General features: G+C 39.2%; 5 protein-coding genes across 9 annotated transcripts in view; 2 read left to right on the top strand and 3 right to left on the bottom strand.

The window, feature by feature from the left end:
• Positions 1-7,454, bottom strand: part of ITPR2 (inositol 1,4,5-trisphosphate receptor type 2) — a 416,442-nt gene extending 408,988 nt beyond the window's left edge. The window contains exon 1 of the mRNA XM_084877146.1: positions 6,964-7,454. Coding sequence (XP_084733272.1) covers positions 6,964-7,055 — 92 coding nt within the window. The 5' untranslated portion in view covers positions 7,056-7,454. The remainder of the gene's footprint in view (positions 1-6,963) is intronic.
• Positions 7,455-57,232: 49,778 nt separating this feature from the next.
• Positions 57,233-83,257, bottom strand: INTS13 (integrator complex subunit 13). Of its 2 annotated transcripts, none has more exons than XM_084877233.1 (17): positions 82,683-83,257; positions 81,436-81,671; positions 79,957-80,031; positions 79,155-79,357; positions 78,727-78,807; positions 75,689-75,779; positions 73,127-73,255; positions 71,507-71,591; positions 65,692-65,766; positions 65,434-65,523; positions 63,718-63,896; positions 62,725-62,895; positions 62,325-62,479; positions 61,805-62,035; positions 60,186-60,325; positions 59,017-59,152; positions 57,233-58,256 (listed from the first exon to the last, which is right to left on the bottom strand). In XM_084877233.1, exons 2-17 carry the CDS (start codon positions 81,658-81,660, stop codon positions 58,217-58,219), a joined length of 2,106 nt encoding a protein of 701 aa, XP_084733359.1. In that variant the 5' UTR covers positions 81,661-81,671; positions 82,683-83,257; the 3' UTR covers positions 57,233-58,216. The 2 variants fall into 2 exon arrangements, with proteins under 2 accessions (XP_084733359.1, XP_084733360.1); XM_084877234.1 differs by having other exon boundaries at positions 82,534-83,253.
• A 157-nt stretch (positions 83,258-83,414) lies between these two features.
• FGFR1OP2 (FGFR1 oncogene partner 2) lies at positions 83,415-101,204 on the top strand. 4 transcript variants are annotated; one of them, XM_084877262.1, is made up of 7 exons: positions 83,416-83,670; positions 88,559-88,704; positions 91,095-91,212; positions 92,687-92,829; positions 95,273-95,386; positions 98,099-98,212; positions 99,193-101,204. In XM_084877262.1, the coding sequence occupies exons 2-7, from the start codon at positions 88,570-88,572 to the stop codon at positions 99,328-99,330; spliced, it is 762 nt and encodes a 253-aa protein (XP_084733388.1). In that variant the 5' UTR covers positions 83,416-83,670; positions 88,559-88,569; the 3' UTR covers positions 99,331-101,204. The 4 variants fall into 4 exon arrangements, with proteins under 4 accessions (XP_084733390.1, XP_084733389.1, XP_084733388.1 ...); XM_084877261.1 differs by having other exon boundaries at positions 83,416-83,870; XM_084877264.1 differs by lacking the exon at positions 95,273-95,386 and having other exon boundaries at positions 83,415-83,670.
• A 3,175-nt stretch (positions 101,205-104,379) lies between these two features.
• Positions 104,380-129,239, bottom strand: TM7SF3 (transmembrane 7 superfamily member 3). Its single transcript, XM_084877243.1, has 12 exons — positions 128,900-129,239; positions 121,640-121,794; positions 118,443-118,593; positions 116,689-116,809; positions 115,991-116,162; positions 113,682-113,859; positions 112,271-112,357; positions 110,841-110,921; positions 110,033-110,185; positions 107,355-107,452; positions 106,367-106,529; positions 104,380-105,144 (listed from the first exon to the last, which is right to left on the bottom strand). The coding sequence occupies exons 1-12, from the start codon at positions 128,991-128,993 to the stop codon at positions 104,882-104,884; spliced, it is 1,716 nt and encodes a 571-aa protein (XP_084733369.1). The 5' UTR covers positions 128,994-129,239; the 3' UTR covers positions 104,380-104,881.
• Positions 129,240-134,321: 5,082 nt separating this feature from the next.
• On the top strand, positions 134,322-140,387 carry MED21 (mediator complex subunit 21). Its single transcript, XM_084877271.1, has 4 exons — positions 134,322-134,397; positions 138,133-138,247; positions 139,054-139,154; positions 139,923-140,387. The coding sequence occupies exons 1-4, from the start codon at positions 134,356-134,358 to the stop codon at positions 140,097-140,099; spliced, it is 435 nt and encodes a 144-aa protein (XP_084733397.1). The 5' UTR covers positions 134,322-134,355; the 3' UTR covers positions 140,100-140,387.
• Positions 140,388-144,179: the final 3,792 nt, after the last annotated feature.

Genomic DNA, 144,179 nt, shown 5'->3' with positions numbered 1-144,179 from the left:
TTATAACCTGGTGACTCCTTAACTAAATTCTGATATAAAGTAGAATAAAGTTGATTCAGTTTTTATGCTCCAAATTTGTCAGAAAGTCCACTGCTATTTCTTCTTTTACATTTATATATGAAGACACACCCTGTGCCCAGAATTCATTTAAAAGTTTGAATCTATGATATTCTGTCTATATTCTGTAAGTTATCTACATACTATCTGTATTAGAACAGTTCCAAGGGGAAAATGTGGTTATCAAAATTGTTACCTGTGAAGGAAAAAAAAAAAAAAAGAAAAAAAAAAAAAAGCTCCTGTTAAACTTAGAATGAGGCCAAGCAATTGTCCCTAAATTCTATTCCACCAAAGCCAAGAATCAGGGGCACCTGAAGAGGGAGGATTGTTTCAGTGTTTCCCAAATTGTATATCTCTAAGACAGAGCACTAAGTTAAGTATACAATTTTACCTATATATTCCCAAAAATTCTAGTTTAGCACTTCTTAGTCGGGATTCAGGAATCTGTAGTTTAACAACTCCACCAGTGATTCTCATCATGAGAGAAGTTTGGGAAACACTGGTTTACCTGATTGAGCTCTCTAAGAAAGGGTCTAACTGCGGCAATGTTATTTATGGGATGACTTCTAAGTTTAAGAAATAGCCATCCTTTTCAGCTTAAAATAAACTTTTTGTTCACCATTTCAGAAACTCTCTTTGTATTCAAGCTGATTTCAGGTTCCATAACACAACACTACTGACCCTTAGACCTCCAAAGCAACTCAGTATTCTTCCTCCCCACTAAGCACACATGCAAAGGTCCATTGGATTTTTAGATATTTTTTATCATAATAACATATGCCTTAGAACAGGGGTCAGCAAACTCATTAGTCAAAAGTGCCAAATATAGACAGTACAACAATTGAAATTTCTTTTGAGAGCCACATTTTTTAAACCTAAACTTCTTCTAACGCCACTTCTTCAAAATAGACTCGCCGAGGCCATGGTATTTTGTGGAAGAGCCACAATCAAGGGGCCAAAGAGCCGCATGTGGCTCACGAACCGCAGTTTGCCAACCACGGCCTTAGTCAAAACAAAGCTAAGTTTACATACCTAGTGTAGCAGGAAATGGTGGCTGTTCCTTGGAAGGGTTCTATTTGGAAGATACTAAAGATAACTTACAAATTACGCAAAAATAATTTGGCTATAACCATTCCTTGATTCATCTATGACTTCCACTAATCAAACAATCCTAATAAGAGATTTTTAAAACTATAACAATAGCATAATTGAGTAAAACAAAGAAAAGATAATAAATCAAGTCTGTAAGCATTTAATTTTTTTTTTTCAAGTGTAAGCAGGAAAAAGATCAGGCAAGGAAATTCAAGGAACTATAATTGAGAATAAATGTAAGCATTTACACAGTTTTGTTCATCAAAGGAAGTAAATCAGACTTATAAACTGTGTGACCCACCATCACACTACCTGATGTCCACCTTTGACATGGAAACAAAGGAACTGAAAAGTTCACAGAATTTTCCAAAATCAAGCAGGAAGTAATAATGAGAGCCCTGATCTCTCTGGCTAAGAGACTGTAGTCATGTGCCTCCTAAGGACAGGGATACTTTCTGAGAAATGTGTCCTCAGGTGATTTCCTAAGGCAAACATCATGGACTGCACTTACACAAACCAGATGTCTAGCCTACTCCTGTCATTGTATGTATGGTATTACACTGTTATACAACTGACTGTGCAGTAGGATTGGCTCACCAGCATCACCACAAACATGTGAGTAATGTTTTATGCTAAGAATGGAGGCCCAGTGCACAAGTTCGTGTACGGGTGGGGTCCTTTGGCCTGGCCCACAATCAATCAGGGCTTATTGGAGCCGATCAGGACTGGCTGGCCAGGAGGAGGTTGGCTCTGGAAGCACATTGACCACCGGGGGGCAGCTCCATCATAGTGACCAGTCGGCCAGTGGTGAGTAGGTCGCTTAGGCTTTCCTATATATAGATGTTACCATGATTAAGACGTCACTAGGTGATAGAAAATTTTCAGCTCCATTATAATCTTTACTAGAGGCCCCAGCCCAGCCTGCACCTTCTCCAATCTGGGACCCCTTGGGGGGATGTTCGACTGACAGGGATCAGGCCTAAACCGGCAGTTGGACATCCCTCTCACAATTTGAGACTGCTGGCTCCTAACAACTTGCCTGCTTGCCTGCCTGATTGCCCTAACTACTTCTCTCTGCCAGCCTGATCGCCCCCCTAACCGCTCCCCTGCTGGCCTGATTGACACCTAACTACTCCCCTGCCAGCCCGATAGCCCCCAACTGCCCTCCCCTGCAAGACTGGTCACCCAACTGTCCACCCTTGCAGGCCTGGACATCTTGTGACAATGTATGGGTGGCCATCTTGTGATGTGAGGGTCAATTTTTAGAATTTTACGAAATATGAAGTATCTGATGTGGCAACAACCATAGAAGAAAATCTCAGTGTAAAGAAAAGGGAGAAAGGGGAAAGGGACAATTAATACTGTATTTGAAATTTGCATATTACCTCTTTATTATATAGGATGGCATCCCTATTGTAATATGCAGTTAACCAAAGCCTTCTTATACCTCATGGGGCTATTGCAGTCACTGCCTCAATGTGTGGTCACCTGACAATTTTCTGAGACCTTAACTAGTAGGTGTTGATTCTTAATAGATCCTGAGATCTATGTGCATACACATGCACACACACACACACACACACACACCAATACATATATGCACACTTGTCATTTACTAATCTGTCAGCCATGCAGAGAAGAGACAATGAAGGAATTCATTACCTTTCCCTGCTTTTACTATCCCATCCATTCTGGGAATTCTGCTATGCTCATTCCCACCATGTGGTACCTGATCATTGATCAACTTGAGGGACCCAGAAATATGAAGTATCTGATGTGGCAACATCCAGAGAAGAAAACTTCAGTGTAAAGAAAAGGGAGGAAGGGGAAAGGGACAATTAATACTGTATTTGAAATGGTACCGCGCATTCCGAAATTCCCTCCTTCATTTTTAAAATACGAACTATAGTCCTAAAATGCACCAGTAGCAAAAATTCATTTATTTAAAATATGTACCATCTTCACTCAATAAGGTTTAAAGCAGTTTTCCTGAAGTCAATGTGTTTCCAAAATGATGTTTAGATGAAAATTTAAGTTAGAAAATACATAGCAAGTCCCCTTTGCACCTACACAAACTGGGGAAAGAATACTTCAGTTTGAAACAAACAATTCAGTATTCAGAAATATCAGGTAGACCCTGGTTAAAGAATAACTAGAGAAAAAAGGGAAAATGCAAATCTTCACAACTGAGGCATTCTAATTTCTCACATACTGGGAAACACACTTACAAGCTGTGTCACAGAGCCTAAGAAAACCCCTCCACATTTCCAGTTGGAAGTGCCTCTAAAAAAGGGCCTGATAAACTCTAATATAGTGCAACTCGGTGATTTCTTCAACTGAAAAAATGTGTTACTAGTTGCAAAAATTCCCAAAGCTAAATAATAATGTGTATCCTCCCAAATTTATTTATATCTTTAATGTTAAAAATCAGGCAAATTTGCAGACAAGCATTATTAATTTCCTCAAAATGATGTGTAAACTCAGTTCTCATTAACCACTCTCCTAAGTTAAATTAAAAACAAACAAACATCCGGTTGCTGTCAAAAGAGCTAAAATAGAAATCAGAAACTTTAAGCCTAATTTTTAGCTCTGCCATTGAGTTTTTAATATTAAGGGGAACAAAGTATTTTGACTAAATACAATGCCAATGTCTCCAATCCAGGTCCTGATTCACTTTAACAATCCACACATCTTTTGAATAAATTTAATGGCCACAAATATATAAGCACTAGAGACCCGGTGCATGAAAATAAATGCAATGGGGGAAGGGGGCCTCAGCCTGGCCTGCCCCTTCTCACAGTCCAGGAGCTTTCAGGGGTGTGAGGCGACCCAGAGATTAGGGGAAGGTGACACCCCCATCACACCTCTGCTGCTGCCACTGCCAGCAGTGCAAGCCTCGACCAACCCTGGGCGGCTAAGGAGATTGTGGGACTCCGGAGGCAAGTATTCGGAGCAGCTGGACCTGACTGGGGGCAGGCCCAGCTGTGCTGCACACCTGTCACCCTTGTGGGGCTGAGGGTACTGGGCACTGCCATCTTGTGGCTGTGAGAGCCTCCATCTTTGAATGTGTGGCAGTCAATTAGCATATTCCCTCCTTATTGCCTGTGGGTGCCACCATTTTTGTGAGGGTGTGATGGTCAATTAGCATATTCCCTCTTTATTAGACAGGATAATGTGGATTTTCCTAGCACTTTCCAAAAAAAATGGACTCTCATTTCTGTCTCTTTTATTCAATTTTACTAGTATAATACCCCAGGGGGATGGGCACAGCTGACACAAAAAGAGAATATGACATGAACAAGGTCATGTGGCTAATTAGCAACAGGCCTAGAATAAGATCTTCACCTAATAAAAGAGCAAGAAAGTTCAACTAGAGGCATGAACTCTGTCTTTGACACAGAATGTGTATAAATAATGACTCTACAGCGATATAATGAAAAACCATAACTACCATGCCCTAAAATCAACTTGCAAAAATACATCTCTACCAATTGTGTTCTAAGTGAATAAAATAGATGATGCTACTCTGCCTAGAAAACATCATGTGGCATGCACACCAGTTCCTGGGGCTTTATCACTCCTAAAAGATTAAAACTCCTAAAAGGACGATGAGTTTCACAAGGTTAAAAAAAAAAAAAAAAAAAAATACCCAATCAAAACACCAAGCTTCACCAATGCCAGCATTTCTAAAGATCCTCAACTGAGAATCAGCTGCACAAAGGTCTTATAGCAACCTCAAGACCCGGTTCGTTAACAGAAAACAATACTGCACAAACACACTGTAAGGAAACTTAAGTTTTCAAAACACCAGCAAGAGCTACTGGACACAAATAAGCAACATTTATACAAACGTATATACTACATGAAAGGTCAAGTTAATTTTTTACTCAAGGCTTAAAGATTATGACGCGCAACCAAAGAAACGAGCTCTGGAGTGGGAGTCTGGAGACAGGGTTCCAGTTCCAGCTGTGGCATTAATGTATTCTGTTTATCTCTCTTGCCCTCGGCTCCTATATCTCTAAAATGAGAGGGGCAGACTCCACAACGGCTAAAGTTGTACCTTCCTGACTTCCCATCGAAAGCCCTCTGTGCCAATAGCTACCCATCCACTATAAAACATGACTTTTTGTTTGTCCAGACTGTGCACTTTACTCCTAACCCTTTTTATTATTTTGTCCACAACTGTAACCATTGCTCATGGTTACAATAGTTAACACTTTTTATAAGTGTTTATTCATTGACAGATATCATGCCAAGCACTGTACGTATATTAACTTCTTCCTCACCATACCCTCTGAGACAGAAACCATTATTCTTGTGGTTTTTTGTTGGTGGTGTTTTGTTTTGTTTTGTTTTCAAAAATGAGGAAACTGAGAAACAGCCATTACGTAACTTCCTTGGGGTGAAAAGGGTCACAAGTGGAAAAGCCAGGATTGGACCCCAAGCATCCAGACCCTGGAGCACTCCCTGCTTAACTGCCACAGGTATGGAGTCTATGGAGGCTAAGTGTGAAATGCAGCAAAGTTCATTGGCAAAATGCTGTTGGGCGCCCCCCAAAAAACTGAACTAACACTGTAAATTCTCCCAGAAACAAATGGTAGCTCAAGACTTACAAACCCAGCATAAGCACTGGCCAGCCTTTCTTAATACCCCCACACTTCAGTTTGACAAGTAAATATCACTGATCTTAAAGGGATTCAATTAAATCTCCCTTCCTTCTTTCACCCATGGGGAGAGGTGGGCGCACACATAACAGACACTGGAAGTTCTCCTGACTTCCACGCCCCCTGCAGAGTAGGCACCACTCCGTTATCACAGGGCTGGAAGTCACACTCCGGGGCACTGCATGTTAAGTCACGTCTGTTAAAACCTCACTGCCGAAAACAGTGAGTGACCGAGTAGAAACACCAGTTCCGCAGCCTGAATTCTCTGAACTCAGCAGTCTGCCTGCTGAGTCCATGCAGTAACAACTAAATACATGCTCACTGAATAGGTGGCAGTGTGCACTTGAACTGCGACCTGGTATTCTCAATCAAGACCGTGAAAATACTCGTAATCAAAAAAGTCCTGTTGAACCACTAGCATGCTGTTTTAACATGTACCCCATTCATAAATCAACTCGAATCTCAAGGGCATTGCACTGAGCTGAGTTCCAGGAGAGCTTCATCATTGCAATTGGGCCAAGCCCCGGGAAGTGGAGAAAGTAGGTCTGAGTTCTAGCACTCCGCAGGCCGACGTGACCTCTGAGGGTCCCAGCGCCCCGGAGGGCGGCCTTAGGCTGCCCGGATGGCGGGGCGAGCCCCGGTGTGGCGGGGCCAAAAGGAAATTACTTAAGCGCCGAGGGTATGGGCCGCTGCACCCGCAGGGCAAAGCCACACTTGAGCTCACCCCTTTGCTTGCCTTGTCTTCCAGGTCCTACCTAGGCCACGGACTTGTATCGCCAGTTCTTTACAAACCGGGTCTGGAGAGACAGGGGGTAGAGAGCGGTAGCGAGAAAAGATGGGGAGAGGAGGTGTGTTGTTTCACCTCTAAGGGGGTTAAAAACAACAACATTGTAATCAAAACAACCCGTGGAGAGGCAGCCAGCGAAGACTTCGCCGGGCCTGTCTCGGGGCTTCTGAATCACTTCCTCCTTTTCGGAGCGTCTCCGAGTGGGGAGATTACGAAGTTTTGCAGAGACTATCTTGCCACTCGGGGCAGCTTCCTGCGCGCGGGCGAGCGGAGCGCACCCACCGCGCCGCCCGCGGGCGCCGACCCAGCCCCGGAGGCCGGGCCCCGGCACCGCGCGCCGCCCAGCCCGGCCCGGCGGCTTACCCCAGCGTGCTGATGAAGCCGTTCACCGAGCCCTCCGCGTACAGGGACACGATGTCCCCGATGTAGAGGAAGCTGGACATTTTATCAGACATGCTGCTTCATGCTCCAGGGTTAGATGTCCTTCCTCTTCTCGCCGCCCTCGCCGCCCTCTCCAAGGAGCGGAGCGGAGCGCAGCGCACGGCGGCGGCGCCCGGAGCGGCTGCAGAGGGCACGGCCGGGGCGCCCAGGGGTCGGCTCGGCAGCCCTGCCCCGCGCGTGGGGGAGCGACGCCGCAGCCGCGCGGACACCTCGGAGCCGCAGCGGTCGCCTCCCGGGCAGGTTTCCTGTTCCTTTCACAAGTTTTCTCGCCGACACCTTTGCTCCTCCTCCGGCGTCCTCCCGGCCCCCTCCCTTCGGTGCGCCCCGCCGCCGCCGTCCTGGCCACCGCGACGCTGGGGGTTGCAGGCGAGCCTCCCGGTGCCCTCGGGGGAATTTGGGGACCAGGTGGCGCTGCCCATTGGGCGCGGGGAGGAGAGGAGCCCCGGGAGGAGGGAGCGGGGGGCCAATCAGGGAGCAGCGGCCGGGGGCGGAGCTGGGCGGGGGCGGGGCGACGCCGGGGAGGCCGGGCCACCCGGGGAGCCGCGCGGCGGCCGCTGAAGGGGCGGCTAGGGGAGCCCCGGAGCCGGGGAGGCCGCGCGGGGTAGCGCCCAGGGGAGGCTAAAGCTGGGGTGCGGCCGTCCCAGCTGGGGAACGTGGAGGATGGCGGGCGGAGGCGATTTCCCGCAGCTTGAAGCAGGCAGTGGGGTGAGGACTGGCGGAGGATGGGAGCCCCGGGCTGAGCCAGCGGTTCGCCCGGAGATGAACGGGAGGAGCCCGAGTGGAATGCGTGGGGGTGCGTGGTTTGCTGATGGAGGGAGAAGAAGGTGTCTTCTGAAATAAAGGGGAAAATAGAAATAAAAAATGAATGCATCATAAAGAAAATAAGAGGAAAAGTAAGGGAAGAAGGAAGAACGCAAGGGTCTCCCTTTGGAATATGCAGTTTGGGTTTTTAATCTCAAGTAGATGGCGTTCGTGCAACTTGACCTGTCAGCAGATGTCCAGGTGGAGGCGGCCTCGGCGGAGGGAAGCTCACCTGGCCGAGCCAGCAATTTTTATGGCCAACCGTTGGCGGTAAACCTTCTCTGAAGCCTCCAAGACTGCGCCTCCTGCTGTGAACTCCCAGCCCAGGTCTAACCTTCCACCTCCTGGAGCCCCTGGTCACGGTGTCCATGACAGTCTGCTGGCTTTTCAAGCTGCCGGCTCTTGAGAAGGACAAATACCACACCATATGGTTTCACTTGGATGTGGAATCTACAGAACAGAATAAACAAAACGGAACAGGACTCACAGACACAGAGAACGGACTTTTGGCTGCCAGAGAGGCGTGGGATTGGGAGGTGGGTGGCATGGGTGAAAGGATTAAGTACAAATTGGTAGTTACAAAACAGTCATGGGGACGATAAGTACAGCATAGGGGATGTGGTCAATAATATTGTGATAATTATGCATAGTGCCCTGTAGGTCCTGGAAATATCACGGGAACACTGTAAAGCATCAATATATGATTGTCTAACCACTATGCTGGGTGCCTGAAACGAATACAAAATAATACTGAGTGTTAAGTGTCATCGAAAAAAAAATGTTTAAAAATTTAAGCTGCCAACTCCTAAAGCTCCAGCATTCACAATGAAAATGGTGGCTGGACACATTTCCACACCTTCTCTGTTACTTCTGTAGTGCCCATCTTATCACATCCCTTTAGAAGCCTTTGCCCTACCTTTCAGGAAGACCCAGAGAGGGGAAACTCAGAGCAGCGTTAGGACAGTCCCCACCCAAAGAATTTGTGACCTACGTAATCCCTCCAGAGCAAGGTTTGCAGAAGAGCGAAGGAACTCAAGGCGTGCCGAGGGGGGTGTGCCAATTTGTGCAACTGGCCAAATTTTTTAATTTCAGTTCAAGAATGTCCTATAGTTCAAAAAAAGTTTTGTTTGAGATGTAATCACATAATGGAAAGATGAAAGAAGCATAAGCTTCATATGCAAATGTTTGTGTCTAGAAAGCCCTGAGGATAGAGAATAGAATGTTAGACACAGAATCCAGGAAATGCCGGTGCAAAGCCTGTACATGTTGAGATAAGCTAGACCCAGTCATTGCCCTACCATGCAGCTGACAGATCTCTCTTTACTTTTGTGTTCTCCTTGGGAAAAGGTTACTTTGAAGCTTAGATATGCCTGTTACATGATGATGGAATGTCCATTTGTCTGCACACATGATATTACCATTAGGGACCTCCAAGACATTAAAAAACTTGGGTCAGAACAAGATGATGAACTACTAAAAAACTTGGGTCAGAACAAGATGATGAACTTGGAAATGAAGGTTTCTGTTTATCAAAGAGATCCATGAATTAAATTCTATTATTCATCATATTGCTCAGTCCTGTGCCATATATCCAATGGATGTTCAACAATTATTGATCAAAGTCATGAATGTTTTTCTTTGTTTCCTCTAGACCCAACCTATCTGTGGACAGCATATTACAAAATAAGTGGGTGATTGTTTGTGCTAATGGCCAATGAATAGGTGTGAACTTCAAGCCAAGTACCCAAATCCAATGGCTTTCTTCCTTCTAACCTCAGTCCTACCACTCACCGCCCACTGAGGTGTAGTCTGAGAATTGGATCAGGTCACAGTGCTGTGTTGGCATGGCAAAAACGGTCAACTAACCACCAAAGACTCCTTAAAATGGCTTTCCCAGCCTTAGCTATATGGCAACTCTGTCCTTAGATTTGCTCAGCTCAGAAACCTTGGAATCTTTTTTTTATTCATTTTATTTAATTACAGTTTACATTCAACATTTATATTAATTTCAGGTATACAGCAGAGTGGTGAAACCATCATATACTTTAAAAAGTGTTCCCCTGATATTTCCAATATCTACCTGGTACCATATATAATTATTACAATACTAGAGGCCCAGTGCATGGATTTGTGAGGTCCCTCAGCCTGGCTTGCGCCCTCTCCCAATCTGGGACCCCTCAGGGGATGTTGGACTGCTGGTTTTGGCGTGATTCCCCATAGGCCAGGCAGAGGGACCCCACTGGTGCACAAATTCATGCACCAGGCCTCTAGTATGCATATAAGATCTTTGGGTAATCTCTTCCCAACCTCCCTCTTCTTTCCTTCCCTCTGAGATTCATCAGTCTGTTCTGTGTTTCCATGCCTGTGGTTTTTGCTCCTTCATTGAGCTTCTGCCCCTGATGGTCAGTGTGCATCATAGCTACTGGATGGTCAGCTGGTCAGCCAGTTGCTTAGGCTTTTATATATATAGATTATTGACTGTACTCTTGGAATCATTTTTAACTTCTTTCTTTAATACCCCACATTTAGCCTATCAGCAATTCTGTCAATTCTGCCTTCAAACTATAGACAAAATGTTCCATCTTCCAATAAAAACCATCTTTTTCATCCAATGGAATCACCAGTCTCTTAAGAATCTAGGCACAAAGTCTTGCAGTCACTTTTCATTCCTTTCTCTACCTGTTTCTTCCTTTCTTTTATCTCAAAAATGTCTCTCCTTTATCTTCTCTGCTATCCTTGCTCTGCTCTATCCTATTGCCTGCTCACTGAAGTCCACTTTTCCAGCCACCCAGAGTCACCATCCTCATGGCAAGCAGAGCCTTCTCCTCACAAAGTTGATGTGATCAAAACCACTCAAACTGACAATGACACCCCATGGTCTATAGAAAGGAGTTCAAAGGCTTTAATACACTGATGTGAATATCAGAGCTTGTGGACATCAGTCCATCTAAATGGATTCTCCTGTGCTGAGAATATGTGACACCTAATGACCTGGCCTTCCACGCTGTTCATGGTCTGGTCCCCTTCTCCTTTTATAACCTCAATTTTCACTCTTCTACTCCTGATTTCCTCATGAAAAGCCAGACTTCACACATATAAGCTGGCACTTTCCATCTTCGTGCCTTTGAATATGATGTCCTGAAATTCCTCTTCCTCTTTCCTTTCTCCCACTGCATCATGCCCAAGTCCCACTTTCCTGATGAAGCTTCCCAGGCCACTCTGATCCTAGCATTCGTGGGTCCATAGGGCAAGAATAATTGGAAGAAAGTGAGTCACCACCTTCTAGCTGCGCGTGCATGCACACACACACACACACACACACACACACACACCACACCCCCTCTACACACAGGGTCCTCTCTCATGCATGGGGGCAGAGCTGGCCTCAGAACACAGCAGCAGCTCACTCAGCACTCATTGTCACAAAATCCTCTCTTTTTCCCTAATAGCCCAATTGTTTTATATCGTTGGTTAGAGAGAAGGATTTTTCAGCATTATAACCCTGATTTTGGAAACGTTTCCTTTCAAAATTTGTATCTTGGTCCTATTTATGGCATTTTATGCCTCCCTTGAAACTCCCAATTCAATAACCTATTAAAATATTCTTCTGACCTGCTGAAACCGGTTTGGCTCAGTGGATAGAGCATCGGCTCAAGGGTCCCGGGTTCGATTCCGGTCAAGGGCATGTACCTTGGTTGCCGGCACATCCCCAGTAGGGGGTGTGCAAGAGGCGGCTGATCGATGTTTCTCTCTCATCGATGTTTCTGACCTTCTATCCCTCTCCCTTCCTCTCTGTAAAAAATCAATAAAATATTTTTTTAAAAATATTCTTCTGACCTATTTGATAGGGTCACGGGATCTTCGAGATATTTACATTGCCTGCCATTGAATTGCTCATGGCCCAGTCTTGATAACAGAGAAAATAAAGATTTTTAAGGTTAAGTATATGAATTTTTCAAATCTTGCCTACTTCCATTTGCAACAATTCTTTCCCAAGTATAAGTTTATGTTTCCGGCAAAATCTCAGGACAGCATTTATCCAACTCTGAAAAGGATCCCATAACTGAACACCAAAATATTTAACAATCCAACCATCACATAGAACAGGTTTAAGTTACTAACACACTAATTTACTCTCTGCCAGTCTTCACTGAAATAGATAATCGCTGAAGCCTTGTTTTCCTTATATGTAAAATAAGGGCAATAATGGTGCCTACCTCCTAAGTTCCTTCTGAGGTTTAAATTAGAAAACACATTCAAGGGCTTGGCATGGCACCTAACTCAGAGTAAGTGCTGAATAAATGTTAGTTATTTTTATGATTATCATTATGTGAGAGAAAATCAATATTGAGGGTCATGAGAAACCAAGCATGAAAGATGCTGTAACCTATTTAAGAAGACACACTCGTGATAAAGCCAGCACCAGGCCCATCTCCAGAGACCCATCAATAGCTCTTTCATTTACACATCAGTCCCGTCTGCAAACAGTAGTCAGTGTTTGAGAATTATTGAAATTTTGATCTCTATCAAAGATATTTGAAATTTTTAAAAAATGTTTGTAACAGAAGAAAATCTTTAACAAGGAAATGTCAGACGTATGGGGAAAACAAACTTTGAGACATAAAAAAATAAAAATAAAAGGTTGCTCCATTTCCAGCCTGGTGCCACAAAACCACCCAGCGTGTCACATGGCCACTCTTCCTTCCAGAGCTGACAGCTTTTATATCTTCACAGAAGAGAGCAGATAAAAGCCAACAAGAAAACTGCCAGCTAATGACAGAGCTCGCTGCCAGGCTTGTGGTTCCCGGGATGACAATGGGGAGACTTAAGGCAGAACGTGGACTGTCCCAGCGTCTCACAGACTTCTGGTGACCGTACGTAGGGCAGTGTGGACAGTTCAGTTCCTAAACTTCAAACTAAGAGAGATTTCTCAACGTATAATCCAGCTACCAAGATCCCCAGCAGTATGGACTGCTCTTAAAGGTTTATTTCAGAAATATTTACCTCTCTTCATGAATGGAAACAGACTACTAAGGCCAAACTCACCAACAGGTAAATATCAATGGGAAAGATATGAGAACAATTTTTTAAAATTAAATTTGTTGGGGTAGCATTGGTTAATAAACATATAAGTTATAGGCATACAATTCTATGATACATCATTTGTCTATTTCATTGTATGCTCACCACCCAAAATCAAATCTTCTTCCCTCTGGTAACCACCATAATGTTGTCTGTGACTATGAGTTTTTGTTTGTTTGTTTTTCTTGTTTGTTCATTTGTTGCTTTCAATTTTATATCCCATATGAGTGAAATCATATGTTCCCAACTTTTCCTGTCTGGCTAATTTTCTTGGTAGAGGGAAAAGAGATGGACCGTGAGGAAGGAAACTAACATACATTAATAACTTCCATGTCTGAGTCTCTGTTGCTGAACACTCTTCATATATTGTCTAAGAACCCCCATGAGATGATTGCTATTATTAGCCCATTTTACAGTTAAAGAAACTGAGACTTAGAGAAGCTAAGGAACTTAACCCTGGGTCACCAAATTAGTAAGGCACATCAGGAGGGGAAGAGAAAATAAAACTAAAACTCAAAAAAGGGCAAGACCTGGGAAAATACACCCAAGAAATTTTGAAGACTTTTTTTTTCACAAGTTGACACAGTAGCATGAAGGCAGAGATGTGGAAAACGAAATCATTACACTCAGCTGTGGATGGCACATGCTGGGAAACTGTTTTGATTTTGGTGTTTTAATCGATATTTTTCTATTCATGCATATTTTTAAGAAAATGTTGATTATGTTCTTCGTAGTGAAATCATAAGCAGAGAACATACAATTTTGTGTCAGTCCGTTTTTGCAGGTTTGGTGTCTCTTTCAGAACATTTCAGAAGAAAAAGGTGCTATGTGAAAATTCAATAAGCCTGTGGAAGCCGAATGCACCCTTTTTGGAGGAAACAGATTTAAGATTGGAATGTAGTTCTCCATGACAACCTTATCAGTGTTTGTAGTCTGCTTATTTCCAGGTACCATGTTCCAGGAAAGTGTTGCAAGCAAGGGTATTACCATTTTGCCTTAGCTAGGGGCCTTAGGCTAAGCAAGGATTTGGTCATGTTCACCATTACAATCTCTGCCTATCAAACTGGAGCAGGAATGATAGTGAATAAACCTTGCAATAAATGACACAAATACCGATAGAGAAATAAAGTGCTAAACCCTTTTCAATCTGAGCTTTTTACAGATATTCAAATGGACCTTAACTCAACTCCCCAAAATTCTCCCAAGTCAGATTGCATCTAGTCTCCAGAATGTGTTAAGGCTATTGCACACTGAGTGGCCAGATTATTATAATCTCTGAACACATAATAATCTGGCCACTCAATGTATATCCTATATAATAAAAGGCTAATATGCAACTTTGCCCCCTCGACCAGGAGTTCGACCAGCAGGCAGGCCAGCCAACCACCCATGTCCCCTCCCCCTGGCCAGGCTGTCCGGAAGCCACCCATGCATCATGAATTCATGCACCAGGCTTCTAATATATATATATATATATATACATATATATATATATATATATATATATATATATATATATATATATGTATATATATATATATATATACACACACACATACACTGAGTGGCCAGATCATTATGCATTCAAAGATCATAATAACCTGGCCACTTGGTGTATAAATCTTTAGTATTTTCTATTGAAGTCGGATTACATTAGAGGAAACTCAGGTTTCCTTCCAATGTTGCACCCATCACAGCTGCCTCACACAGACTTTCATTTCCCTGAAAGGATGGGCACCTACCACATACATCACTTCCTACCCATATTTGTGTGCAAACTAAGATAACCACAACTCCAGGTTTTGAATACATGCTTACTTCCTGGTAGGCTGTTTAAGATCTATATTTGCATTGTAGAATCTCTGAAAGAACTTGTAGATAATTGTGGGTGGAACCAGAGGATGAACAGGGAGTAATCATAGCAAGTATAAGAACACTTGCTACAGTATCTGTTCTGTTTGATTCTGATATCCTACTCACTGGTCACAATTCCTCCATTCTCACATCATTTGAAATATTCTCCCCTAGAGTCATTCCATAATCGCCCATATCTCTGACACTACTGTATTTCTTAATACATACCATCTCCTTTATTACACAGGCATATACTCGCCCATGAAAACATACCATATTGGGTATTCAGTGGCTATATTACAAATCGACATTAGCTTTACTTTGCATTCTTTTAATCACCTGATTTATAGTTACTAGTATTTTCTTCCAACTCAGTATTTATCTAACTTGTTTTTTCCTTTGCAGATGTTCTTATTGGCAGCCCTATTCTTTTTTTTTTTTTAATATATTTCATTGATTTTTTACAGAAAGGAAGAGAGAGGGATAGAGAGTTAGAAACATCAATGAGAGAGAATCATCAATCAGCTGCCTCTTGCACACCCCCTACTGGGGATGTGCCCCCAACCAAGGTACATGCCCTTGACCGGAATCGAACCTGAGACCTTTTAGTCCTCAGGCTGATGTTCTATCCACTGAACCAAATGGGTTTCAGCATGGCAGCCCTATTCTTGAACCAAGACAGGGACATGGAGAGAGGAGAGCGAGTTCATTTTTTCTGCTCTCCCCTCTGCTGCAACACAGCTCACTCACCCAAGAGGCAGCACCCACCAGGCACCATTCATGTTTATTTCTGGCACAGCCTTTGTTTTTTCCTAAGAGCCCTGTTAAAGTTTTCCTTGCATTAGATGCTTTTGGGTTGCTCCACTTCTAAGTCTCTACCCATTTCCTCCACCTAATTGATGAAAGCATCAGGTTTCATTGTCTCGCTGGGTTCTTTTCATCAGGACTAGTCAACCAATACCCAATAAGACACAGAATTTGGACACAGAAAATGAATCGTGTTGCCATCCACCTGACAATGTTTTTTTAAAGCAAGTAGACGTAAACATTATAAAGGTTTTGAATATAACCATGTATTCAAACTCAGTGGGACATACTGGCAGTCACTTAACTCGTTCAGCAAATATTCATTGAGCAGATACTATGTTATAAGAACTATGACAAGTGATAAATTTTCAAGAATGACAAGAAACTGTTTCTGCCCTCAAGAAGTGTGATCTTTGCCCTGGCTGGCTTGGTTCAGTGGATAGAGCGTTGGCCTGGAAACTGAAGGGTCCCAGGTTTGATTCTGGTCAAGGGCACATGCTCCGGCTGTGGGCTATAGCCCCTGTAGGGGGCATGCAGGAGGCAGCCGATCAATGATTCTCTCTCATCATTGATGTTTCCATCTCTCTCTCCCTCTCCCTTCCTCTCTGAAATCAATAAAAATATAAAACAAAAAGATACAAAGAAAAAGAAAAAATGTGACCTTTATAAACATTTTTTAGAAAATGCCAACAGATTTTGGTAAGTCATTGAGTGGGGATTAAGGGAAAAAATTGATATTAAATATTTTATGAATTCTCTAGTCTAGTTGCATCATGCCTAAAGATTGATTCTAAAGTCAGAATTAAGGTGAAATTGAATTGCTCTTTAAGCATTAGAACCTCATCAAGAACTGTCACGTGCTCATACCTGAAAGATATGATGCTGCTAAAACAGAGAAGAACAGATGAACAACTCCCTCTCATGCTCTCACCAGGAGCTACACCCACTCACAGGCAGTCAAAACCTCCTCAACTACTCAAATTGTTATTTTCTGAACAAAATATTAAAGCCTAAATTAAATTTGGTTATATTTCAACTTCACAATAAAATGAAGCTCCTGAATTTCTTGGATTGCCCCTTTCCTCTGATAGTGATGTGGTATCATGTATGTTATTAAGAAAGCATTTTGCAGGGGAGGGGAGTTTAGAAAGCTGGTCTTTGGAGGGGGGAAAAAAATCAAAGCATATGCTGTCACCTGTGAACAGTGAGTATAATAATGCATGCCCTCCAAAGCATACATACAAAGAAAATACAAAACTTACATTTTTAAAGATAATTATTAATTACTAGAGGCGCATTGCACAAAGATTTGTGCAAGAATAGGCCTTCCCCTGGCTTCTCTCCCGGCCGCCCAGGAGCCTGCAAGTCCTTGCTCCTGGCCGGAGCACAGCTCCTGTAGCTCCCTCCTCCCCCCACCCTCCCCATCATAGCAGGAATCCTGCTCTGCCCAGCACTCCATGCCTGCATATGCAAATTAACCTGCCATCTTTGTTGGGTTAATTTGCATACTCATGCCTGATTGACTGATGGCCATCACAGAGGTACAATCAATTTGCATCATTTTCTTTGATTACTGTAGCTAGAGATCCACACGGGTAGAAAATACAGAATTTGAGTGGTTTTAACAATTAAGGGATGTCAAAATTTTTCATACAAAATATATTCAAGTATTTACTCAACAAAATAGTTAACAAATAAAATTGAGCATCTTTAGGAGCAGTATTTTCTACTTATAAAAGCCAAACCTGTTTTATTATTGGTTTCTGTAATTTATCCTCATTAAAATAGATGCATGATGTTTTGTGTCTCTGTGTGTGAATTTCTTGTAATCAGGTATTATATGGTTGTGTATTTTGACACTTGCAAATGTGTTTTTTCAATTCTAAAGGAAACAAAAATGGAAACTTTCTCTTAAGTTACACAAACAAAATGTATAGAAAGAGGAGGAAACCAAAGCAAAAAGAATGGAAGGGCCGAGACCGGTTTGGCTCAATGGATAGAGCGTCGGCTTGGGGACTGATGGGTCCCAGGTTCGATTCCGGTCAAGGTCATGTACCTTGGTTGTGGGCATATCCCCAGTAGAGGGTGTGCAAGAGGCAGCTGATCGTTGACTCTCTCATCGATGTTTCTAGCTCTCTCTCTCTCTCCCTTCTCTGTACAAAATCAATAAAATATATATTTTTTTTTAAAAAAAAAAAAAGAAGAAGAAGAAGAAAAAAGAAAGAAAGAATGGAAGGGAAGGAGGAGAGGGAAATGAAGAGAGTGATGAAGAAAACTACCCGGGGATGCAATGTGGAGCAAGACAGGCAGGCAGGGCTGGGAAGAGCAGCCTCTCTAGATTCAGCTAACTCATTAGATGTGTCTATTACCCTGGGTGTTAGAATGCCACTGCAATAGATGTTTTCATTGACTGATTTTGGGGGAACAATGAGATACTTTATGTTTGAAAGTAATTAGACAACAGACTAAGAATTTCTGATTTTGTTTTCTCAAAGTTTTGGCTGCTTCCAGGATAAAACTTGTTCCCAAGAAACTAATAAAATTACTTGCACACCAATTTTGATCAAATCTATAGTATATTTTGGGTTTTGATGCATTTGCAAAAATTCCAGTTGAGGGAACATTAATTGGTTTTGTTCCTTTTTTTTTTTTTAACGTATTATTGTGAATAATAAAGACATGTTTGCAAAACCAAAGCAAAGCAGGAAACTGTGGTAATTATCAAATCAAACAACATCACATTATCAATTACCTATTGTATATTGGCAATTTTCAACTAACCTGAACGAACACCTCACTGATGGTCAGGAAGGAAAAACCTCCTTAATGACTATCTATATATTAACATTTAACATTAATATTAATTCTTATAACAAGTACTCTTGGCTATTTATACAAAGTCTTCTTAGAACAACTTTACAACTTATGACACATTTTAACAGTTTTTACAATTTTCAGAATTATTTTTATGTCCAGTTGAGCAACGGAGGCACATTGAAAAAATGGGAGAAAATGTAAACAAATTATAGGCCTGAAAATGTGAAGGCTATCATAAATGCAAACAAAACTATGATGTATGCTATTAGATTATCAAAACTTATCTCTTTGGTGCCATTCTTGGGAAAATAAAAAGAAGTTGGCCTTTCTCATTTTCAATCAGTCCTCTAATTTTTAATGAAAAGTATCCAATACCTTTTAGCTACATACTTATTCTTTCCACCTTGATTTTTCATTTTTATTCTGAGTTAGAGGAATTTCTCAAATTGGATTTTATTAGCAAAAAGTGTATCTGTTCTCCATCTGGTACAATTCTAAAGATTACATTGTTAAATTTTATGTGATCTGAAGAAAATTGCCATATAAATTTGTGACAATTGTGTAAAGGTAAAATCTATATTTTTGGCAGGTATTCTATTGATATAAGTCACTATGACTCTTAAAATGAATGTTCTTGGATCTCACTGTAACACTTGCATATTGCAGATGAACAGGAATTTTCTTACTCATCCATTTGTTCAACATAACGTGTAATGTATAATTCAAGATATATTATAGGGGCAGAGGGTGTGCCTCAGAGAAGTGAAAGGAATCAATGAGCTTTATATTACAAATGAGCTTTATATTACTCAATCTCATTATGAGAAATCACTGACTCAACATTAATTACTCTTAATATCCTGAAGATAGTACTGATAAGGTGACAATTTCCACATATAATTTTCAGTTAATATTTTTAAACTAAGGACCTGGTGGATGAAATTTGTGCATGGAGTGTCCCTCAGCCCGGCTTGCACCCTCTCCAATCCGGGATCCCTCTCACAATCCGGGACCACTGGCTCCTAACCACTTGCCTACCTGCCTGCTTCATCGCCCCTAACCCACCTCTGCCTGCCAACCTGATGCCCCTAAAGTCTCCCCTGCTGGCCTGATTGCCCCTAATTTCTCCCCTGACAACCTGATCACCCCCTAGCTGAGCCTCGGGCTGCTGGGCAGCTACCATTGGTGGCTCAGGAAAGCAGGGGATAGTGGCTGCGAGCTCAGGCAAACCACAGATGATGGCTGCCCATCTGCAGCTTGCCTGTGCCTCAGGAAGTTGCTGCGGCTTTGTCTGGAAGGACGTCCAGAAGGTCTTCTGGTCTAATTAATATATTACCCTTTTATTAGAATAGATTCTTCAAGGTTCTATAGGTGAAGAAGTTAAAACATTTAATATTGTCAGTGTTTCCCATGATGTATACTAACAGTGCAAAATGAGATGGAGAACCGAAACAAGTCTCTGGGTTACTCAGACTGTGGACCAAAGGGTCCCAGTTCCATTCTGCTCAAGGGTACATGCCCTGGTAGCAGGCTCCATCCCCAGTGAGGAGTGTGCAGGAGGCAGCCAATCAGTGATTCTGTCATCATTGATGTTTGTTTCTCTCTTTCCTCCCTTCCTCTCTGAAATTGTTAAAAAATATTTTAAAATAAGAAAATATTCTCTATTAAATTAAGATATGACATAAATGTAAGGCCCAATTTCAAAGATGTTAAGATATAAAGAGTAGTGGAGAGTGCATCTTCCAACGCATGAAATACCATAAAAGAAAGGACAAGAGCCAAAACCGGTTTGGCTCAGCAGTAGAGCTTCGGTCTGCGGACTGAAAGGTCCCAGGTTAGATTCCGGTCAAGGGCATGTACATTGGTTGCAGGCACATCCCAAGTAGGGAGTGTGCAAGAGGCAGCTGGTCGATGTTTCTCTCTCATTGACGTTTCTAGCTCTCTATCTCTCTCCCTTCCTCTCTGTAAAAAAAATCAATAAAATATATTAAAAAAAAGAAAGAAAGAAAGAAAGAAAGAAAGAAAGAAAGAAAGAAAGAAAGAAAGAAAGAAAGAAAGAAAGGACAAGAAAGGTGCTTGACCAGCATGGCTCAGTGATTGAGCATTGATCTATGTACCAGGAAGTCATGGTTTGATTCCCAGTCAGGGCACATGCCTGGGTTGCAGGCTTGATCCCCAATGTGGGGCATGCAGGAGGCAGCCGATCAATGATTTTTCTCATAGTTAATGCTTCTATCTCTCTCTACCTCTCCCTTCCTATCTGAAATCAATAAAAATATTTTTTCTTTAAAGAAAGGATGCAAGGGAGCAGGGTGGCATCCTCTGATGGCCTCACTCTGGGGCTGTAGAGACAGGAGGAAGGAGGAAGGCTCGTAGGCTAGCTGAGAGTAATGCTGAGGGTAATGCTGAGGGCAGGGATGCGGTCTTGCCCTGCTTCCAGCTAGGGTTCCAAAAGAAGGCTGCCTTTCAGGCCATCCCCACACGAATGAGGTAAGCAGAGAAAAAATATAGCAGCCCAGTGTACTTGGACAGAGAGGGAAGTTTGAAACCAGATCCCCAAACTTTGCTTCTGCACCTAGGTGGTATAGATGGGACCCAAAAGAGCTGATCCCAAGGGTAAGAATGTGAAAGCACGTAAACGGAGACCCAGTGAGTTTGTCAAAGGGCCACTGTAGCAAATCTTTCCCCACTCCGGCGCAGAGTGAGATGATTCCTAACCCACTCACTAGGCCAAGGGTCATGTAGAGAACAGGGCAGAAACTCAAAGGGGACCATCCTGTGCAAGGTCATGCCAAGTCAGTCAAGGAGAACCACTGGGCTGGGTCAAGCTAAGTGCCAGGGCCAGCAGTTGCACAGTGCAGACCTCAGCCACCCATGCCAGCAGAGGGACTGGCCACCTGGCAGACAAGAGACATTGCCACAGAAAACAGAGAAGCCAGGGCACAGAATAAGGACACCATCCCCCAAAGCCACAAGGTCACCAAACCACATCCCTCCAGTCCACATGAAATCTAAAAGACCAAGCATCTTTCTTACCTTACATATTTAACTAAAGAGGTTGTTTAAATTTTTGTAACTGGATCAAATTCTAAATGGAATGGACTGAAGTCAGCTTTTTCCTGGTCATCCAGCAGGTGGGGCCTTGATGAGGTTAGATCCCTTGTAAATAGTAAAGTGCTATTTATCTTTCTAGCTTTCTAGACATAGAGCATTGCATACGTTTAAGGTATACAACGTGTTTATTTCATGCCATGAAGTTTCAGACAAGTGAAGGAACTATATTTTCTCTGCACCTCTGATTTGCAGAATAAGTAAATCTGTGACCCAAAAAGTATTACTTCTCTTCTTATTATTCAACATGGTTTTTGTTTTATTATGTCAAACTGTCATTTCTGAGCACATGCAGAGAAATAAAGAATATTCTCCATGACTGGCAGGTGTGGCTCAGTGATTGAGCGTCAACCTATGAACCAGGAGGTCAAGGTTCAATTTCCAGTCAGGGCACTTGCCTGGGTTGCAGGCTCAATTCCCAGTGTAAGGGGGGGAGGGGGGGCAGGAGACAGTTGATCAATGATTCTCTCTCATCATTGATGTTTCTTTCTCCCTCTCCCTTCCTCTCTGAAATCAATAAAATATATATATTTTAAAAAGAGAATATTCTCCATGAGTCTTTCTTGATCTCTGGAGCCAGAAGCAATGCCTCCCTATTCTGGATTTATATAGCACATCAATTCTCAAAATATAGCCCCTGGACCATCAGCATCAGCACCATCTGGGAACTTGTTAAAAATGATAATTATTGGGCCCCATCCCTTACTGTAGGGGTGTCGAACTCAATCAGAGAAGGGGCCAAAATCTAAAATCCAGCCTAAATCGCGGGCCGAATGGTTTACTGAACAGTCATAAACTGACAATGTCATAAACTGACAGCGGAGTGCAGTGATGACAGTGCGGTGCGGGCCACATTGCAAGGCCTGGCGGGCTGGATTTGGCCCGCGGGCCTTGTGTTTGACACATGTGCCTTACTGTATCAGAAATTCTCAGGGGAGAGGCCCAGCACCCTGTATTTTAGCAAATCATTTAACAAATATCTTGATCCTTGCTGAAATTTGAGAATCATTGTCATAGGACTTAGTGCCTACTTTACGAGACCTATTACACTTCAGCATTATGAATTTTGTTTTACTGTCCTGTGGTGCCCATGTGTGAATATTCCATGTCTTCAAACTAAATATACCTTAATCATCCTTGTCGCAGACCTCTGTACACTCCTGAGTCGTCCTTCTCAACTTGCAGGTTTACCTCCTGGCTCAAGGTTCCTCTTGCCAACCCTTCTCTGTTCATAACTCAATCATATTGATTTCAATATCCATATGATTGATCTTTCTCACATTCTGGCCTCTGACTTAACCCCATTGCCTCCTTTCTGCTTTGGCTGCTCTCTCTATGAGCATGCCAATGATCTTATCATTGCCAATAATTACAGCACATAGAATCAGTCAAGCAGCGTACTCTCTTCCTACCATCTACCTCCTGTCTTTCTAACTACCCTAACTCCAACAACTTTTAATCCCCATCAGCTCACTAATCCACCAAATCCTCCACTGTTATGAAGCAACCTGCCTCTCGCACATTTTGTCTTTCTTACTCAGTTGGATGAGAGTCCATCATTATAATCATTCCCATGCACTATCTTTAACTCTCTTCCTCTTCTTTTTTGTGTTATTCACCTAGTAAACTCCAACCCTGTTAAAGTCGGTGTTCAGCTTCCTCTACACCTGCACTGCCAACTGATATAACAGAGAAAAATGTGAAATCACTTATTCTAAATGGATTACTACTGGACCTCTAGGGAGTGTGACTGTCATAATACCTTCTCTTAATCCATTCCCCCTCCCACCCCTGTAGATGACTACTTCTGACCTTTCTCCTCCCTCCTCAAAGGCTCCCACCCTGCTGATAGCCTTGCTTCCTATTTCACTAAGAAAATAGAAGCAATTGTAACAGAACTTCCACAAGCACCTGCCAAGGCACCCTTGCTAGTTCCTGTTGTTATGGCCTCACCCCCACTCCAACTAGTCCTCTTACAGAAAGTCCCATGAACCGACTTGTGCACATTGGTGGTCTCTGATATTTGTCTTATTTTCTTATGAATCTTTTCACTTTGCTCCCATTAGACCACTGAAACTACTGTTGTCAGGTCACCTGTGACTGAGCGATGGTCTTGTCTTCATTTTCTTGCCCAATCAGCAGCGCTTTACACAGTTGACAACTCCCTCCTCTCGGACACATTTTCTTCACGTGGCTTCCAGGGCACTGCACTCCTCTGGCGTCCCTGGTCCTTCACTGACTTCTCAGTCTTCTTTGTTAGATCCCACACACACAATGGAGCTCTAGGGCTCAAACATTGCATCTTATCTGTCTACCTTCACTCACAAGTTTCCACTCCAACTTCAATTCCAAAGCTGATATCCAACTTCCTAGACATCTACGCTTGTTTGTCAAATAGAGAACTTTCAGTTTTACTGGTCAGCAGCATTTGACACAAGATTGCTCGGCTGCTGTGTGGAGAAAGAATTCAAGGAGAACAAGAAATGCTATAGGGGCACTGGTGAGAAGGCTAAATAAAGGTGTCATCCAGGTAAAAAATTATACTGGCGTGAACTCTAGTGGGGATGGTAGAGATGAAGAGAAGTGGACTCATTTAACATTATCTGAAATGTGAAATCAAATGACTTGATGATGGACAGGATAGCAGTAAAGAGAAAGAAACCATTTTAAAGACAGTATCTCTTAATGTTCAGAGTCATCACAAACTCTCAAGAAAAAAAAAAATGTACCAAAATGTCCTGTGGGAACCTGTGTTCTAAGGGTAGTAAAATGGCATTCACTTTTTAAGGCCAATTATGTCTTAACAATCTCTTAACGGGTGTGACAAAGTTCTATTTTTCATGCAATGTCCAGCAATTGTTTATTGGACTATAGCAGAAGCAAAACTTTGTCTCAGGAGAAAAATTGACTTACAAATATGTGAAAATCTGATAAAGAGTGGGGGAAGAATTCTGAAGAGACTCAGGAGATAGATAAGCTCATGGTTGTAGTAAAGGCAGATCAAGATGTGGTCACTATACCTGAATTCTAATACATGTGCCTCCAAACGGAAAACTGCTTACTGTGTATGAGCTAAAAGGGCAATAAATGCTTGTGGACTGATTGTCTCAATGTCACAAGTTGGATGCAACCAAATTTTAAGTGGCACAATAGGAATTCTAAAATAATTTTATTTTTATTTTTGTATGGGAACAAAGTAAGCCTAGCTCACATTTATTGCTCATAGGTAGCCTGTTAACTCTCTATCTTCTAATTCTTCATAAACACAGAACTCAGCTCTCCTTTTACCTTCATCAAAAGTTATTTTCAAGCTGGTTTGGCTCAGTGGATAGAGCATTGGTATGTGGACTGAAGGGTTCCAGATTCGATTCTGGTCAAGGGCACATGCCTGGGTTGCGGGCTCGATCCCCAACAGGGTTGTGCAGGAGGCAGCTGATCAGTGATTCTCTCTCATCATTGATGTTTCTATCTCTTTCTCTCTCCCTCTCCTTTCCTCTATTTGAAATCAATAAACATATATATATATATATTTTTTTAATTATTTTCAAATTTTGAAAAAAAAGAAAGGCACACGGCTTTCATTGAAACAGAAGGAAAGAGGAAGATGATGTGTGCAGAAATTGGTATGTTCATAGAATTGTTCATGGGAAGACGAAAGACCCACCTGATTCTTTTTCTCAGTGAACTGGAATGAAGGAAAGAGAAATGGGAAAAGTGGGAAGTTTAAAAGAGAAAGGAAACATGAAATAATCAGAGCGAGAAAGAGGAACTTAGGAAAATTTCTATTTTTAGTATGAAAGATGAATAGTTTGATAGAAAGTTAACATTTGTTATAAGGGGGTGTTAGGATGCTGCTAGGTACAAATACAGTTCATATTTCTGTGTTTTGAATAAAAGGATCCATATAAAGTATAGGCATTAAAAAATAATATGCTGTGCAATTTTAAACTTTATTTTGAAATTATAATATTTTTTGTTTATTACTCTGAGACAAATAGTACCTATTTTCTGTGATGAAAACAATAAGGAAAAAATTAATCAGCAGGAGTTCTGTTAATAGTCACTTAAGCAAAACCATTTCCTTTCTTTGAAACCCAGCTGGAAATGTCCACAGGGCAAGGAGTTGCTGCAAACCCAAGGTACAAACACTCATTATAGGACAAACAAAGGAAATTATTCCATCATAAATCTGCCTATCATCAAAACAGCCCGTTCAGACCTCTGCAAAGGCCTTATCTGATCCCTGGCTCTCCTGCTCCAGCTGTTTCTCTTTCCTTCCCACAAGAAGAGACAGACATGTAGTCACTGCAGTCACACAACTTGAAATGTGAGATGGGGCATTGACATTCAAACTTGCTCAGGACTCTCCATATGTTTGCATTACTTTAATATAAATCCCAGGCAGTCTGTGCATGAGAGTCGTCGGTGCAAAAGAACTCAATAGCTCTCAAGGGAACCCATTCCAGATTGGATAGCAATTTCTTCCATTGGACTGACATCATTTCCCTGATGTTTCCAGCTCTTTTCCGAGTTTGTCCCATTAGGGTTTTCCACAACTCTAATGCTTATTCCATATGCTAACCTTTTAAAGTGGAAAGATAGCTATCATACTCTTCCCCAACTTTCTTTCTTCAGTTGACATCTCCAACTTTTTATTCTATTTTCTCCTTTTTACGTCCTTTCACAATATTTCTTGGGTTGTGCCCCTATTGGATTATATTTAAAGTGTGGTGTCCAGAACTGAACACCATTTTCTAGGTATTCTCTGATAAGGAAGAATAGAGGGGAAACTATAACCTCTTTCATTTGAAGTATTATATGTTATTTTTGTTTGCTATATTACATATTATCAACATAATATTTCATTCTTAAATTGCTATAGGTCTTGTTCACAAATATTGTATCAATTTATATAATTGATTTTCTGTATGTGAGAACAAAACCTTAAATGTTACCTACATCTTTGATTTTGCTTGCTTTATCTCATCCCTGTAACTATCAAGAATTTATTAAAACATGATTCTAATATTTAAGTGTGTGTAATGCATTATCCTTTTACCTTCATGGAATCTTCTGATATTTTAATAAACATTGCTTCCAGTATCATTAATCAAATCATTGATCAAAATGTCTCTCAAAATTCTTGACCACAACTTACCATAAGAAATATATTTCTATTGTAACTCACAACACATACTTACATACAAAACATTGAAACAAAATGTCATAACACAAAACCTAACTTTACTATATGGGATGTCCTATGAAAGTTTCTAGTCTATTCACATATATTTTTAAAGATGCTGGTCTAGGCCTACCTGGTTTGGCTCAGTGGATCCTGTGTCGGCCTGAAGACTAGAGGGGGGTCCTGGGTTCAATTCCAGTCAAGGGCAAATTGTCCAGGTTGTGGAATCAATCACTGGTGTGGGGCATGCAGGAGGCAGCCAATCAATGATTCTCATCATTGATGTTTTTCTCTCTCTCTCCCTTTCCCTTCCTCTCTGAAATCAATAAAAATATGTGTGTGTTTTTAAAAGATGCTGGTCCAGTTCTAGTAAATTGGTTTTACCAATAGGTCACAACTGGCTGATTTAAAATACCACAATAAAGAATTATTTTAACTCAACATATTTTCTAATATTAGTGTCTTTTATCTAATCTAAAACTACCTCTACTTTAAAATTGCCTATTTAAGTGTGTCTCTTACATTTGGAAACATTCACCCTTTCCCGCCTGCTCCCTTCCTCCCCACAATGCTGGGTGTCATCTCAGAGACACAGGTTATCTAGGTTAGTTAGAGCAAGAATCCAGAAAGGCTGGGGACTCCAGGGATAGGAGGCAGCTCTCTGGTGAAGATGGGTTGGTGCTGGCAGATACATGGTTCCCAAAGGTGGGTCCCAGATTCCAGCTAAGTGCACTTGGGTGAATGGAAAGGGTGAAATTAGCTCTCCCCCACCCCACTAGTAAGGATAACTTTCCCTTTCCACCCTAACTCAAGTGTAGTTAACAGGTAGACAGTGATGTTGTATTGTCATAGCTCCAACACATTTTCCTTTCCCCACCTCCCAAAGTATGGCAGAGTAGACACAAAGCATACTTTCCATTGATGTTCTCTACCCCAACAGCCAAATCACTATAAATTGGAAAACAATGTTGGTCACACTTCATTTTTAATTGGTTACAGATTATAATCATGGACACTTAAAATATGTATCAATGATAAGCAAATGTCCTTCAAATAGTATTTGAAATATAAACAATTCCTAGGATTCCTAAGGATATTTCTCAACCCTATCTCCTATTTTATGGATTGGACTAGGGGTGTCGAACTCAATCAGAGAATGGGACAAAATCTAAAATCCAGCCTAAATCGTGGGCCGAATGGTTTACTGAACAGTCATAAACTGACAATGTCATAAACTGACAGCAGAGTGCAGTGATGACAGCGCGGTGCGGGCCACATTGCAAGGCCTGGCGGGCTGGATTTGGCCCGCGGGCCTTGTGTTTGACACATGTGGATTGGACAATGGTATTTATATTCCTTTCTTCATTTTTACTTTAAATGCAGGTAGAAGACCCCAGCACCTGGGAGGGTTGAATGCTTATACATTAGTCTGTTTATCTGTTTTACTCTCCTTTCCTGAGCTCATTGCTGACATGGAGCCCCTGCTCTCCTATGACCAGTCCCACGGCCTCTTAAGAAACCTGGAGTCCAGAGGGAAGGAAGACGGGAGTGCATTTTTCATGCATGTATGATTATTTATATAACATGCCTGCAGTATTTATGGCTTGAAGCAAAGCAGCCATTTGAAATCCTACTATATAATAAACAATATGAATAACCAACTCCTAGAAATAGCTAACTTCTGGAAAGAATAACAATTCAGGCACTTATACTCCATCTTTATGATAAATAATGAATATTGCATCCCAAAGCCAACTTCCACATTTCAAATCATTTCGAAACATAGGATTTTAAAAGGACACTGTTTGAACAAATGGTGGGAGAGAAAAATGTCTAGTAGAAAAGTTTTCTCTAGATAACACTTGGTTACCTGCTGAGTACATATCCTTTACTCCTCACAGTGTTCTGTCATAGCACTGTGGGGCCTGTAGTACTGCTTTCCTTTCTCAAATTGTAGGGACAACACCAAGCCACAAGACCCTATACATGCTACACATAAGAAATATTGAACCCGAAAGAGGCAGGGTTCAACATTACATAGAAATGTTGGTATTTTTTGTATAATCGTATACCTCTTACTGTGTCATCTTGGGCCTCTTCTTTCTCTCTCAGACCCATTCTTTGTTGGGTTTACAAAAAGTGTACTTCAGTCAGCTTGTTGCCTAATTTTGTCTAGGAGAAAACCAAAAACCTAATTAGAAATAAAATATGAACTATAAAAGGCTATCATTAGAGCTTTACTTCTTTAATATAAGAAAACATACTCATCCTTTCATTTCTCCTGAATTTTCTCTTTTTCACATGTGAGTGCTTTTCTGCGCCTCCTCTTCTAGTTTCACAGGAAATGTCTCCACACCGTGACTGTATTTTCTAGTTGTTGGTCTGGCTCAGTTGGGTTCAACTCGGGTGAGTGGCATTTCTTTTCTTTTTTTGCAGCAGTTGTTCAAATTGAGTACTGACTTCTCTCACACAAAAACACAGGTCTTAGTTTCTCTTAAGTTGAAGCAAAATGATTCTCTCCATTCTTATCAGCAGTTTATTGACGAACCTACTATTTCATAATCTGTTTCATTACCTTGACCGTGTTAGTCATCATTAACACATGGACTTGGCCATGGCCTGCAGTTACCTGTGTCTGTCATGAAGTTTTTCCTGCTAGGGGTCTACTGCGTACAGGGACATTTTAAGCAGGTGAATGGAGTCCTTTAAACTGTAGGAGGGGCTTTTCTCTGCCACCAGTGGGAACCATTTTGACATATACGGCTCTCCATGCATTGGACCAGATTCATCCCAATGGTGCCATCCATTAGTGGGTACCAAGTGCTTAATCCTAGGATCTGTCCCAATTCTATGAGAATAATATGATTATCATCTGCTCAAAATACATCCCTCAGGAGCCTTCCAAAATATCTCTGGAGAAGGCATTTTTTTAAAACTGTAAGACACTATGTAATTGTAAGAGAAGTCCTTCCTCAACACTAGAGATGGGCAGCCTCCGTCAGACCCAAGTTTTGCCACTTCTGATTGCGTGCCTTTGAGTGTGTTGCTTCCCATTTCAGTGCCTTGATTTCTTCATGGGCTGTTACTGTCTGTTGGTCCTCAAGCCCGTTCTGAGCCATCCTTGGTGGACCATCACCCAGACTCTCTTGATCTCAGGCTTCCGGTTGTTCCAGCCAATGGGAACTAGGAAGGAGGAAGGGTGTGTTAAAGTATTTGTTCTCGAACACCTTATTGTTCGCTTCACCTGCTGTCCCCACCCCTATACCACGGTGGCCCTGGCCACATTCCTCAAGACTGCAGATGGCTTCTTAGAATAGCTCCTCATCTGCTCTGGTTACATCATTTCCTTTTGTCCTAGGAGTGGGAACAATTTTCTTCTGCTGATAGTTTCCTGGGCGCCTCCATATCCCTGAGTGACTCCCTTAAATCTGCTACACGTATGCAAATAGTCCTTTTTAAAATTCTCTTCAGAATTCCATCTGTGTGTGCTGCCTATTTCTTGCTGAAGCCATGACTAACACGCCTCACAGGACTGCTGTACGGATTAAATGGTCGTATACATATAGTTAGGACTGTACAAGGTGCAGTAAATGCCATGTGATTAAATGTAATCACCAAGGCTGCCCTGTTCTTTGCTATCAGTCCTGGGAGACACACCACTGAGGTTGCCAAAATAGATAAGGTGCCTGTCGTAAGAAAGCCTCAGGTGTCTGGAGTGTTTCCACCAAACTCTATCCGCAGCACATTAGCACAGGCTTAGCTGGGGGGAAGCTAGAGTGAAACCAACTCAGCTGCAGGTGGGAAAATCAACAGGCTGGGGCCACAGGAGCATCCGGGGTCTCAACAAGTAAGCAGGCATAAGCTGAAGGACTTGTCATCCTGGCAGGATTTGGGCTCCAGGAATTGAAAGTGTGAGGCGTCTTTGGTTGGCATGATACTTAGAGGGTCTGGCGGAGTGCGGAGAAGGATAAAATGCTCCAAACAAACGTCATCCACCTCCCAGCACGGCCATGGGCCAGCTGGCCGGCGTCCAGGTTTCTGAAGACCAGGTGGACTTCAGTGTTCGGGACTAACAGGAGCTTATCGAAAGGAGTGCCAGCTGGCAGCGTTCACACACATATTTATACTCGTGAGGTCTAGTTTAGGTAGGAACCAAGACCGTTCTTGATGAACAGGACTGAGGACATAAACAGATCAAGAGGCTGCCCAGAGCAGTGGTTAAAAGCAGGCGCTCAGGACAGCCTGGCAGAATCCAAGGTCAGCTCCGCCGCTCTCTCTCTGTGCGGCGCCAGGCAAACCACTCAGGCTCTCTCATCTCAAAGTTCTCGTCTGTAAAAATGTGAATAGCAAATCCTCTCCTGAGAGTGGTTATGACAACTAAACAAGGAGATTCAGGTGCAGCGCTTCCGATAGCACTGGACACATAGGAAGTGCTCAAAATGTTTGCTCTCCTAACTGTCATCAAGATTATCATCTCCATATGGTCTTCACAGTCAGCAGGTGAACCCCTTGCAGGCACACGTTAGTGAGTGAGAGGGTGGCAAGGCTCAGGTGGCTATTCCAAAGGAAATAGCAGTTACCCTGTAAGACAGTATATTAACCAACGTACCCTTTCTCCTTTTGTCATAACAGCAGGTGCACAAAATCAAGACCCGGGAAAATTGCAATCACTAGCTAACCCTCAGGGCGTGTCTGCTCTTTAACGGTGATGTAAAAGCCCAGTTCTAGAATCGTGTCAACCTGAATTCAAAACGCAGCTCTGCCACTTGAGAGCTGTGTGACCTTTGAGGGACTTGCTTTGTCTCTTTGAGCTTCAGCATTTTCATCTGTAAAACGGAATAAGCAATAGCTCCTACCTTATAGGAGAGTCATGAATATTGAGATGATGCATGCCAACATGGGCTCCCGTTAGTTTACCTCTGACAGGAGGAAGTTCCACGAGTTAAAATCTATAATAATAAAAGCATAATATATTAATTAGACCAGACGTCCTTCCAGATGACCTTCTGGACGAAGCTGAGGCTGTGAGGCCCGAGGATAGCCACTGGGGTGACTTGAAGGCTGTGGTGGGTGGGCGGGGCCTCCCTCTGCAAGGGAAGCCCAGGTCTCGGTGCCAGAGGGAAGTCGGTGCTGACAGCTGGGGGAAGGAAGGCCTACTCTTGTACAAATTTCATGCATCAGGCCTCTAGTGTTAAATAACATAAAAGACAACCCTAAGTACATTTGGGAACTTTCAGAATAAAAAATTCTGCCATACTGGGAGAAAATTGATTAGAAAGGGCCATGAGGGAAATTTGGGGAGTAATAAAACTGTTAAATTCTTGTTTGGGGGTGGGTAAATAGCTGAATAAAATTGTCAAAACTCATGAACACTTACTGGTAAGATCTGTTCATTTTGTTGTATGAAAATTATACTTGGGTTAAAAGAAAAAGAATAATAAGTTAATTCTGCTTGGAGCTAAGATTTGTATCCCATTCCACTCTCTATCTGAAGCCTGGAAAATATTATTGATGACATTCATTTACCGGTAGAGAAGTGAGGAGGGTGCTGTTATCCATATTGTGCACAATTAAAGGCTCTTTACCATTAAAGGTACTGTTTCTGCTCAAAAACTTATTCACTAGAAACCAGTAAGGGCAATGGGGAGGCCCTAGCCCTGAGCTCATCAGATCCATGGGATTAATGAAGCTAGGGCTTCTCTTCACTGATCGTACTTGGGGCTTATATCTACAATACGGTGAGAACAATCACACCTACCAAACAACCTATTTTACATATTGCAAAAGGTTTATTAACAGTAGCTATAACCTTGTGATATAGGAGTGCGGAATGCATGCCTGTTAGAAGAAAGGATGAACACATGAGTGATGTTATTAACATCACTTTAAAAGTGAGAAAATCTGTGCTTTAAAAGTGAAGTGATCAGCCTAGGGCTCTACAGCCAGATCATAGCAGAGGTGAACTCCTTATAATCTGTTGCATCCAAAATAATTTCCACTTGTTACAAATATATGTTTTACATTACATATGCATTAAGAGGTTTAGTCTTTGTGTCATTTCAGCTACCTCTGTTAGGGAATTAATCAATAGAGAGATATGAGGTAGATATGAGGTAGATAATATTAAAGAAAAACATTGGCCGAGACCGGTTTGGCTCAATGGATAGAGCTTCGGCTTGGGGACTGAAGGGTCCCGGGTTCAATTCTGGTCAAGGGCATGTACCTTGGTTGCGGGCATATCCCCAGTAGGGGGTGTGCAAGAGGCAGCTGATCGATGACTCTCTCTCATCGATGTTTCTAACTTTCTATCTTCTCCCCTTCCTCTCTGTACAAAATCAATAAAATATATTTAAAACAAAACAAAACAAAAAACATTGATATACCAGTCAATGTTTTGAAATACCAGTCAATGTTTTTGGAATACCAGTCAATGTTTTTCTTTAATATTCCCCCTACTTCATTCTTACTGTCTTTCACATGGTAGATAGGTTATTCTGAGCTCTATCATCCCCAGACAAATAGGTAAATAGAAATCAAACCTACATGAAGGGCACAAGTAAGACTTAGAAGTCTACTCAGTAATTTAGAGAAAGCTCTCCCACCCAATAGTACACAAAGATTTTCCAGGTGTGGAGAAGCAGACATTAGAAAGGAAGTCAGGACATAGATGCTGCCCGGTCAGCATGGCTCAGTGGTTGAGCATCAACTTAAGAACCAGGAGGTCATGGTTTGATTTCTGGTCAAGGCATATACCTGGGTTTCGGGCTCAGTCCCCAGTGTGGGGTATGCCAGAGGCAGCCAATCAATGATGCTCTCTCATCATTGATGTTTCTATCTCTCTTTTCCTCTTCCTCTCTGAAATCAATAAGAACAAAAAACAAAAGAAGAACCTAGATGCTAATGTGGTCCCTGTAAAAGGGCCCTACCCACTCTCCTTCTCTTTCATCCATTCAAATGTCAGATGGAAAGGATTACTGAAGCTCCAGAAAGATCCAGAACAAAAATAGCCCAGAAGAGGAATGGCTGTGTGATGTAGAGAGGTACCGAAGGCGTGGTCCCTGTGGGAGCTGAAGTGGTGGGAGGTTTTCTATTCCCAGTGTTGGTCATCACGGGGAAGGCCAGCATAGACACATGATGACCAGAGATTAGACTCAAACCATATACTTCATTGTCACAACTTTGACCATCCTCCAGCAACTGCAGGAAAGGTGGGAGGAAATGACCAAGTTAATAGAGATTAATTTCTGCTGCATTAGAGGAATGGGAGCTCAAATCAGAAATTAGGTTATAGAAAAAAAACGTTCTTGCACAATTAAGTTTCATGAATGTTCATTGTGCTACAGTTATATCTATAGCAGATAGTTATACGTCAGATAGAATCAAGAAGGGAATAGTATTTGAAGCTTACAAATAGGAATCTAGAGAAAAAAAAAAAAGGAAATTGACTGAAGACAAAACATCCCTTTCAAGTTGACCCCTGCATTTGATGCTCTTATGTTCACAGAAGTCGATCCTATTTGTTTGTTTAGCTCCATGTTTAGCTTTGATTGAAAATTTCTAGACCTTCTTCCTCTTGAGTTATGTGACCTTTGGCTTGTACCTTCGGCGTCTCTGATCATGTTCAACTTTGTCCTGGGACTTGTTTATGTTTGAAGCGAAAGTTTTTAAGGTGAGTCATAGAATCCTTTGCAAGAATCCTCCTGTGCAACATGAACTAGGACCTTTCTTTCATGGCTCTTCTCTGTGTGCCTCTCCTTACAGCTCCTCCCCTTCCTCATGCAACCACTAGTTTCCCGAATCACCTGTCAGGGCCTAACCCTGGGTGCTCATCCAGCCAAGGCCAAGACAAACTAGGGGAGAATAGGGGACCACCAACCAGATGTCTGAAAAATTTGGACATTTGAACCTTTGGAGATTTAGTGACCCAACTGGACAGCTCAGTGAGTAGGAAGGGAAAGGGTAGTGGAAGTGAAGAAACTAGTTACAAGGCTATTTCAGTGTTCCAGGAAATAGACAACTGTGTTTTGGACTAAGGTAGTACATTGAGACACGCTTAATTTAGGAATGTAATGTGTTTCCCTTATTCTTTTTTCATTTAAGAAAGTATATATAAAAATACGTGTTTTGAATCAGCTAAGCAGTTTAGGTGAATATAAATATTTCCAGTTTTTTTAAATGGATGAAAAGTAATAATCACATAAATCTATGAACTCAGAAATGCTAACATAGTGTTTCTATTTTGAAAGTAAGACCAACAGGATTTGGACATAAGGTATGAAGTAAAGGGTAAGGTTTGATTCCTGTGCAGGCCACAGTTATCCGGAATTTCCCATGCATGGATAAAATGTGCCAAAGGGTGTATTTAAACACTGAAGTTGGCTAACTAGGAACCAAAACAAAACCAAACAAAGAGGAAATATCTTAATTTTTAAAGCTTGAACTTGTCATGGAATCAAGAACAATAACAAAAACCTCAGTTTAATCAAGATATTTAATCTATCAATAAAGATTATGTACAGCAAGCACAAAGTTGTGTCTGATTTAAAAGCAACATGCAAAACAGAAGGTTCGGAATTAACTGAAAGCCAGTAGGTTTTCCTTCTCCGCTTGGAGTTCAAAATGCAATCATATCACTACAGTCAACTAGGTCCCCCTGCTGGTGATTAGAAAAATTACCTCTGCGCTAGCGCAGTGGTTGCTAATTCTGCCCTTAAGCAAAATGAATGTAGGCCAGGTTACCTTCTTTCCTGTTCTGTCCCCCCTTTCTCCTGATACCTAATTCATTTCCACCAAGATTCACTGGCACCCGGGGCTCCCACAAAGCATGCTGCCTAAGATCTATATCCCAATAAATAGCATTTTGCTTTTCTGGGACTCACGAAAACATTTTTTTAATGCTGTCTCACTTGCTAACTCACAACTTCTCTTTGTAACTGGAAAATATGTGGCAAAGGGTCAGATATTGAAGTCTTAGCTCTGTAAATAATGTAGTGCTTTTGTCTAAATACATATGTTTTTCTCAATAAGAGAGAAATAAGTGAAAATTTCAGATGGGACTAGAGATGAGAAGGGCACCCTGAGCAGAAGAGCCCAGCTGACAATACGAAAAAGATCTAGATTTCTAATCATGTCAGGCAATCCTGATCAACCTGGTGCCCACAATATTCCGTTTAAAACTAGGCTTTTCCACCCCACAACCCATCTTCGCCTGCTTCTTCAGGGACACTGGTGGGTGCCTGACCTCCGGATCTAAAGAAAAAGCATGGTGGGTGGGCGAGGTGGCCAGGACCCAAGGGCACTAAGGCCGCCTCGGGCTTCTCCAGGCAAGGTGCAGAAGACAGCTTGCAGGCCTGGATGGGCCTCTACAAACAATAGCAGATAGGGCAAAGTTTACTTTCTGTCACCATGGAGACAGTCGCTAAAATACCTACTATCAAACTCCAACAGAGAGGACACAGGGGCCCAGGTGCTGCCAAGCAGCAACCAGTGCGTTTGGAAGGGAGCACTCAGGCTTGGCTCCTGGGAAGTAAATGAAATGGTCTTCATGCTCCAGTGAGAGTATTAAGGTTTATGTAACTGTTGTTCCTGAGGGAAAGCCCCAACACATGTCAGTGCTAGAGCCACTCCTGTGAAGAGCCTGTGTACGGAAACGCCCTCTTGTCGGTGATACTGATTCACTTACTTGAGGGGTATGCTCAGAGCTCACAACCAAGATGTGAAATAATCTATCAATTGAAACTTTATTTTTTGGAGATGTTTTGGGTTCCCAGCAAAATTGAGTAGAATTTACAGAGACTTCCCATATACTCCCTGCCCTACACTTGCATGGCCACCCCCATTATCAGCATCCGCCATCGGAGTGGTGATCTGTTACAGATGGTGAGCCTAGACTGACATGTCCTTATCACAAGGTCCCTGGTTTACATCAGGCTTCACTCTTGGAGGTGTACCTTCTACATGTTTGGACAGATGTATGATGACATGTTGTCATATCATACAGAGTATTTTCACTGCCCTAAAAAAATGTTCTATACATAAGGATTTAATTTTAAAAACAAGATTGTTTTTGTAAACATGAAAAAATACTGAAGTTTGATTAGTTCCAAACCAAAAACTGTGTCCCTTCCTTTTCCCACTCTTATCCAAGAGTTGTTACATATGCCAGGCGAATGTACCGATATTCATTTATTAAATAGCCTGTCTTGATATAATACATTTTAAAGCTCCTCTGAAAGGTCAAAAAGGGTCAAATTATTTTATTTTCATCATCAGTCCTTGCTCTCTTTCCCATCCTACCCTCCTTGACCCTTCATCTCTCTTTTGTGTTAAGGAGATCATTCCTAGCATATTGTTTTACAGGTTGTGTGGTTATATGCATTACCTAAATTAACTAAAAGCTCAATGTGGAACCAGTGAAGTGGAGAGAGATGGGGTAGGCAGCATCTTCTATCATTTCTCATCCAGGCTCTCATCACACTGAGACAGGCATACCTCGGAGATAATGCAGGTTCAGTACCAGACCGCCTCAGTAAAATGACTATTGCAATAAAGTCAGTCATCATCTTTTCACTGGTGGAGGGGGTCTTGACTTTGATTTGTAAAAACAAACAAACAAAAAACACAACACCCTGCAACATCTGTGAAATGCAGTAAAGCTAAGTACATGGAAGAAGGTATGACTGTACTGGAACTGTCTGATCTTGTCTATCCTCTGCCCACGGTCATGTGCTGTAGGGAAGGGGTAGTTTTGCTCACTGTTCTATCTGGAGCACTTAGAAAAATGCCAGCCACGTGGGCGCTCAAATATATATTTTTTTAATTATTGAATAAGCTGTTGTTTGTGAGATCTTTTATTCAGACAGTCCAAATTGTTTTACTGTCTCTTTTTATTTATTTATTTATTTATTTATTTATTTATTTTATTGATTATGACATAACTGTCTCTTTTTAACCAGCATTCCAGATTGCCTGCTTGACCAGAACTTGGGAGAAAGGAGATGAACTCAGCATGAGTTGCTGTCCCTATAAAGATGGGCCACATTGAGCTATTGCTTTCCTAGAGATAATGGAAGTTTCTACTGACAGCCGGAAATAAATCAAAGAAATGACAGCATATTTAACCTGGGAGGAATGTTGAGTCTGTGTGGCTACAAGCAGCAGCAGCGAGTGTGGAGCTTCCCTCTTTCTGTTGGTTTGGTTGAAGTAGACCATCTCAGGTTTTATTGGATCCCACAGAGGGAGAAGCAGGGAGTCATTTGCCTTTTCCTAGGAATAAGACGTTTACATCTCACTCTTTGCATTGAGTAGTTTGTTCACGTGAATTTCCAAAGCAAACGATTTTATCAGAAACGTTCTTAGGAAACAGTACCCGTTTCTGACCCCAGGGCGGCTGAGCAAGTCAAAAGAAAAAGGGGAAGGCAAGGAGGGATGTTTTCTCTGGGGACAGCACCTGCACATCTGGCTGTCTCCGCAGTGGGAGTTTACAACTGCCTTTCAAGCATTAAGTATGAATATGTCCCAAAATGGTTCCACTTAAATCAGAACTACTTGTTTATTAATATGAACTAACTAGGAAGGATTTTATCTAAATCTCTCTTAAAACTCACATTTCACATTTCAAAGTCAAATGATGTGAAGTGGCAAGTGTCAGATTCCAGGTGCTATGGATGTCACAAAGAAACCAGTTAGAGCTACAGCCCACTTACCTTGCAATAAATTCTCACTTCTTCTTTCTGTTAAACTTAATCCAAATTATGTGGCTTTATAGTCACTGCACTCTTTGTGTCAAAACAAAAATTTCATCCAACTTGCCAGCAGGATGGCAGATAAGAGGCCCTACATGATTCTCCCAATAGAAACAAATACAATATTGGATAACAATAGCAGAAATGCAAGAAATATTCAGATCTTCAAACCAAGTCAAAGCACTCTGACATATATTTACAGTATGAATTTATACAGCCACTGTGATTCAAAAATCTTAGGCCGATATTTTTTTAAAATATGTTTTTATTGACTTTAGAGAGAGAGAAAGATAGAGGGAGAGAGATAGAAACATCAATGAGAGGGAAACATCAGCATTGATTGGCTGCCTCCTGAAAGCCCCCTGATGGGGATCGAGCTTGCAACTGGGCATGTGTTCTGACCGGAAATGAACCGGTGACCTCTTGATGCCTGGGGTCAACACTCAACTACTGAGCCACACCCGGCTGCGCTGACATTTTTATTCAAAGTGGTGATATTATCCCCTAGATGTTTGGCAGAAAAAAATAAAACCCAGATCTCAAAAATTCTCAAAAAGATTCAAGGAAAAGCTCACAATTGAATATCACAAAACACACAAGGAAACAAGACACCATGAATAAGAAATAGAAACAACAGAGGGCAAAAATCCCAAAGAACTTCTGGTGTTGGAATTATATATAATACGTTTAAAGAAATAAAAGTGAAAACTCCAATATACGTACAGAATAAGAGACTCTAAAAAATAGATTTTGAAAAGAACCAAACAGAATTTCTAAAAGTCAAAAACTGAATTAATAGTAGGTGAGCTACACCTAAACAAAGAATTTGAGAATTGGGAAGATTCAAAGGAATGCAGAATATACCCCAGAAAGAGATAAAAATTTGAAATTAGGAGTTAAAGACATGGAATGTAGCACAAGGTCTAACTATCAGTCCAGAATGACATAGTAGGGAATAAGTAGTATTTGTCAAGATAATGGCTGGGGATTTCCCAGAAGCATTAAAAGACACAGATGCAGGGAAACCAAAACAAACAAAAAAAGCGAATTGAAAAAATAAGACCTAGTCACAACTACAAACACCAAGAAAAGAAGATTCCAACAGTGTGCAGAGAGAACACACGTTATCCACAACAGAGTATCAATTAGACAGACAGCTGACTTTATAACAGCAATAAAGGGAAACAGAAGGTAGTGAAATATCTTCAACAGGCTGAGATAGAACAACTATCAATCTATTAGTCTATACTTCAAGAACTAATAAGTAATAATTAAGTTAATAAATTAATTTTCAGACAAATGAAAACTCAGTCTTTACTACCAAAAGAGCTCACTAAAGAAACTTTAAAAGGAAGGACTTGGTTGCAAAAGCAATGATACACAAAGACATTAGTAATATGTGGGCAAAATACAACATTGATTGTTTATAATAATTACACTGATTGCAATGTAATAAAAATAAAAAAACAGTGGTAATAATTGGCCTAAAACATGATCAGAGTAGCTTATAAATAGTGAGGGGGTAGTCAGAATTAAAAACATTCTTTGCATTTTTTGGAGGGAACAGATATTGAATAACTGGCTCTGATTATATAGTTCAGTTGGTTAGAGCATCATCCTGATATGCCAAGGTTATGGGTTCAATCCCGAGTCAGGGCACACACAAAAATCAACCAACGAATGCATAAATAAGTGGAACAACAAATCTCTCTCTCTCTCTCCTCCCCACTCTTTCATCTCTATGAAAAATCGATAGAAAATGCTGCAAACTCTTGACAAGCATTACCATTAAAATAATCAGAATAAAAATAAAAGACACAGTGCATTTCCCTAGCCACTTTTGCTCAGTGGTTGAGCAGTGGATGATGAACTAAGGGGTCAAGAATTCTATTCTGGTCAAGGGCACGTACCTCGGTTGCAGGCACAATCCCTAGCCTCAGGTTGGGGAGCATGTGGGAGGCAATCAATCAATGTGTTTCTCTCACATGGATGTTTTTCTCTATCTCTGTCTCTTCTCCTCCCTTCCTCTATTTCTAAAAAATCAAAGGAAATAATATCCTTTGAGGATTAACAACAACAAAAAGACAGTGCATATTAATTCCAAGTTAGGACATGTGAAAAAAATAAGAGGAAGGGAAAACTTCCTATTCTTATTTGAAAGACAGCAAAAATGAGGAAGAGATGCAGAAAAGGTAGCACAAATAGAAAAGACATGATAATATTTATTTCTACAGTCCTAATATTTCAATAACCACAATAAATGGAAATGAATTAAATTTTCCAATTTAAAAAAAGCAAGTATCAGACTGTATTAAAAAAAAAAATCCAACTGTTTAAAGCTGGTACTCCTGAAACACAAGAATACAGAAAGATTTTTTTAAAAAATCAACAAAAACCAACCTGATAATCAATAATATAAATCACTCAGTGTTTGTGTTTTTCCTGAACTTTCTAGTTTTGGAATTAGGCTGAAGAAAAGTGGCCTCCAAAGTCACTATAAATAAGCAGTTACTAAGCAACCACTGCATGCAAGATATCTATGTGCTGTAGGAGTTCTGAGGGAAGAAAAAGAAATAACCTCTGATCCTTATAAGCTCACAACTTGAATTAATGTTCTAGCCATAGAATTTTTTTTTTTTATTGGCATGGCTTTTAGATCCTGTATGTGAAATGTTCTTTTCTTTGGGACAAGTACCCTAAAACCTAGATTTTGAAACCATGGGATCATCCTCTATTGTTTACTTCTTCTATCATCCTGTTCACCAAAAGAGATACAGTATCTAATACTCTGACAAAGCCTGTCTTAACTTCGAATTGCTATCATTTGCTGCAGGGAATAGAACAAAAACCTAAATTCATACATGTTTAAATGGACAATATAGCTTTCTAAAGGATTAAATCATATATTCCCACATATCCAATAACTCCGTTTTAGGATTTCTTCAGCAGTGTGTATTATGAAATAGAATGTGGCATGTTCAGTCTCTTCAACCCTCTGGAGTCACTGAAGTGTTGCTTCCCTCTCAAGAGCCAAGTAACAAGGGCAGTTACTTCTGTTAATTGTCTTATCACAAGGGAGAGTGATTTACATTAGTAATTTTCCTGACACTTATAACTACAAAATTATAAAACGCAGAACCAAAAGGATCACAGGGCGCTTCTAGCCGACCCTCTCTAATGTAACAACTGCACAGTCTGAGACCCAGAGAGAGGAAGTGATTTTTCCCACTGTACAGCTAGTTAATTACAAAAATGAACAAGATAGTAGGTCTTGCCAAAACTGATTTGGCTCAGTGGATAGAGCATCAGCCTACAGACTGAAGGGTCCCAGGTTCAATTCCGGTCAGGGGCATGTACCTTAGTTGCGGGCACATTCCCAGTAGCGGGTGTGCAGGAGGCAGCTGATCAATGTTTCTCTCTCACTGATGTTTCTAGCTCTCTGTCCCTCTCCCTTCCTATCTGTAAAAAAAAAAAAAAAAAAAAAAAAAAATCAATAAAATATAATTTTTTAAAAAAGAAACTAGGCCTCTTAACGCCCTTAAATTTAGAGAGCTTCTTATTTATTCTACCACTTTCCATTGATCATTCTGTTACAGCCTCAAATGCCTAGTAAAAGTACAAACTGTTGACTGGAGGGAGCTTTCTATTTCAGAACTCATCAGAATGATGGGTGATATCTTTCCTGGGTCATTAACTCCAAGATGCTACAGCAAAATAGATGGCAGTTTGTCCAGATCCACATTCCCGCTCAGAGACACACGCGCATTGCTTCCTGGCACCATCATTCTACTCAGAGGGACCTCAAAGACTGAACCTCTGCAGATGCGGGCAACCTGCAGAGTGGTGGCCATTACGACACAAAATACTGATTTCCCAAAGGCAGCTTCACACATGTTGTCAGAGCTTTGTTACATTGCTCCCACCCACAAAAATCATTTTAGTGAAATATTATTTTATATTTAGACAAGATGAAATCCTTTCTTAGAAGTATCTACTTCTGCCCTCCTCAAGTGAAACAAGGTTGTAGAAATGAAAAATGACCTAATATAAGCAACTAAAAAGCCTAAAGGACAGAAATAGTTTCTCCATAAGAGTCTAGTGAGATGGGGATATTAATCTAAAGGACAGCCAAGTGGTGATTTAAGTGCAGAAAATATACATTAAGAGATACTCTATGGAGGGACTGACTCATTAAAAAGATGATAATCTTTAAAGTAGCTTCATATTTTGTGGTAGTTATAGAATAGTCACAGGGATGTAAAGTACAGCATAGGGAATAGAGTCAAAATCTATACTAATAAAAGCCTAGGTGGCCCTCACATGTTATGTCATCACAAGGTGGCTGCCACAAGATGGCCAAATGCACAACAGAGGTGGAGCCTGGCAGCCACTTGCACAATAAAGCCTGAGGGTCCCGGAGCTCCACAGCACCAAGGAGGCCAGTGCCAGCATCTCCGCTTACACAGAGGAAGTGGGTCCCAGCAGAGGATGCGGGTCGCAGCAGGGGAGTACAGTTGGGAGTGATCGGGTTTGGTAGGGGAGGGCAGTTGGGAGTGATCAATCGGGCTGGCAGGAGAGCAGTTAAAGGTCGATCAGGCAGTTGGGAGTGATCAATCGGGCTGGCAGGGGAGCAGTTAAAGGTCGATCAACCAGTGGCGAGTGGTTAGGAGCCACTGGTCCTGGATTGTGAGAGGAATGTCCGACTGCCCACAGGGATCAGGCCTAAACTGGCAGTCAGACATCCCCTGAGGGGTCCCAGATTGAAGAGGGTGCAGGCTGGGCTGAGGGACACCTCTCCTCCCCCAATTCACAAATGTCATGCATTAGGCCTCTAGTAATTTAGTAAATATGCATGGTGCCAGGTAGGTACTAGATTCATTGGGATGATCACTTAGCAAGTTATATAATGTCTAATAACTGGGATGTACACCTGAAACTACTATAGTATTATATGTCAATTGTACTTGAAATTTTTTAAATTAAAGTAGCTTTAAAGTTTGGGTTCTGTAATATTATATTGTCACTAAAAATAAGAATAAACTTATGTATTTGAAAAATTCTATGATAAGTATGTGATTAGCTTTGCAAGAAGCTGCCTACGTTTTTCAAAGTGGCTATGCCATTTTGCAGCTCCATTAGCAATGTATGAGAATTCCAGTTTTCCCAAAGTATTATCAGCATTTGGTATTGTCAACTTGAAAAAATTAATCATTATAGTAATTATGTGATTTTTATATACTAAGAATTCTTTGCCTAGCCCTGGTCAGTGTGGCTCAGTTAGTTGGAGCATCATCCCACACACTGAAAGATGGCGGGTTTAATTTCTGGTTGGGGCATATATCTAGGTTGTGGGTTTGACTCCAGGTTGAGCCACAAACGGGAGGCAACCAAGCCATGTTTCACTGATGTCTCTTTTTCACATAGATTTTTTTCTCCTCTCCCTTCCTCTCTCTAAAATCAAAAGAAAGCATATACTCAGGTAAAATTTTAAAAAATAGGAAAGCTTTGGGCAACAGTTGGAATAAAACCAATAATCATTTCATTATTCCTTAACATTCTATGTGTAACATATACAGCCAGGAATTGCTGGCAGGGAAGACTGTCAAAAAGTGATTGACCCACTGACTTTTTTCTAAGGCATTCCCATTTATTTAAAGAGATAAGGCATGAGAATTTAACAGAAAATATCTTAAAAGCAGTACACATTTCCTTAAGAAACACAATATATAGTTCCTGGTCGGTAGCTAAGTTGATTAGAGCATCATCCCAACACACCAAGGCTGTGGGTTTGATCCCCAGTCAGGGAACATACAAAAATCAACCAATGAATGTATAAATAAGTGAAACAATAGATTGATGTTCCTCTTTCTCTCTCTCCCCCTTTCTCTCTCCAAAATCAATTTTAAAAAATAAAAATAAACACAAGGTACAGACCAGTGAGGGAGATTTTCAAGTTCTACATGCCTCCACATCTACATTTTGAGGTTCTGGCAAAAATTTACCTTTTACCCGTTGAAAATATATGTACATTGAGTCACTGTTATAAAATGGCGTATTTTACCTCTCAGGTAAGTTGCTATAGAAAATGTTGTGAATCGCTGCTACAAGAAGTGCTTTGACACTTGTCTGCTGATTCATGGATGGATTTAAACTGAGTCGTAGAGAAATCATAAGATTTAGACAGAGAGGATGAAGATCATTTGAGGTATGATAATTGGTAAAGAGGCAGGAAAATAACAATGAAATGTTCATTTTCCCCTGGAGCGTAAGTTAATGCAGGGCGATAAGTGTGGAAGGATAAATTAGGGTTTAATAGTGGAATATAAACTCTATAAAAGCAAAGATTTTGCCTATGTTCTATATAGGCAAAATACACTTCTATATGCCCAGCACCTAGAACAGTGCCTTGCACAATATAGGCCCTTATGTATGTTGAATTAATGAAAGCTTGTCTGTCAAATTAAAAATTTTGGACATTATCTTCCAGCATCTAAACAGTAGAGAAAAACTAAAGATAGCAATGGAGGCATGAGCACAGAGTTCCAAAAGAAGTCAGAATGAAACTAAAGATAAGGGAAGTTAAGGTACAGAGAGAAGGCAAAAGGTAAGAACCACCCTCCCGGAAATGTTCAGAGAGAGGACGAGGCTAAAGATATAAAGAAGCATTGTTAGATAATAAATCAACAAACATAAAATATCATTTTACAATTTACAAACTCTCTTATATATGCATGAAAAAAGCTAAGAGAGTGATTGCTTCTCCCAATGTACATGGACTTCTGAGGTGGGACAATAAGAAGAATATTAGTCACACAGAGGTGAGAAAAGAGCCAAACAAATCACAGAATCTGAAAGTAATGCAAAGAATAAAGGATGGCTTAGTCTGGGTCCAATACACTGTAATTTGAACAGGGGAGGTTGCATACAAACAATTGTTTAACTACAATAGGAGAGACACTGAAAAAGATGTAGAGAGAACTCTACAGGATAACCCAGGGCTGTTGGAGAGTGCCCAAGAAAGGGAAAACTTGGAGGTGGGCCCATTCCTCAAAGGTGGGGTTCAGACCACATTAGAGAGAGAATGGTTGCCACCGCCAGGATGCAGGGAAGTTTGCTGGACTGCCTGAGCCAAAGCTGGTCTACAGTCACCAGGCAACAGGAGACAACCCTTCAGGGCACAGACAAGCCAAGGCTGGTGGGCAGGCGCTACTGAGTCCAGAGAGTAGCCCAGAGAGTCCAAGTGCTACTGATGACATGAGGTCGGGAACACATGCCAGTGTCCATGTCTGAAGAGTGATGGTGAAGTGGTCAGCTGGGCCTGGGCCAGGTTGGGAGGTCACCAAGGGACAGTATGCATGCAGCTGGTACAGTGCCACTGGATGCCCCTCTCCATATACAACACTGATGAGCCTTACAGCAGGAGCTGGTAAAAGGAAAAGAGTGCACCGCAATCAGAAGCCTTCTTCCTGCAGTCTCCCCTGTGCCCTCTTCAGGCACTGTGCTCCTGTAATAAAGAAATGCTATGAAGACCAATCCATTAGGTACAGGAGCTGAAAAGGAATAAATGGATAACATAGTGAGTTGGTTATTCAACATTTTCAAGAGTGCCTTTATATGACTGAGCTGTTCCCATAACAAGTCGGGAAAAAATTTGGGGTGCTAGGAGAGGTCTGAGGTAGAGTGGAGTGGGGAGCTGGCACATTTCCATATGAAAATCCCAGAAAACAGAAAAGGACTCTAGTAAGCCAAGCTGGAGTCTCCTACCCAAACCTGATCTTTCCCCATAGCAAGAGACACGGAGTATTATGAATGACCAGATCCTAAGCCATTTGCTCACCCCTGTGACCAGAGAGAAGGGTGACTGTGAGCGGCAAGTACAGCAGCTCATTATGAGGTACAGGAGGGAGGTTTTCCCAAAGAGAGATTACTACAACAAAGAACAGGGAAGCGGAAAAGGTAGACCCCTTGATGTCTAATATAGGGACAGAGATAAAAATGAGAATAAGGCTGTCTCTGGAGGAGGCTTTTTGTTGTTGCTTTGTGTTTGTCTTCACTGTATTACATTAATCCATTCTTTTAAGAGTCCCATATTCATCTCTAGGTGGAGCTGGATGGAGATCACTAAAGGAAGCAACACAAGGCAGACGCTGCTAAAATCTATCAGTGGTTTCCCTCTCTTACTCAACTTGTTACTACAGAGCAGTAACAATGTTTTCAGAGTAGGAATTATTACTTTAATTCTCTATTAGTTGATGTGAATAATATAAGAAAACAAAACGATTCTAAACCTTACATATGGTTCTGAAGATAGATAAAATCTATTTCCCCTTCCCAAGAAGTACTAATAAGTTGAGCCCAAATGTTTTGTTTTTAAGCCATTTTTGGTTCAGTAAAGTGATATTCAGTTACCTGAGTGGAACTATCTATACTGAGGCAATGGATACCAGAAAGAAATGCAGGGGAATGGGCATCACCAGCATCCATTTGCCCCTAAACTGGTTCAGAAGAGTTTTAGCAATTCCAAATCTGCTGGTGCTCACATCTGTCTCCGTGAATATGCTGGCTGTGACTACTCACTGTTCATGTGAAGAGACCTGAGTTCTTTTTATTCTTTTTTTTTTTTTTTCTGGTTTGCTTTCCTATTTTTATTTTTATTTATTTATTAAAATTATTATCTGTGTACATATTTTAACATTGCCCCCACCCTCCTATACATACCCTCCCTCCCCAGAGTTTTGTGTCCATTGGTTGTACTTATATGCATGTATACAAGTCCTTCGGTTGATCTCTTATCTCCCCCAGATCTCCCTACCCTCCCCGCTGTAATTTGACAGTCTGCTTGTTGCTTTACTGTCTCTATATCTATCTTTTGGTTCATCAGTTTATAATGTTCTTTATTATCCATAAATGAGTGAGGTCATGTGGTATTTCTCTTTCATTGACTGGCTTATTTCACTCAGCATGATGTTCTCCAATTCTATCCAGGTTGCTGCAAATGATGAGAATTCCTTCTTTTTTATGGCAGCATAGTATTCCATTGTGTAGATGTACCACAGTTTTTTGATCCAATCATCTGCTGACGGGCACCTAGGCTGTTTCCAGATTCTAGCTATTGTAGATTGTGCTGCTATGAACATAGGGGTGCATATATCCTTTCTGATTGGTATTTCTAGTTTCTTGGGATATATTCCTAGGAGTGGGATTACTGGGTCCAATGGGAGTTCCATTTTCAGTTTTTTGAGGAAATTCCATACTGTTCTCCACAGTGGTTGCACCAGTCTGCATTCCCACCAGCAGTGCAAGAGGGTTCCTTTTTCTCCGCAACCTCGCCAACACTTGTTGTTTGTTGACTTGTTGATGTTGGCCATTCTGACAGGTGTGAGATGGTACCACATTGTTGTTTTGATTTGTATCTCTCGGATAATTAGTGACTTTGAGCATGTTTTCATGTGCCTCTTGGCCTTCCTTCTGTCTTCTTTTAAAAATATTCTATTTAGGTCCATTGCCCATTTTTTTAATTGGATCATTCATTTTCCTTTTATTTGGTTGTATAAGCTGTCTATGGATGTTGGAGATTAAACCTTTATCAGTGATAACATTTGCAAATATGTCCTCCCATACAGTGGGCTTTCTTGTTGTTTTGTTGATGGTTTCTTTTGCTGTAAAAAAGCTTTTTATTTTGATGTAGTCCCATTTGTTTATTTTCTCTTTAGCTTCCATTGCCCTAGAGGCAGTATCAGTGAAGAAGTTCTTTTGGCTTATGTCTGAGATTTTGCTGCCTGTGAATGCCTCTAGTATTTTTTCCCGTCTTATGTTTAAGTCCTGTATCCATTTTGAGTTTATTTTTGTGTATGGTGTAAGTTGGTGATCTAGTTTCATTCTTTTGCATGTATCTGTCCAATTTTCCCAACACCATTTATTGAAGAGACTGTCTTGACTCCATTGTATATTCGTGCCTCCTTTGTCAAATATTGAGCATAGTGATTTGGGTTGATATCTGGGTTCTCGATTCGATTCCATTGATCTATATGTCTGTTCTTGTGCCAGGACCAGGCTATTTTGAGAACAGTGGCTTTGTAATACAGCTTGAAATCTGGTATTGAGATCCCTCCTACTTTACTCTTCATTTTCAGGATTGCTATGGCTATTCGGAGTCTTTTATTGTTCCAAATGAATTTTTCGAGAGTTTTTTCTAGGTCAGTGAAATATGCCATTGGTATTTTAATGGGGAGTACATTGAACCTATAGATTGCTTTAGGAAGTATGGACATTTTGATGATGTTGATTCTACCAATCCATGAACATGGTATGTTCTTCCATCTGTTTACATCTTCCTCTCTTTTTTCAGTGTTGTGTAGTTTTCTGTATATAGGTCCTTTACTTCCTTAGTTAAGTTTATTCCAAGGTATCTTAATTTTTTTGGTGCGGTGGTAAATGGAATTGCTTTTTTAGTCTCTGTTTCTGTAAGTTCACTGTTGGTGTATAGAAATGCCATAGATTTCTTGGCGTTAATTTTGTATCCTGCTACATTGCCAAATTCATTTATTAAGTCAATTATTGATAGTTTTTTAATGGAGTCTTTTGGGTTTTTATGTACAATATCATATCATCTGCAAATAAGGATAACTTTACTTCTTTTCCAATTTGGATGCCTTTTATTTCCTCTTCTTGTCTAATTGCAATGGCTAGTACTTCCAGTACTTTGTCAAAGAGGAGTGGCGATAGTGGGGATCCCTGTCTTGTTCCTGTTCTTAGAGGGAATGGTTTTAGTTTTTGCCCATTGAGTATGATGTTGGCTGTGGGTTTATCATATATAGCTTTTATTATGTTGAGTTATGATCCTTGTACTCCCACCTTGTTGAGAGTTTTTATCAGGAAAGGGTGTTGGATTTTATCAAATGCTTTTTCTGCATCAATTGATATGACTATATGATTTTTATCTTTCAATTTGTTTATGTGATGTATCACGTTTATTGATTTGCGGATATTGTACCAACCTTGCATTCCTGGAATAAATCCTACTTGGTCATGGTGTATGATCTTTGTGATGCTCTGCTGGAGCCGATTTGCTAAGAATTTTGTTGAGGATTTTGGCATCTATGTTCCTGAGGGATATTGGCCTGTAATTCTCTTTCATTGAGTTGTCTTTGTCTGGTTTTGGTATTAGGGTGATGCTGGCTTCATAGAAGGAGTTCGGAAGTGTTCCTTCCTCTTGGATTTTTTGGAATAGTCTGAGGAGGATAGGTTTTAGTTCTTCCTTGAATGTTTGGTAAAACTCTCCTGTGAAGCCATCTGGCCCTGGGCTTTTGTTTGCTGGAAGCTTTTTGATGACGGTTTCAATTTCTTCCCACGTCACTGGTCTATTGAGATTTTTAGATTCTTCCTGATTGAGTTTTGGCAGTTTGTATTTTTCTAGGAATATGTCCATTTCCTCCAGGTTGTTTAGTTTGTTGGAATAGAGTTGTTCGTAGTATTTTGTAACAATCTGTTGTATTTCGGTGGGGTCTGTTGTTATTTCACCTCTTTCATTTCTGATTTTGTTTATTTGGGTCCTCTCTCTTTGTTTCTTGGTTAGCCTGGCTAGAGGTCCATCAATCTTGTTTATCCTTTCGAAGAACCAGCTCTTGGTTTTGTTGATCTTATGTATTGTTTCTTTGGTCTCTATGTCATTTATCTGTGCTCTGATTTTTGTTATTTCCTTCCTTCTGCTTACACTGGGCTATTCTTGTTGCTCTTTTTCTAACTCTTTGAGTTGTAGAATTAGATAATTTGTTACCATTTTTTCTTGTTTTATGCAATAGGCTTGTAGGGATATGAACTTCCCTCTCAAAACTGCTTTTGCTGTGTCCCATAGATTTTGGATTGTTGTGTTTTCATTGTCATTTGTTTCCAGGATGTTTTTAATTTCTTCCTTGATTTCTCTGGTAACCCAGTCCTAGTTTAATAGCATGCTGTTTAGTCTCCATGTGTTTGATTTCTTTGGATTATTTTTATTGTAGTTAATTTCCAGTTTTATGCCATTATGATCTGAGAAGATGCTTGATATGATTTCTATCTTCTTGAATTTGAAGAGACTTTGCCTATGTCCCAAAATGTGGTCTATCTTTGAGAATGTCCCATGTGCACTTGAGAAGAATGTATATTCTGTGGCTTTGGGGTGGAATGTTCTGAAGATGTTGATTAATTCCATCTAGTCTAGTGAGTCATTTAGGATTGATATTTCTTTGCTGATTTTTTGTTTAGATGATTTGTCCAAGGGTGACAGTGGGGTATTAAAATCTCCTACTATGATTGTATTGCTATTAATCTCTCCCTTAATGTCCTCCAGAAGTTTTTTTTGTTTGTTTTTTTTTTATGTATTTGGGTGCTCCTGTATTGGGTGCATATATATTTACCAGGGTTATTTCTTCTTGTTGGATTGCTCCTTTTAGTATTATGAAGTGGCCTTCATTATCTCTTGTTATGATCTAATTTGTCAGATATAAGTATTGCTACCCTAGCTTTTTTCTTCATTTCCATTCGCCTGGAAAACCTTTTTCCATCCCTTCATCCTCAGTCTGTGTGTGTCTTTTTTTCTGAAGTGGGTTTTTTTAGGCAACAAATATATATGGGTCTTGTTTTCTTATCCAATCTGTTACCCAATGTCTTTTGAAAAAATATGGAACGCTTCACAAATTTGCGTGTCATCCTTCCGCAGGGGCCATGCTAATCTTCTCTGAATCATTCCAATTTTAGTATATGTGCTGCCAAAGCAGGCACGAGACACAAGTTCTTTGTGGCATATCAGACACAACTGCTGTGATTGGAAAATTATTCTATTATCCAATTTCACCACATACCTTCCAAGGGAATACTAGCCTGTTTCAGGTAAACACCTAAGTATCTCTAATCTATCTGTTCAGCATTGTGTTCTTATAGATGTTAAAAATAAACAGGGCTCAAATTTCCCAAGTTGCTTCCTGTAAATATAGGTGTCTCAAAGCAGTAACCAAGAAATGAAAACATTTTTAAAGACTAAGAAAAACAATACGATATATGAATTTAATAGAATATTGTCCAGTCATATTAAGTTGTGGCTAGGTTTTGGTAAATAATTTTTAGTGAAATACTTAGCCAAGTATGTTGATGAATTTAATGATTATTGTTGTGATTTCTACTCAAAGTTTATATTTTCCGTAATACCTTTATAAGCCTGAAATGAAAGAATGTCTGTTTTTAGAGTTTAAAATAAAAAAAACTGGTTTATGATTAAAAATAATAGAGCTCTTTAACTCTTTGTATCAATGCTCTGCCACGGGGATAGAGTAAACAAACTTAAAACATCTTCCTGAAGGCAAGTTCAGACTTTATTTCATGTGTCACTGAACAGGTTACACTGGTTCATAATGTCAAACTGCCAAGATAGCAGGAATAGAATTATCCAATGAAGACTTTGCAAGGACTGCACTTAGAGGAGATGAGGGAAGCAATTGCCAAATCATGGTGCTAGTATCTGGGGATTTTTGTTTCCAGAAAACACAAACAGCCTCCATCATCTGTACTCTTCATATGCTGGCGAGGAATGAAGTGAGGGGAGCAAGCCTGATTCCTTCTCCAAGTGGATAAGTATCCTTATTAAAAGTGCCAGCGCAGCTGCGTGCAAATCAAGGGCAGGATTTGAAGGAGTAAAACATGTATTAGAGAAAGAGAGGAGGCCAAATCAAAGGGGACAGGTAGAGACATTTCACAATGCTGCTAATCAACAGGATCTGAAAACAAAGTTCAATATGGTAATTTCCTCAAACTAGAAAACAACCTCTCAAAATAAAAACTTGAGAACTATGTTTTTATCTCTCATACCATTTTATTTTACCATGAACTACTTGAAAACAGCCTTTTTTCTTTTCTCTTTCAAAAGGCAGCATCCTAATACATGTACGCCTTTGTCTTATAAGCATAGAAGGCATCTAGTTAGTATGGTAACAATAAGGGAAAGAAATTGGGAAATTGGGCAACCAGGGTGAGGAAATGAAAAATGAACTTGTGTATTTTATATTATGTCCTTTTCAATACCTTATAAATTTTATATTGCATACATGCACTATCTATTAAAATAAAAGGTAGTTCTACATATTTTAGCAATTCACATTTTTAGTATTTTTTATTTTCCTCAGATAATTTCCAATTATGGACATAATCATGTAGTTAAGTATCCCTCTTAATCTAAAATTCTGAAGTTTTTGTCTAGTACTAAAGTTACTTTTAACTTTCAAAAAATTATGAAAATTATAATAAGGTCAATAATAACTAAGAGAACTTAGTTATTTGTATTACACTGTGATACAAAATGTTTTCACATATTGCATCTTTTTCCATTCTTTCATTCATTTTATTCGCTTATTCATTTAACAAAGATCTGGTGAATGCCTACTTCCAGATTCCTGAGCTAGAAGTAGAAGATAATATGAATAAACTGCTGCCAAGGAACTCAGTCTAGTAGTTCAGTAGGGCATACAGAAAGATAAAAAATAAAAATCATAATATAGTGAAGTAAGTGCAATAACAAAACCACATGTAAGACAAAATCAGCATCTTAATGAAATTTGGGGGAGGATGTTGGCAAGATCTTTTAGGATGAGGCCGTGCCACGGTGTGCTTTTAAAGTTGAAGGTAGCCAGCCAGAAAAGGAGAAAGGGCATTGTAGGATTTACAAAGGACCTCTTTAATGGTCCCCAAAAACATTAAAGGGCATGGTATGTTTGGGAAGCCACAAGAAGGTTAGTCTTTCTGAACATAGTGCAAGTTGGGGAACAGCAGATGGAGCTGAAGACGAAGGTTAGCAGAGCCTAGATCAGGGGTCCTCAAACTTTTTAAAGTGGGGGCCAGATCACGGTCCCTCAGAGAGCTGGAGGGCCGGACTATACGAACTACTAATTCCTACTGTAACACCTCGGCTGCGCTCACTGCCCAGAAAACCTGGCGGGCCGGATCAGACTCCTCTGCGGGCCGCATGTGGCCCGCGGGCCGTAGTTTGAAGACCCCTGCAGATCTTGAAAAGCCTTATAGACTCCATGGCAGCTACTGCATTTTAAAGTTTGGGGGATTCCCAGCCAGTGTTGCTCAATGAACCAGGAGGTCATGGTTTGATTTTCAGTCAAGGCCAGGTTGCGGGCTTCCCAGTGTGGGGAGGGCAGGAAGCAGCAGATCAATGATTCTCTCTCATCATTGATGTTTATATCTCTTTCTCCCTCTCCTTTCTTCTTTGAAATCAATAAAAATATTAAAAATAAATAAAGTCTTGGAGATGGAGGGAAGAAATAGAAGCCTTACAATACATTAAATTTGAATACATAGAATTTGCCCAGCCAGCGATGTGGTTCAGTGGTTGAGCATTAGCCTATGAACGGTTCAATTCTTGGTCAAGGCAAATGGCCATGTTGCAGGCTCCATCCCCAGTATGGGCGTGCAGGAGACAGCCAATAAATGACTCTCTTATCATAGATGTTTCTCCGAAAATAAGACAGTGTCTTATATTAATTTTTCTCCCAAAGTTGCGCTAGGTCTTATTTTCGGAGGATGTCTTATTTTCGGGGAAATACGGTATATCTTTCTCCCTCTCCTGTCCTCTCTGAAATCAATCAAAATACTTTTTTTAAAAGTAGAATTTATTTTGCCCCCCCCCCCCCAAGTAAATCCACTTTCCTTCTCTTGAAAGACCTAGATTTGTAATACTTTTTTTTATATTTTATTTTTTTGGTAGAGCATATCTGCTCATTTCAACAGTAAACTTGGGTTATCCCACCCTCAGAGCCTTTCTGGTCCTGTGAGAGTTATTACTTGAATTTCCATTCAGCAAACCATGCTCTTCTCGACACTGGCTTCATGACTCCAACTCTAAACTGAAGGCCAGGTATGGGCTGTTACTTAAAGGAACACTTTTAGTAGCTCCAGGGACCACTAACTAGGAGATCCGCTGTAGGTCTAGATCAGTGGTTGGCAAACAGCGGCTCAAGAGCCACATGTGGCTCTTTGGCCCCTTGAGTGTGGCTCGGCGTTAGAACCACTTCTTCAAAATAGACTCACCCAGGCTGAAAACTGACTTCTGTGCATGGGTCACAAAGTTTCAATCGCACTGTACGTGTGTACCCACACATGGTATTTTGTGGAAGAGCTGCATGTGGCTTGTGAGCCTCGGTTTGCTGACCACTGTTCTAGATGCAAAAGGTGATAGAGAGGTATAACAAAGCAGAGCAAAGGAAGGAATGAAAGGACAGTAAGGAGACAAGCAAAGAAAAGACAAAAGATGAAGAGAAGGACACAGGGAAGAAAACAGAAGGGGAAGGATAAGAAAGGTCACAAGAAGGAAAAACAAAGAAACAAGAAAGGTGCAGTAGAATGAAAGATTTGTGTGCCAGGTAACTTCCAAAGTGCGTCATATCAATTAATATTCAAAATATCTCTCTCTGCAAGGTGTTATGTTCCTGCTTCCTATTTTAAGAAACTGAGGCTTAGATCAGCTAAATAACTCAAAACCATATAACTAACCTAAGTGACAAACTGGATTTACACTTTCTAACTCTAAAACCCACAACTTTTCCATTGAAATCTCTACCTTCCAATTTTAGGTCAGATATTGGATTTGGATCAGATACTTCTGTGCCCTTGGGCATTTACTTTGCCACTTTGTTTTTTTAGGGTTTTTTAATACTTTTTTTAAATTGATTTCAGAGAGGAAGTGAGAGAGAGAAACATCAATGATGAGAGAGAATCATTGATCGGCTGTCTCCTGCACGCCCCCCACTGGAGACTGAGCCCATAACCTGAGCATACATCCTTGACCAAAATCGAACCTGTAACCCTTCAGTCCATAGGGTGACACCCTATCCACTGCACCAAACCAGGTAGGGCAAGCCATTTTGAATCCGTTTTGGCAACTCTATATTAGGGATTAGGATAATTGTCCTCCTTTCCATCCTATTTATTGGAGGTGGCAGTGAGATGATATACATGAGAATACTATATACATATTAAGGACTACATAAAAATAAGGGATCACTAATACAGCAATAATCCATGCTGTGTTCTTCTTTTAATTCTTAAGTGTTACAGCCCAAGGAGGCTCAGAAGAGTTTTTCACCACTGTAGCTGAAACTACTTTTAAATCAGCTGCTGAAGCTCTTAGTGGTCAAGAGCATCTCTTTGTGCCGTACCCTCTGGCAGACTATTTCACTCAGATGCTTCTTTGGTGACTATGAGCCATTCAGAAGCAAGATAAGCAACTGTGGGATCTTCCAGTGTTGGCTGTACAATTCCACTAGCCTATGGAATATGATGTTTCTACATTACTTCCAGAGCTAATTCAAGGTTTTCAATAGCATGCTCCCTCTAAGTTTCTTGTTCAAATCTTAGGATATCAGAATGAAGGTTGGAGATTACTTCAAAAATCTCAAAGACAACTTATATAGTTAAGGGATATCCCAGTCACAACAATGAAGTCATTGAAATGACTTAGTCAACAAAACTACACAATCCATTCTGTTTCATTAACCACCTTCATGACTCATTGGATCTCTAAAAATGAGGTATCATCGATCCCCAGCTTATTTGCTACCTTAAAATATATCACTCCTATTCCTGATCCTGACTTTACTCCAAACACACTAAAGTGCATGAAGATTACAAGCCACTGTATACAGTAGTATCACAGAATCCATTAAAGGAAATGTCCCCGACAACAAACCTTGAATATTCTTTTGTTTTCCCCGGGGTCATTCCTTCTTTGCTATTAATAGCTACTTCATTCACAGATTTTGACTTTCAGAGAACTTCTACAGTATTAATGTTACTAGAAAAAAATTGGACTCCACAAAGTGGGAAATAATTCCCTAACCCACAGAACAAAAATGACCTTGTCTCAGAATCAATTAGCCAAGTTTAGTATTCACAAAGCCCTTCTTGCCTAGCAAGTACTCTAATTTTCTTGGATCCTCAATCTCTGAGGAAGTAATAGAGAATATAGTCAAACCTTAAGAAAGACTATCTTCAATGTCAACATTTCTCAGCAAATGAAGTGGCTCTGTTCCAGCTACCTGGAAAGACCTGCACAGTCATCTAACAGTCTCTTGATACCTTCAGCGTCAGTAAAGAAGAAATTATGTAGCAGTCTCCCATTTTCCCCTTGAGTTCACTCCTATGTTCATTGCAGCTTTGTTTATTATAGCCAAAATTTGGAAGCAGCCCAAATGCCCATCAGTAGATGAGTGGGTAAAAAAGCTATGATACATTCACACAATGAAATAATACTCAACTTTTAATAAAGAAGGAAATCTTACCTTGTGTATGGCTGGATCTGGAGAGTATTATGCTAAGTGACACAAGCCAGTCAGAGAAAGACAAGTGCCATATGATTTCACTTACATGTGGAATCTAATGAACAAAATAAATTACCAAACAAAATAGAAGCAGACTCACAGATACAGAGAACTAACTGATAGATGTCAGTGGGAGGAGATAGAGGGACTGGGTGAAAAAGGTAAAGGGATTAACACATTAAGCGCCCAGCCTGTTTTGTCTTCCAGACAAAAAGTATGTCAGTCACCGGTGACTGACTGGGCTCTTAATGTGTTAAGCAAAAAAAAAAATTATAAATAAAAAAGTAAAATTCATGGTCACAGGCAACAGTACAGTGACTACCAAAGAGAAAGGTAGGTGGGGGAAGGTAGAATATGATAAAAGGAATATAAGTGGTGATGGAAGGAGACTTGACTTTGAGTGGTGAACACAAAATATACAGATGATGTATTATAGAAATGTATACTTGAAACCTATATTACTAACCAATGTTAATCTAGAAATTCAAATTTAAAAAAAATAAACACCAGTTGTTTTTTCACAGAAAATAATAAATCTATATTTAAACAAAGCGTTTTCTCCTCCTCTACTAAACACTCAAGAAAAAGTGACAAGCCTAGCATTCAACATTTAAATAACATGTTTCTCGCAACATGTTATGAGCTTCCAGATACAGAAGCACAAGAAGTCACCAAGCATTCACAGTACATATAACCATGATATTTCTGAGAGATGAGCAGACCAAGGTTGTATTCAAGTTTCAAACCAAATAACCTAGCAACTTTCCTTTCTTCTAAGTCTGTAATGTTCTTTATGCTTCTATTTCAAAATGAAAAGTCAACGGACAGTAAATTTTTAGCAGAAAAAAAAGTAACACTGTCCAATATGGGAAAATATAAACATACACCAACTACCTGAAAATTTTGCTTTTAAATGGGCAACATAAACAAAAATAATTTAAAATAAAAAACAGCATTCTTTTTTTAAAGTACTATATATGTTATAGACTAACCAGCAAAATTTTATACTAAATATTGTAAATGTCTCCTAAATTCTAATAAATTTTAATTTCTAAAAGTTGTCAGTCATTAAATAAAATACATTTTTCTAAAGAATACTCCAATATTTTGCATTTCAGATATTTTTAATATTTTTATTTGGCAAAGAGAAGCCTAAGAATTTTTTAAAAAACATTTTCAGAGGGAAAACCTTTTACCATAAAATAAATTTGTGTGATTTGGGAGGGCAAATCTCAATGTATTTTTTTGACATATGTGCCAATCTTACAATTAATACAAAAAAGATAAAGTTAGCTGAAATATCTTAAAAATGTAAAAATCAGTCCAGCCATCATAACTATACAATCTTGCTGAAAAAGTACTTATATCAAATTCTGCCCAAAATATTTATGCAATATAGTAAATTTAATTCTTCAAGTCACCCTTCACTGCCGGCTGGCTTTTCCATTTTCCGTTGTCTCCATTCTGAAAAACAGAAGGGGGAAAATGAATAGGTAAAATAAAACATTAACCATCCACCTATGTTTTTCTCCTCACATACCCCTTTTATATGAAATTAAACTCCTATATACTCATCAAGCAGAATATTAGCACCTTAGAAAAGAACGAAGGTTAGGGTTCCTCTAGTTGGTCTCACTGCCTCATTTTGCAGAATATTGAAAATTGAGGCCCAGAGAGATTAAGTGACCTTCCCAGTTTCCTTTCAAAGGCCATGTTTTTTGCTATACTTCTGCAAGCAAAATTAAGGAAAATACTTCTGATATTTAGTAAAAGGTGTATTTCTTTTTTCACTAAAGAGGTTCCTTCGCCATACATCATCGAAAGTTCTTCTAAAAAGATTAAAATAATCAAAACTGAGATTTATTCAATTGAAACAAATATTCCTAATATTGCATTACTTAATCAAAAAATATTTTCCTCCATTATTTTATAGTCAGTGTTACATATTAAGTTTCCTCTGATTTTTTTCCCTTTATGATGTTTACTGAGCGATGAAAGAAATGCACTAAGAAATAAAAACTTTCAGAGTTACAATCAATATACTAGTAATCATGCCCTTTTCATGTACTAAGAATCAAAGATGTTAATTTTTTTCTCTTTATAGGTAATATGTATTGGTTCATAATATTTCTAACAAAAATTGCTGAACATAACAAACAGTATTCATTTATGTTAACTTATAAGGCAACTAACAAAACTAATTTCTACAATAAATAATACAAACCCATTTTCTTCTTTAAGATGTTGATATAACTCAGCTCTGTTATTAACAGAGTTTAAACGTCCAGCAAACTCCTGATGTTTTCTCGAATTGGCAGTATTGATCCTATTACTCCACAAGGTTAATAAAGACACTGGTCCTGTGTTATATTGGGAAGAGGAGAAAAAGGTAGAATAGTTCATTACTTTGAAATTTATAAATTTTTTAAATTTACCTTTAATTCTATTGTTTTATACAATTAAAGCAATATCATCTTCACCTTATTAAAAAAATGTATGTGTTTAGGGGGTCCCAAGATCACCTACTAGTTTGGTGATTTGCTGGAAGGTCTCAAATGACTTACATAAAGTTAAAGCCACAGCTAAGAATCATTAGAGCAACATAGTAAGTATACGTAGCAGATTAGGAAGGCAAAGATGAGAGGAATCTATTTGCAGGCTTTCTCTGTGCTCTCTCTCTCCAGTGAGGGTTCACACAAAGTGCCTAATCCCACCATGTGTACAATACTACTGCCAGAAAAGCCCATTTCGGACTGAGAGTCGAAGGTTTTTATTAGCTGCTGCTCACAAAGTCATTCTCTGCCAAACTACAACTAACAAAATTATAGATCCCAGAAGGAAAGCAGATGTTCAATTCACATGAAAGACAAAAGAAGTTCTCATTTAGGGAATGTTTTAAAAGCCAAGCCTTCCCATTCCCCCAAATCCTATATAATAAAAGCCTAATATGCCAAGTGTCTGTTCGTCAGGTCAACCAATCAAAGCATAATATGCTAATGATATGCTAAGGTTGCTCAACTGCTTGCTATGATGTGCACTGACCACCAGGTGGCAGACTCTCAATGCAGGAGCTGTCCCCTGGTGGTAAGTGCACTCCCACAACAGGAGCGCCACTCAGCTGACCGATGGGCACCAGATACAGGGCTCACAGCCGGCCACTGCAGCCTGGTGACCACAGTGGAGCGGCAACAAGCCTCCCGAGCAGTGGCAGCAGACGCAGCAGGGCCGGGATGAGCAGGAGGGCAGGCAGTGATAGAATGCCGGTTTCAGCCCAAACCCCACAGACTACGCCAAGGGAACCCACCGGTGCACAAGGGGCCTCTAGTATTAAGTAACACTGTACAAAATAGAACTAAGTTTTTTCCAAACATAATTACCACAGTTCTACCTTACCTTTTGATTTTTCTACTGGTGGAGTTTCATCCATCTCAACAAGGGGCTTTTTGTTTGGAGGTTCTGGGGAGTCAGGAGAATCTTTTATAATTTCAGCTTCAGCCAATTCTTCTTTTCCACGTTCTAAGATGCCTTTCAATCTTTTAGAGGGACAAACGATAAAATTTAAAGTTTAAATATTTAGAAATCAAAATGGTTCTATAAACTAGACTTTGCATATCAGTCTTAATAAAAGATAGCTGTTCTTACAAAGTAAATCTAGAAACTAATCAGAAGCTAAATGCCTATCTAAAATCAGGTAAGAGAACTTAATGAATTAAACACAAATATTCCCTTTTCTTCATCATAACAGTGTAATAATCAGTAACGTAGTTTGCTGCAAAATATGAAGAAAAAAATGGGAGAAAAATTTAAGAAGCTAATATTAAAAATAAAACTGATATTTGGAAGAAATATCACAATTTAATATTTAAAGATATTGGCCAAAAAGCACTTCAAATTATAAAGAGTAATTTACTATTATTTGTTCCCTAGTTTATGTACTGTGGATATGTATTTACATTGTACAAGTTAGAAACTTGATTCCAAGCTTATTTTGAATTTCCCAAAGGAACAAAAACACTTTCAAAATACATAGACATACACTTGAATAACGGGGATCTGAATGAGAACACTCCCACCACTCTTCTTTTTTCACCCTCCTCTTAACATGAGCCAATTCTGTTTCAGAAGCTTGGTGGCTCTAAGGAAGAAGTGCATTTCTAAGTCCAAGAGAATAAAAATGTTCTACATTCTACTTATTTTTGGATGAACTAATATATTTCTAGAATTAGCTTCAAAATATTCCATGTGGGAGTTGGACAGTGGTAGTGGTGAGGGGAGTGGATGTGAAATGTGCCATGAATTGATAATTGTTCAAAGTAGATGATGGTTACATGTGTATTCCACAGTAGAATAAATGTTTGAAGTTTTTCATAATAAATCTGATTTGTTTTTAAGGGACATACCACATTGCCATTATAATATTTACCTGGTTCTTTACCTGATTTCTGGCAAAAAGTTAGAAGACAAAGCCAGTTAATATGTTATGCTAGTTTTATTTACAAATCACAAACTAAGGAAAAAGATGTACTATTGAGGAAGGTTTTCAGAATTAGGACTACGCTCTTTCACTGTGCTATCAAGGGCATCTTTGCCTTTTTTGTAACAGCATCTTCCACATTTTGTTGTCATCACTGACTTACTTGCCTATTTCTAGCGCAACACTGTATGTTCTTCCAAGGCAGGAACCTTATGTTAAATGCCTGCCATATCACAGGTATTCAATATTTACTGACAAAGAAATAAAACTATGTCTTTGATATTCATAAAACATAAATACTGACACCAAAATGTCCTAAATTATAATTTTCAGAAGTTAACTAGGATAAAAATGAAACACTACCTTTGTCCCTAATAGTAAAATAAAATCATTAAGTCTACGATCTTTTTGATTTTAAGTATGACAAATCTTAGTTATAAATGAAATACACATTAAATGAACTTCTATTAAATGAGGTTGATCCAAATGCAGAATGCGATACACCAAAAGGCACCACGGGGCTAATATCAACAATCACCTCTCTGAATCTTGCCAAAACTTCTCCTGTTCATAATCTTTTACTGCTTTCTCTGATTTGTCCTCTTTGTCCTCCCTCTTTCTTCCTCGTTTCTTTCGTTCTTCTTCTTCTGGGGGTTTGCTCCTGCAGGCCATCAGACATTCCAATACCCTTTGATGTTTCTCCGAGTTATTGATATGGGCTCTTACAAGGGTTTCTAATTCGTTCCACATGATACGGTATTGTTCATCTCTGAAGTAAAGATTTAAAATAACAATCTTAGAAATACTCTTTCAGTAATATTAAAGTTTCCCTTTCTACTAGCAAAGTAAAAGGAAATCATTAAACATGGACTTATTTTCTCTTCCTAAACATAAGGGTACAATTTTCAGTTATAATGTATCCAATTCTGCTATTCTATAGTATTTCATCTCAATTATATATGTATATATACACCTGCAAACGTAATTTACATATGGAATAAGTTAACTTAAAATAAACTATATATCAAGTCAATATGACATGTAAAGAAAAAAATTACCTTTTAGGGCCTTTTCCTCTTGTACCAACTGTGGAAATAGGTAGAGGATCATTTTTTCTTTCCATATCAACTAAGTTGTATATTGTTTTCTGACAATTTAACACATCTTCTTCTGTCAAAGATTCTTTCACAATAACACTGGCTAATGGAACTACCTGTCACGTTTAAAACAAAAAAAATATAAAACAAAATCTGTCTTGAAAAACAAATATCAAATCATGTAGGCAGAACTTCAATTGATTTTAAACATCACTGTGGCGAGATCATATATAACTTTCACTTCAATTTTCTGTTACTATTTAACTGTAGCAAAAGCAGATATTTTATTCTTTGCTTCAGAAATGGTCTCTGAAAATATATAAATAGTCTAGAAGAAAAGTTGAAACTATTTAACACTTACCGCTTGCATGTTAAAAATGGTGGTTTGTGAAATAATCATAGGCCAGTAACGGGTGTGTTTTTCTAACTGATCTTTTGCTCGTTCCAAAGGGATCTCAAGACTTCCATCGATTTTATATCTGGGGTCTAGAAAAGGAGTTAATCTGTTTTCCCTCATAAATTCACCAAAATCCTAATGATAACCAAATAAGATAAAATTAGAAACTATTTTCTAATGTTTCAGTATGGATTACATGTAACACTGTTTCCCTGATGTCTTCTGTCCTGTGATATGCAACAAAGCATTTTCTCCTACAACTCCCCCCTACCACCCACTTTTCTTCACTCCTATAATTTAACTCTTTTATATCACATACAGAAAAAAGAATTAGTGAATCACATTCTTTGAATGATGGAATTATAAGTAATTTATAGTCTTTCTTTTAAAGATATCTATATCTCTAAATTTGCTACAATAAATATTAGTTTTCTCCTTATTAAAATTTTTTAAATAATAAAAAAAGCCTAATCAAAAACAATTACTTAGAGCATATAACACTTTGGTTTACAAAGTATGCACTCATACACATCAATCACATTTAATTTTCACAACCACCTCAAAAAGAAGACAGCGATAAAATACCAACTATAATAAATTAAGGGAGGAGGAGTGAAAAATTAAAATCAGAACAATGGAATTTCTACCGAAAATAGAAACAAATTTTTTTGTAGGCACCTTTAAATAATACAAAGATTTAGTTTTACTTCTAATTAGCAGCAATCTAACTACTGAAATGTTTTGTTTGCCATTTAAGTTACTTCTACGTATACACTGAATACATAAGGAAGACTACAGATTGATAAATAGCTCTTTCAAGCAACTACTGCTAATTAAAATAATCAACTTCCAAAACTCCTTTTTGTCCCAGATCTTATCATATAATAAGCATTCAATGACTACTTGCTGAATGAGATTACACTCAAATCATAAAATTTATAGATATTAGAGTCTTACTGTGATCCGGTAGTCTGTAACTCTTCCTCCGCATCCTTCACTAATTGAAGGCGGATCTTCTAGAATGGATCGAGAACTACTAAGGACGTGCAAAAATATCTCTCCTCCATGGCTACTAAGCATATGACTGATGACTTTGGAACCTGACTTTCGTGGTTGTTCCAATAAAACAGAACGACCTGTCAAAAGTAATGAAATTCAATGGGCTCTTATTTTTTCCCTTAAGGTTTATGTCTAGATTTTTTCATTTTATTTATTAACTTCCTTTTTTAACCAGCAATGCTAATTTAGTTTTTCCTGTGTTTCAAGTCCAAAAAGTCTGAATTCTAGCCTTAGCTTTCTCTTGGTCACTCCAAGCTTACATAGTTATACAGGTGGTTTTTCCAACATAATTATAGTGGTCTCCAGTATAATGTTTGGTTATATTCTTCATTCAATTACAAGTTCATATAAAATTTTCTCTTGGACATTAAGAAGAAAAGTGAGACAAGTGTTGGATAACCCTCAAGTTTCAAAGCAATAAAACATATGGAGGAGAAAACAAAGTCTAAATTCACTTCCACAATACCTGCTTATCAGCATTATTATTGTAACTACTTTCTATTTCACATGACCAAATGTTATTTAACCTAGACTTTACATAGTCTGATAATCAAATTGTGCTTAATATAACTATGAAATTAATCTTATGATAAAGGCTGACGAACTCGTCTTATCAGTGATTCAAAAACCAAGTTGATCATAAGAGTCTATTAAAAGAAGCTATTAGAGTTTAGATTTAGTAAATGAAATCCAATAACTTAGTTTTCTAAAGAAAGTTTCCAGGCCCTGGTTGGTTAGCACAGTTAGAGTATTGTTCTGATACGCCAAGGTTGCGGGTTTGATCCCCGGTCAGGGAACATACAACAGTCAACCAATAATACATAAATGAGTGGAACAACAAATTGATGTCTCTCTCTTTCTCTCCATTCCTCTCTCTCTAAAATCAATAATATTTTAAAAATAAATGTTTTTATACAAGGAAACCAGAGATTTAAGGTCATATGTTTAAAAATAATATAGTAAAATATTTAAAATGTTTATGATGCCAAAACCGGTTTGGCTCAATGGATAGAGTGTCGGCCTGTGGTCTGAAAGGTCCCAGGTTCGATTCCGGTCAAGGGCATGTACCTTGGTTGCGGGCACATCCCCAGTAGGGAGTGTGCAAGAGGCAGCTGATCGATGATTCTCTCTCATCGATATTTCTAACTCTCTATCCCTCTTCCTTCCTCTCTGAAAAAAAAAAAAAAAAAAAATCAATAAAATATATTTTTTTTAAAAATAAAATAAAATAAAAAAATAAAATGTTTATGATAAAGGTATAGTGTTTTACCATATATACTGTACAATTTAAAAATCAATAGGCCAAGATAAATGGTCTGAACTTCACTATCTTAAAAACAAAACAAAACATGCAGACTTTAATGGTCAAATTTTTAAATTAAAAATACCAAAAAATATATTAAATAAAACTTACTTGGATACAATTGTCTGAAAGACATAAAGTCATCTTAATTTTTAACATTAGTAAACTAGTTAAGGGTATTTATAATTATATAACTTTAAAGCAGTTCTGGGAAATAAAATGGTTAAACTATGTTGAAAAAATGGCTTTTCCAGAGTTCATGATTTCACTTGTAATAATCTCAGTCAAAACAATTAAATGATGAAAGTTACCATTTAGAAGAAAATTAGTAAGGCAGGAAGAAGGTCTACTATTTACATCTACAGGTGAAATTCGATAAGCGCCAGTGCAATAGTGTAATTCTGAAATAGAAGAAAATACTGATTTGAAAGAATATAAAGGAATATTTCCACAAAAGAGAAAAACCCCACTTGTTTCTTAAAGCCATAAAACGATGAAAAACAAAAACTCCCAAAAAAGCAAATTAATTAGCCCTTTGTAACATTTTAAGAAAATTTTTAAATACCTACCAATGTTATTGGTCCTTGGTGTGCACCACTTTAATGTTATTGTTTCTTTAAACGAGCCTTCTCTACTGCTATCACCTTTAAAAATAAATCAGAGAAATAGTAACATTACATTAAGACCACAAATTTCAAATTGTTTACACCAGATTTCTGAAAGAATAAATTTTATAAAATACCTCTGGGAGAACATTTTTTATGAAGTCTCCTAGAAAAATACCAAATAGAGTTTGGATATTAGCTATGATTAAAATAAATATTTGATTTCCCTTCAAATTTCTCATTAATTTAATCATCCCAATCACTGCACTTGAAAGCCAATAACAAAACTTTTTGAAATTTCAAGACTCTATAATTGCTCCCTTCTGTCACCATCTTATATAATAAAGAGGTAATATGAAAAATGACACTCACACCCTCACATCACAAGATGGCCACCCCCACATCATCACAAAATGGGGAAGGCAGTTGGGGGCAACAAGGTCTGCAGGGGAGGACAGCTGGGGGTAATTACACAGACAGGGGAACAGGGGAGAGTTAGTGTCAATTATGCAGGCAGGGGAGCAGTTAGGTATCAATCCGGTCAGCAGGGGAGTGGTTAGGGGACTATCAGGCTGGCAGGCAAAGTGGTTAGGGGCAATCAGGCAGCAGGGCAGGTGAGTGGTTAGGAGCCAGCAGTCCCAGATTGTGAGAGGGATCGGGCCTAAACCGGCAGTTGGACGTCCCCCAAGGGGTCCCATATTGGAGAGGGTGAAGGCTGGGTGAAGGCTAAGACCCCTCCTCCAGCACATGAATTTCGTGCACCGGGCCTCTAGTCTATATATATAAAAGCCAAGCAACAGGAAAGCTGGAACGATCAGCTGAATGACTGGTTGCTATGATGTGCACTGTGGCAGCCAACCAGCCTGATCAGACCCTGATCAGGCCCTCTAACCACTTGCAGCCCCTCCCTCAGCTGCCCCCCCCCCCCAAGTGCACCCCCAAACTGATTGGGAGCATGGCTGGCCAACCTCCTGCGTCCCCTCTCCACCACCAGCCCGGCCCTACTGGCCCCCCTTGGGGTAGGCCTGCCAGACCCCACCAGTGCAGGAATTTATGAACCAAGCCTCTAGTTCTATATAACAAAAGGATAATATTCAAATAGACCAAACAGTGGAAAAACTGGTCGCTATGACGTGCACTGACTACTAGGGGGTAGACATTCAGTGCAGGAGCTGCCCCCTGGTGGTCAGTGCACTACCATAGGTGAAGCACTACTCAGCCAAAAGCCGGGCTCATGGAGAGCAGCAGCCATGGTGGGAGCCTCTCACACCCTCTGTGGCAGCGCTAAGGATGTCAGACTGACAGCTTAGGCCCGCTCATTGGCTGTCAGTCAGACATCCTGCAAGGACTCCCAGACTGCAAGAGGGTGCAGGCTGAGCTGAGGTACTTCCTGAGTGCACAAATTTCACGCACTGGGCCTCTAGTTAAATAAAATAAGTACTTGAAAAAAGCTTTCAGGAGTCTAAAATGCACAACTAGTTATAGTAAATACTAATGAATGTATGAGAAGTAATATAAAATGAGAACTTAGAAAATTACAAATATATAACATTTAACAGAAAGCATTTTTTGCCAGTGCAGTCTACAGTAAACAGATATAAGTAAAACTAGAGGCCTGATGCACAAAATTCATGCAAGAGTAGTCCTTCCTTCTCCCGGCTGCTGACACTGGCTTCCCTCTGGCACCTGGGACCCAGGCTTCCCTCCTAGCCCCTGCTTCATCCGAAAGGCCACCTGGTCTAATTAGCATTATTATGCTTTTATTATTATAGACCAGTGGCCCAGTACATGAAATTTGTACACAGAGCAGGGTTCCCTCAGCCCAGCCTGCACCCTCTCCAATTGGGGATCCCTTGGGGGATGTCCAAATGTCAGTTTAGGCCCGATCCCATTACCAGCAGTTGGACATCCCTCTTGCAATCTGGGACTGCTGGCTCCTAACTGCTCACCTGCCTGCCTGCCTGATCGCCCCTACTGCCTATTCTTGCCTGCCTGATTGCCCCTAACCCCTCTGCCTGCCTGCCTGGTCGCCCCTGATCTCTCTGCCTGCCCTAACTGCCTCTGCCTGCATGCCTGGTTGTCCCTAAGTGCCCTCCCCTGCTGGCCTGATCTCCCCAACAATGGTCCTCCCCTGCCAGCCTGATCTCGCCCCCAACTACCCTCCTCTGCCAGCCAATTTGGTCCTGATTGGTCAGTTTCTATGCCAGTCAGCATCAAAAGCTCCACCTCCTAGGCAGCCACTGGCTCCTCACACTTCACCCAGATTTGGTTCTGATGGGTCAGTGTCTATGCCAGTCAGTGTCTCTGGGCCTATCAACGGGGCCTGATCAGAAAGGCGGGGCTGATGAGCAACCTGTCAGGTTCTGGAGAGAAATGGAAGTGCAGCTGCTGGCCAAGACCTGAGAGAAAGAGAGAGGCAAGTGCTGATCAACAGCTGCCACAAAGGCTATGGATCAGACCCTGCTTCTCTCTTCAGGCCTCTCTCCGGGCATGATTCACAGTCCCCTCAGCAGTCAGTGCTGGGTCACTGCCTGCAGCTGCAGCAGTCAGCGCTAGGTCGCCACAGCAACCCAGCACTGAATGCAGGACTGACATCGACTTGGTTGAGCTTCCGGTTGTGACAGACCCAGGGTTTTTATATGTTAGGATAATAATGAATAAATGCAAACCATAAAATTGACAAAGCTCTGAAGGAGATATATTCAGTGCTATGAGGGACTTTCAAGAGAGATTTGACCAATGTTGAGACAACAGGGAAAGCTTCTTTGATAAGTAAAACTAATTTGAGTTCTAAAAGGGTGAAGTGAAAATAACTAAAGAAATGAAGGAAAGAGTATTCAGGGAAGGAAAACAGCAGATATCCAAATACTGTGGCAGGTGAGAGCATGAAGAGTTACAAGGCCTTTTAAGACATTGAAAATTCTGTTATCATCTTAAGGGCAACAGAAAAGCATTAGAGGTTTTTAATATAAGGAGAATATGTCCTGAGTATCACTGTGAAAGATATTCTAGTTAGCAGGTCCAGTAGCTAGACACACCATTAAGGAGGCTATTATAGGATTCTAGGTAAGAAAATATTAGGCTGGGCTATTAATAGGGAGATGTAATAGTAGTGGAGATGCAGATGTAAATGTATGAGAGATACTTTGGTAGATAAAATCAAGTAAATGTGATCATATGCGAATATAAAGAACCATGTGAAGACAAAACAGCCATCTACAAAACAATGAGTGAGGTTTCAGAAGAAATGAACTGCATAGTCACCTTGATCTTTCATTTCTAACCTCCAGAAGAGAAAATAAAATCTGTTGTTTAAGCCAAAAGAAAAAAGAGAAAATGTGGTGATAGATTGGATATGAAGTATGACAGACAGACATCTTAAAGATGACTCTGAAATTTCTGCCTTATATAAATGGATATGCAAGAGGGTCATTCACTGAAAATGTAAAAATAAGAAAACCAGTTCAGAGGGCAAAGTTCATAAGTTGTTTTTGGAGTAATAGGTACCTAAGAGACATATTTTATTTATTTATTTATTTATTTATTTATTTATTTATTTATTTATTTATTTATTTAAAATATATTTTATTTATATTTTACAGAGAGGAAGGCAGAGAGAGAGCTAGAAACATCAATGAGAGAGAAACATCGACCAGCTGCCTCTTGCACACCCCCTACTGGGGATGTGCCCGCAACCAAGGTACATGCCCTTGACCGGAATCGAACCCGGGACCTTTCAGTACGCAGACCGATGCTCTACCACTGAGCCAAACCGGTTTCGGCTAAGAGACATATTTTAATACACCTAACTTACTGAGCATCATAGCTTAGCCTCGCCTACATGTGCTCAGAATGCAATATCAAAAAAATGCTGGCAACACAGTACTCTGTACAATATCCATTGTTTAACCTCAAGATCAAGAGGCCAACTGGGAGCTACAACTTGTTGCCGCTGCCCAGCATCATATGAGTTTCATACTACACATCAAGAAGATCAAAGTTCAAAGTGAATGAATATCACTTTCTCACCATCATAAAGTTAGAAAATATAAAAATCATTAAGTCAAACCATTGTAAGTTTTGGACCCTCCGTACAGACCTGAATCTTAGAGAAGATATCTGGGCTAAAGTATAAGCCTACTCGCCGAAACCGTTTTGGCTCAGTGGATAGAGCCTCCGCCTGCGGACTGAAAGGTCCCGGGTTCGATTCCGGTCAAGGGCATGAACATTGGTTGCGGGTACATCCTCATAGGGGATGTGCAGGAGGCAGCTGGTCGATGATTCTCTCTCATTGACGTTTCTAGCTCTCTATCCCTCTCCCTTCCTCTCTGTAAAAAATCAATAAAATTATTTTGTTAAACATGAATATATCCATTTACCTTAATAGTTTTTCTCCTGTTAAAAATTCTTGTGTAGCCGAAACCGGTTTGGCTCAGTGGTAGAGTGTCGGTCTGCGGACTGAAAGGTCCCAGGTTCGATTCCGGTCAGGGGCATGTACATTGGTTGCAGGCACATCCCCGGTAGGGGGTGTGCAAGAGGCAGCTGGTCGATGTTTCTCTCTCATCGATGTTTCTAACTCTCTATCTCTCTCCCTTCCCCTCTGTAAAAAATCAATAAAATATATTTTTTTAAAAAAATTCTTGTTTAGAAATGGGTGGAATAGTAAACTAATCTAGCTTTATTTATTTACTTTTTTTTTTTTTTTTGTTAATCCTCACCCATGGATATTTTTCTATTGACTTTCAGAGAGAGTGGAAGGGAGGAGAGAGAGAAACTTTGATGTGAGAGAGACACATCAATTGGTTGCCACCAGTACATACCCTGATCAGAGCCAGAGATTGAGCCTGTAACTGAGGTACATGCCCTTGACCAGAATCAAACCTGGAACCCTTCAGGCCGCAGGCCAACACCCTATTCACTGGCTAGGCTAACATCTATAATAATAAAAGCATAATATGCTAACTAGACCGGACAGCCAAACGACCTTCAGGACATCATTCCAGATGTCTTTCTGGATGAGGTCGCCACAGCAGGAGCCAACGCAGAGATAGTTAGGGGCAATCAGGCAGGCAGGCAGAGTCATTTAAGGGTAATCAGGCACACAGGTGAGCGATTATGAGCCTGCGGTCCTAGATTGTGAGAGGGATGTCCGACAGGATTAAACTGGCAGTCGGACATCTCCCGAGGGGTCCCAGATTATGAGAAGGTGCAGCCCCCACTGTGCATGAATTCTATGCACCAGATCTCTAGTATTTTATATATAAGTACATAAACTGAAGTGTAGAAACACATAGGATTTGCTAGTTGGTGACAAAGCTTTGGCTAAAACTGTTATCTCTTAATTCCAGAGTCCTGAACCATGCTGATACAGCTGCAGAAATCACAGTTTTGGAGAAAATAACCTACTGAGTCAAATACCTTTTAGAGGAAAAAAAAATCACTAAATTTCAAAACAACTGATTTATACCCAGGCTCATAAGCTGTAAGTCCATCACTCTTTCAATGTGGCTCCTATTCTTTTGCCTTTCCCAAGGCAGTTTGCCTAGAAAAGAAAAACTATGACATGACCTCAATGGCTCTCTCTCACAATAGCTTAGTCTTTCCCAAAGTAAGAATGAACACTAGTTCCATGACCATTAATATGTGACATTGTCAAATAAGTTTGGAAAGGAATGAACTAAAGTCAATCAGGTTTGTTTACTGAAGAGCATCTCAAAGGTGTTCATAAGCTTCTATATGTTAGATCTCACAAATTAACTTTCCAATGTCTCTTACTCACCACTTTTCAGGAAATCTACATGTGCATCTTTATGATGAAGTAACTCCACATCATAATTGGCAGATGTGTTAGCATGTTGTTCTTCCTTAAAGTAAAATTTAAAATAACTTGGTTTTGTTTTCCAAATAATGAAGTTATTTATTAACTATTAATTTTGCGCTTTGCTTAGAATGAAATGAAATACACTGGACAAAAATTATCTACAATAACGGTATAGTTTGCTCAGTAATTAATCTATTTAAAGATGCAACAGTTTTCCACTGAAATATAAACTATTAAAAAACTACTTGATATATATTAGTAATACAGTATCTAATTATTTTTCTTATGTTATGTCATGAATTAACATAAGATTAATCCAGAAATTTTATAAATTTACTCCGAATGCACTGTCTTGCACAAATATACACAAATTGTCTATAAACAAATAGAATGTATTTGAAATAGTTTGTATATATTGAAAGTGAAATCATTTAAAGGAGGGAGCAGCATCTTTAAATACCTACAATAAATTAACAAATGTCCATTATATAAAATAGCAAATACTGACTAACAAACAAGTTTATTAGTTTTCACTAATAGTCAACAGTAATTTTTATATTATCTATTTACAAGGGGGAAAAAAGATTGAAGAACGAATCACACCAGCAGCACACAAATATAATCAAATTCTAAGAGCAAGGTATCTGTCACCCTTAGAGTATTTTTCCTTATAACCCATGAAATTATATATAATAATGTATACCTATTATGCTACTTTACTTGTTAATTGCTTCTGCACCCCATTCTATGGGTTAAAGTTACAATTTCTATTAAAGAGCCGGCCCGTGGTATAAGGAGAAAATTAATAATCAAAGATATTTCTATGCAATTTAGTGTTCATCATTTGGTGGCAAAAAAATGTAATTGGGACTTATCAGAAAGTCTCTTTACATTTTTAGATATGATGGTTACTTTACTTGTAAACATAATCAATAAAATTAAAAATAACTCCACTTAGTAAAAATTCATTTAAAGCTTACTACGGATCAGGCATTGTGCTAGTTCTAGACAAGCTAATGATAATACGATGAAAAGGAACAGGTGGCAACAGGTTCCTAAAATATCCATTAATAAAATCGTAAGACTCACATCTTTCATTTTTCAGGTAAGGTTATAAACTTATTTAAAACTATGAGCTATTTTTTCCTACTCCAATTTATTAGTTATAAACACTTTTATACTTGTTGGGCAAAAACAAAAATACAGAAAACAAAAGACCAACTAGAATACACAATGTAAGGAAAATCTAATAACACAACTGAGAAAAAGAATCACAGAAAAAATGGTCATTTAAGATAGAGATTATACTTTGATGAAAATAATGAGAACATAATTAAAAACAAAAAAAGCTGATATAGAGTGTTATTAGAAAGAAAAATATAGCATTTTGTTCTGTGATCCTTTCTTGTTGCTTTTTAGTACTTACTGACCTGGTCAAAGACACTGAATGTGGGCTAGCAAAACAGAAAATATGATATGGGAGAAAAAAAATTAAGGTTTAATTAAAATAAATATGTCAAACAAATGTTTAAAAAGTAAAACAGAGCTTTCGAAATAGCAGGAAAAGGAGTTGCCTACCTTCATTGGGATATTTGTAATAGTAGTTGAAGCCAAGTCAAAATGTTGCTGTACTAAAATATTTAATTTGGTAGCAAGATGCCGTCCTGCACGAACACTATGAACTTCACTGGTTAAAACAGGGGACAACTACAGAAAGTATGAAAAAACAAACAAACAAAAAAAACATAAAACATTAGTACACTGTAACCAAGTGCTAAATAGTTTACTTCCACCCATAAAAAGTGAGTGTTTTCATTTTATAGAATTTGGAAAAATACAAAGGTCCATAACTATGGTCATTATTATTATTTTTTTAAATATATTTTATTGATTTTTTTTAAAGAGAAGAAGGGACAGGATAGAGAGTTAGAAACATCGATGACAGAGAAACATCGATCAGCTGCACCCTGCACACCTCCTACTGGGGATGTGCCCACAACCAAGGAACATGCCCTTGACTGGAATCAAACCTGGGACTCTTCAGTCTGCAGGCCAAAGCTCTATCCACTGAGCCAAACCGGTTAGGGCTGGTCATTATTTTTTAAAATATATTTATTTCAATAAGGAAGGGAGAGGGAAATAGAAACATTGGTGATTAGAATCATTGATCAGCTGCCTCCTGCATGCCCAATAATGGGGATCAAGCCTGCAACCCAGGAATGTGCCCTTGACTGGAATCGAACCCAGGACCCTTCAGTCTGCAGGCCGATGCTCTATCTACTGAGCCAAACCGGGAAGGCAGTAATGATCATTATTTTACCAATAAATGTTCAGACATTCATTCGTTTAATAAATAAGTAGCAAGCAGAACTTACTACATTATATGCCAGAAACTGTGTGAACTATTGGAGGATACAGCAGTGAACAGATAAATTCACGGTCCTCTTGAAACTTAAGAGTTGTTGATTTAAATATATATTTTCATTTATAATTTTACTTCTACTTATCTATATGAAAAATGGATTTGAAGTAGCCCACAGAAATACTGTAGAAAAATAATTCCTTTTGAGAAGAGGACAATCCCCAAAAGATAGAACTACCTATAAGGAATGTGGAAATCACTACAAACATATTTTATCACCAATAAATATGATAAGGCAGCCAAACTTTACTTACAACAAGGTAACACAAAAGTTTACTCTTTCCAGGGTAACAATATTTATTGTAAATGAGCTTTTTATTTTTACTATCACAAAGTAAAGCCAACATATTGCCACATTATCAAAAGATGCAGATAAAAGTTAGTAAAAAGGGAGCTTATACTGGAGATCACCTAAAAACACAACAATAAAACTAATGACCTAAAAATACCACATAACTACCAAGCATTCATAGACTAAGGTAATACTTCACATGTTTATATTAAATAAGGCTAAGAGAAAAACGTGAACATATGAACATACGGTATACATTTAATACAATTATGTAAATACATAGACCACTGACAGATAATATTATGTGATGCAAATCCTTTTAACAATCAACAGATTTATCTTTTCCTTCAAAAATGTTCAAATCTATTTAAAAAGGAAAACCAAGGTTGGAAATTAGTTTTTCTCCCATCTGATTGTAACTTTGTAGCCTTGAATGAAGGCCTGGGCCTGCCAGGGTGTGTGGAAAGCTCTAATGAGAAAAAAGAAGCTTTTTAAGGAATAAAACATCATTAAAGCAACTGAAACCCATTCCAATAATTGAAATTTTAGGAACAACGCAAACTACGTATGGTTTTACAACACATTTAATTAAATGTCAAAAGACAAGCAAAACAGAAAACAGTTTTTTGTTTTTAAATCTTCCCCTGAGGATATGTTTTTATATATTTTAGAGAGAGAAAAAGAGAGAGAGAGGAAGAGTGAGAGAGAGAGAGAGAAACACTGAGCCATTGCTTGTGTTTCTTAGGTATGTGCCCTGATCAGGAATTGAAACTGAAGCCTTTTGGTACAGGATGACACTTCAAACAACTGAGCCACTCAGACAAGGTTAAACAGAAAACACTTTTAAAAATGTACAATTAGCCGGGACCGGTTTGGCTCAGTGGATAGAGCGTCGGCCTGTGGACTGAAAAGGTCCCAAGTTCGATCCCGGTCAAGGGCATGTACCTTGATTGCAGGCACATCCCCAGTAGGGGGGTGTGCAAGAGGCAGCTAGTCGATGTTTCTCTCTCATCGACGTTTCTAACTCTCTGTCCCTCTCAATTCCTCTGTGTATAAAATCAATAAAATATATTTTAAAAAATAAATAAAATAAAATAATACGTACAATTATAACACAAAGAACCAATCTAGGTGTTTTGCTCTACAGGTTCTTTGAAAACTGTAAATATGGGGTGGGACAAAAGTAGGTTTACAGTTTTTCTGATGAAAAAAATACAATAATAAATAATAATACAATAATGAATAATAATGCAAAATAATAAATAAACTATGTGTTTCATGTACTTACAACTATAAACCTGCTTTACCCCACCTTGCATTTTCTTAGCAGAAAATGTTGGCAATGTGATCATTATAATACTAACCCTTGTCAGCATTTATTATTAATAACTAAAAATTATCTTTTCTCTATTACTTCTGCACTTACCTCTTTTTTAGAACGATCAGATACAAGGCTGTCTTCACCAACAGGGTAGGTATGGATCAAAACCAGCTCACACTTCTGAATCTGCATGAGACTTAAAAGAAAACTTTCACTTAGGATATAAGAATTCATACTATTCTTATAAATATGGACACAATTCTCTCATATCATTGATGTTTCCACCTCTCTCTCTCTCTTTTACTTCCTCTCTGTAATCAATAAAAATATATATATATATATTTTTAAAAAAGTATGGACACAAATACCCTCAACAAATTACTAGTAGTAAACCAAATTGAGCAACATATAAAAATAATTATATATCATGACCAAGTGGATTATCCCAGGAATGCAAAGTTAATTTAAAATCCAAAAATTAACTAATGTGCATATCATATCAACAGAAAAAATTTTAAATCCAATAATCTCCAAAAATACAAGAAACACTTTTGACAAAATCTAAGACCTTTTCAACAAACTAGAAATAGAAGGAAACGTCTTTAAGTAGATAAATGGCAGTAAAAGAACTGTTTTTAAAAAATGTTTTTAAATGAGCAAGAGTTGAAAGTTTGCTTCTAGAAAGTGGGGAAAGACTGGAATAGAGATAGCTGTTTTGCTTTTAGTATTAAGAGATGTTTTTAGCCAAAACCGGTTTGGCTCAGTGGTAGAGCATCGGTCTGCGGACTAAAAGGTCCCAAGTTCAATTCCGGTCAAGGGCATGTACAGTGGTTGCAGGCACATCCCCAGTAGGGGATGTGCAAGAGGCAGATGGTCGATGTTTCTCTCTCATCGATGTTTCTAACTCTCTATGTCTCTCCTTTCCTCTCTGTAAAATACCAATAAAACATATTTTTTTTAAAAAGATGTTTTTAAACTATGTGCATTCAATGTAAAGATTCTAGGCAGGTAAACTACTGAGGGTTTAATTTACCAAAACAGCATATCTCTATAATCAGATACTACTGTTAACACAAAGTTACATATTTAGAAAAACTGTGTAATTGTAATTGTTGTACTTGTATGAACATTAAATGAATTAAATTTAAATGCAAAAATAATTTTTATGTTAAAGGATAAAAATTCTTATAATCAGGTATAACCCTATCTAATAAAAGAGTAATATTCAAATTAACCATCACTCCAATATACTCACAAGCCACGCCCACTAGCCAATCAGAGTGAGTATGCAAATTAACCCCAACTAAGATGGCTGCGGCCACAGAGCGAGCAGGAGGAAGGTTTGGGTTTCCATGGCAATGGAGGAAGCCAAGCTTTACACACACCCTGGCAGGCCCAGGCCTCCATTCAATGCTACAAAGTTTCAATTACAGAAGATAAATAAATTCCAAAAGAAATGGCTGCTGCTACAGAGCAGGCAGATGGCTTGGCTCCGCTCCAGGCTACAAAGTTTCAATTGTAGAAGATAAAGGGTCCCCAGAAGGTGTAGTCAGCCTACAAACCACCACAGGCCCCTCTCCCAGGCCGCCCCATGCCCCAAGGGAACCCCCACACTGATCGGGGACACCCTTCAGGGCAAACCAGCTTGCCCCCACCCATGCACCAGGCTTCTATCCTACCTAATAAAAAAGTAATATGCAGATTGACTATCACTCCAACACACAAGATGCCTGCCCCATGTGGTTAAAGATCCTGCCCCCATGTGGACACAAGTTGGCCACCACAAGATGACCAGCAGGGGAGGGAAGTTGAAAGGGACCAGGACTGCAAGGGAAGGCAGTTGTGGGTGATCAAGCCTGCAGGGGAAGGCAGTTAGGGGTGACCAGGCCGGCAGAGGAGGGAAGTTGGGGGTGTACGAGCCTGCAGGGAAGGGCAGTTGGGGGGATCCAGGCCTGCAAGGGAGAGCTTGGGGAGACCTGGCCTGCAGGAGAGGGCAGTTGTGGGTGACCAGGCCTGCAGGGGAGGGCAGTTAGGGGCAAGCAGGCTGGCAGAGGAGCAGTTAGGCATCAATCAGACTGGCGGTGGAGTGGTTAGGGTGTGATCAGTCTGGCAGGCAGAAGCGGTTAGGGGCAATCAGAAAGGCAGGAAGGCGAGCAGTTGAAAGCCAGCAGTCCTAGATTGAGAGAGGGATGTCCAACTACCCGTTTGTCGGATATCCCCTAAGGGGTCCCAGATTGGAGAGGGTGCAGGCCGGGCTGCGGGATATCTCTCCCTCATGCACTAATTTCACGCACCGGGCCTCTAGTTTTCAATATGTAACCATCACAGAGAAAATTAATATATTGTACATTAGTTTTCTTTTTACTAATGTTTTTTAAGGACAAAACCAGGCAATATTAACCTTGACCTATAATTAGTTATTTGAAGAATACAGAATTTATAATGCTAAAAAGTTCCCAACTTTTTATTTTAAAATTTCCAAACCTTTCTATTCAATGAATACTGATATATCCTTAAACTAGATTTACTAAATGATAGCTATATTTGTTCTATGTATGTAAATAGACATACACTTTTTTTTATTATGCCATTGGATAGTAAATTGCAAAGGAAATACTTCATTCCTAAATACCTCATAATGCTTCTCCTAGTGGAATAATTTTACTTATTAATGATAATACCAGTACTCCACTTAAAGAGATTAATAATAGCTCAATCTAATTTAGACATCACATTTCAACAGCCCAAAACATATTTTTAATAGCTTTTTGCTTTTAAAAAAAAATCATATACTGAAATTTATTATGTTTTAATTGGTCCATAAAGAATAATGCTACTGGCAATTTATTCATTGTATAAATTTGAAAGAATATGAGAGCAAGCTATCAAAACAAATATGCATTATAAATTTACACATTATGTTATAGTTCTGATCACTTTTCCTATGGAGAAAAAAGTAAAATCTTAAAGTGAAAGGGAAAATAGGGAATAAAATTTCTGATCAAACATATCTTTTGGCTAATTTATAGTCATAAGAGAATTCAAGAAAATTTTACCAGTTTTTATTAAAATTATTGAAATATTTAAAATGAAATATATGACTATAAAATTGAATATATATTTCATATGTGGATTATACTCACTGATCTGAATTTGCAGCAAGCTTGTTATGCTCATGAATCGTTTCCTGAACACAGTCCTCAAGCATTCGCACATGACTATCACTAGTGGCATAAAAAGATACAACAAACTTAAAGGAATAAACAGTAAGAGAAAAAATTAAACACACTCTATTCAGCTACAGGCATTTAAAATTACTTTAGTAAGGATTGTTTTTAAGTGCTCATTCACAACACCAAATAACCAACTGAAAAACTAGTGAGAAGTCAAATTAACCTACATGATGACAATCTAAAGTTTTCAATGAGATGAGTCTTTATTTTAGAATTCGATAAACCAAGTTTCAATATTAGAAAGGTCATTTGTGATGTGTTTAAATGCTCATATATCATCCCTACTTTTTAAAATAAAAGCTGTGGAAGAGTAAAAAGATTTACTGCTATTGTCTCACCTTTTTGCATTAGTAATGCAAATTATTCTCCCTCTATTTCCAACACGTTCTGCATTCTCCATTAGTAGAGTGCGGGCCTCATGTTGGTATTCCGTGATTTTACAGAGCGTTTCCACTGCTGCAACGAGGCCGTGGAGAATACTGCAGCATTCTGGATCTGCCCGCGGATTAGGGGGCCCAACAGCAGCTAATGCTGCCATCAGCTAAATAATGGGGAGACAATTATGGTGACAAGAGTATGCACAAGTCAGACAGTGACATCATAAGAAAAGTAAATTATAAACCAGTATATCTTATAAATATGGACACAAATATCCTCAACAAATTACTACTAGCAAACCAAATTGAGCAACATATCAAAATAATTATACATCTTGACCAAGGAGCCTATCCCAAGAATGCAAAGTTGATTTAAAATCCAAAAATTAGTGCCTATCGTATTAACAGAAAAAAATTTTAAATTACATTATCTCCAAAAATATGCATTTGACAAAAATCTAAGAACTTTCCAACAAACTAGAAATAAAAGGAAACTTCTTTAAGTAGATAAATGGCAGCAAAAAAATTTTTTTTAAATATGGAAGTATATACTTAATGAGCAAGAGTTGTAAATTTGCTTTTAAGTGGGGAAAGACTGAACTAGAGATAACTGTTTTACTTTTATTATTAGGTGATGTTCTTAAATAATGTGCATATATTATCCTATATTGATCGAAAATTTTAAATTTATTTTTTATGAAAGTATTACTGAAACATGATGAGAAATTTTCAAAAAGGCCACAGTTCAAAACCTGAATTATACCTCTTGCAAATTTTGGTCTTCTTGAGTCCAGGAATTTAAAACATGTGCTCCAGAGTCACTCACAATGAAATTCACCTAATAGATTTCAAAGAAATAATTAGTATTCAACTCTAATTCCATCTGGTCACATCATATTTAAAATTTAAAACATAGTTAATAGTAAAAAGAATTAAAAATAAAATAATATAAGGCCTCTAGCACTGATTAGTTGGTTGAGTCAGTCATCCATTTTATAGGTATGCAATGCCTAGTACATGTCAGGTGCTATTCTCAGCGCTGGAGTATGGGAATATAGTGAAGAATGAAAACAGTTCTGGCACAATGTGGGGAAAACCAGAGGTTTGGCAGGTGTGGTAAGATAAGAGAGCAGTGCAGGGAACCAACAAATAAACAAACAAGATCATTTCAGAGTGATAAATGTAAAGAAAAAGATGGTTAGTTACTTCAGGTTGGTTGGACAGAGAAGAGCTCTCTCAAGTGGCAACTGAATGAAATTCAAAATGACCAAAAGAAATCAGCCATGGGAAGAGTTGGGGATAGAGAATTCCAGGTATAGTGAACAGAAAACACAAAGACCTTTAAGTGAGTACCCTCAAAAGAATGAAGTTCTGAGCAGACCGAAGGGCAGGAGATAAACTCTTTAAAAAAAAAAAAAAAAAAGGCAGTGGCCATATCACATAGGGCACTGAAAGTCAAAATAATAAATTTGGACTTTATTAAACAAAAATAGTATCACTGGGCCAGGATAGCTAAGTGGTTAAGTATTGACCTATGAACCAGGAGGTAACGGTTCAATTCCCCATCAGGACACTTGCCCAGGTTGAGGGTTCAATCCCCAGTGAGGGGCTTGTAGGAGGCAGCAGATCAATGATTCTTTCTCATCATTGATGTTTCTATTTCTCTCTCCCTCTCTGAAATCAATAAAGATATCTTTAAAAAATAGTATCAAGAAAGATAAAATGAAATGATCACACCCTTCTCCCAAAAGGAAACATAGTCATCATTTATATATTTTCTAATATATCACCACCTCAGCTTATCTTCAACATGGCAGTGAGAAAAAAGGCTGTTCTTCAGATGGCACAAACCAGCACAGTCTGACAAATTGCTTACAGACAATATACCTGCTGCTTAGACTAGCAACAATCAATGGTCAGTGCCTGTTCCATTTTGGTGACTATATACTTTGAATATTATCCTAGTAATTACAGTAGCTACTTTATAGGGTTGTTGTGAGAATTAGAGTTAATATACATGAAGCCCTGGTGCCCGTAAGTGCCTCTTAATTATTAGTTGTTACTGTTGATCCCAACTAAATACACATGACATTTAATCCCAAAGGGGAGTTCTACATATCACATTTGTAAAGTGGTAAAAAAAAAAAAAGTTCTAAATTGACAGCAAATTCATATATTAAAAAATGTTATTGGCAGTAAGTACATTCCCCAAATCATCATTTAGCTTGTACTTCACACTCACCAGTTTTTTGAAAGGAAATATATCATACATTATTCTACAATATTCCATGGAAGATTCTACTGAGCAAGTCCACAATGATTTAGATATAGGGGCTAATGGGATGATTCCTTGGGTCCTATTCTTCACCAGCATATCAAACTCAACATGTTGTCTGCATGATTCTGCCATGTAAGGGCAGTGATCCACAACAAATACTGTTTTATGAGATTCGGAAAAAATCTTCATTTTGTTTTAACCTGTAAGGGATAAAATATATTAGCCAAAGATCTTATACATAACATTTAAATATTACATTATTTCTAATGTGTCTTTTCTTCAAGAAGATTTGGTAGGAAACATGCATAATCAGTATCCAAAGAAATGTATTCAACAAAGGACAAGATTTAATGAGGTCCTGACCACAAAGTATCCATTCAAGGGATGAGCTACAGCACATTAAGCTGTCAGTCACATGCAAAATTACAGTCCAATTTTTTTTTTTTTTGCTTGTTGAATGAATTTAAAATGGGCAAAAAAAAAAATACTTTTACAAATAATTGTATTCGATCCCCTTACATAATACCAAACATAACAAACGACAAATACTTTTTCAAACACACTTTTGATGATCCTCGCTGACTGACAGCCATCACCTCTAAATCCCCAAACTAACCCAAGCCAGCCGTTTTGAGCTTCCCTCCAAAAAGTCCCAAGACTTCTGTAAAAAGGGAAGGGAGCTAGAATGAACAGGAAACAAAAGTGACAGCAACAGGAAAGACCAAAACATGACAGACATCTAACTTAACATAACTGCATATCGGATCTTCGCATGAGGATTAAGGACCCCAAATTCACCATGTTCCCCCTTTAGCTTTCGAGCCACCACAGTCATCTACCATGTAGAACAGTAAAGCTCAGGTGCTGCCATCGCCTTGGTGGGGGGGAGAGGGAACTCTTAAAAAACTTTTTCTTATAAAAAAAAAAAAAAAAAAAAAAAAACCTCCCTTGCTTCGCTAATAAAAAATCTTATGCTTCCTAGACAATCTACATTCCAACAGCACATGGTAAGCACAAGTGCTCATTAAAAACGAGCTGACTTTTTTTTTACGATCTAGCTACCTTCTTCCCCTGCTTTCAAACGCGTTTCCCCCTTTCATGCACAAAACTCTTCTTGGAGGCGTCCAGGCACACACACTCCGCCGGAGGGTGCGGGGTGGAAAGTACAAGGTGAGCGGATGAGGAAGACCTCAGCACTGAGGTTCGCTTACTTTCGAGCCGGGTCCTGAAGTGAACACGCACAGAGGCTGCGGACCACGGCCTCTCGGGCAGAAAGGCTGCAGGTGGGTGGGTGGGGAGGGTCAGCGCCCAGCCGGGGGTGCCCGGCGCCCCGGAGAGGGGGCTGCGCGGGGCCCGCTCATCTCTGAGCACACCGGTCCGCCCCGAGCTTCCCAAGTGCGGGAGCGCGCGCGCGTGCGCGCGGACACAAACACTCACACACACACCGGGGGCTGCGCGCCTGCGCACGGCGCTTTCCGACGGCCCGGCCCGGCTGCCCTTCCCCCGCGGTGGGCCAGGCGCCCAGGTCGCCGAAAGGGGGAAGAGGGCGGAGCCAAGAAGAAGAAGAAGAAGAAAAAAAAAAAAAATGCGTCCGACCCTCACGATTTTTTCTACCCGCTAATTTTCCCAATCACCCATTGGGAAGGATGTTCCGGGCCACCTGAGAGCCTCCCCATCGGCGAAGTACCAACCACAACGCCGGCTGAACCAGCCACCACGGCCCTTAAGGCGCGCAAAGGCCCTCCCACCCGGTCTCCCTTTCTCGGTCTCTGTACCGAGGCCGGGTCCCCTGGCAAAACTCGCGAGACTTTATGATAAGCCCAGCCAAGCCAAAAAAAAAAAAACATGCGTAGGTTAACGGGGCGGGGCTTACACTGGACCCGCCCCCACGTCTCGCGCATGTCAGGGAGAAGCTGCAAGGAAATCTCTCGGGTCCGCCCCCACGGTGACGCGAGGCAGGAAGTCTCGCGAGGTCGGAGTGCTGTGGGGAGCGCTGGTGGGACGCGGTTCCCGGTCCAGGGATGGGGCCGAGCCCTGCCGATCCCCCCGTTGCCCGCCGACTACCTCAGCCTTGTTCGGCCGCTGCTCGCTGAAGAAGCTGAACAGGCGAAAGGACTCTCTTCCCCTGGGTGCCTAGGACCCTGTCGGCAGAGGCTCCGAGTCCTAATCGCCCGACGGCTGCCAGGGACTGAGACCAGAGTAAGTGGACTGGATCCAGGGACCCGACCAGGCGGAGGGAGCGTTCGCTTCCTTTCCCTGGGCCGCTCCGGGGCTCTGCTCCTCCGGAGCTACCGGTCGCCCGCGGAACCTTCGGCGTTTCCCCTCCGCCGACAGCCCTTCCTGGGAGCCGAACTTCCTCTCCCCGGCCTCAGCTCTGAGCTCCTCTCTCCGGGACTGAGGTGCGGAAAGTTTAATGAAAAGCTTTGGCCCTGGCCCTGGGGACACACCTTCCGGCTGTTTTCTTGCTGCCGAGCCCACTTGGGAGCTCACCGTGGAGGGGAGGGAAAGGAGACCCTTTCTGTTTTCAGTTTACCTCTTTGCAGCATTGCACATGGAGAACTCTTTTCTCCTTCTTGAAACTGCCCTCCAAGGATTGCTCCTCTTCTCCTGGTTTTCTTCCTGCCTTTATTCTGCATCCCGTGTTTGATAGTAAGTGGTACCTGCATCCGTCCAATCCTGCTGGCCAAGCTGGAAATCTTCGTCCTTGACTCTGCATGTCCACTCGCACTGCACTGTTATTTCTTCTTTCCCCACAATGGTGCAGGTGCCCTCCCCCAGCTGAGCCTCCCCGCCATCATCCTCCCCAATGAGTTACTGTTCTGAAATACAGATCTGTTTCTGCCACTCCCTAAACTTTTTTAGTCACCGTTTTTGCTGACAGAACTATTTCCTAATGGTTAAGCAGGACCTTGTACTATCAGTCCCGATCTAGCTTACCTTTTTCATCTCATCTTGCTTCTCCAGATACCTTACTATCCAACCATGCCAGACAGCTGGCTGTTTCCCCAAACATGTTGTGCACTTTCACAGCTGTGTGCCTTTGACATTATATATATATATATATATATATATATATATATGATTTTTTTTTTTTTTAGAAGCCCAATGCACGAAATTAGTGCACTCGGTGAGAGGGGTCACTCAGCCTGGCCTGTGCTTTCTTGCAGGCCGGGAGCCCTCCCGGAGATGTCTAACTGACAGGCCTAAGCCACAGTGGGACATCCTTAATGTTGTGGAGGTGGGAGAAGCTCCACAACATTGCTGTGCTTGCCAGCATGAGCCCAGCTTCTGGCTGAGCTGTGCTTTCCCTGTGCGAGTGCACTGACAATCGGGGGCAGCTCCTGCATTGTCTGTCCCTTGGTGGTCATTGCGCATCATAGCGACTGGTCTTTCCACCATTCAGTCGATTTGCATATTATCCTTTTATTATATAGGATAATGTAATAGGAGTCCTTAGTGCTCTTAAAAATCATAGAATTTTTAGAGCAAGAAGGAGAATTGCATATTAGCTAAGTGACCTGTTTTGGGGGGTTTATTTTAAATTTTTATTCTTATTGATTTCAGAGGAGAGGAAGAGAAAGATAGAAAAAAATCAATGATGAGAGAGAATCATTGATTGACTGTCTTTTTTTTTTTTTAAAGAAGTCTTATTTTTTAATATATTTTATTGATTTTTCACAGAGAGGAAGGGAGAGATAGAGAGAGATAGAAATGTCGATGAGAGAGAAACATCGAACAGCTGCCTCTTGCACACCCCCTACTGGGGATGTGCCCGCAACTCAGGTACATGCCCTTGACCGGAGTCGAACCTGGGACCTTTCAGTCCACAGACCTACGCTCTACCACTGAGCCAAACTGGTTTCGGCTGATTGACTGTCTCTTGCATTCCCCACACTGGGGATCAAGCATGCAACCCAGGCATATCCTGTAACCTGGAATCGAACCATGACCTCCTGGTTCATAGGTTGATGCTCAACTACTAAGATGCTGGCCAGGCGACTGACCTGTTTGAATATGAGGAACACACAAGTAGTTGTATTTGTTAATTGAGATTATGCATAATGGCAAAAACTATGCTTTTAAATAATTTTGTATTATTCCAGTATGTGTTTATATTTGACAAATAGCGGGCTATATGTGTGAGAAACATTTTAGACTACAGACTGTGTTTGGTGTATGCACATCCCATGCAACTCTTCCACTGGCTCCTTGGCCCATTGGTTGGAAATCACTGGTTTAGATTAGGTTATTTCCTTCTCGATTTGTCATACCTTTTTGAAGATATTGTATATGCAACTTATATTTAGCCACAATTCTAAAGTAACGTGATTTTAAGAAATTATTCTGTTCCTTTCAACTTTAAAAATTCACCTGCATGTACTTCATAAACCCTCAGACATATTCATTTCATCATTTTCAAGAAATGAAAATTTTCTGTGCTTTCAAATACCCTGATGTGTCTGTATAAGGTGATTATTTTTATATGTAATTTACATGCATCTTTTGCTTGATTTTTTTTTTTTTTTTTTTTTAGAGTATAAGTTTATGAGAAAACCACACTACACCTTTTTATTTTTCTATTCCCTGTCTGTTATCTACGAATTGACATTAGAGGTACCTGCCTGAGCAACCCAATAAAAAGTTTTCATTAAACTAGACTAGATTGTTGACATTTGTAGTCATAGTATTTCTGTATGTCCAACTATAGTATACTGAATTTTGGGGTAAAAGAGAAAGAAGAGTGACTTAAATTTCTTTAAAACTGTTAACCAAACTCTAAAGTTAACAGCTGTCAGTTGCTGTCATAGGTGGGTGGTAGTTTCTCTTTTATCAGCAGCAGAATGTTCTGAACCCGCTGCCAGGAGTCTGTCAGTGCCTTTGGGTGGTAAAGTAGGCGAGTGTATAGCTAATGCAGGGGGAAAACCTGCTTTAGAAAAATTTCACCACCTATAGGAGATAATGTAAGTAATAATTAAGCATGGTAAAAATAGGTAGATAAATTGGGAATACCCCTTTTTTAATTTTTATTTAACTGGAATATATTTTTAAAACTTGTTAGAGAGGGAAAAAAATAAATAAAATAAAATAAAAATAAGTAAATAAAATAAAACTTGTTAGAGAGTTTGGAAATAACCTTCCTCCCACTCCACTTACCAACCCAGAAAGGGAGGGGAGAGGGGAAACACAGTGTTTTTCAAGAATGGTAGCGAAGTTCATGCATGTTATAAAACATTCTAAGCTTTCTGTGGTTTCACATACAGGAAATGAACATGCAGATTCTTAGGAACTCCGTGTCACTGTCTTTCTGAAATGCTAATAAAATTATACTTTGAATTATCTGATGTTTAAAGTTCATTTCTCTGAATAGCATTACTTTTATAGTTATAAGGCAAACTTTAAATATAGTTTATTTAGATAATAGTATTTTTAGCAGTCTAGAGAATATTTTTTAAAGTTAATGTTAATTGTAATTGAGAAAGCCTATCAGTACACATCCATTGGTCTTATAATTAACTATAATGTCTAATAAAAATGGATGCTAGGCTTTTACTAGTTATAAGAAAAAATATTTGAAAATTTGTTATTTCATTCTTCATTTACAATCCCATTTACTTTCTAGTGCTGGCTTGAAATGCAATTTTTATAATATTTTGCAAAACCTGTTGGTGAAATAGAGTCAGAGAATTTGCTCTGTTTTTCCAGCCAGGGAGACTGAGATAGTTCTTATTTAGCTAAAAGCAAATAGGGCCCTGAGAGCCACCTTGGCTCCTGAGGACAGCGATAGCCTGGGGATTGGAAACTCTATTTCTGGTGCTAGCTTTACTCCTTCCTTGCTGCATGGTGCTGTCATTCATTTCCTTTCCTTTGGAATCCCTGAGTCTACCTATTTCCTAACTGATAAATGGGAATAACACTTCACCTGTTGACCAAAAGACATTATTAGGTAGTTGTCCTCAGGGTCAGAAAGCTACTAACAGTTTGAATTAATTAAAATGATTATTTAGCAGTTTTATTTTATTCTACAGTGCTATTGGGGTGCATTTGGATTGACTTAGGTTAGAGAGAAGGCTAAGACTAGGTAAACCAAAATTTAATATCACCCTTGTCGGAATGATAATCTTCAATAAATCAACAAATAATAAGGATTTGAAGAAAAGGAAACCCTCATACACTGTTGTTGGGATTGTAAACTAATACAGCCCCTAGGAAAAACAGGAGGTTCTTTAAAAAATTAAAAGTAGAGCTGCTATACAATCCAGCAATTAATACCTCTGGGGAATTTATCCAAAAACAAAACAAAACACTGACTAGAAAGATATATTCATTGTATGTTCATTGCAGCATTGCTAGTAAAAGCCAAAATATGGAAGCAACCTAGAAGTCTAACTATAGTGGATAATAATATACCTCATAGTGTGTGTGTGTGTGTGTGTGTGTGTGTGTGTGTGTCTGTGTTTGTGTGTGTGCATCTATATATATAAAAGGCTAAGCCACCGTCCAACCATGATGTGCAGTGACTACCAGGGGGCAGACACTTATGAAACTATATAAGAAGCAGAATTTCTCCAGAAGAAGGTTGACACTGATGTAGCATGACACACAGAGGCCACTTTGGCTCTTCAGTAGTGTGTGTGAACATTATCTGAGGCCATCTGACCAAGCAAAAGCTAGGAAGGATCTTCTAGTCAGATTGACCACAGAATACAGATAATAAAATAACATCTTTCACAAATGACAAGATAGGGAATGGCCTCATAAACGAAAACTATTTCTGTACGATAAAAAATGTATCCATTGTATGTTTACTTTTTCCCCGCCATCATAAATTCATGGTATTTTACGTGCATTTTTATTATGTCTGCAAATTGTATATATTCTATTTTTTTCAAATATTATAAATTCACTTTCAGTTTTGTGCCATCCTAATAAAGCAAAGCTACAGGTGTTCTTAAATGTTTTTCTCTGTCCATACAATAAACAAACCTGTAACAAATGTTGCTGCAGAAGCATATCTGTGTGAACATGAAACTAAAATAGGATGATATGCCACCTTTGTTTTGAGTCTTAATTTTAATTTTTATTTTAGGTATTTTAGAAATGAGTTGCACAATTGAGAAGGCACTTGCTGATGCCAAAGCTCTGGTTGAGAGGCTGAGGGATCATGATGATGCAGCAGAATCTCTGATTGAGCAGACCACGGCTCTCAACAAGCGAGTAGAAGCAATGAAGCAGGTTTGTTTTTTTTCTTTTTTGTTGATTTCATTTTTTTAAAGAAGCAGTCATTGACATTTATGTATTGTTTGAATCACTAACTTCTGCTTAATTGGTACTTATTATTTTTAATGTTCTTTTTAAAATTTAAAGGTAGCTTGACTTGTATGTTTCAATTTTACTTAATTTTTTGTTTTGTTAAGGTGAGATATGTTTTTTATATATATTCTAAAATCTATAGACTTGATCACAATTTTGCTGACAGATACATATCTGAGTTTATAAAATACATGAATCTATTCAATCCAGATACATTTGGCAAAGGCCAGATAATGTCATTTACCAGTATAGACACATTTTGCTGTCATAATTTTTTAATGTGGAAATGTTTGTTTTTCTTTATAAAATTAGCTAGATGATGTTATTTAACAATATTCTTTAAATATGGCAGAGTAATATCTAGTTTATACCTTTTGTAGTTATTGCATTTATATTTGCTACCTTATTTTTCATTAACGCTGCCAGTTAAAGAAGAAATGAAAAGGGGCTTCACTTCTTGTTATCCTTAGTGTTGTGTGTAAGGACTTTCCAATGGCCATGGAGTTTAGCTACTATTTAAAGCCCTCTTCTGATAAAAAATTTTAACTCCAAGAGAATTATAAAAGTTCTGATACTATGATGAAGTCAGTAGGGGGAAATGTATATTCATAGCCTACTCATGAAATTCATTTTTTAAAAGGAAGCAATCCTGGGACCCAGCTTTTGTCAAAACTACTGGAAATATTGGAACAAGTTTACTTAGTTTGTTTTGCAACTCTGTTGCCCTAAAAAGATTACATACCTCCTTAACTGTGTAGCTGGTCTTAAGCATTGCAGCGAACATGTATCTGATATTGAGCTGTGAAAGAATTCGACAGCTAAATTTAGAACCTGGAATGTTATAATGACTGTGTTACTACTAAGTGGCTCATAAAAATGCCTTGAAAATAAAATTAGATTCCTAGTTTTTTTAAAAAGATAATAATTTTGCACATATTATTGAAGTATAACTTGTATACCATAAAGTGTATTCTTTTGAAGGGTATAGTTTATTGGATTTTAGAATATCCACAGGTTGTGTACCCATAATCACTAATTCCAGAATATTCTCATCTCCCCAAATCTCCATTCTCCTTTTCCCAAGCCATCCCTGATTTTTCTATCTCAATGGATTTGCCTATTTTAGACATTTCATATGAATAGAATCTTGCAGTGTGGGGCTTTTTGTGACTGATTTAACAATGTTTTTAAGGTCTATCCATATTGTAGCAGCTATCAGTGCTTCATTCCTTTTTATTATCAAACTAAAGGCCCCGTGCATGGAATTCGTGCAGTCTGGGGCAGGGGGGAGGGAGTCCCTTACATGGAATTCTTGCAGTCTGAGGGGTCCCTGGATTGTGAGAGGTGCTCCCCCTGTGGGAGCTCACTGACCTCCACAGGGAAGCTCCTGCGTTGAGCGTCTGCTCCCTGGTGGTCAGTGTGCGTCACAGCGACCAGTCATTCTGCCATTCAGTCGATTTGCATATTAGCCTTTCATTATCATACTAGAGGCCCAGTGCACGTAATTCCTGCATGGGGGTGTGTCCCTCAGCCCAGCCTGCACCCTCTCCAATCTGGGACCCCTTGGGGGATATGCGACTGCTGGCAGTCACACATCCCTCTCACAATCTGGGACCGCTGGCTCCTAACCGCTTGCCTGCCTGCCTGCCTGATTCCCCTAACTGCTTCTGCCTGCCAGCTTGATTGCCCCCTAACCACTCTCCTGCCAGCCTGATTGACACCTCATTGCTCTCCTGCCAGCCTGATTGCCCACAACTGCCCTCCCCTGCTGGCCTGGTTCTCCCCAACTGCCCTTCCTTACAGGCCTGGTCCCTCCCAACTGCCCTCCCCTGCTGGCCATCTTGTGGCAGCCATCTTGTGTCCACATGGCGGCAGCCACCTTGTTTGTTGGAGTGATGGTCAATTTGCATATTACCTCTATTAAATAGGATAATTGACATATGTTTAAAGTATACAGTGTGATGATTTGATACAAATATATTGTGAACTGATTGCCATAATAAGATTAGTTTGCATTTCCCTCACCTGACATAATTACCTTATTCATGTGTCATTAAGAACATTTAAGATGTACCCTATTAGCAACTTTCAAACACACAATACAATATTGTTAGTTATTAGTCACCAAGCTTTACCTTACATCCACAGAACTTATTTTATTTGCCAATTTTTTAATTGGGTTTTCTTACCGTTCATTTAGTTGTGAGAGTTGTTTATATATTCTGGATACTAGACCCTTAACAGATATATGACTCAGATTTATATTTTCATATATTTTCTTCCCACATATTCTTTTTTAATATTTTCATTAGTATCAGGAAGAAATTCAAGAACTTAATGAAGTTGCAAGACATCGGCCACGGTCTACATTAGTTATGGGAATCCAGCAAGAAAACAGACAAATCAGAGAATTGCAACAAGAAAACAAAGGCAAGATATATTATTGCTACATATAGCAAATCAAAAGAGAACTTTAGTCCTGGCTGGCATGACTCAATGGTTGAGCCTTGACCTATGAACCAGGAAGTCATGGTTCAATTCCTAGTCAGGGCACATGCCCCAATGGAGTGCAGGCTCCCTCCCCAGTGTGGGTCATGCAGGGGGAAACCTGTCAATGATTCTCTCTCATCATTGATATTTCTGTCTCTCTCTCCTCCTCCCTTCCTCTCTGAAATCAATAAAAATATATTTTTTTTAAAGAGAGAGAACTTTACAATTGTACTGTCAACTTGGGATCAATTAATATTGTCAAACATGGGGAAATAGTCAACTAAATTTACTTTTTGATGTTAATTTCATTCAACTTCATAGGTCTAAATCATATTTATTGCCCTTTTCCTGTTCTACATTTGAATATCTGCCTTGCTTGGAGTCATCTTAGTTTCTGACTATAAATATTCAGTTTGTGCCATTGTTGTTACCTATAAAATAACTCAATTTTATTCTCTGCAATCCCACCACTTTGTGTCCCAGCTTAGGTGTTCATATTCTTTTCCTGAACTATCCTAATTGGTCTTCCTGATTCCATCCTGTGCAATCTATCTTCAACACTGCATCACATTGATTGTTTTTTAAAATTATCTGATCATATTATTTTGCTTAAGAACCCTCCTTGTACAACATCAGGTCTTCAAATGATGTCAATTTGTTTATAATTTCCTTATATTGTTGATGAAATGATGTAGGAAGTTAATTCTTTTTTTATGCCATTTAGACTTTGGTAAAATTGATTTTGTTATATGTCATTTTGCTTAAAGTCACAAAACCTACCAGTTTCCTTGTTTACTTATTTTCTTATCCAATGGCCTTCAAAGTCAACTCCAAGCTTTCTTTTCTTTCTTCTTCTTTCCATACCTCTCTTCTCCATGAAACCTTTGCTTTTGCCATCCCAAACTAGTTCCTAAATGTACTGTTCACTTTCATGCCTCCCTATTTAGAATGTTTTTTATTTTTCAGCTCAAGGAATGCAGGTTCACCTCAATACCAAACTTCTGTGAAGCTTTCACCAATTTCTCCTCACAGACTTCTCATAAATATTTGAGTAGAGCACCTCTCTGTACTTACCACATTGTATTACAATTATTTATGTATTTGTTTTCTCAACTACACTCTAAGCTCCATGGCCTTTTGGTATTCCTAATATAGAGCATCATCTGATACCTAATTGCTATTCAGTGAATGGGTATTGAAATGGTTCTCAAAAAATGAGTTTTAAATGGTAATTTAAAAACTAATAAAGGACTCCATTTGGTATCTTTTATTTCTATACTATCCTATATAGCTAGATTTTTATTCATCGGGTTTAATACCCTCTTTATAAATTTTTTAATAAAGTAATATGGAAGAGAATACTTTATACATCTTTAACTCATGTTTCAATAAAATATGCTGTTGTTCTTGATAGAATTACGTACGTCCTTGGAAGAACATCAATCTGCCTTGGAACTTATAATGAGCAAGTATCGTGAACAAATGTTTAGATTGCTAATGGCTAGCAAAAAAGATGACCCGGGTATAATATTGAAGTTAAAAGAGCAGCATTCAAAGGTAACCCATTCTATAAATATAATTAGAAATGGAATAGAAGGAAAATTGGTTAACTTTTTTTTTTCATTTCTTGTTATAGATCATTTTATTTAATTTACTCTTCTACTATTGTTCCTAGTAGCTTTAATGTATATTAAAAAGTAAACTTTATTTGGGAAATAAATGTAAGTATCCAATTCAAATTTATTTTTATAAGGTTATCTGCTTTTAAGAAATATTTCTTTAAGTAGATTTCTGTATTGACATCTGTTGCAAAAACAAAAATTGGAATTGAACACAGATAAAGATAGATTTTTCTTAAAACTATTTTCTGAATAAGGCTGATTCATCCAAACTATCATCTTGATTATAATGGAAAGAACATGGGGGCAGGGAGAGGAACCAACATATTAAAAATTTACTCTTCTCTCCACAAATCACATATCAGGTACATAATTTTTAGAGATAACTGAACTGTTTTAAAATTAGTGTTTTTCCTTCTGTTCATTTGTCATTCCTGTGTCTGTTCCTTTTGTATATGTCCCTTGTGTTTGCTAACAACTGCTATGAAGAAGACAAATAGAATAATCCTTACCACTTACCTTTTATTGTAAACTGAATTTTAACTGCTAATGTGGAATAAAAATATTAGGGTAGATTGTAATTATGAGGCCATTTTCTGTAATGGTTATTAGTAGTTATAACTAATATTATTTAAGAAATATTGATTTTTATCTTCCTCAACTATTGAAACACATTTTAGATTCTTTGAAACTTTTCTTTCATCTTTGGGCTTGTAGAATTATTATTTAATGAATTATTAATTCATTAGAATTAAATACCTAGTAAGTAGATCTTTGTGTGACAACTTCGCATATTTGAGGAAGTTAGTAATCTTTGTCAAATAGTAAAGTAGTAAATTAATAAATATGAATTGAATGTTAGTTAATTATGCTGTATTCATCTCCTAACCAAAAGGAAAATGTTGGATATTTAAGTGGCAATCTTTTGAGTGTAAAATATATCTATTGTTAATGAGATTATTATAAAAATACTTATATTTAAATGTATAACTTAAGAGGTTTTTAAAGGTACAAAGATGAATTGACTTAAAATTATTGGTTAAAAAATGTAATCTTGAGAAATTTAGAAGTTCTTCTGTTTATTAATCTAAGAAATAGCCTTGGCTGGTTTTGCTCACTAAATAGAGCGTCGGCCTGCGGACTGAAGGGTCCCGGGTCTGATTCCTGTCAAGGGCACATGCCTGGGTTGCAGGCTTGATCCCCAGTGGGGGTTGTGCAGGAAGCAGCTGACCAATAATTATCTCTCATCATTGATGATTCTATCCCCTTCTCCCTTCCTCTCTGACATCAATAAAAATACATTATTAAAAAATAAAAATAACCTAGGAAATAAATTTTTTAAGATCTAAAGAGAATAATACTTTGACCAAAAAAAAGCGCTTAGAGTAAGATACAGCAGCTTGCTTTTCCCATCTGGTAGTAGCTATGACAGAAGTGAATGTATTCTGAAACACATGAGGTTTTACCATCCACCAGAGAGCTGTTTTATTCATTAACAAAGTGAAATATTTCTTAAGATAGTTGTAAACCATCTTTTTTTATTATATAAATTAAGTTCGTCATCATATGTGCTGATCCTTACCTTCCATAAAATGACTACAGTTACTTGTTATTAATTCTAACTAATACATATTAATGTTTGTGATTTTGATTTTCCCCAAAAAGGAGACAGTTTGACTCAATTAAACAAACATCTATTAACACTTGCATTGGCTTAGTTATTATTAATAATAGGATGAATGAATAAGTTCCATTATTCTATCATAGGAGCTTACAGTATAATGGGAGATATAGATACAAACATAACTATCTGATATAAGGTCAGATGTGATGAATCTTAAAATAGAGATGTGAATTATCACTGGAATACTAAAGGAAGCAAGATTAGTTCTCATGAAGAGCATCTGGGAAGGAGTAAAGAAAGAAAGAAATACAACTAAATTCAGTTTTGAATTAATTACTGGGGGTTGGGCGTCAACAAGCAGAGAAACTGGTGTGGTTAAGGTGCAGAAATAGGAGATTCTAGAACATGTTTAGGTAATAGTGCTCTGGCATACCTAAACACAAAAATAATTTTATAACACATTTAGGACTAACAGAGTCACACAGCATTTTGAAGTAAGAGACCCTTTTGGGACTACTGTAATATGGAATTTTGCCCTCAACCTACAAGTTTTTGAGCACACATTTAAAAATCAAAATGAGAACTCATTTTCATCCAAATATTCATTTTATTCATTATTTTTTAACAGATGCCTTTTTGGAAATCTTAAAAAAGCAAACATTTCAAATAGTTGGCTAACACGCATGAACTAACACTCATTCAGTTTTTAAATTACGGATAATATCCGTATTAACATTATAATGACTCTGTACTACAGATTGACATGGTACATCGTAACAGCTCCGAAGGATTCTTCCTTGATGCATCTCGACACATCCTTGAAGCACCTCAACATGGACTGGAGAGGAGGCACTTGGAAGCAAATCAGAATGTACACTATATAAAACAGTCAATTTTGGGGTTGCGGATGGAAGGGGGGCTCCATTTAAAGAGTTTCTTTACATTGAATTTTATTCCAGATTAAATCAGCACACAAATGAAATTAAGTTTTAAAATGCTGTGCTAGCCATGCAAAAATGTTCAGTGTAGAAACTTTAAATCTGTCATTGATTATCTGTGTATTGTATCATACACATCCTGTTAGATAAAGGCAGGCCTTAAAGGTTGTTCAGGCCAGCTTTTCATTTTGTTGTTCTTATTCACTGCTGCTGCAAATTTAGTAACCTTTAAACAATTATTCTCTTTCTGGACATCAAAGATATGTTCTTGGCAGTCATTTTAATCTGATTTCACAAAAAAATTGTTTAAATTATTAAATGAACTGTTTTAACTTGGATTTTTGACAGTTTATTGTCCTTTAGTTTGAGTTTATAATAAAATTAAAATGCCTTTGTTTAGGTGTTATTTATTAAGTGTAGTATAGTATCCTCTCCATTGTGTTTTAACTGTTTTTTTGTTTTGTTTTGTTTTGTTTTTATCTTACTTGTAGCTGGTCTTTATTGAGCCTACTTGAAATAAACCTAAGCAAAAAGTTACAAGTGAAAGGCATGTCAAGACAGTTCAAGAATTATTTTGCTGACACTTCTTGCCTTCAGTTTTGAAAACACAGGTCTGGCCTCTTGTGCCCAATAAAAGATCTATGATAGTTCGCCAAAGATTTTATTATAAAAAGTGAATCATCCATGAACTTGGCCTATAAAAATACTGCTCTGATTGAAGAATTGGGGTGTTGTGTTTTTATGATGATTTTATTAGAATAGACTCTGTCCTAAAGGGGAAAGGGAAAAAAAAAAAAAATGGAAGTATCTTGTTTTCTTCCAGTTTAAAGGCAAGGAATTATTTGCTTCCTGTGTAGCCATTTAACCTAGGTCAGTCCCATAGGGTATCAAATCATAAACTGAGATAGCTGTTTGTATTCAAAATTTTTACCCATTACCTTTATTCAATTTGTCCCTGCAGTTATCTGGATTTAACTTACTTTTAAACATTACATGCTTCTTTTATATTGGGAGGGATTTAATCATTTTTAGAAATATGACAGATGTTTGTCTTGATATCATTCTTGCTACCATAATCTAATTTGGGGACATCCAATAGAACTTTCTGAAATGATGGAAATGTTCTTTAGCTGCACTGCCCAATATAGAACCTACTAGCCACATGTGGCTTTTCAGTACTTAAAGCACATATGTCAAACACAAGGCCCACGGGCCAAATCCAGCCTGCCAGGCCTTGCAATGTGGCCCCCACCGCGCTGTCATCACTGCACTCCGCTGTCAGTTTATGACATTGTCAGTTTATGACTGTTCAGTAAACCATTCGGCCCGCGATTTAGGCTGGATTTTAGATTTTGGCCCCTTCTCTGATTGAGTTCGACACCCCTACCTTAAAGTGTCACTACTGCAACTGAGAATCTGAACTGCTAATTGCTTCAAATGTATTTGATTTTAATTCATGTAAATTTAAATAGCACCATATTGGACAGTGTCAGATCTATATTTTGCCTTTTCTGTGTACTAGAATTGTACAGATTTTCCCATTAATGTAAGAACCTACATTTTTATTGGTTAAGAAAGTATTAAATGTGTTTGCTAAAGATATTCCTATTTGTTCTCCATCTTATTTCCTCCATAGTTTACTAGTTTTGGGAGGGTAGGAGTGGGGAGCCCTACTCAAATTCTTTCTACAATTAGAGAATATACAACTACTTAAGAGACTTAATGTTTATTTGGGGAGCCATTAACTTTTATATTTACTTTTAGCCTTAATATAGTAAAAGACCCCTCAATTGCCAGTGAACAATGATTTGTAGGTTTTCATTTAAAAAGTTATTATTCTTCAGCTTATGTTGATTTTAAATGTTTTGTCTGTATCTTTCACTTGACTGTAAGCTCCTTGACATCAGGGAACATGTCTTAACAATTCATATTTCTGTTGTCTAGTACAGGTGTGCAAAAAAAAATGAAAGGGATTGGAAGAAATTTGTGTTACTTGTTGTACCAAAGAAGGGATGTCTATTTTATACTGAAATTATATTTTGAACAGTTTGCAAAGAAGACCATTTAATATTTTAATACTTAAAAGCAGAACTATGTTCATTTTACTCAGTATTATCTATTATGTACTGAACACTAATAGGCAAATATAAACAAGATACAGTTTCTGCTGTCAAAGAGGATTATAATCTAGAAAGTTTCTAGATTGGATTGAGATTGATGGGTAGTACAGAAAAGATTTATAGATCGTGAAAACTTCAGGGAAAAGAGATGGATTATGTCAGAAAGTCTTATCTTTCCCATTACTTTGACCAGTAATATAGGTAGGTGCTAAAAAGAAAAGTTGCTGATCATTTGTGGTGAAAGGAACGTGAAATATGAGTCCTCTTCTTACGGGTGGGTTTACTTAAATTATGCTGCTTAGTCTTAATTCTAGTCCTAAAATCTGATTTCAAAAGCACAATCATGGTCTGTCAGCTTTCTTGTAAATATCTGTTTGTTATATTAATTACATTCATGTTAAATGGCAGTATGTGAATATTACATTCATATTAAGTGGCAGTACAGATTTTATGAAAAGGAGAGAATCCAAAAATAACAATAAGATAGTATTTCACTAATTTGCAACTCCTTTCTCTCTTTTTCAGGAATTACAAGCACATATTGACCAAATAACCGAAATGGCGGCAGTAATGAAGAAAGCCATTGAAATTGATGAGCAGCAGGGTTGTAAGGAACAGGAAAGAATATTTCAGCTTGAAGTAAGTTTTAAGTTGTAAAAGTAGGTGCAACAGCTCAAAGATCTCTGCCAGGAAATATATCCCATAAGTCATTGTCCTTTATTTTGTGTAGTGAAAGCATAAACCATTGTTGAATAATCCGAATCAGTAAAATAGACTTTTGTACTTTAAAAGCTTCATTTTGAAATTATGGTGGAGAAATTGGTTAAACAGAGCCAAAATTATTTCTCTCTCTAAGCGTACAAGATTCAAACTTTTCCAGTAAAGGGCCAGATAGTAAATTTTTTAGGTTTTACAGACCAGACAGTGTGTTGCAACTACTCAGCTCTGCCATTGTAATGCAAAATTTACAATAAAATTTAATTTACAATAACAGGCCCCAAGCCAGGCTGTAGTTTGCTGATCCCTGCCTTTTACCATTGAACTTAGAAAGTAAAACCAAACGCAGGGTGATAGAGAATAAATTATGAAAATTATTTTTAAATGTGTGCACATTTCTTATAGTAACTGCCAAAAAAAAAAGGCAGTTGTTCACCAATGCTAGATTTGGTCACTTTCCTTTTTGAAAAACATGATTTACTTAACCAGCCCTGTTGTCAAATTCCTGTAAGGTAAGAAACCAGATGGCTTGTCTTGTATCCCATGCTATCACGGAAGGTAATAAAAGTAGTAAATTATTAAGAGGTTCTAGTCCAAGGGTATTACTCACAAACTTTCTGAATGTGTATAAATATAAATCTAGATGCTAAAAATAAGTTTCTGAGGTTCTGTCTACAATTATAGCTGCTTAAATAAGAAGACTTTGCAGAGGTAGAAGCCATTGAACACATGATTCCTACCTTTTTTAAAAAGTGCTCTCTGGATTCAGATTGTCAACTTTAACTGCATATATATCATTTAATGCATTTCTGTCCGTTACAGAACTTGCTTCGTATTTGTTATATGTTTGTGCTCTAGCTAGCTAACTTAGTGGCTGCATCTTTGTCTTTGTTTTCTTACAGCAAGAAAACAAAGGCTTGAGAGAGATCCTTCAAATAACCCGAGAGTCGTTTCTGAACCTTAGAAAAGACGATGTGTCAGAAAATACTTCTTTGTCAGCATTAGTGACCAATAGCGACCTGAGTCTGAGGAAGAACTGAAGAGTCTGAGTTTCTTACAAGGCTCCACGTAATCCCTGGGACTGGGACTGGCGCTAATGAATTAACAGGAAAATCAATTTCATGCTACTCTTTTTCCCCCTTTAATATGTACAGTGCACTGTAAATGACATTTTTAAGAGGTAGTAACAAAAAATGCATAGTTCATGGTTATAGACTTTATTCCAAAATACCATTGAAAAGTAGAAACTTGAGTTTGTTAATTGCTGAACAAATTGAAGATTTTTACGTGACTGCTGAACATACCAAGAGCTTCCAGTAGTATTGTTGGCTTTCCGGATGATACTTGGAAAAACAGGAATATTCCCAGTAAATGTGTGGGAATTCAAGAAGTTATCCCAATTTTAAAATACACATTTTGCCACAGTTTGGTGAATGGAAGATCATCATACTAAGTTTTATCCTCTCAGTTTGGTGTCAAAGTTAACAAATAGCTTATGTACCATGAGTCTTTAATGATTGCCTATCTACCTTCCCATTAATTTAAATTCTTGTCCAAAAAAAAAAAAAATCAGTTTGAAAGGCTGTAGGAATGTCATATACACCATAAACAAAAGAGGTAATTTAATTTTAGCTAACTTACCATAATATTCAGCAAACAATTGTCCATAATTGCTAAGCATATGAGATAGCATTTCAGGAATGAAAGAAAAGAAATACTACTTTCTAAGAAAGAAGATCTTATAAGAGACATATTTAGTAGGTTAAACTACTCTGAAAGAATAAGTTTTGGTTTTAAATCATTAATGAGGAGATTTTTCTCTTATGTGGTTGATATTTAAGGATACTAGGTAGCTCATTTAGCTAAAAGTTGAAATGTTTGGTAAAGCAAGCTATGTATGGTTATTTCAAAGTAAGTTGGGACATCCTCTGCCTCATTGAGTCCTTTTTTAAAAGTAACTGTTAAGAGAGATAGAAAAAGTAAATTAAAATTAAAAAAATAATTTCTGGATCTGTTCTTAAAGCACCCGTGTGGTCCTCATAACCTATGAGATTTTTCTTATAACTTTCCAATTAAAGAGGGACAAAAAAAATGGTGGAGTTAGGAGTATTTGTTTTATTTTTTTAATAAAATATATATCCAGTATGTAAATTTTAAAAAGCCATCAAAAATAGAATGTGCATTATCAATTGAAATGTAATTTTTTTCTTATTTTTGGTGATTACAGAATAAAAGGATCAAAGAAGTGTCAGATATATATTATGCTCATTTATATTAAATACATATTAAAATTAGCAAAATAGACAACTTACTTTTGAGTATAAATTTGTTAAATATTTACATGATAATTTTTATCTATAATTTCATATATTGGTAAAGTTAAAACTACTTTTCAGAATTTTTCTATCTTAAGTTTGGGGTAAGTGGGATTGATGGGGCTGGTGGAATAGAAAAGGGCTATTGACCCAAACATTAAATTGATTTTTTGTTCTCATTCAGAGGCCTTAATGTTTTATAAATAAATGACAGTTTTTATTTTTTAACTTTTCTATTTGTTTTCTGGGAAAGTATTCCTTAATTTGATGACACATTCATTCATACAGTTTTTATCCCAAGTTAGAATTAAAGAAAATAAGCTACATAGTTCAGATTGTCTGAGGCAGTTTATTGAGGCAGCTCTATTATAAAACATTACTTGATAATTATTTTTGTAAACCAATAAGTTGAATTAATTTATTCTTAGTCTTCTTACTTGGATATAATTCTAAGATCTTGCTATTTAAAGACATTTACTTTGTTATATAGAAAATTTTCCACCCCATACTTTTTTGTTAAGGAGAACCTTTCATTTATTCTGAAGGTATGTAGTGCATAGGAGCCTATTTTATCAATAAAGATGAGTGATTAAAATTGGTGTGCTCTCCAAGTTAATTTGAAAATAATGCTTACATTTATTTGTAGGGCTTTTTATCTCTTCTTGGGGTTTTAATGATATTTAATAACAGGTATCAAATACATCATCAACGAGTGAACTTTATACTAAAACATTCTATACAAATGCTGCTGTGGAGATAAGTATGGGTATTAAATTTTGTTTTTTAGTGTAACTTTCTTTGAGGTGAATAACAACATAGGACTTCAGAGAATTAGCTTGGAAAGAAAAAAATGCTTTCACTGTGTAAAATTATAACCCCACCCCCCCAAAAAAGGAGATCATTGCAATATTAATATTAGAAGCCTCCTACCAGTTCACCAGAGAAAAATGGGAAGTAATCAATGATTACATTTTATGATAGAGCAACAGCACATTTGGAAAGGGAGTCAGGCATCCCAAATTTTGGTCTGGGCACTATTTCATAACTTCATATAATTGGCTCCTTCGTCAAGGACTTACTAATTATTCTCACCACAAAATCAAAATAATTTATACGATAAAATAAAGGGTTCAGATAACATGATTTCTGAAGTTCATTCCTGTCCAGCCAGTGTGACTCAGTGGTTGATCATCGACCTATGAACCAAAAGATCAGTTTGCAATGAACTTATACATATATGCATAACCCGTGGTGAGGGCCTGGAGGGGGGTGGAGAATGGGAGTGGGCTGGAAGAGAATGTGAGGAAAAGGAGGACTTATGTAATATTTTGAACAATAGAGATTTTTCTAAAAATAAAATTAAAAAAACTGAGATCACTGTTGGATTCCTGGTCAGGGCACATGCCTGGGTTGCCAGCTTGATCCCCAGTAGGGGGCGTGTAGGAGACAGCCAGTCAATGATTCTTTCTCATTGATGTTTCTCTATTCTCCTTCCTCTCTGAAATAAAAATATCCTTTAAAAGAAAATAGTGTCCATTTGTGGTCTAATATTCAGAAATTTCTTTGTTAGAATCAGTTTACTATCATCTTCTATGGAACTCAACTGATCTGTAGCACTAGTGAGCTACTGTGATTTAGAAACATGGTAGGTAGCCTATAACAGGCTATCAGAAACAAAACATTAAAGGACAGTATACTTTTCCAATATTATTACTTTCCTTCAGTTTGACATACCTCAATTTCTAATGAACATCCACTAAAGACATTAGCTTGCCCCAGATTTCCTTCATTTCTTATTTCATTTGTGCTTAAACCGATTCTTTAAATAATTTTTTAATTAGTTGTTTTTATAGTTATGAAACTTTCCTATATCTTGTTACTATGGTACAAAAGATAGTTGGCAAAAACATTTTATAATAATGAAACTTAGCCGAAACCGGTGTGGCTCAGTGGTAGAGCGTCGGTCTGCGGACTGAAGGGTCCCAGGTTCGATTCTGGTCAAGGGCATGTACCTTGGTTGCGGGCACATCCCCGATAGGGGGTGTGCAAGAGGTAGCTGGTCGATGTTACTCTCTCATCGATGTTTCTAGCTCTCTATCTCCCTCTCTGTAAAAAATCAATAAAATATATTTTTAAAAAAATAAATAATGAAACAAGCAATTTTTCAAAATAGGAATTTATTATTAAAAAATTGTACAAACGAGCTTTTTATTACAAATTAACAAATTTTAACAATTTGCATCCCCCTCCAAAAAAGTCTGTGGTGTCTTTACAATCTTCACTGGCAGTGCGTTTTGACGGTATAGAACACTGGTCAGCAAACTGCGGCTTACAAGCCACTGCAGCTCTTTGGCCCCTTGAGTGTGGCTCTTCCACAAAACACCACACATAGAGTGCGATTAAAACTTTATGGCCCGGAAGTCGGTTTTCAGCCTGGGCAAGTCTATTTTGAAGAAGTGGCGTTAGAACACTCAAGGGGCCAAAGAGCCACATGTGGCTCGTGAGCCGCGGTCTGCCAAACACTGGTATAGAAAATAACTCAAAAACATTTCAGAGAATATACCAATGCTAATTAATTTAGCAGAAGTCAGAATCACTACGGTGAATTATAAAAAAAAAATTCCAGTTTAAGTGTTACTGCATTTATATAAATAGTGTGGATTTCAGAATAAATCATTTCCAAGATACTTTCAAAAGTAAAAGTTGAAAATTTTCCAGCTATCTGAAATTTCAAAAATCAATTGTGCTTTGAAAAATCTCTTTAAAGCAGCATCATTTCAAATGGTGGCTAACTCACAAATATGCACACAACCACCCTGTCACTCAGGCATGTCAAGAGTCCCAGGCAGAGCCAGTGGCAGAGGCTCTGGCAATTAAGAGAAAAGGCCATGAGGCACAGGTATGCAGCCCAGGGCACCCAGGTTACATTCTCATAATGGAGGCGCGGGGGGGGGGGGAATGGTTAAACCTGAAGGGACTTTCCTTAGAAATGCCAAGCCTCTATTTCAAAAGTAGATCCATTAAACACTGAGTGCTTTGACTTCCTCATCACTTTAAAACACAGATGTACAAAGGGCTTCATATAGAGATTTTTTTAAATTGTATTTTTACATCAATGCTAATTAATTTAGCAGAACTACAAAATGCAGGTAAAGATGAACGAAACAAAAATGTCACAATATAGTTTAAATTAGAGATTAGCTATTTTTAAAGGGCCAGAAAAAAAAAATAGACCATTATTTGGAATATAAATTAATCATATAAGAGTTCTGTTATCTATATAAATTTGATCTGTTTTCAAATTGAAATAACTTAGCTACTTATATTACCATTTTAAACACAAAACAACGGTATCGACTAAACTATACATTTAAAATGATATGGTAAATGTGTTTTTTATCACAAAAATAAGCAAAAGAATGACACTTTTTGTTACTATATGATACTATGAAAGATGCAATTAAGTAATCAGACTGTTTTTAAATTAGTTCTCCTTCTTTTGTACTCAGAAGTTCAAAGATCCAGTATTAAATCCCTAAATCTAAACAATAGGGGGGGGAAAATCACTCTAACATTTAAACCACCCGCTGTGCCCCAGCCTCCCAGTCCCCCCCAGGTTTAGATGGATTAAAGTGTGAGAAATTTTCAAGGACTTGTGAAAAGAAAACACCAGGGCTTTACATGATAATCAGGAATTTTCAGAGACTTGTGAAAAATCAGAAATTTTCAAAGACTTGTGAAAAGAAAACACCAGGGCTTTACATAATATTGAAATTAAATTTGTGTTTATGTGTGTATATCTCTTTAATGGAATAAATCGATCATGTAAACAAAGAGGTAATTTCAAGTATTTTGGAATAAGGAAAAGCTTCCCTATCACCAATTTTTTGGTCATCTTTTTCATCACTTAGAACAGTGTTTCCCAAACTTTTGACATATGTGTACCCCTTCTATACTTTTTGTAATGCTGAGTACCCCTCGTACTTATGAGAACGTAGAATTAGGTGCAGCTAAGCACGGTGCAGTGCATATCCCCACCAAACTCTTCCCGTACCCCTGGGGGTACGCATACCACACTTTGGGAAACACTGACTTAGAATTATAATCTCCTTGGCACATCCTTGCCATACATCGGTAAGGACATCGCACATAGATACACAAGCCTGTTTTCTTACTAGACTTGCACTGGAGACTGCTGAAGCACGCTGGGCACAGACACCAACACCGAGGCAGTGCCTGTGTCCTTCAGGACCACACTGACCAAGGCCGTTGGCATCTACAGCAGCAGGGGTGTTCTCTCTCCGGCCGGCTGCTCCTTCTGGAAGAGCTCTCGGATCTGGGTTAATCGGCCATAGAGCCTCTCTCTCAATGGAGGGATGTGGTAGCTGGGATCCAGAATGTTGGTCACTCTGCGTTCCCTCTCTCGTTTCCATAACTTGTACGGGTGGGGAGGGAAACACGGTCGCCCCCTTTCTCTCCGAATCTGCAACGTAATTCCACTGACGGCCAGCATGCCCCATACCGCCAGGATGATAAAGTCTAAAAAACAGGAGAGCACTGTTGGAACTTATATTGCAAACCCAAGCAGATCTAACCTTTCATAGCCTATATCTATGTCATCTTTTCTTAGTAATATTAGTCTTTGTGGTGAGTTTGTCCAAACGTATGTTATTTCCTTACTTACAAACCAAGGAATGAGTGAAGAGACTATAATCTTATATTTGAAAATGGGAATTTTCTATTACAGTCTTATCAAAGTCCAGACAGCTTATAAAGGAACCAGTAGTTTGGGTCCATCACATTCCAATAGCTTATGACCAGTGCCCACAGGCACAGTAGTTTGTTGTGTCTTCCACAAAGGGGAGGGGGAAGAAGGCAGCATTCTAGGTAAACCTCACAAATGTACATCCTGGAACACTGCACGCCACCATGCTTGCTCTCTCTCTTCCCCCTTCGTCATCCACTCACACAAAGGGCAAGTAGAAATGCATGAAGAGATGCAACAAGTTGTACTAGTAAAAGGCTTTGGCAAAATAGTGTCTGGTACCTAAAACTTCCAAGACGTGTGGATTTTAAGGTCTCTACCATCAACCTCTTATCCAATGAGGGGGCAGGCTCAGGACAATAGAAGGAAATATTTGTGCTTATATACCTTTAGTTCTAAGACATACTTTTCCATCCACCATGTTTTAACATTTCTGAAACCAACATATCTTACAATCTTTGTGACCATTTAATTTAATGGTCTTTTTTCCTTCAAAAAATAAATGGAAAATCTGTAATGGGTAGAAATCCTACAACTAAGGAAATAATATACTTACTGACTAAAAACCAATTTCACTTTCTATTTGCAAATTGCATGCTTTTTTAAAAGAGGGAAACGGAATAACCTAAAAAAAAAACAGGTTGCCATTCTCATCCCTCATCCCAACCCAACCCATTTTTATTCTCAGCATTTTCTTCACATCTAGGAATTGACCAGGTAAGCCTAAGTAATCCTGACTTAGAAATTTCTTAACAAAGTTCATTTTTTGTAGGTTTTTAGAAGTATGAACTTTAACCACCTAACAAATTTAAATTCTTTGCTTCTATGACCGTAAGTTATTAACAGCATTTGAATGGTGTTTGTTTCGTCCTTGTGTCCAGTTTAACTTTCTTTCCTCCAGCTAACCTTCTTCCATTCTGTTACCAGGTGCTTCTGTTAGCACAGGTGAGTCAATATTCTTAACTACCACTCCGATTCCTGGATTTAGGGTCTTACCATTAGTTTGAAAAGGCACATTTGTGAAAGCTGTGCGGAAGTGAGGGCTGAGTGCTCTCTTGAGTACATTCAAAGCGATGTAAGAAAGGCTTGTGTACATGTAACTGTCAATGGCCAAGACCACCGAATAGGAGCCAATGAATCCACAAGTCAGGATGTTCAGCTGTGGAAGAGAGGGACATTTCAGGCTTTACCTCTGGTAAAACAAGAATAGTTGCTAACTCTTATTACTGGCCTCAAACACAGGGAATCACTTCTGCTCACATGAAAAGGACCAAGTCTTAGAACCGAATAAAGGTTACCTATAAACTAAGGACAACCTTTGACACCCATAGTGAGCTCTTAAAACACAGTTTACCTTATATAAAAGGTATCTTCCCTGAGAAAGAACTTCAGCAATAAAGTTTAATTAAACGAAGAACCACTCTTTTGCAGAGAAGGCTAATGATCTATCAGGTTGTTGCATTACAGCGAGTCTAACCTTCTCTGCTCCCACTGTTAAAAGCGTATTTTAAATTTTTATTTTTTATTGAATTTATTGGGCTGACGTTGGTTGATAAATTATATAGGTTTCAGGCACACAATTCTACAATATATCATCTGTATATATCATATTGTGTGTTTACCACCCAAGTCAAGTCTCCTTCCCTCACCATTTACCCCCGTCTTTACTCTCTTCTACCTCCCCCCACACACCCACTCCTCTCTGGCAATCACCATATTGTTGCCTGTGTCCATGAGTCTTTGCTTAATCCCTTTACCCTTCTCACTCAGCCCCCAACCCCCTCCCCTCTGACAACCGTCAGTCTGTTTTCTATGTCCATGAGTATTTTTCCACTTTGTTAAGTTTATTTTGTTCACTGGAGTCCACATATAAGTGAAATCATATGGTACTTGTGAATAAAACATGCAAACTGATGCAATAAGTGAACAACTGAAGGCCCAGGACAATATAATAAATAAATCTAACGTTTGATGAAACACTTACTATTCTTTGGCAGCCAATGAATATTACTGGAATGAGAACAACTATACAAGAGAAGGTCACCCAGAACACAGCATCATTACTAAATATTGTTAGGTTTCCTGAAAAAGCAAAAAGAAATAAAGAGTAGACATGTTCACTACGTTAAATTTCATTTTCTCAACATCTGAACACGGACATACGTAGAAAGTTTAATGTATAACAACCAGGAAATGTGTGGGCGCTTAGAAACAGTTCTCATCTTCTTCAGCTAGCTGTCCATACAATCACCTTTGAAAGCTGTGTCCCAGCAAATAGAAGGGTGGGAGTAAAATCAAGCAGGTAAATGCTCTGCATTTATTCCCAGGATGATTTACTAGAGGCCTGACTAATCCATGTCTTTCCATCACAGGCTGTGAGGCTAGGCCTCAGTTTCCTAACCCATAAAATGAGAAGACTGAACCATTTCATCTCCAAACTCCAAGCCATCCATTCTAGCTCTACATTTTTATGATTCCATGATTTTGTACTGCAAAGTAAAAAGTATAAGGAAATGGGATTTAGAGCTAACGATATGAACTTCCACCCAATTGAAACAAAATCCCTTTAGATTTTTGCCATCAATCATGTACTGCCCAGCCACTGCATACTAGAAGATGTGATCTCCTAATTTGTCAGGAAAGATAGGAGCTAGCCACTTATCTGTTCCTATTAAATTGTTCCAAAATGTGGCACACTGTGGGTGACCCAAGATGAACATATTAGAACTCCTATTTATAAATAAATATAAACATGAGAATTTAAACCTGACAATTATGTCACCCAAGGACATTTTTCCATTGATATTTTTAGAGAGAGGGAAAGACAGAGAGAAATACTGATGTTAGACAAATGCATGGATTGACTGCTTCCTGCATGTGCCCTGACCAAGGCCTGGGTGGGGGAGGAGCCTGCAATCTAGGTGTGCACTCTTGACCGGAATCGAACCCAGGACCTTTGGTCTGCAGGCCAACACTCTATCTACTGAACCAAACCAGTTAGGGCTGAGAATTACTTAATACTGACAGTGGCACCATCACTCAGTCCGCCTGGAAGTGGCCCCACATCTTGAGACCCATGCATCCTGGAAGAGTAGCAGTTCTATAAATCCCTCATATAAGTAAAATCATACGGTATTTGTAATTCTCTGACTTAATTCACTCAACACAATACCTTTAGGTCTGCCCATGCTGTAGCAAATGGTAAGATTTTTTTTTTTTATGGTTGAGTAATATTCCATTTCATAAGAGTACCACAGATTTTTTATCTATTGATGGGCATTTCGGTTGCTTCCATATCTTGGCTACTGTAAATAACACTGCTATGAACATAGGGATGCATATATTCTTTTGAATTAGTGCTTTGAGTTCCTTCTGATGTATTCCCAGAAGTGGAATCACTGGGTTATAAAGCAGTTTTATTTTCAATTTTTTGAGGAACCTCCATACTGTTTTCCATCATGGCTATACCAATCTGCATTCCCATTAATACTAATTGAAAAATAAAAAGTAAAAAAGCTACGTGCAAGGGGTAGGGGGGAATTATAGGAATGAACCTGGCTTTAGGTTTGCTAAAATTAAAACAAAAGGGCCTCTTAATGGTCAGTAAAGGTTGTCAATTTTCTCTAGTCTTAAAAAAAAAAATCTTTATAGAGCACCAAGTACGTTCTGTTATACCCTGTATTCTCAAAAGTTGATAGCCTCAAAAGACAACTATACTTATTTCCATCAACTTTAATCTGATATTACAATACAAAAACTAACATAAAAAAGAAATAGCCTGTGTGTATGCATATAAGTACAACCAATGGACACAAAACTCTGGGGAGGGAGGGCATGAATGGGTGGGGGGGGGCAATGGTAAGATATGTACACAGATAATAATTTAATTTTAAAAATGGTAATAAATAAATAAATAAATAAATAAATAAATAAATAAATAGAAAAGAAATAGCCTAATAGAGTACCTTGAAATGTAGATACTCTTTTTCCATGTTTGACAACAATCAGGAAATGTAAGTTATTGCACAACTGCAAAGAAAGTTAACTTACAAGTTAACAAAATCTTTTACATGGATCGAAACTGAATGTAAACACACACACACACACACACAACCATCCCTGTGATGCAGCCCTAAGATGACTACAACTAGGTACCTTAGGAACACAAAGTTTAGTCAAGGGTGATAGTGGAGGTTAGGGGTAAAAGAGAAGACTGAGAAAAAGCACTAAGTTCCCCAAATCAGCTGCCATCAAAGCAGCACCAAATTTACCTGCAGGCTATATTGGGCTTCTACTTAAGAGTCATCTGAAGAAAGATTTCCAGGGTTTAAAAAACAAAACAAAAACCCACTGTTTTGCTATATATTAAGAATGCCTTTTACCTCCATTAACTCTAACAGAAACATACTTAGATACACACCTTATCACACAAATAGGAACAAAGCTATCTCTAAAGGCCTTCTATAAGTTATCTAGTACAGGTATCTTTGAGGAAAGTGGAATTCTTACTTATACTGGCCCTCCCTAAAATGCCACATCATCAAACGCAAATTTCCAGAACTCTGTAGAAGATCCCATACCCTTCTTGTACCTAGAGAGCCCAAATAAAACCTTTCAAACAATAAACTGAACACACGCAACATTGAGTTACGCATCTCTTACCTAACGGAGTGAAAAAACTCACTGAAGAGACGAGGAAGCCCAGCACTAGTCCCACACACAGCATGCAGAGCGTGAGGATGCCAAATCGCCACCAAGCAGCAACCAAGAAAATCCCACCAAGGCTTCCGGCGATGGCTGTCAGGACCAGACGAACTGCACAAAGACAGAAGAGGAACTGTGTGAGCAGAGGTGGCTTCTCTGGCTGCATGCTTTAGCTGCAATAGGCCACTGCCAGGGCAGCCCTTAGCCTTCCTGTTGGTCAAGCACCAACAGAGGTTGGTGGGCTCTTCCATGGCACCATGAGACCAGCATGGGCGCTCCCTCTCAGGAGGGGCCAGTCTGAGACATGAACCCTAGCTGGAGAGCTGAACCTCCCGGACTGGTGACAGGCATGACTTGGCACAACTTATACATTGGAGCTGAGGAAGATGGAATGACAAGCATTCTGTTAAATATGACGAGGACAGAAGGGTTGTGTTTGCTTTAAGATGAAGAAAATCTTAACATTTTCACTATTGTAAATCTCGTATTTCAGCATACCACATAGCTGAAACACAGGTTTATAATCCATAGGGACCTTTCATTTCCCTAAATACCAAGTAATTTAACCAAGTACCAAAAACTTGGAAGAGAAGGTCTGAAGAAGCAGTTTAGAAAAGACGTTTAGAATACAGGTTTTACATTATTTTACACACAAAATAGGATATCATACACAATACCGGACAAACTGTAGAAGCAAAGGTGAAGCGTAAACACAGCATCTTCTTCCTTTTTGAACACCTAATTAAACTATATTATTTTTACTTACCATCATACTTAATGGGTGTCAGTCTGGTAATCAGTATATAAAAGAAGAATCCCATGAAGATAAAGCCTATGAAGAATAATTCTAGTAGCAAACCATCAGGAAAGGAAAAACAAAAAACAAAACACAAGCTATGGTTAGGTATTCTTTTTACAATGCAATTAAGTATATAATGTACAAATTCATACTTCCACAGTAGGGTATTTGGAGGAGAGAAATAATTATCTTACAAGGCAGGAGAAATGTAGAACTCATGGGGATTAAATATTAAATGGGTATAATATTAAAATATTAACCATAAGTTATACCTTCTTATATTTAGGTCAATTTCAATTGATAAGTTGTTAATTTCAGAGCTCATTTTAATATACTTCCTTCTTAAAATAAGAATAGGACTTCTGCCGGGACTGGTTTGGCTCAGTGGATAGAGTGTCAGCCTGTGGACTAAAAGGTCCCGGGTTTGATTCCGGGCAAGGGCATGTACTTTGGTTTCGGGCACATCCCCAGTGTGGGGGGGTGCAAGAGGCAGCTGATCGATGATTCTCTCTCATCGATGTTTCTAATCTCTATCCCTCTCTCTTCCTCTCTGTGAAAAATCAATAAAAAGTATTTTTAAAAAAAGAATAGGACTTCTGTCATTGTGTCTGATCTGAAATTGCATACAAAATTTCAACTTAAAAGAAAATTTAAAAGGTAAAAAGAAAGCCACACAAAATATTCCAAAGCAAAATGTGATTTTTATGTCTCCTTTTAATTCATCCTTTCCTTTTTAGAATGGACAATCCAACCATTATCTTCATTCGTTAAAATACCTAGTAATATCTTTGGGACCTTACATGTAGCTTAGAAATTAAGTTCTTTGTTACAGAATCATTCTACATTTTGTGGAATTAAATATTCTTCACAATCATCTCTTCTCAATCAAGAAAAAAAGGTATAGTGATGGAGGAAAAGGAACTGCTATTTCAAACAATTTGTTTAAGCAAGTTTAAAGAGGTTTATGAGATTATCTCTCCCCCTGATGCTCCATTTATACTCCTTGTTAATGAATTATATATGGAGTCCTACAGCCTGACTTATATGAAACCATGTTGACCACCAACAATGAAATCCACACATATATTTTTTTACATTGACATCCTGATTCCTAACCAGTTATCTTTAACCAACTAGCAAATTTAGCAAGTGAAGAAGTTTGCTGCACAAATCAAATTTTATTCCACTAACAAGAGGAGGTCGTAAACACCATTATGGGAAAAAGAGAAAAAATAAAAACGCAGAGCAACTTGGTAGAATCTTTACTAAAACCACCCAAACACAAGTTTATGAAGACAGTGGAGGTAAACAGTTGCCTACTCTCCTTACAGGTCACAAATTCTCCACAGCATTTAAGAAAAAAGACCATGAGGCATGCAATAGCAACTACATCATACCTGTTTTCCAGAATCTATGTCCGAAGAAACAAATGAAGAGACCAAGCAGGGCAAACAGAGTGAAAAACACTTTGGTAGATACTCTTCCTAAAAATAATGAAAATTTAGTGAATAATACATGCAATTTGATACTTTTTATTTAATCAATAGAACAAAGCTTCATGAAAAAAAGCAAAGTCAACTGATAACAATTTATTCCATGCATGTATAATTTGTCTTAAACATATCCTTCTCACCCTTAAATGAATTATTGTATGTAGGCAATGGCTGCTGGTACAACAAAAAATAAAAAATATGTATATGCTTCCTGATAGAAGTATGCAACATATTCTTGGGGGAAAGGGAGGGAGGAAGTGGGAAAGGAGGAGGAGAGATTGTACCTAAAACAAATAATTCTGTTTCTTCAAAAATAAACTACAGCCTGGAAGATGTGGCTCAACAGTTGAGTGTCAACCTATGAACCAGGAGATTATGGTTCCAATCCCCGGTCAGGGCATATGCCTGGGTTGTGTGCTTGATCCCCAGGAGGGGGGTGTGCAGGAAGCAGCCGATGGATGATTCTCTCTCATCATTGATGTTTCTATCTCTCCCTCTCCCTTTCTCTCTCTGAAATCAATAAAAACACTTTAAATAGTATAATAAATAAACTACAAGAAAAAAAATATGCTCAAAATTCATCACCATCATGACTCCTTTGAGGTAAACAGAAGAAAATAATTCCTAAACTGAAACCAAAATACAAAACACCTATATAAACTCATGTAAAAAAAAAACAAAAAACCACTACCAACCAAAACACTTAAGACTCAGATAAAAATACTCAAAGACCTACATTTAAATGAGAAATACAAGAAAGAAGACCAGAATTTGTAGGGCACAATATATACCTACACAGCAGCTTTGCTGAGAATGGAGAACCCAAATGAAAGATGAAATGAAAGACAATGCCACATTCTGCTTATTTTAAGACCTGTGGTTGGAAACTGATAAAGGGAAGGAATTTAGCCTGCTATCTCTTTTAAAGGAGGAACTATAATTCATCCACAGTTGATGACCGAAAGCTCTTAATAGAAGAATGCTAAATAGAGCTATAAATAGAATAAAAAGCAAAATATATTAACCAGCATTTGAAGAATCTGGGTGAAGATTATACAGACATTGTTACTATTTTTTTCATCTTTTCCATGAAACTATTTCAAAATAAAATGTTAAGTACATGCACACACTGCTGTCATCCAGTGCTGGGAACAGAGAGCAGAGAGTGGAATAGTGTAGGGGCTTAAGAGGCATCAGTACAATGAATGAGTAAATACTACACAAAAGCATTTTCAATATTCTTAAGTTCTATATTAGTTGATAAAGATCTTCAAAGTCAAAAAAGAGTTCGCAAAGTTTAAATCCATACACTCACCAAGAGAAGAACAATTACCCTCCGTTGCGTCAAAGCTGCAGGCGTATGTGTGAGCAGGAACATAAGCCGCAGATGTATTGAGAACCGGGTCCCAAACAATGACATTATAAATGACGCCTTGCCCCCGGAGGGAGGAGAAGGAAACACTTGTCTTATCATTAGCTGTCAGAGTAACCACCTGGAGCCAAACATAATGCATGATTAGTGTTTAGATTTTTTTAATTTATTTTATTTTATTTTATTTTTTAATATATTTTATTGATTTTTTTTACAGAGAGGAAGGGAGCTAGAAACGTCGATGAGAGAGAAACATCGACCAGCTGCCTCCTGCATACCCCCAACCGGGGATGTGCCCGCAACCAATGTACATGCCCTTGACTGGAATTGAACCTGGGACCTTTCAGTCTGCAGACCGACGCTCTACCACTGAGCCAAACCGGTTTCAGCTAGATTTTTTTTAAAGGCTATTCTGTTATAATCCACCTACATGTAATATCAAATTATAATATTAAAACATATTTCTTTTTTTTTTAATACACCCTGTTTAGTTTTATTAAAAAATTATCATACACAATTTGTATGTACTAATATAAGCTCTTACACAACATGTTTTTAAAGTTTTTGTATAGTATTAAATGTTAATAACTAAATAAGATATAAGTAACATGTAAAGATTAATTAGAACAAAGTAAAAAAAAATTTTTTTTTCATCTGCTAGACTGTAAACAACCTAAGGGCAGGAACCATAATTATTTTGCTCACTATTCTTTTTTCAATACTTAGCACAATGCATGGCATAAGAGTGAATGTTCAACAAGAGTTAGCTATTACTCCTAGTTACAGTGCTAGCAGTGTTTGTTAACACCTCATAGAGTACCTACTTATTTTTGTTTAACAGGCTCTGATATAAGAAGACATTACATGTAGTTGTGTTATGCAATACTCCTTAACTTCAAAAATTCCTTTTGAAAGGTTGTTTTTAAAATAGGTAATACATGTCACAGAAGAAACAAAAACCTATATAGCTATGTTCTTATTAATACTGGTGAGAAAATTAGAGTTTTCAGGAATAGATTTTAGTCTCTTCCACTGCTCAAAAATATTGCTTAGCCTTCACAAATATGTTTCCTGGGCAAAGTATCTGGTCAAGTTCAACAAGTACTTCCTAGTCACCCACATTTTTATTATGAAACCTTCTTTACAGAAATACGGAAAGAACACTACAATTAATAAACTAGATCGCACCAATTAGATTTAACCACTGTTAATATTTTACCACATTTGCTTATCTATCCCTTCCTCCTTCTCTTCATCCTTCTATTTTCTTCTGTGGAACCATTTTAAAGTGAGGTACAGATATCATGACATTTCACTTCTAAATAACTTAGTATGCATATCCGAAAACAGTGTTTCTCAAACTTGGGTTCGATTCCAGTGAAGGGCATGTACCTCGGTTGCAAACTCGATCCCCAGCCCTGGTTGGGTATGTGCGAGAGGCAACCAACCAATGTGTCTCTCTCACATTGATGTTTCTTCCTTTCTTTTTGTCTCTCTTCACCTCCCCCCATCCCTTCCACTCTCTCTAAGAATCAACTGAGTGAGGATTAACAAATAAATAAATACATAAGCATGGTCTTCAAAATTTCCTATTTCAAAGAAAAAAACTTTTTCCAAAGAGCTTCCTAATTTGTGAATAAGCCAAATAAGTGTTCTTGTACGTATAAGGCTCTCTCTTGGCATGGGGCAATGACATCCTAGGAGACAGAGTAACACATTGAGATCTTGTTCTATAACAGACTGAGCCTCTAGACTAACCATGTATGCCCTATTTCAATCACCTCTTTCTATGTAATCTGGTAATCTCAACCTTCTGGCAACAGCTCAGAGAAAATTTTTCTCCAAGTAAGAGATTTGAAGTTTGGGTTTAAATATTCATGCCAGTGAGTATATCCTTAAACAGTTTCTCACAACACTATAACCTTCGTATTGGCCAAAAGTTTTAATCTAATAGGTATAGGAATACATAAAAATCACCCCCCCCCCCCGCTTCCATCTACATCTCAAGGTCATATGTGTGGCTGCAACAAAATATAGTAATGTAATTTACATGCATCTCTTTAAAGGACAACATTACTTTGAGATATCACTAGCAAAGACTCCCAAGATAATAAAGACATAAGAGAATAAAGTCCAAACCCCAGAAAGACCAAGGGAACAATAAAGAAATAAGCTCCTGGTAGCTTCCCTGCTACTCAGCTCTTACAAAGGTGTAGCAATCTGGCCGCTCAAAGCACAAGGATCAGATTTACCTTCATAGCACTGGCCATCACCTGAGGCACTTCGGCCATCCTCTGCAGATGCTTCAGCAACCCCTCCTCAGTGAGGTCATTCTCGGGCAGAAAATACTGATAGACGTCGTACTGCAACCTCCACCTGGAGTCCTGCCCCGTCTTGGTGTCACACGGCGGAGAATCTGCGCCTCTAAAGTCAACCAACAAAACCGAACATCAATCTCTTGTGGATGAAGTCCCATCTATAAAAAGGAACCAAAAGCTCACATTTCAAGCTCCTGAGACAAGGATCCCAGTTTTGGCATTCTGAAGAAAAATAACACACTGACAGGCCGTATGGTTATGTAACCAGACGTTAATGTCAGTCAGGCCTAGAGTCAAATGCTAGCTTTGCCAGTTGTTAGCTGTACATTGGCAAGTCATTACTCTCCCTTAGGGAATCTTTTCATAAAATAAGAACAATTACCCTTTCTTAATAAAAGTGCTAGAATTAAATGACAAAGAACATAGGGCACTCAGCACTGCGGATGATACACAGAGAGCATTCAAATGTTACTCAAACATTAGCTATCCTTATTGTTAAACTAGAAACTAATGCAGGGTTTTAATTAAAAAATTAAAGGATTCCATTTTGCTAAAGAGAATGATGGCTTTTGAGAGAGTTCGTTGAATCCTGTCATGCGTGTTCTACAAGTAATTGTAAGAGGCAGACATACCTTGCATAGCCTAGGTTTGCTGGGGCAAATTTGATAGTTGTTTCAAAGAAATCATACTCCAAGTAAATGTTGGGGTCAACATCTAAATCAAACTCTAAATTACAGCCTCCAGGAATAGGATCTGGATGAAAAATAAGGAAGTCACTCAACACAGAATTTGTATATATTCAAATAACACTCAGAAAACAAAACTCTACTCTTTCAAGAACTTTCCATATATAACCTAAATACAGAGCTTCTAGTTTTGTACCACCTCATGAACTGAGGTTAAGAGGGTAAAATTAACTGAGGTTAAGGGCCCTGGAACAAGGGTCAGGAAATCTCTTCTGTAAAGGATCAGATAGTGCCGATTTTGGGCTTCAAGGGCGGAATGGTCTCTGTGACAATTACGCAACCCTGCCCTCATGACAGGAGAGCAGACTTAGACAACTCCTAAGTGAATCAACATGGCTGCATTCCAATACGACTTCACGTACAAAATGGGAAGCGAGTTAGATCTGGCTCAGTCTGTAGTTTGTCAAACTCTGCTCTAGAGTTGAAATGGTCAGAAGAAAAAAGAGATCTTAAGCTGAAATCCAAGAATGGAGTTTAGGGGCTCCATGAACACCCTGAAATTGTATGTTGAAAATGTTCATTTCCTAGGGAAAGAGGTCTTTGTTAGATTTGGGGGACTATGAACCTACAACAAGAACATAAGAACCCAGGGATGGAGGGGAAAAAACACGGCCAAAGAGAAAAGGAACTCCATGAGGAATAGGGAGAAAGACAGTGTCATATCAATTTTGCAAGAGTCTTTGTGTGTGTGTGTGTGTGTATATATATATATATATATATATATAGAGAGAGAGAGAGTAAAAGACCTCAAAAGACCCCCAAGACCATGTATCAGAATAGTATTTAAATATTTAATTAAACACAAATTTGTGGCATTCCATTTTATTAATAACTAGAGGCCCGGTGCATGAAATTCCTGCACTCAGGGGAGTCCCTCAGCCCGGCCTGCACCCTCTTGCAGTCCAGGAGCCCTCGGGGGATGTTGACAAATTCATTAGTCAACAGAGCCAAATATCAATAGTACTCAACAAAAGTTGAGCCAAATTTTTTAAACTTCTTCTAATGCTACTTCTTCAAAATAGACTTGCCCAGGCCATGGTGTTTTGTGGAAGAGCCACACTCAAGGGGCCAAAGAGCTGCATGTGGCTCGAGAGCCACAGTTTGCCAACCACAGGCTTAGGCCATAGGGGAGTGGACATCCTTAGTGCTGCAGCGGATCTCTCCAACCCACTTCCCACACTGCTTCTAGAGTTAACTTTCTAAGAGATGAAGTGCATCACATCATTCCTCTGCTTATAAACACTCACTATGCTTCCCCGGATCTCAGAATAGAATGTGAACCTCAAATTATATGCAAGGCCCTCCCACTCTGCCTCCAGCCACACCCACCATATGCCATTCTTCTAACATTCCATTTTTTTAAAGTCCCCTCCTCTGCCTAGAATAACCCACTGAAGTGCTAAGGAGTGTGTCTTGCCCTTTTGTTACTACTTTTCCAACGGCTCCTTAAATGTATTCTCCTAGTTCCTACCTAGACTTTCAATATCTTGACAATTCTCTGGCTCCCTTACCATTAAAACCTTTCTGATTAAATATACTGTACTTACAATAAACACTTTTAATAAGATTACAGTTTTCCCTAAATGTTCAGGAACAAGTCCCATATGCTAGACAGAAGTTGAAGACAGAAAGGTCACCACCTCTTTCTGAGTAGGAGAGTGGAATGGCCAAATTTTGGACAGGCTCAGCTTCTAAAGTCTCCAAATACCAAAAGCACATGCTTTGCTCCGGTCTAAGAATGAAAACCAGTCCTTTGTCGGTGCCTGACCCCGAGGTGCTGGGAAGGAGCGTCTGCAATAAGGAACAAAAGAGTTCTCATGAACAGGGAGTTGAGCAAAATATTAAAATTCCAGAGATGGTCTACTTACTATGCATGTCCTATTCCAAATCTCCCCAAAACAGAAAGAATAAAAACAGACCTTCCTTAGAAAATTAAAGAGCTCTTGTCACCTTTATGTGCATTTGCCCACACATGCACATGGCAGAACTATTTAAAATACGTGATCTTTGATCAGAGGCAATAAAATTCCCAAGCCTTTCTATCCCCCAAATTAAGATGTACTAGGTCAGGTACTAACACTACTGACGCATGATGAAACTAAAATAACTTCATCCCAAGTTTGATATCCTTTATTCAGGGGGAAACAACCATCGACTGGGGGAGTGCAATGCCTCACATGCTGTGGAATATTGTTTCTGAGGGATCTGGGGAGAGGGCGAGCTCTAGAGAGCACTAGAAACGGCCATGCAGAAACAGGGCAGGATGGGCCAGGACAGTGGTCGGCAAACTCATTGGTCAACAGAGCCAAATATCAACAGTACAACAATTGAGATTTCTTTTAAGAGCCAAGTTTTTTAAACGTATACTTCTTCTAACGGCCACTTCTTCAAAATAGACTTGCCCAGGCCGTGGTATTTTGTGGAAGAGCCACACTCAAGGGGTCAAAGAGCCGCATGTGGCTCGCGAGCCGCAGTTTGCCGACCAAGGGGCTAGGAGGTCGGAAAGTTCTCAGGATACCAGCAGGTCCTTTTTGCAGGGTAAGGTAAGCTGGCTGAAACTGAGTGGGAGGACTGTGATTGGCATATGTGAAGTATCCTGGACAGGTTTCCCGTAACTGCAGACTGACTTGCAGGTTGATTTTTCCATAAGTGATAGGTGGGCTTCAATTTGTCAATCAAAAGGGAGAATGACCCAAATAAATACTAACTGACAAACGATAGTTGACAGTTTTAAAGAACCAGCTGCCATGATGAGCCTAACAATCTTACGTGCAACACTTCATCAGGAAGGGCAGAGGACACAGAAACAATTCTCTCCCCACAGACTGCTCACTCCCAGAGCTACATGCAGTCTGTTAGCCTCCCAGTGGCACAGACAGAGTGAACTAAAAGCAGCACAGTGAGGAAGATTGTTATAATTAAAGATAACAAAGATCCTTCCTGCAGGAAACCGAGTTGGAGGGCTGTGACTGGCATATGTTGTTCATCCAGGCCACTTCCGTTTCCTCAGGGGTAAAAACAAGCGCTGTAACTACTTGGTTGAGCTGTTGTGAGAATTAAATTAATTATATGGAAAACCAGGCACAGGGGTTCCTAACTAGGAGCCCCTGAGGACCGGAGAGTTTCGGAGGTGCCCATGAAATCACACATGTGTACCTATACATTCTGCCAGATAGAGAGTCCATAAATTTCATCAGATTTAAAGTCTACGACCCCAGGAGCTAAGACTACCAGCCTAGCACACAGTAGGCATGAAATAAATATAAATGCCTTTTTCCCTGCCCTTTCCCTTTTTTCAAATGTTGTCTGTGTTGCGATGTTATTAAGAAGGAAATTATGCATGTGCCATTTTACTATGTCTCCTATCAGGGCCTGAGTAGGGAGATTCCTTTTGAATATAGTGCCAGAAAAAAACGTAGCTTCTTCTGAGTAACTATCGATAGCATGTTCTTCCTTCTAAGGAAGTTAGGAAATTTAACATGATTTGATTTTTGCTCTGGCTGCCATGAATTAAAGCAAAGTCAGCATAAATGGGTCACAGGCTCTGTCATCTCTTGCAATTAACTATTTATTCCTTCTTGTTTTCCATGATCAGACTCTTTCATTTCTAGTTGATTAAATTATCACACACAGGCATGTAACTTCAAAACCTTCATGACAGAAGCAGGATATCAGAGTAAAAATATATAAAATGCTTAGTTTGAGAGATTATATAACCAATGCCTATAAAACATGTATGAATCGGACTAAAAGAACTTTGTTTAACAAAATCTAGGATATTAGAATATAGGCTTAAAACAAAAACACAACATACATAGTGGAATGTGTCTGAAGAGTCATATAGGCTAAATAGAAATAGATTTGCAAAAGGTTATCAATATGGCAGGTCCTTAATAGCTTAGGCTGAGCCAGGGCATTTGAAAAACTTCCCAAAGCCGAAGCTGAGGTTAAGGGGTTAGTGATGATTTCTGCAAGAGTTCTGAATGCTGTTAGAGGTGCTGTTAGAGGATGAACTCAGTATTAGGATACTTTTGTTTCCAAGAGGCATCAAAGAATAAAGTTGATCCTATAGGATCTTATTAAACTAGAGGCCTGATGCATGAAATTCGTGCACTCAGGAGGTGGGGGAGTCCCTCAGCCCAGCTTGCACCCTCTCATAGTCTGGGAGCCCACGGGGAGCAGGCCTAAGCAATCAGTCAGACATCTTTAGTGCTGCTACAGAGGCGGGCGAGGCTCCCACCATCCCTGTGAGTCTGGCTTCTGACTGAGCGGTGCTCCCCCTGGGGGAGCACACTGACCACCAGGGGGCAGCTCCGGCATTGAATGTCTGCCCCAGGTGGTCAGTGTGCATCATAGCAACTGGTTGTTCTGCCATTCGATTGATTTGCATATTAGCCTTTTATTATATAGGATAGATCTTAGTCAATTTTAACACCACACTAAATGGCTAAATAAAAATAGAAACCCATTAAAATGTATTCACAGGAAAAAGTCATTAAGGATCAGGAGAGGAAAGGGGGGGAAAGTGGGAAATCATGGGGAAAGCTTTAACTACATTCAGACAGGAAACAATGGCATAGCTCACCCTTCCCTCAGACTCAACACCTTATCACCTCCTCATTAAGTCAGAGGTCACCACATTCAAGAAAGGCCTGAGATATTCACCTCTTAGCTGGTCTAAGCCACTAATTTTACTGAAACCAACTTTAATTTTTTTTTTTTTAATTTTAAGACAAAGCTAAACGTAAAGAAGCATCCAATAATTCTAATGCTTTTGCTAAATAGAAGAACACAAACTGCAGAAACAGTTTTTACAGAAATAATCCTTTGTACTTACCTTAGAAAAAGAAACGGTTGTATTCAGATACTGTGAGTGTATTTGGAAAATAAGAAAAGTCGCATTGCTGGAAATATTACGCAAAACAGCTTCCTCTGGAAAGGGTCTGTTGAGCTTGAAGTATCTGAATTTCCCCACAGAAAATTCAATAAGACCTACAACAAGAGAAACGTTTCATTTGTAATATATGAACCTCTAATATCAGTTTGTAGAAATCACAAATATAAACACAGAGATTAATCCTCAGAAAGAAAACTGGTTGATAAATTTTATTACTGCCCCTAGCTCACTGATGAGAACAATTAAGCTTAAAGAGGTGAAGCAGCTAAAACAGGTTTGGCTCAGTGCATAGAGCATCGGTCTGCGGACTAAAAGGTCCCAGGTTCGATTCTGGTCAAGGGCATATACATGTACAAGGCAGCTGATCGATGTTTCTCTCTCATCAATCTTTCTAGCTCTCTATCCCTCTCCCTTCCTCTCTGTAAAAAAATCAATAAAATATATATATATATTTTTTAAATACAAGTGACTTGTCTCGTGAGTGGCAGAACTAAGAACTAAAGTGGGGAAAAGGTATTTCCAAAGATGAGAAAAATTCTTAAAGTGGCTGAGAATGCTCAAGGTGCCCAGAACCCAGAAAAACTCCCCACCTGATAGCAACCATAACAATTCTATTCTGAACAGAGCCCCTGAATTTAAGAATTAACAACCCTAAGGAGCTACTGACAACTGTGAATGCACTGATTTAAAGAACAGTAGGAACTAAGAATTCTGAAGTCACCCTGGAGACATGAGGCGGCTACAATTTTATCCCACCGTGTACTAGATTTGTGAACTTAGGCAAGAGTCTCAGTTCTCTTAAACCTCATTTTCTTCATCTGTCTGACAGGACTATATTTACCTAGCTTGCAAAAGAAGGTGCCATCAATACTGGCAAAAATGTCGATTGAGCCGAAACCAGTTTGGCTCAGTGGATAGAACATCGGCCTGTGGACTGAAAGGTCCCAGGTTCGATTCCGGTCAAGGGCATGTATTATACCTTGGTTGCGGGCACATCCCCAGTAGGGGATGTGCAAGAGGCAGCTGATTAAAGATTCTCTCTCATCGATGTTTCTGACTCTCTATCCCTCTCTCTTCCTCTCTGTGAAAAATCAATAAAATATATTTTAAAAATATATATATATCGATTGAACACCCATCTCAGATACTTACTTCATCTATAGTAATGAGCCACGGGTAGTCTGGGAAAGTGAGCTTTTTATTTAAGGACCAAGTTCAGAGTCCACATAAAAGACAAGTTGTAACAACAGTTTTCCAACACCTCATCTAGACCTTTCCCATCCATTTCTGGTTATGTTTATTAACTCACTCACTCTACCCATGGCTTTCTGTGTATCTTTCTCCTAGCTGCACACCAGTTCTTTCTTTGTCCAAGTAAATTATCAAATAATCCACTAAACAGGTAAACCAGGGTGAAGATAAATCACAAGAAATACTTGGAGAACTGAAATGTCCATTGCTTTCAAAGAGAGTAAGGAAAGATAGAACCAAGAAAATTAAAATGCATAACCTGAATAAATAAGTAGGGACATTAAACACAGGTATCCCTGGGAATATATTTTAGGTGATTTCTCTTTTCTTTACACATTTTTTAAATATATTTTATTGATTTTTTTACAGAGAGGAAGGGAGAGAGAGAGAGAGTTAGAAACATCGATGAAAGAGAGAGAAACATCCATCAGCTGCCTCCTGCACACCTCCTACTGGGGATGTGCCCGTAACCAACGTACATGCCCTTGACCGGAATCGAACCCGAGACCTTTCAATCCGCAGGCTGACACTCTATTCACTGAGCCAAACCAGTTAGGACTTCTTTACACATTTTATTGTTTATAAAATTCTACAGTATAGTGAGGTATTCTTTTCAGAAAGAAACCTTAATGGCACTCAGAACACAGGTCTATCTCAACTCTTCATCTGAAATTTATAAAACAGGGGCACCATAAGGATTCCCGGTGAGGGCACATGATCAGGTTGCAGGCTCCATCCCCAGTAGTGGCCATGCAGGAGGCAGCCAATGGACATTTCTTCTCTCATGGATGATGTTTCTATATCTCTATCCCTCTCCCTTCCTCTCTCCCTAAAATCAATAAAAACATACTTTAAAAAAAAAAAAAAAAAGATTGTTGTATAGTTTTCTCCGTAGTGGTCTTCCCATATCCCATTATAATTGTCCCCTAAATAATGTTTCTTGATACTATTGTTAATATACTTTTTCTTTTAAATTTCAATTTCTAGTTGACTCTTCACCAATCTGCCTTTTTAAACAAAGTTTCCCAGCTGACTTCTAATGGTCAGCCAGGTTTGAGAACTCCTAACTCAACGTCTGATGAGTTAGGGAAGGATAAGTATATTTTTCCTCTTCCTCCTTATCTTTAACCTAACGTCTGTGTGAAAATCCTTTGGGATGCGTTACCCCTGCAGTCGGACAGCCATTTCACAATTTTTACAGAAGATTGCATGTGAACAAAATCAGCTATGGTGTGACTCCTGGCTCTACAGGGCTTTGTCACGTTTGACATTCCAAAGCCCAGTACCGTACCGGTCACCTCGTTGGCACATAGTAACTGTTTAGTAAATGACAGTTCCCGTCTGTAACCTCAGGGAAGTAATCTCTTTCTTCGGGGCCTCAGTTCCCTCACGGTAGCATGGAGGAAACTGTGCTACATAAATCACTTGGCTGCTGAAATTATCAAATAAACGGGGAAATGTCTGTAAACAGTCCAATACTACACAACAAATTGCTATGTGATTCTATGTAAGTTAATGGGTGTGAAACAAACAATGACAAAGTGTCGTGATGAACTTCCGTGAGCTTTTTCCAGTGTTTCAGAGGCTCCTCTTGCTTATTTTTTTTTTTAAGTCAGGCATTCGGTGTGGCCCTACAAATAAGTGAGTGGGAAGAAGAGGACTAACAGGTATAAGTGCTTGGCACACCCGTCACATACATCAAGGAGAGAAGGAGACTTCCTTAAAGCGAGGAGGAAAAATACTGAAAACCAAGAGAACGTGAATAGTACAGTCTAGCAAGATCTGCATTTAGCTTCTACTCACAAAAGCACCCATGGCAAAGAAAGGCGTCTAACCAAAATATGTCCCGAAGAGGTTAACAGAAACTTAATTCACCTCGGAGCCATCTGGAAAGGGATTCGTGAGAAACATTTTACGAGGCATCATTAGATCTTATGACTTTGGGCGTGGGAGGGAAACAGTACATCAAATGATATTACAGAGCACACAGCCAACATGGAGACAGAGCACTTATGCTGGAGCGCTCCTCTAAAAAGAAGTGCCTCTGTTTTTTCTGCCAAAAATATATATATATATACTTTTTTTTTTTTTTGCCATCTGACCCGTAACAGGGGTCTCTTTTCTTTTTTTCATACTCCTCAGTCACTTTTTCTTTCCAAGAATTCTATTTAACCAAGAGCTACCCAATCAATCCTAAACTTGCAAACTTAAAATTGTTCAACTCGTCCTTTACTATTTTACTAAAATTGACCTCTATTTTACTAAAATGAAAGCATTGTTTGTGCTTGCATACAACAACCAAATTCCTGGAGAGATTTGTGAAAGCTGTCTTTATAATTCTCTTCAGATTAAATATTAAAAACAAGCCAAAAACGGTTTGGCTCAGTGGATAGAGCATCGGCCTGCGGACTGAAGGGTCCCGGGTTAGATTCTGGTCAAGGGCATGTGCCTTGGTTGCGGGCATATCCCTGGTGGGGGGTGTGCAGGAGGCAGCTGATCGATGATTCTCTCTCACCGATGTTCCCTCTCTCTTCCTCTCTGTAAAAAATCAATAAAATATATATTTAAATATTAAAAACAAAAGCAGTTAATTTAGCTACTTGAACTGGTCAATGTGCAACAGCCCCTCCCAATTTCTCACTTATTTTTTTTAAAAATATATTTATTGATTTTAGAGAGGAAGAGAGAAGGAGATAGAAACATCAATGATGAGAAAGAATCATTGATGGGCTCCCTTCTGCATGCCCCACACTGGGGATTAAGCCCACAACCCAGGGAATTGAACGGTGGCCTCCTAGTTCATAGTCAAAACTCAACCACTGAGCCCTGCCGGCTGGGCCCAATTTCTCATTTATATCTTATGAATTTTCATTAGCACTAAAAGGAAACACAAAATACTACTCTTCACACACTTCTTTTAAAAAAAAAATATGTTTTTACTGACATATTTAGAAAGAGAGGAAGGGAGAGAGAGGAACATGGATCGGTTGCCTCCTGCATGCACCCTACTGGGGATTGAGCCTACAACCCTGCAACTTCTCGATGCCTGGGATATGCTTAACCAACTGAGCCACACCAGCCAGGGCGCCTTTCACATGCTTTCAAGAGAAAAGAGACCACTTGCAACTGAACTACAAAAATGGCCTGCTGCCTTACTTGCAGCATTATCATTAGCACAAATATTAGGAAGTTCAAATGACATTGTGCTCACCTCCAATCGCTATGTGATTCTATGTGAGTGAATGGACATGAAACAAACAATAACAACGGACATTAAAGGCAGCAGAGAACTGGAACTTCAAAACAAGGGAACACTGTGTAAACGTGTTTAAACACTGTCTAAAAGCACCTCGCTCATTCTGGAAACTTTATCTGCCACCTTCAAAGGTTTATTTGGCTTTCGAGCCACTACTCCTGTGGTGCAAGCTAGCTTTTCCTGGGAAAGATGGGGAAGTCCTCTTAAGTTAGAGCAGTTGCTTAATTCCTTCAGGTTGTCGAGTTAGCCGAGTCCTCAAATAGAAACAAACGAGGAGACTGCAAGTCTTAACTAAGTCTTTGTAAGTTTCTATCTGACAGATGTGGAGAACATCAGCTTGTTTTAGTTTTGTTAATCTTCACCCATAGATATTTTTTAAACATTTTTTATTGATTTCAGAGAGGAAGGAAGAGGGAGGGAGAGAGAGAGAGAGAGAAATATCAATGATGAGAGAATCATTGATTGGCTGCCTCCTGTGCGCTCCCCACTGGCGATCAAGCCCGCAACCTGGGCATGTGCCCTTGACCGGAACTGAACCCGAGACCCCCAGTCCACAGGTTGACTCTCTATCCACTGAGCCAAACCGGCCCTGGAGGATATTTTTTCCATTGAATTTTAGAGAGCATGGAAGGGAGGGGGAGAGACAGAGAGAAACACCAATGTAAGAGAGACACCTTGATTGACTGCCTCCCAGGGATTGAGGCTGCAACCTTACTTAGTACATGCCCTTGACCAGAATCGAACCCGGGACCCTTCAGTCCATCGGCAGAGGCTGTATCCATGAACAGAACCGGCTTGGGCACATCAGCTTTTATTATCACCCAGCAGTTAAGTTCCCACATGTTGTCCTACCGCACGGAACAACAGTGCTACTGCAAGGCAGAGTCTCACGGCAGAGGAAATACCAGCGCTGACATCACGGAGGAGTCAAGAGATGACTCCTCCTGAAGAACAGTCATTTCTCGATTACTCAGGTTTCTCAGCTTCTGTGTAGAAAGGTCTAGATGTTATTAGATACTAAGGCACAGAACTAGAAATGAAACTAGTTCTGGGTCGCGGCCCTCCCTGGTCAACTGCAAACTCAGTCTCTCAAATGCTTCACCTGTTGAAACGGAGCAGCATCTCCTCCACCTGTGTCAGAAAGCTATTCTGAGAAATGAGAATTCCTGGCAGAACTAAGTGCAAAGCACCCAACTGAGTAAAATACTCTTCTTCGGGGCAGCTGTGTTGAAGTGGAAGGACCAGGAAATTTGCCGCAAGACATACTTGGGCTCAGACGCTGCCTGTGGCCCTAGAGCTGTATGCTTGTGTGGTGGGCATCATCACTCATCGGGGCCTCAGCTCCCTCCTCTGCCGAGTGAGGACTGTGATTACAGGGTCATGAAGATTAAAAAATATTGCCATGCCCTAGCCGGTTTGGTTCAGTGGATAGAGCCTCGTCCGCCTGCCTACTGAAGGGTCCTGGGTCTGATTCCAGTCAAGGGCATGGTGCTCGAACCCACAGATGTATTTCTCTCACATTGATATTTCTCTCTGTCTTTCCCTCTCTCTTCCAGGGTCTCTAAAAATCCATGGAAAAATATCCTCGGCTGAGGATTAAAAACAAAAAACAACACGCTGCCCTGGCCGATTTGGCTCAGTGGATAGAGCCTCCACCTGTGGACTGAAGGGTTCCAGGTTCAATTCCGGTCAAGGGCATATGCTGGGGTTGCCGGCTTGATCCCCAGTAGGAGGCATGCAGGAGGCAGCTGATCAATGACTCTCCTCATTGATGTTCCTATCTCTCCCTCTTCCTTCCTCTCTGAAACCAATAAAATGTATTTTAACACACACACACACACACACACACTGCCATGAAAAGCACCTGGCACAGTCTGCATTACAGTGAATGTCACTGCTCCATTTAAAAAAAAAAAAAAAAAGGCTATTTTTTTTTTCTGCAAAAATACAACTTGCCCTTTTCAGCTCTGGCCTCAAGTCCTAGGCAAAGATTCTAGAACCCAGTCTGCACAAGAGAAGTATTTAGACGCACAATCACATTATTCAGGAAATGTTATGTTTCAGAACTGTCTATAGTAGTCTCTTAGACGCTCCACAGAAAACTAAGAATGTGTCCAGCCTCACGGGGAAAGCACGTGATTACCAGCCTGGCACAGTCAGCGCTGTGCACAGGGTCTATGTGAACAGACCACGAATTACTTATAAAACCCATTCAGCCTTGCACATGACCTCCTATCTAAAAAGCCCGATCTGAGTTCGCTTTTCCTCTCCAACTCCGTGGAGCTCGCCAATAGGAAAACCGCTCGGTTCTGCACCCCTGACAGCAGACACCCCTCCCCACCGCCCCACCCCTCCCACCCCCCGAACCCCCCAGCTCGGCCACGCCACTCGGGAGCCAGGAGGTGCTGCCAAGTGTCAAACTAAACCCGCAAACATGGCTGCTCCCCGAGGAATGTGTGTGAACCAGAGAGCGTCATGCATCTCTCCCCAAGTCCACAGCCCGAGTGAGGACGCCCCCTTAGCAAAGGGAATTAATTCATTTCCTTCTGCACGAAGGGACCCTGACCCCTTCCTGCCGGCTCTGAGCCCGCCGCCTCGGCCGCTGGGCGCACGGACCCGGGGGGTGGACCTCGACCTTGCAAAGCAATGCGGACGCCCCTGGGGTGCAGAAGAAGGGAGGCGCCCGACCTTACCCGCGCCGCTGGAGTTCCCCGCGGCCTCGGCGCCCCCAGCCACGCCGGGCTGCGACGCCAGCGCCGCCAGCGCCATCAGCCGCAGGAGCCCCATCGCCGCCCGGGCCCGGCGGCGGAGCCAGCGCCGATGCCGGCGAGCGGCGCGCGGGGGGCCCCGGGGCCTCGGCCTCGCTACCCCGGGGCGCTCGCGCGCGGCGCCATCGCCCGCCAGGGGCTCGTGCTGCACACCAGCCAGGGCCGCGGGGCTGGCCAGCGACCTCGGCCGCACTCCCCACCGCCGCCGCCGCCGCCGCCGCCGCCAGAGGTTCCCTCCGAAGGCGATCGCCCGCCGCCGCCGCCGCCGCCGGGCAGCTCGTCCCGGCCCCGCCCCTTTACGTCACCGCCCCGGGGCCCCGGGCGGGGCGGCGAGGGAGGTTTCCAGGGAGGGCGCGCCCCCTAGTGGCGCGAGGCGGCCTCGCAGCCGCCGGCGTTCCCAGGATCTCCGCCCCCGAGGGCCAGGGGAGACCCCAGGAAGTTGTGTGGTGTAACCTGCACTTCTCCCTTTTTTATCTTTTCCATTTACGGAAACCACCGTTACAGTACAAGCAACTGGGCTGCGGCCTAACGTTCCTGGCCTCCTTAACGGTCTTTTTGCAAAAAGAAAATAAAAAGGAGGAATCTGGTGCTCAAAATGCAAAAATAACTCTCCCTTGCCCAGCCCTCCGTCGTCGTCGTCGTCCTCCCCCCCCCCTCCCCCGCCGGAGATGGCCCAGGCCGATGTCAGTATAAAAATGAGCGGGTCATGCTGCTTCTGCAGTGGCTGCTGCGCTGATGAGGAGCACCGTGTTTTACAATAAAGTTTCGTTTTCTCTAAGCAAAATATCCTGGAAGACTCAAGACCGCCCTCTGAACTTCCTTTCTCAGGTCTCATACCTGAGTGTTGCTGTCAAAAGGGCAGTCGTCCCTGTGACAGGTGGCTCGCGCGTGGAACTGGATTTACAGGTTATTTCCTTTTCCTGCCATTAAAAATTTTCATTTATCTATTTTAATGAGCAACTATCTTGAAAATTACATACGTATGTACTTAATCCGCTACTAATCTAAAAATCTATAGCAAACACCGTATGTTCTCTGTCTGCCTGATCTAAATTTTCACACCTTGGTAGCACTGTCTATTCCCTAGGACTGTTTCCCAACCTTCTCTCATGATGAGAATCACCTGGTGGAGTTGTTAAAACACAGATTCCTGAATCCCAACTAAGAAGTGCTAAACTAGGATTTTGGGGAACATATAGGTAAAATTGCATACCTAACTTAGTGCTCTGTATGTAAAATCTGTCTTAGAGCACTAGTTAAGTATACAATTTTACCTATATGTTCCCCAAAAATTCTAGTTTAGCACTTCTTAGTTGGGATTCAGGAATCTGTGGTTTAACAACTCCACCAGGTGATTCTCATCATGAGAGAAGGTTGGGAAACACTGCCCTAGGATATTTATTCTCTCTCCCACATGCCACCCCATTCCTGAAACAACTGTCAGGAGGTGAATCCCAGGAAGATGGCAGGAGCTATTAGGATAAAGGCAGCATTTAAATCAGCGATGGATTACACAATAAATTGTGTTCTGATAGTGGAGAGAGAGGCTTAGAACTCTCACACTGTCAAAATTCAAGCCCAGAGTAATAAATAAAATCATAACAGCTACAAGAAATATGTTTGTTTGTTTTTAAGAAAACTGATCTCAGAATGGTCTATCTCATATTTTTAATTTTAAGAATTTATTTGAGCAAAATCATTTGGAGTCTGGGAGGAACTTTGTAAACAAAAAAAGCAAAGAAGGAAACCATAAAAGAAAGATTGGTAGGTCTGGCTATTTAAAAATTTAGATTTTATGAAAGTAAAAAATTAAAAATTAAAAAAAAAACACCCTAAACAATTTGTAAAGTCAAGCTGATGAAAAAAGATAAAAATTAGCAAAGGACATGAATAGCAAATTTCACACACAAACAAAGAAAGAAATATAAGTGGCTAATAAAAACATGAAAGAAGTTCAAATTCACTAGTAAGAAAGAAATCAAATTAAGAAAATAAGCTGTAAATATTTTAAAAGAATGAGAACTTTCAGTGAGGATAAAAGAGCTGAGAAATAGACATTCTACCATAGGACTAGAAGGAGTGTAACTTGAAACAACTTTTTAAAGCATCATCTGCATCAAAAATCTTTAAAATATTCATAGCTTTGGTATGATAATTCCACTTTTAAATTTAAGCCTATAAATATGTACCAAAAATTAGACGTTTAAAATTAGTGTACAAAACTGTTCGTGAAGATGTTATTATAGTAGAAAAAACAAAAACACCCTAAATACCCAACAACAAGGAATTAATTAAATAACCTGTAATACATGCATATAATAAAATATTATGTAGCCCTTCAAAAATCACATTTTAAAGGCAACTGATTGTGAAGTGTTTATAAAAAGGCAAGTTACAAAGTAATAAATATATAGAGTATAAGCCTTATTTGTTTTCACTTAAATGTGCATTCATGCTTACATTCATTAAAGAAAGGTTGAAAAAAAATGTGTCAAAATGTTAAAAATTATAAAGTTGATTGGATTAAGGATGATTTTCTTTGCACATGTCTTCTTTGTAAAAAAAAAAAAAATATGTCCTTTGCACATGTATTGCTTTTGAATAAAAAAAAATATTATTTTTGAGAAGATATGTATAGTTTTAAAAGTTTTCTTATAAAAGCATTCAGGATAACAGTCCATATTCCTGAGTATTACACAATGCTTTCATGCTATAGCTCTGTCTATCTGTGTGGGTTCTGCTGCAAATAAACGGAAACTCTGCCATGCTGGCCACACTGAGTTAATTTCAGTTCCCTGAACTAACCCTAATCTCTCTCCTCTATTCCTTCACATTGCAGTGTCCCACGCCTGCAGGGGACAGCTGATGACAGCAGTATATCAGCAACAATAAGAGGGTCTTGTTATCTTGGTTCTGAAAGACTGTGAGAGTTTGAGAAGATGATTGCCTGGGGCCCCTTGCTCAGTTCCAGTGGACACCTGAGCAAAAGGGCTCAGCAGCTTTGCAGATGAGTTTGTTATTTCTGTGAATTTAAAGGAAACTCGAAGACTGAGAAGTTTTCCTAATCCAAGATATAGATAACTAGAGCCTTAAAATCTGCTTTCGGGCCGAGGCTGGTTTGGCTCAGTGGTAGAGTGTCTGTCTGCGGACTGAAAGGTCCCAGGTTCGATTCCGGTCGGGGGCATGTACATTGGTTGCGGGCACATCACCGGTGTGGGGTGTGCAGGAGGCAGCTGGTCGATGTTTCTCTCTCATCGATGTTTCTAGCTCTCTATCCCTCTCTCCTCCTCTCTGTAAAAAAAATCAATAAAATATATTTTTTTAAAAATCTACTTAAGGGCTAGAAAAGAGAGGAAGGAAGGGAGGGAGGGAGAGAAGAGAACTCAACACATCTTGGATGGAGATGACAACAGGGGTAAGGCAGGAAAAGACCGCTATGAAGCTTGCCCATTTAGCCTATTTCACTCTATTCGCTCTGTATTTTGAAATTCAGGTTCTTCTTGTGGGTAGCAACTTACATTACTTTGACTGTTTTTATTAATTTCAATAAATGTTTATTTCCTAACTGTTATATGGAAATCATTATGCTGGGCAGTTCATTCATTTAGCCCGTAAACAATACTATTCAGTGGTTTCTGTGTGCCAGGCTATAAGCTTGGTGCTAAGTATTGGAAATATGGAAACAATTAAAATACATTACCTGCCCCCAAGTATTTCATAGTGCTGAGTGAATCAGAATAATGTATGACTTACACCTCAGTATGCTAAAGAACAGTTGTGATAAAGATTGGGAGCAATTAACTAGTATTCAAGGGAAAGTTTTATAAAGGAGATATTTAAAATACAGTTTGAAAGTTGAGTGACCCACAAAGGGACAACATGGAGGTAAGGATGGAAGTGTGGGCATTTCATACAAGGAAGGGAGAATTATATGTGTCTATACTAATACAGTGTGCTTAGAAGTGTGAAACAGTAGGGTATAGTTAGAGGTTGCAAGTAATCTAATAAGCAAATACCAACCATATGCTTTTTTTTTTTATTATTATTTCATCCAAGAAGACTGAACCTGAAAACCAGTCAGAGATGGCTGGACATGAACCTGAGGTCTCTGTGGAGCTACTGAAAGCTTGCAAGGAAGATAATGAATGGCAGAACAAAAGTTGTGTCATAACATGAGTGGTCTTCAAATGGCTGCTCTACCCCAGGCACCTCAGTTCTTTTCAATCAGGTTACAAAACTCAGTATTCTCCTTTAGTGGATTTTCTCATCCATCCCTCTATATCCAAGCAGTCATCAATCCACATTAATTTTTTCTTCAAAATTAGCCTTTCTTGCCGAAACCGGTTTGGCTTGGTGGATGGAGTGTCGGCCTGTGGACTGAAAGTCCCCGGTTTGATTCCAGTCAAGGGCATGTATCTTGGTTGCGGGCACATCCCCAGTAGAGGGTGTGCAGGAGGCAGCTGATCGATGATTCTCTCTCATCAATGTTTCTAACTCTCTATCCCTCTCTCTTCCTCTCTGGAAAAGAGTCAATTTTATATATATATAATTTTTTTAAATTAGCCTTTCTTGCCCTGCCAGGATGGTTCAGTGGTTAAAGCATCAACCTATGAACCTGCAGGTCATGGTTCGATTCCTAGTCAGGACACATGCCTGGATTGCGAGCTCAGTCCCCAGTAGGGGACATGCAGGAGGCAGCCGATGGATGGTTCTTTCTCATCATTGCTGTTTCTATTTCTCTCTCCTTCTCCCTTCCTCTCTGAAATCGATTATATATATATATATATATATATATATATATATATATATATATATATATATATATATTAAATAGCCTTATCTTCTATTATCAGGGTCAACACCTACACATTCTTGGATAGCTGCAAAACCTTCCTGGTGAGTCTAGCTTATTTGTGTTTGCAAATCTAGCACCTAACAGACTTCTGGCACATGGCAGGCAATCAATAAATAAGGTAACGCTCAACTGGGGGTGGGAGGAGAACATTTTCTTTGAAATCAATTACATATATATTAAAAAGGAATACATGGGAGGGTAGGGAAACTTAACTTTGAAAAACTGCAGAACTTAATCTCCGTAAAGTGGTTACTACCTAGAAGCCTGGAAAACAGTAGAGTATGTTAGCTCCCAAAGCCAGGGGCCCCAGAGAGCCCCCCAAGTTATTGAAAACAGCCGCCGCAGAGGCCGTTCCCAGGTGGAGCCGGTCTGAAGGGTGGAGCTCAGCCGCAGCCCAGTCCTACCTGGGAAGCTGTGCTTGACCCCGCCCCTTCCCAGAATGCGGCCCTGTGATTGGCCATGACGCGTCCAGCGCTGCCCAATCGCGTACCCGCTGCCGCGGCGTTCTCTCGCTGAGGAGAGAAACATGGCGGACCGGCTCACGCAGCTGCAAGACGCCGTGAACTCGGTGAGCGATTTCCCTCGGTTCGTCTCCGTCTTCCCCTTTTCCAGGCAAAGCGAGGGAGGGGAAGGGGCTCGGGACGCGGCGCCGGGAGTGGAGGGCCGACGGCGGTCTCCGCGGCGGGGTGGGGGTGGGGGGTGGGGGGGCGCGGCGCGGCCTCTTCCCGCTAGGAAGGGAGGGTCTGCGTACTGGGCTCTCGGACTTCCCGGTCCGTTCCAGTCTCTGGGAACAGATGATTTTGTCGGTGATGCTCATACCCTGTTTCCCCGAAAATAAGACAGTGTCATATTAATTTTTGCTCCCAAAGATGCGCTAGGTCTTGTTTTCAGGGAATGTCTGATTTTTCCATGAAGAAGAATACGGTACACATTTATTGTTAAATGAAAATAAAGGAAATTTATTACCTGTATACGGTATGGTAGTACGGTAGTTGTCAACACAAACCAAACTGTGAATCCTACAGTATCAAGAATTTACCCATTTAGTCAATGACAGTCATGTCATCATCTTCTGGAACATCATCATAACAATCCAATTCCTGAATTTCCTGATGAATTTCTTGTGACTCCATTTCTTTCAGAATCAGTGGACCAAATCTCTCATGTTTAGCCTGGGAGGGGGAGCTTATTTTCGGGGGGATGCCTTATATTTCACTCAGAAGGAAACCTGTAAGTAGGTCTTATTTTCGGGGAAACAGGGTAGGATCCCTTCTGGTTCGGTAGGAGAGGAGTGGCAGCAGCTCTTCCCCCGGCCAATCAATGAGAACCTGTGCTTTTGGTGATCGGATCAATAGCCGATAGCCCAGTTCATCCTTTGCCACAACGTTCATGTTGGGGCGGGAGTAATGGGGAGGTGAGAGGTTTTGTTTCATCTTAGTTGGTTCCTATATATAGACCAAGGATCTCGCCCCATGTCTTGGCCGCTCTCCAAGCATAAAACAGTTTTTGGGGAAAGTGACATCTTTTTTTAATACTTTAAAATACATTTTTATTGATTTCAGAGAGGAAGGGAGAGGGAGAGAGAGAAACATCAATGATGAGAATCATTGATTGCCTGCCTCCTGCACGCCCCCCACTGCGGGAGGGGGGGTGTCAAGCTCGCAACCCAGGCCTGTGCCCTTGACCAGAATCGAACCTGGGACCTTTCAGTCCGCAAGTGGATGCTCTGCCCACTGAGCCAAACCGGCCAGGGCGAAAGTGACATCTTAAAGTAGAATTTTTCTATTCCTCGTATATTTCCATTCATTTAAGTCTTCTTTAGTATCTCCCAAAAAGTCGACCTCCTATTGAAGGGCATATCTTATCTTGTAAGGAGCCCCCTTCCCCTTACTTTCATCCTTCTGGTTATTGTTCCTGTTACGCCCAAGTGGAACATCTGTGCAAACCATAGGACTCATGTACTTGTTACCATTAATCATTAGTTTGCTATTGACAGTTATATTTCTCATTGTCGTTCTGTTTATAACTGGATGTCCCAGGTCAGATTCTATGGAAAGAGAGAGAATGTGTTGATTGGAAAGCCTTTGTTAGTGTTTTCACATACGTTGCTAAAAAGTTGACATTCTTGTTGCATCAGCTTTTGTGCATCTGCTTGTGAGAGACTGATCTACTCCGTGTGTGTGTGTGTGTGTGTGTGTGTGTGTAAAAGAAGACCTTTTGAGGTGGAGAGGACCAGCCTTTAAATGTTGATGAATTCACCAAGATAAATTCTCCCTCGTGGTGATTTTTCTGGGCTGCCAAACAGCCTCCCTCAGGGAGATACTCCTTTGAGGTTTTACAAAATCCAGTCGTAAAGATGCTTTGGATAGCAATGATATTTAGAGAAATGTTCTGTCTTGTAGCCAGAAGAAGAGCCAGAAAGAGAGTGAAAACAAAGTTAATACGGCCTTAACTCCAGGGTTGGCATGCTGGTTATTGGATTTTGGAGAGAAACCTTTAGGTTTAGTAGTATTGAGTGCCTATAATATATATATTTACAGAGAGATGCTCCTTAAGGAGTTTACAGTCTGGTTAGAAAGATGTATATGCAAGAGACATTTTAAATAATGCAAAAGCAGTATGTGGTTAGGGAGGTATAATGAATGGAGTGCTTTAGCTGTAAGTGCTGAAGTAAATTGGAATATAGAGTAAATTCCCTAAAATAGAGGGAATCTTCTTAGCATTCATCTGAATTGTAATTATTTGTAAAATTACTAAAATATTTTTGTTTTTTAATGAGTTTTATATGTCTATGTAATTTTATTAAAATGTTAAGCTTCTTATTTCAAAAATTCATTCATAATCCCACCAAGATAACATTTGTTTTACACTCTAAGAACTCTTTAAGGGCAGAAACTCTCTTTGTATCTTTGTCATGTTTATACATATGCAGTACATGTCATAAAATTGATCTATGATAACATTGTTGAATAAATAGGTCTGAGAGCTTTTGAAGCACAGAACAGATAGCCACTGTGTTGAATATTTTTTGTGTTTTTTCTCTTACTCATAACAATGCTGTAATGTGAGAATGTTCCAGATTTAAAAATTTTAAAAAACACTAACCAAAGTGCTAGAACCAGAATTAGAATCCATGTTTGTACAGTTTCTGAGCACTTACCACTGCTCTATTACATTTGTAAAATGTGAGCAGAAGCAGCGTAGTCAGGAATTAGTTTATCACTAATCAGGTCTATATGAAGGAGCAGTAGAGAAATGAATAAGTAGAATTGACTTGGATTATTGAAAGCTTTGAAAACAGCCTGAAGAATTGGAGATTTATCTTGAAGCCCTTGCTGGGTGAGCTCAAAATGCTTAAGCGGGGCAAAATACCATAGTGAACTAGAAAGCAGCAAGAAGGCTATTGTAACAATTCTGATGGGAGGTAATTGGTTGAACTAACACAGCAGCTGTGATGAGAGAAGAAAAGGGTAAGGTTGGTAGAATTAGCAGGATGTGAAGATGGAGAAAGGAAAGGACGAACCTGAAGTTGTACTGGTTGACTAGGAGAATCGCAATACAAATGACATGTTAAAGGAAGCAATTGACATTGAGTTCTGTCATTCAAATAATGGCAGAGAAATTTAGTGGAAATGCTTATTCACAGATTGAAAATAAGGAATTGAGATTTGAGAGGTCAGGACTATTAATAGAAGTTGGTGGGGAGGCAGGAATTTGAGCTGGTAAAGAATTAGTATTCTAAATCCTCACAACTGCTTATGGAATAATTTTAGAGTACCAAGAGTTTGAAAACTCGAGTCATGAAGCAAAACAGTTGTAAATATTTAGGTACTGTCTTTTTCCCACTATTTCTTTAGACTTGTAACTACACTGATCTCAAAAAAAGGATCAATACTTGTCCATGAATTGCACATACTATTTTATTTACCTTGGAGCTATACTTAGATATTTGCCAGTCACATTTGCTTTTTCCTACTACTCCCCCCAAAAAGTTGTTACTTATGCTTGCAACAAGTATTGGCATGTATTTCTCTTACCATTTTATTGCCTTGGGAAGAAAAGAAAAATTATTTTGTATTTCTTTTCAACTGTTTCAAGTAGATTGCTACCAAACGTAATTTCTTTGAATGGTCAAAACATTTAATCGCTGTTAATAACTGGCTAATTTTATCCAAAATTACTTCTGTCGTTTTATTCCCTTGCTAGATCATTATTATAGAAACTTACTGTTGTTGCATTACCAATAAAATCCTTAAGTTTGATCAGTTCTTCCTAACTTTGACATGTTTCCTTTGGCTTCAAGCTTGCAGATCAGTTTTGTAATGCCATTGGAGTGTTGCAGCAGTGTGGTCCTCCGGCCTCTTTCAGTAACATTCAGACGGCGATTAATAAAGATCAGCCAGCGAATCCTACAGAAGGTACGTTGTTTTCTCTTAAGTTTGATTCTCATATTACTTATAATCTTTTAAAATTAGATTTATTGAGAAATGTGGCTTATTTGTGGCTTTCAAAAATATTGTGTGAGAATATTGTAAGCTTTGTCATAAAGGAAATTAGTTTGTTATAATCAATTTGACATAACACATCATAATTCTGTTTATGTCGAATAACATTGTTATTCCTAGAGGAAAAATTGTAGGAATTGAACTGAATTTTACTTCTGGTTTTTTGGTTTTGTTTTTTTTTTTTTTAGAAATCAACTTTATTTTTGTTTGTTTGTATTTTTGTTAATCCTCACCTGAGGAATTTAGAGAGTGTAGAAGGGAGGGTGAGAGACACATCAATTGGTTTGCTCCTGTATGTACCCTAATCAGAGCCGAGGATCAAGTTTGCAACCAAGGTACGTGCCCTTGACCAGAATTGAACTCTGAACCCTTCAGTCCAGGGGGTGCTGATGCTCTATCCATTGAGCCAACCTGCAAGGGCACTTCTGGGATCTTAACAAGGAAGACATTCCACTTACAGATTTCTTTATTCAAGTGACCACCATATTGCCCTAATAAGGAGTCTATATTATGGTTAATTCCCAATTTGAGTTAATATTAAGAGTGATTCTTAAACATGTAATAGGACTGATGTGTTAAAATTACACTTTAGTCATTAGAAGCCTAGTATAGGAAAGTTAATATATTAAGTTTTCTGGTTTCATTAACTTAATATTTAGTTTCTGTTTCTGAAAACTTAAGGTTCTCTAATATCCTAAATTAGTAGTGTCTTTCTCTAGAATATGCCCAACTTTTTGCTGCACTGATTGCGCGAACAGCAAAAGACATTGATGTTTTGATAGATTCCTTGCCAAGTGAAGAATCTACAGCTGCTTTACAGGTAAAAATCTCTTTTCCTTTGAGTACTTTGCTAATAGGGAATCTGAATTAAAGGAGATAGATTTAATACCATTTGTTGTAATATTTAAAGTTTACGATTGAATTTTAAAGTGGGAGTTTCATTCATTGTAGATTAGTGTAGTCTGTTAAAGACTTCACTCAATACAATTTTGCCTAACATGCAAATTGACTGAACAGCAGAATGACCAGTTGCTATGACCTGCACTGACCACCAGGGGGCAGATGCTCAATGCAGGAGCAGCCCCAACCTTGCAGGCCTCAGGCCAGCCAAGGTGGGTGCCAGCAGGGGTGCCTCCAATTGCCCCTCTGGTCGCCCCACAGATCAGCCCTGTGGGACCTTACCCATGTACGAATTTCGTGCACTGGGCCTCTAGTGTATATATAGTTTTCCAATTTTGAGTTATAAGTACTCTTCCTATTTTCTCAGTTTGGCTCTTTACCTAGCAAAGAATGAGAGGAGGATGGCATTCTGGATGTGAAATAGAATAGTAGTGTTCAAAAAACAGTGTGGAAGGGAGTCATATAGACATCCAGAGATCTAATTAAAGTTTATTGTTTTAAATAATTCATACAAGGAAAACTTTTAATAGTTCCCCGATTTTAGAATTTTTGCCATTGAAAGCTCCATTACAATGCCTGCATAGTCATTCAGATTTAAAGTAAGTACTTCTGCAGTTTCTTTCTCAGCTCTTAATAATCTCCAACTTTTTCATTTCTCAAAAGATTTTTAAATTTGTGTCTTATAAAGGCTGCAAGCTTGTATAAGCTAGAAGAGGAAAACCACGAGGCGGCTACATGTCTGGAGGATGTTGTTTATCGAGGGGACATGCTTCTAGAAAAGATACAAAGTGCGCTTGCTGACATTGCGCAGTCACAGCTGAAGACAAGAAGTGGTACCCACAGCCAGTCTCTTCCAGACTCATAGTGCCCATGTATGCCATGTGGCTGTGAAAGAACTGTTTCAGTGCCATTAAGAATTCTGTATCAGATTTAGATGTAATCCTTAGCAACAGTTACAAAAGCATTAAGCACTATACCATGTTATCTTTTTCGCTATTTTTAATAGTCTTCTATTTTCACTCTTGATAAATTAGCTTGTAAAATTGTGATTGAATCAGCTTTAAACCATCATATCATTTTTTACTTTCTAAATGAAATTTAGGCAGCTATTGCATTGATGATTATAATTTAATTAAACAGCTGTCCTATGAAATTCTGTTGTGACATAATGTCTATCTTTATTTTTATCTTTATATAAATAAAAATATCCCTCAAGCCAAAGTGCAGCATATGGGACATTTCAATTTAGATGCGTGTCCTTCTGCCTCTTTAGAGGCCACATTGTAGAAATTTGGAGCTTGAGCAAGGAACATGTGAAACTATAGCTTTTAAGAAACACAGAATTATTGTGGCTGGACAAGATATTAGGTCACTTATGTGGAAACTCCTCTTTTTCCAGAACCTCATACACACACTAGTTGATCATATTTGTTTCTCTATGGAATTCCCATGCTATTGTGAAAATTTTTCTTCATTCTGAACTACTTTTTTCCTGTAACTTTTCACATACTTCTTTTCATTCTTTCCCTTCATTTCAGCAGTGAAGTATGTTTCCTGAGTCATTGATTAATTCCTATTCTTTTTATTTATCTGAAGGTAAATTCTTCTGATCTTGGTAAATTCTCAACCTTTATTGCTGCATTGTAATCTAACCAGAACATGCTTCCACTCCATCAATTACTTCAATATGACTTTCTCTATTTCACCTTAGTTTGTTATTGCTAACATTTGTGACAGCATTATCAAGTATGATTACTCATCCAGCTCTTGGGTCTTCTTAAATCTACTGATTTCATAGAAAGCTCGAGTTAAAATTTAACAGCTTTGCTGAAACCGGTTTGGCTCAGTGGTAGAGCGTCGGTCTGCGGACTGAGGGGTCCCAGGTTCGATTCCGGTCAAGGGCATGTGCCTTGGTTGCGGGCACGTCCCCGGTGGGGTGTGTGCAGGGGCCGGCTGGTTGATGTTTCTCTCTCATTGACGTTTCTAACTCTATCCCTCTCCCTTCCTCTCTGTAAAAACTCAATAAAATATATATTTTTAAAAAAAATTAACAGCTTCTATCTCCCGAGGTTGCATTTTTTTTAGGATATTCTGAGCTACATTTCCTAGTCTGTTACTTATCCAGAGTTTAAGAAAGAACAAGAGCAATAGAGATTCTCTGTTATTCCTATCATCATCAAGCTCTGCCACAGTTCTTGAAAAATGTTGGTTAGAGGAACTTTTAACTTTTATAATATAATTTATAGAATCATTGACTTTTAAAATTATGTTAAATGTTATCTATACTAATAGATACTTAAAAGGTATGGCTTATTCTCTCTGACATCACTTAAAATGCATTTTATTTTTAAACACTGGCATGAGGTTTCTAGATAAAGAACCACAAAAGAAAGTAATCTTCAAAATACTGAGCCCTATTCAATACAATTAGCCCCAAGGGATAAGTAGGAAAAGTCGTAGCCGGAAGCTGGTAGCTTGGCTACTGTTAAAATATTACCCCTACCTGAAAGAAATTTTTTATATTTGATATTGTCCCCTCAGTTTCAGGTATTCTAGAACAAAACCCATAAAGGTTATATACAACAGCTTCTGGTATCCATAGTCTTGTGGACATGTTTATTGGATTAGGAGATTCTCAAAGCTAAAACAGATGTATAGGCAATGATGATCATACTGCCTAGGAAACAGCTTTGGGAAGACTAAAAAAATGTTCTTATCTTTCATGCCCTGATTTCTCTCTCCCTTCCCTTTTACCCGGATCTAAATTGTTTTGAGAATTAGCAGACAGGCTGGGTAGCTCAGTTGTTTGGAGCATTATCCCATACACCAAAAGTTTGGGGGTTTGATCCCCAGTCGGGGTGTGTATAGGAGGCAACCGACCGATGTTTCTCTCTCATATCAATGTTTTTCTCCCTCTTCTCTCTAAAATCGGTAGAAAAGCCTGGACAGTGTGGCTCAGTGGTGAATGTTAACCTATGCACCAGGAGGTCACAAGTTTGATTCCCAGTGAGGGCACGTGCCTGGGGTTGTGGCTTGATCTCCAGTTGTGGGGCGGTGGTGGGGTTGGGGGAGGTGCATGAGATAGCCAATAGATGTTGATGTTCCTTTCTTATCAATGTATCTATATCAATAAAAAAAAAATATTTAGGCCCAGTCTGTGGATAGAGCATTATCCTGCAGACTGAAGAGTCCCTGGTTCGATTCTGGTCAGGGGCAAGTGTCCAGGTTGTGAGCTCAGTCCCCAGTGGAAGGTGTGCAGGAGGCAGCCCATCAATGATTCTCTCTCATTGATGTTTCTTCCTCTCCCTTCCTCTCTGAAATCATTAAAAATAAATTTGAAAAAACACACACACACATTTAAAGATAGATAAAATCCTTGGGTGAGGATTTAAAAAAAAAGAATTAATAGACATTTGGTCCTGCCCAGAAGATCCACAGAGACATTTGATCTATGCCAACAGTCCCTTGATGTTTGGTATTATTCAGAACATTCATGAGCATATTTGGTCTGTGCTGAATGATCCTTGATATTTGGTCCTGTCTATACATCCATACTTAGAAAAGTTCCCAGGGTTTAAATGGCCCATAAGAGTTATTTGTACTTTTGGTTTACAGGATTAACATATTAAAAATACCATTGTTTTATTGATCCAATAATTGTGTCTGCTTTGCCAATAATAGCTTTTCTTGCTTCAGAAGTTAGTAATGGCACACGGCATTAGGTCAGATGGATTGGCATGGACCAAGTAACACCAAGGACCTTTTGGACACGACCAAAAGGTCCTTGTGGCGTAGACCAGATGTGGACCTTGAACAGGACCGAATGTTCTGCAAGGGTTTGAGGGAGGAAAATCTTAGAGGTGGGGCCATTGTCTCTGTCCTCTGTGCCCTGTTGGAATTTTGTGGATTCCTCAGGGAAACAAGGGGTACAAACTATGGCTTTGCTGGATGTAGATACCTTAGTTACTATTATACTTGGTCCAGTGGGGAGAAGGGTCACCTGAGTTCAACTTGAGATCTGGGCAAAGTGACCTGTGAGGGAGGGAGATAAATATAACATTATGGCCAGGCCCTTGAGGCTTATCTGATGCACTGTGGCCATGGCTTCTACTGTGACTATATTATTGGGATAGACCTCCTGTACAATTGTAATTCTCCCCGACACAAATGCCAGTGAGCACATTCCCACTCAGAACGTAATGCTGAGAGGTAGTAGTGTGACATAAACAATCCCCTACCCATCTCCCTGTCCATTGCCTATGGAGTGCCTGGCCCCTGACAACTTACTTGAACCCTGTGTTCCTGGGAAACTAACAGTTAAACCCTCCAACCTACTCTATGGCAAACTACCCTTCCCTCTGTGACTAAAACATCTGTGCATTACCCCTTTCCTTACAGACCCAGACCCTCCAATTCCCACTCTTTATTTCATAAATAATTTATGTGTCCCACAGACTGGTCTGGATAAAATGTCCTCTAACTTGACCAAACTTTAGGCTTCTTCCCCATAAACCCTTATACTGGAATGTGGGATAGTTCCCCCTCAATAACCCCTCCTGAAAATGGACTACAAATAAAAAGACATTCCTTGATCAGTTGTCCCATTATGTCATCTGCTCATCTTCACATCCAGGTATTTCTAGCCTTGTTTACTTCTTCCTATTTAGAAATATCCCACCCTGCCTGGTATGGCTCCGTGGGTGAGAGCGTTGTCTTGTGCACCAAAGGGTCACAGGTTGGTTCCCAGTTGGAGAGCTTATGGGAGATAGCCAATTGATGTTTCTCTCTCTTGGCAATGTTCTCCCTCTCCTTCTCTCTGGGATTAATGAAAAACATATCCTCAGGTAAGGATTTTTTAAAAAGTCTCTTTCCACCTCATCTTTGAGATTTGAGATGCTTGCAAATCCTATGATCAGAGCATTCTTTCTATTGTTATAGTCTTCCT

The sequence above is a fragment of the Pipistrellus hanaki genome (assembly GCF_964339955.1).
Source record: "Pipistrellus hanaki genome assembly, chromosome: 3".
Classification (NCBI taxonomy): Eukaryota; Metazoa; Chordata; class Mammalia; order Chiroptera; family Vespertilionidae; genus Pipistrellus; species Pipistrellus hanaki.
Note: the sequence above shows the minus strand (reverse complement) of the source record. Positions and strands in the feature narration are given on the sequence as shown.

Coding starts and splice junctions, on each gene's coding strand:
- INTS13 (XM_084877233.1), bottom strand. CDS start 81,660: ATGAAGATTTTTTCCGAATCTCATAAAACAGTATTTGTTGTGGATCAC. Junction 80,032..81,435: donor TATTTCCTTTCAAAAAACTG/GTGAGTGTGAAG, acceptor GAAATCTATTAG/GTGAATTTCATTGTGAGTGA. Junction 62,896..63,717: donor TTACAGACTACCGGATCACA/GTAAGACTCTAA, acceptor GGTTATCATTAG/GATTTTGGTGAATTTATGAG.
- FGFR1OP2 (XM_084877262.1), top strand. CDS start 88,570: ATGAGTTGCACAATTGAGAAGGCACTTGCTGATGCCAAAGCTCTGGTT. Junction 91,213..92,686: donor ATTGCAACAAGAAAACAAAG/GCAAGATATATT, acceptor TGTTCTTGATAG/AATTACGTACGTCCTTGGAA. Junction 98,213..99,192: donor AAAGAATATTTCAGCTTGAA/GTAAGTTTTAAG, acceptor GTTTTCTTACAG/CAAGAAAACAAAGGCTTGAG.
- TM7SF3 (XM_084877243.1), bottom strand. CDS start 128,993: ATGGGGCTCCTGCGGCTGATGGCGCTGGCGGCGCTGGCGTCGCAGCCC. Junction 121,795..128,899: donor GGGGAACTCCAGCGGCGCGG/GTAAGGTCGGGC, acceptor CTCTTGTTGTAG/GTCTTATTGAATTTTCTGTG. Junction 106,530..107,354: donor TCATTGGCTGCCAAAGAATA/GTAAGTGTTTCA, acceptor TCTCTTCCACAG/CTGAACATCCTGACTTGTGG.
- MED21 (XM_084877271.1), top strand. CDS start 134,356: ATGGCGGACCGGCTCACGCAGCTGCAAGACGCCGTGAACTCG. Junction 134,398..138,132: donor TGCAAGACGCCGTGAACTCG/GTGAGCGATTTC, acceptor TTTGGCTTCAAG/CTTGCAGATCAGTTTTGTAA. Junction 139,155..139,922: donor AATCTACAGCTGCTTTACAG/GTAAAAATCTCT, acceptor TGTCTTATAAAG/GCTGCAAGCTTGTATAAGCT.